This window comes from Magnolia sinica, chromosome 3 (assembly GCF_029962835.1).
Source record: "Magnolia sinica isolate HGM2019 chromosome 3, MsV1, whole genome shotgun sequence".
Lineage (NCBI taxonomy): Eukaryota > Viridiplantae > Streptophyta > Magnoliopsida > Magnoliales > Magnoliaceae > Magnolia > Magnolia sinica.
The window spans coordinates 11,852,890-11,997,068 of NC_080575.1; the positions used below are offsets into that span (position 1 = coordinate 11,852,890).

At 39.6% G+C, this 144,179-nt stretch overlaps 3 protein-coding genes across 5 annotated transcripts; 2 read left to right on the top strand and 1 right to left on the bottom strand.

The window, feature by feature from the left end:
* The first annotated feature begins 4,346 nt into the window (after window positions 1-4,346).
* Window positions 4,347-46,976, top strand: LOC131239527 (uncharacterized). 2 transcript variants are annotated; one of them, XM_058237269.1, is made up of 27 exons: window positions 4,347-4,569; window positions 4,670-4,901; window positions 5,086-5,192; window positions 6,162-6,284; window positions 6,433-6,579; window positions 6,677-7,374; window positions 10,018-10,139; window positions 10,253-10,344; window positions 10,483-10,723; window positions 10,828-10,897; window positions 18,339-18,487; window positions 18,601-18,671; window positions 18,771-18,944; window positions 19,224-19,295; window positions 29,020-29,121; window positions 29,208-29,297; window positions 39,654-39,729; window positions 39,841-39,934; window positions 40,036-40,108; window positions 40,550-40,729; window positions 42,652-42,774; window positions 42,875-42,958; window positions 43,109-43,293; window positions 43,803-43,941; window positions 44,041-44,100; window positions 45,371-45,475; window positions 46,306-46,976. In XM_058237269.1, exons 1-27 carry the CDS (start codon window positions 4,465-4,467, stop codon window positions 46,417-46,419), a joined length of 3,828 nt encoding a protein of 1,275 aa, XP_058093252.1. In that variant the 5' UTR covers window positions 4,347-4,464; the 3' UTR covers window positions 46,420-46,976. The 2 variants fall into 2 exon arrangements, with proteins under 2 accessions (XP_058093252.1, XP_058093253.1); XM_058237270.1 differs by having other exon boundaries at window positions 40,039-40,108.
* A 14,639-nt stretch (window positions 46,977-61,615) lies between these two features.
* On the top strand, window positions 61,616-69,736 carry LOC131239528 (chloride channel protein CLC-a). The gene is given in 7 exon segments (XM_058237271.1): window positions 61,616-61,835; window positions 61,948-62,135; window positions 62,138-62,147; window positions 62,533-62,710; window positions 64,143-64,675; window positions 67,468-68,623; window positions 69,525-69,736. Coding segments are annotated over 7 exon segments (2,364 nt in total). The 5' UTR covers window positions 61,616-61,656; the 3' UTR covers window positions 69,645-69,736.
* A 2,756-nt stretch (window positions 69,737-72,492) lies between these two features.
* LOC131239529 (uridine/cytidine kinase UKL1, chloroplastic) lies at window positions 72,493-104,271 on the bottom strand. Of its 2 annotated transcripts, none has more exons than XM_058237274.1 (14): window positions 103,987-104,271; window positions 98,994-99,085; window positions 93,880-93,949; window positions 92,755-92,873; window positions 85,343-85,439; window positions 81,497-81,576; window positions 79,013-79,156; window positions 78,838-78,921; window positions 78,663-78,723; window positions 75,369-75,429; window positions 73,645-73,738; window positions 73,422-73,494; window positions 73,042-73,124; window positions 72,493-72,954 (listed from the first exon to the last, which is right to left on the bottom strand). In XM_058237274.1, the coding sequence occupies exons 1-14, from the start codon at window positions 104,147-104,149 to the stop codon at window positions 72,808-72,810; spliced, it is 1,368 nt and encodes a 455-aa protein (XP_058093257.1). In that variant the 5' UTR covers window positions 104,150-104,271; the 3' UTR covers window positions 72,493-72,807. The 2 variants fall into 2 exon arrangements, with proteins under 2 accessions (XP_058093257.1, XP_058093256.1); XM_058237273.1 differs by having other exon boundaries at window positions 79,013-79,207.
* Window positions 104,272-144,179: the final 39,908 nt, after the last annotated feature.

Consider the following 144,179-nt stretch of genomic DNA (forward strand, 5'->3'; position numbering starts at 1 on the left):
AGATCAGCTTAGCTTTGGGTAAATTATGATTAACTTTAGAGTGACTTTAGGCTAGATTAACATACAAGCAGTGTCGCACGTGCCAACCTGTCATACGCGCAAGACATTGTAGGTATGCAAAAGATGGGCCCAACCATGATGATCAAATGGTCAAAAAATCAGGTCGATCCACTCGCCATATGAGATACACAAGTATGTCGGATCAAATAGTTGGCCTTTTTGTTCAACCATGCAGTACTGTTTCAAAGAAGTTGTCCCACTTGATGAATGGATTGACTTAGTTCAGTTACCATTTCTTCAAGGTTCACCTGCTGGAAAGGCCGGATGTCCTACCCATGTGATGGGTTTAACAAATGAGACAGGTTATATGTTAAGCTAACTCATAACTCTTTATAGGTGTACACACCCAAGTCTTCATGATCTTCTTATATAATTCAATTTCTTTCTACTTTCCTCTAACCAAAGCCATTAAAGTAGCTTAGTGGGTAGAGCTGGCAGATATGTGGGCTAGTGTAGGACTAACAATAAATAGAGAGCTCGTTTTTACTTCTCATGACATTGAATTTCTGGTTTGCAAGCCATGTCATAAGTTTGAAAGAAACAATTATATCTATATATAAATATATACACACCACATTCGTTTTAAGTTTATATTGTACGTACGGTATGGTAGTTGTAGAAAACCTCCCATCCAAACATCCTATGGGATGAGAGTTAAAATATAGCCATCTAAACTTCCCATCTAAACATCATGTGGAATAAGAGTTGTAAAAACCTTTCATTCCCATGCCATCCAAACACGATGGCACGGGAGCCAATGGAATTAGAAAACCCATGATATGGAGACAATTATCTAACAAAGCCCAATATTACCTTTTTTAAAACCCATCCCACCTTATCCCTTCTAATCCCACCGTCCAAACAGCACCTAACCATAGATAGAGCATGGCTTAAAAATAACACCTATAAACAATCAAATATTTGAATATGCACATTAAATCCTGATTATGGATACCACTTTACATCTAGCCGTCCAGCCAATAGCCATTGATTAAATGTTTGTGATCGTTTAATTCATGCAATTTTTCCATCATGGTCCATCCACATTTGTAGCCCACAATTGGACGGCCTAGATTGCTGTGCGTTTTGGCTGCTGTGGATGGTGGGGATGACCCACCACCATTTAAAAAGGAGGCTCACCGAGGCTGTTGTTGGAACCTTTTCCTCGTTTCATGCATGAGAAATGCCTAATGGATGGCCTGGCCATGCCCGCTCGTCCAATGCATGGCCAGATCAGAGCCGTTAGTTGAGTATGTCGTACAAGTTCTGGCCAAAAGTCAGTCGGGTCAGGCACCAGGTCAGTGCGCACGTGTTTTTGACTGTAGATGTGACACGTGTGGGTAAGACTGGCGCTCGTGTGGCAACATGGGTCAAAGTGGACTGTGTACACCCTGCTTGGAACATTCAGAGGCTTGAGAGGCCCATTGTGATTTATAGGATTTATCCACACCGTTCATCTAATTTTAAATATCATTTTAGTATAAAAACACAAAAATGAGAAAGTACTGAGGCTCAAGTGGACCGCATGATAGGGATTAAACACATACCGTTGAAAAATAATTTGGGGGCCATGGAAGTTTTGATTAAGCTGATATTTATGTTTCCACTTCATCCATGTCTACATGACCTTATGAACTGGTTGGATGGAAATTCACCGTTACATTGGGCATTGAGACTGTTTCAACGGTAAGGGTCATTATCACTGATGCTTCCTATGGTGTGGTCCATTTGAGCTTTGGATCTATATAGTTTTGAGTTTTACGATCTAAAATGATATGAAAAAATGGATGGACGGTATGGATGAAACTCATACATCACGATGGCCCCTCAGGCCACTATCCATCCCTAGCTAGAGACTGGCGGGCGTAGTACCCAAACCCAATCCACGGCGGCAAGTGTCCTTCCTGCTTTCGGCCATTTAAAATTCAGCTGAAACTTAGAGTCTCAGTAAGGAGCACCTAAGTCAGGTGTACACAACTTGTGCACCGTACACGTGGCATACATGCATGCCGATCTGAACCATCCAAACCACTGGTGTTCAAGTTGATCGATCATGTCCTTAAACCAAAGATAGACCAATGAGAGGATCTGCACCATCCAATTGTGGCCATCACATGGATGGCAATCAACGAAGTGGCCAGTTACCCAAATTCAACGTCAGGAATCAGAAGGTGAAGATATCTAGCACACTTTTCATCCGTTCTAATACCATGGTCCAGATCGGCATGCACGCCTGACACGTGTACATTACCCTAGCCGGGTGCAATTTTCCTCACGTTGCTGATACACCGAACACGTGGAACTGGAGATCATGATTCGTCGATCCAAACCGTTAATATCACAGCAGAAGAGAGACGACCCAAAAACGTTTCCAGAATGGAAGATCCTGTCCCTACAATTTTTAGCCTTAAAAAAAAACTGATCGTGTATCTTCCTCTAACCGTAAATTTGTGGGCCATTGATCCGAGGGTCAGAAATGTTTAACTTGGGAGATTTTTGGTGAATCTTCCATCCTATGTAGGCTTCATCAGATGGACGGACTGGATCATCCAAAACCAGACTATTGCAACAAAAAAGCATCGGTATTGCGATGCATCTAAACCTTATAAATCCTCATAAATTTAAACCTACCAACCAATGTCAAAGTAAATAAATATAGGGAGGTCTCCTAGCATAGCGAGACCCACCCTACCTAGATTGCCTTCGAAAGCCTAGGAACTTTGTGGGGCCACGGCGATATTTGTGAGAAATCCACACCGTCCATCCGTTTTTCCAGATGATGTTTGGCTATGTGGCAAAAGGATGAAGCAGATCCAAAGCTCCAGTGGGCCGCACAATAGGAAACAGTGAGGATTGGATGTCCACCGTTGAAAGTTCATCTCAGTAGGAATGTCCTTATGAACGGTATGGATGGCATGTAACCATCACGGTGGACCCAATAAGGATCAACGGTAGGCATTTTCCTACCCACCTTTTTCATTTTTGGGCCCACAGCCGATGTGATCCAGCAAAACTGATGGACGGATGGATTTCTCACAACCATCACGGCTGCCCCCACCTAGTTTCCGTGGTAGGAAGCTGCTTTGCAGGGAATCGTCGTCCGGCCTCACCCAATCCGCTCCACTTCCCCTATAAAGCAGTGATCCAGACCGTCCATCTACATGATCCCTTGATATATGACCCACATTGAAAAAAAGGTCAGTAATCATAGATCCTCACCGTTCACATAAAGGTTTATTACTTTTTTTCTCTGAACCGTTCTTTGTAACTCATTCACTGTTGTCATGCACCACCAACGGCCTAGATCAAGGGTTCGGACGAGGCAGGTTTCGGAGACCGCCTCACTCAGGAAAAATTGCCAGAAGCATGAAAAGAGGCGTCCTTCTTACCAAATCATAACAGCTTGCTTCTTCTGTCCCATCACGTTATAATCCAAACCGTTCGTACAGAATATAAGATAAAAGAATACTACATCTCTGAAAAATCTCACCAATCAGAGATCCTCACCGTTCATTCAAAAGGTTTTTCAAAAAACCACTTTTCTCAACCGTTGTTTCCAACTAGATTTCAGTGAAGAAAATAAATGACTAGTGCTAAAATATCTTTTATATAAACCATCGTAGCTATGAAGCATCATATGAACGGTCTGGATCACTACAAGGTGGGACATACTGAGTTAGAAAATAGAGCGAGCGTAAGGAACGTGAGTCCTACCAGCCAACCTCCGGATCCACTACAAGGCATTGCAGAATAAGCTTACCTACAATGCGATGTGGGTGGCCCACCGTGACATTTGAATGAAATCCAATCCGTTCATCATGTTAGACCTTTCATTTTATCATTTTATGCCAAAATACGACGGATCTAAAACTCAGGTGGGCCCACAAGACAGAACATTTGGGATGCGGACGGCCCACCATTAAAAACGTTCAAGATCCTGTATGGGCCACAAAACCTTTTTCTCTTATATAATCCGATCCGTTAATAAGACATAATACCGACTTTTTGGATGAAAATATAAAAATGTGGATATTCTATAACTGATGTGGGCCACACTCAGCGATTTTATACTTTTAGGCAAGATTTTACATGGTGTGGGATCCATGATTATTTGATAGTCATGATTTCATTGGGAAGATAATAAAATGATGGTAGAAACATGATGGATGGATTGGATTTGATGAAAAAAATATAAGGGGTCCCCATCCACCACAATGTAGTGTCAGCTTAAGCTTTTATTTTTATTTTTATCTTTTGTTTTTATAAATATCACCCCCAACCCCTTCATCTCAAATCTCTCTCTCATCTTCAATCAACAACTCAGAAAAACAAGAGAAAATAGGAAATCGAATCCTCTAAACGCAGAAAAAATAAAAGAGAAAAAATCCCAAACGGAGAAGAGCGATGGTTTCAACAAGGAGAAGCAGCGGATCTTCTCTCTCCAGCAACGGCAAAAGATCCTCTCCTCCTCCTCCTGAAGCCAAACCCTCTTCTCCCAAACGCTCCAAGGTCAGAAAAGAGAAAAATAAATTTTTTCCCCTTTTTTTGAAGGGTTTGTTCTAATCGGTTTTCTTTCTGATGTCTGTGTTTTTTATTTTATTTTTTATAGGCTGAGGTTTCTGCTCTTGCGGAGAAACCTTCGACAGGGCTGGTGTCTGATTCTGTTGAGAATTCTTTGAAGGAGTCGTCTCTGCTGCCGTCTCCTGCATCGGATCATCAGGAATGTGTCCCTCTCGATCCGCCTATTTCTGCTGATCTTGGCGAAGGGGAGAAGGGTAGGATCGGCTCTGGGATGGCGGCGGCAGCGGCGGCAGTTTTGGTCTCGACGCCTTCTGCAGAGGGTAGGCCGATCTGGCCACTATTTTGATTTTGGGTTTCGGGTTTTCTTGGGTCTTGAATTCGGGTTTTATGAATTGGGTTTTTTGTTAGATCTCTTGCTGTTGTTGTTTTTTGGGGTTTAGTCTGGCCATCGGTTTGGATTTTGTGCATTGGGCATTTTTGAAATTTTTTTTATATTTTTTGTAGCATCATCTCCAGCAGTGGTGGAGAAGCCTAGGAGTCCGCGCTCTCCATGGTGTGTGTATTCGAAGCAGAGTGCATGGTGTAAGCTTCTGTCGCAGTATCCTTCACAGGTAATTTGGGGGGTTTTGTCTTGTTTTCTGGATCTAATCATCGACTTTTAAAAAAAAAAGAGATTGGGGTTTGTTTGGTTCTGAGAATTTCAGAATCAGCGTTGTTAACATTTTTTTATGCGAATTGTGTTGTATTGAGGGTTTAGGTGGTAATTTGGTAAAAAAAAAAAATCCCATATTTTTCTTGAATTTTAATTATTCAAGGAAAACGATGATGCCGTTTTCATGAAAAGTCTGCTGATTTTGGTTGTTTCGTGAGAGTGATATCTCATGCAGTTTGTTGCTGGATTTGTATTGATAGTTAAGATGGTATCTGTTTTTCTACTCTTTTTTTTAAAAAAAAAATTATAATTATTCGTGAAAATGAAATGATGAAGGTTTTGCATGCAGGTTCTGTCTTTTTTACTTCGGTTCTCTTGTTTTCTAGTTATTCATGAAAATAACCATGCAATTTTTTTTTCTTTATTTCTATTTGATTATTCAATAAACAGAATGCTAGTGTTCTTTCATTCAATTTCTGCTAGTTCGGTTCTTTGGTTTGTGCACATTTGACTGAAATTTGTATTGGCAGCAAAGATGGAAGAATAAAGGATTTCAAAAAGAAAAAGAAAAACCACTTATTGTGACACATGCAAATGGGATTTGTACAAATTTACTTGTTTTAGCTGCCACTTGTTTCTCATGTTGTAAAAAGAAAGAAAAGATGCAAATTTTCGTGACACATGGAAATGGGATTTGTACTCCTGTCAATATCATGTTGCAATCATGTAAGAAGATTGTTTGTATTACAATATTAGATGTAACGTATGTTGTGTTTCATTCATTCGTTTTGGTCATAATCAAAGAAAAGCGCTGGTTGCTTGTCTGCTTTTAGGGATTTTTATGGATGCTTAAATCTGAAATAAGTTTTCCCTCTATGTTTTCTTCTTGATGGTTGGCTTACTCATCTCACTGTTGCATTTGTTGCAGAACCCACATGTTCCCATCTGCACTTCGACTTTCACAATTGGTGGGGGCGGGAGCAGACACACTAACTTGTCTTTAAAGGATAACAACGTCAGTGCAAATCTTTGCAGGATCAGGCAGGATCAGGTATCATTTGTAAGTTGAAGTTTTCTAGATGAGACGATCATCCTCAGTATGGGAAATGAACCCTGGAGTAGTTGTTTCCTTTATTGTAGATGTAAACTCTTTAATGTGTATATGCAGTATAATACTCATTGTTTGTGGACATGGTCAGCGTGACGGCAATGCCATTGCCGTGCTCGAAAGCATAGGGAGCAAGGGTTCTGTGCAAGTAAATGGGAAGATTGTCAAGAAGAACAACCCTGTCTTCCTTATTCCTGGGGATGAGGTCGTTTTCAGCGCATCTGGGAACCATGCTTATGTATCCTTACACATCAGTTTTAATGTTGTTCTCCCAATAAAGTGATTAATTATCTTAACAATTTTTGGGAAGTTTCCTTAATTAGTCTCCTTTCTAGATATTCCAACAACTTGCAAATGAAAACGTGTCTACAGCTTCACTACCTTCAGTTGGCACAGTTGAAGCTCGCAACAATCTTGTTAAAGGGCTGCAATTGGAAACCAGGGCTGGAGATCCATCAGCTGTGGCTGGGGCGTCCATATTGGCATCTCTATCCAACTTGAGACCAGATTTATCAGTTCTGCCACCTCCAGCACAAAATGCTGATGAAACACAACAAGAAACTGAGATAACTTCATTGCCTCCTGCATGTGATGTATCGGATGAGTGTACTCCAGATATGGATGTTGATAGCCAGGAAGGAAAACACAGGCCTTATCCAACCGTGGCATCTGATGCCCCATTGAACGACAAATCTGCTGTTGTGCTTTCTCCTGATATTGGAACAGCTAGTGAAAACCTTCATCTTGACAACGTGGTCCCAGATTCAAGTGTGGATGCAGACCTTGTTAAGATTTCTGGGGTGAGCCCATTCTTGAGAATGCTTGCTGGATCAACTAGTCGGGATGTGGATTTGGGAAAAAATATCTTTAAACAGGTGTTGGACGAAAGAAAGGAATTGACAAGGGATTCACAAACAGCAACAACTTCGGGTATGTCTGCCAAATGCACAGCATTTAAGGAAGAGTTGCAGGCCCTTGTTCTTGATGGAAGAGAAATCCAAGTCTCTTTTGATAATTTCCCTTACTATCTGAGGTGAGTTTCTTTTGATATTTTCTTATCCTATTTTTAGACTTGTATGGTTTGTGAGAATATTTTCCAATGCTTCAAAGCGCTCATCTTTCTGTACACTGTGATTTTGTTGAAGATTTCAGGCTCTATGTTCTCCTTGTTTCAAGAACTTTGGGCTTGATATTACAGTTAATCTGCAGGCACACATGCACAAATACAAGGTTCTAGGAACCAAGTCTCACTTCTATTAATTCATAGTACCCACACTTGAATGTTCTTATTTTTGGCGCAAATTGGCGACTGTCGTTTACTAGTAAGCCCTTTATGCTTGACATAAAGTCAAGCAAAAATTCTGAGTTTGTAAATAAACTGGAATATAAAAGCAAACCAGCATAAATAAGAGGCAAGTACCTTAAGAACCTGAAGAAAATATCGAGAATATGTAAAATCCGAACTGCAAAAACTTTTTTTTTTGGCTATTAAGAAGAGCATTCCCAGAGAATTTTCTGAAAAAAGAAAGATAGTACTATCAGAAAGTCCTCTACATCCTTTTTGTAGTAATCCTATGGGTAGCCCAGCCCCTTAATGTCCTATGCGTCAACGTGGCACACATGTGCAAATGTTTTAGTTATCCATTAGGTCAGCCCTGATATGTGGACGATCTGGCCCAAGAATTAGTCTAGTCCACTTGCCAGATGGCCACTTATGTACAAAAGATGAGTGAGCCAGCTTGATTGTTCTGCGAAAGCATTTACTTGCTGGGTCTACCTGATGTATGGATCAGATCTCAAAGCATGTTTGTCATATGTTGGAGAGTACAATCTTGTGTGTGCATGCACCTATAGACTACACTATCGTCCCTCATGAACTTATTTCCTGCACTCCCTCATTGTACTATACCCATAATAATCTCTTTAGATTTGTGCTCATCTTGTAATATTTTGTAAACACCACCTAAACTTACAATGCATTCTCCTAAGTCCCAAAAATTCTCTCTTTTGTTTTCTATCATGTGAGACTACTATCTCATTTCATGGTGTTAGGGCAGATACCATTGATTGCAGACATCTGTTGAGCCTGCTTTTTGCAATAAGAGGTTTGGACTTTAAGCAGTTTCTGGTAGAGGAGGTCCTCGTCAAGCCCTTGACAATATTTTTTTTCCCCGTAGATAATAGGTTACTAATTTGCCTGTTTTTCTCTCTTCCGAACAAACTGCTTTTTGGACTGTTGATCTCTGTAGTATGATTGTCTCTGTATCTTTGGCCCCCATTGCTGATTTTTCGTGTACAACCTGTCCATGCTGGCTGATTAGCAGACGGAATCCATTTGATTGGCGTTTTGCCTCATTCGTCCACTACATACTGTTCACGCATGAAATGTGTTCCTTCAACACCATGGTTATACATTTGAGGGTATGCATGGGGGCCACGATGCACACTTGTGGGTTTAGCAAGTCTCACCTATTGCATCTTGGACCAAGGTTATAGAAGACCTGTATTTAGTTCAGCTCTTCATCGAAACAGATCCTAGCCTTTTAAAAACTTCCTAAGATAGTTCAAACACAAATGGTGATAGTGCAATCCAAGGACTGATTTGTGTATTGCTTAGCTCGCCTCGATCTTAAAGACAATTGAAGCTTTAATAATGGAGTAGGAAAACCTGTCACGGGTTGGGCGAATGGCTTCAGTTGTGGGTTTGCTCCCCACAAATACGAGTTTGATTCCCCTCCCTGTGGATTACCCGATGCACATAGTTGGCGGGTGACTACGTGCATCTACTGGGAATAGTCTTGACTTAAAAGGGGCGGGGACACCCCGTTGTAAAAAATAAATAAATGGAGTAGGAAAGTTGTCAAACACTAGGGAATCCACCCTAGTAACTTGATTCCACAAGGAAAATGAGAAACACACTGATGCATGCAAACAGTCGATAGCTTGCCTTCAATCTTCAAAGGCAACAAGGCAATTGAAACTTTAGTGATGGAGAAGGAAAAGAAGTGCTAAGGATTTGACTTTAGTAACTTGAAAAAAGAAAAAAGAAAAAGGGAAACACACTCTCTGTTATTATTTTTCCAAGATAACAAAAACTCCCACTACATGCTTTTTTATAGGCCAAAATAACTAAGACAATTAAGATAACTGGCCAAAAGATAACTTGGTCAGTTAAGATCTTTTCTAAAACACCATAAGATGAACTAAAAACTTATTAGCAAACTTCAAGCTCTTGTGCTGGTCGAGAAGAGTTACCAAATGGGAAGGTCCAGAGGCTGCCCTTGACATTGGCACAGAAAATCCCAGCAAAATATCTCATCCCATGTAAAAGCAAAACAGTCCTGCTTATGGCTTTTATGAGAACCCAACTACTAGACCCTACTTAATTAGAAAATAAAATACTCTTGAAACATCCCTGAAATGTTCCCACTTCTGCCCATATTCAAATAGAAGCTGTTAAAACTTAGGATTTGGGAGTCTCCAGAAAACTACCAACTATGAAAATCCCAAATGAAAACATCTCCCTTTTTTGTATGTACCCAGACCTGTGGATCCAGTAAGCATTGTCCTCACAGTGGATTGTATGAAGCTTTTGTAGTATTTTATGAGAATTGGAAACTTCTGTTTTTTTTTTTCTTGTTCATGAATGTTTTTCTTTTCCCTTTTGTAATCTCAGTGAGAGCACAAAAAATGTGCTGACGACTGCTGTATTTATACACCTAAAGAGAAAGGATTTTGCAAAGTATACCTCAGATCTTCCTACTGTAAGCCCTCGGATTTTACTTTCTGGTCCGGCAGGTGAGTTATGACCATTAACCACAAGTTTATTATCTTTTTAATTTTTGAGATAACAGGACTGTTTCAGTAGACATGCCCAAATTCCAGAACCTGATCTATTTATCTCTGTGCAGGTTCTGAGATATATCAAGAGATGTTGTCTAAAGCACTTGCTAATCACTTCGGTGCTAAATTGCTTATATTTGATACTAACGCATTTCTGGGTGTAAGATTCAGATCATCTTCATACAATATATTTTGTTGTAAATCAAAGCATCGTCTGCTAGTTGTTATTACTCGGTTTGATGTGTGAGCTTTGTCCTGTATTTTGGTCTAAGTCTGATTAGTTTGGAATACCTTGTAGTGTTTATCTTCGAAGGAAATGGAATTGCTAAAAGATATACGAGCAGAAAAAGCCTGCCTTTGTGCCAAGCAACGTCCAGGACATGCTGATATGGTTAAAAGTACGATACCATCAACTTCAGAAGCAGATGCACCTGGTTCATCAAACGTACTGTCTTCCTGTGGTCTGGAGGCTCAACCAAAGCTTGAAACCAGCTCTGCACCCTCATCTGCTGGGCAGTCTAAGCTTCTGTTTAAAGCTGGTATATCTTTGATTCATCAGTAACTTCTACCTTTTTTTCCCTTTAAGGGCTATTGTTGCTCTTATTGGATTTGGAATATAACTAGTTTGTGAAGTCTCTTTCAGGCGACCGAGTTAAATTCGTGGGTTTAGCTCCACCCAATAATGTGTATTCAGCAGTGCCACCTTCTTCAAGGTACTATTCTAATATAATGTATGAAAAGTCTTAAAGATAAGGCAATCTCTTTGTGCCGATTCATTTTTCTTTTTAAGACCATGCTTTCTCTTGGTGTCAATTCTGAAGTATATTCCAGCACATTTCTTACCATCGTTATATTAGGATGTTATCCCTTTCTGCCACAGACATTAATCATAGCCACATTCTCAATCAAGAGCTTCAAATAAAATGTGTCAATCATAAAATACAACATACAACAGGCGTGTAAAGTATTAAGACTGAAGAGTTGATGGTTTGTTTTTGCCAATCTGTACGATACAAATAGTGATCTTGTTCTAAGATAGAGAAGGTTTTCTGCCATATAAAACATACCAAGCTGGCAAATTGGAGGTTTGAGATCTTCATGTGCACTTGGAACTGCGAGCAAGTCCTCTTCTGTTGTGGTAGCCCTCTACTGTTGTGGTAGCGTAAGTCTCACCTTATTCATATCAAGACAGGCATGTTTTGGACTTTTGGAGTTTAGAGTTTGATGAGTTGGCAGATCTCGACGATGAGCTGAATGGAACGAAATAAGCGATTTATATCATTGAAAGATCCCAATGGGATTTATGCTACTTTTAAGTGTGGAGGATTGCTATCCTCATCTTGTTAATGACATTGTTAAGTATAACAAAATTGTCGATCTTATAATTCTAGACCTAGAAGTACAAATATTTCTTTACAAATAAGATGGTTTGATTAATGCCGGGACACTTCGATCTAATATGTCCTCTCATGCTAATAGGTCTTTTCTCCCATGGTTTATGTTTGGTGGACTGGTTGATAATTTTTTACTGCAGCAACAGTAGCCCTTTCATGGCTTATTCTATCAAGTGAGCTATGTTATATCATTCTCAAGATTGTCCGGCGACTCTTCTTCTGCTTAAACTTTTGTAGTTCTGGTGCGTGTTCCCTTTTGAGCTTCGGTTATCCTGAATTCAAAATTCCTTTGTTTATTTTGTGGAACAGTATGGAAAAGGAAACCCTGGTTTTGTTCCTATTCCAAGGTTGATGTTGAAAGAGGGGAGTTAATGATATGATGAAATAAAGGTTTGTGAATTATGAAACAAGAAAAGTTGGGATCGTCAAGTGCAGAGGTCAAAGGTTGTTTTCCTAATAAATTGTTAATTCGGTGGTCGTATGAGAGAGCTGGGGACATTTAGGCGGGCAGTCATATCAGACTTATTCGACTTATGTCTCTACTTTTGTTTTTGAATGACAACTCAAAATTTTGTTAAGATCATGCAGAAACAAGGGGGATACGAAGATGGAAAAGAACATGAACGATGAGAAATAAGCCCATTTCCCAACAAATATAGGAGGAACCCTCGAATGAGCCCAAAATCTTTTCCATTTTACAACCGTTGATTTGGGAAATCCACAAGGTCCACGCATAGTCTTTAGTTCTATAATAGATCACTTCCTAACTTTCTGATTTATTGTTAAAAATTCTCATTCTCTTCGTAAGGACCAAAGACCGGACATGAGATGGTCTTCATTAATTTTTCTTTCATTTTTAGAAAGGCTTTTGTTGCTAGGCCAGGAATAGGGGTTCAATCGATCCTTGCATTACCCACTATGAGTAAAAGAGAGACATAAATCTCATCGATAGGAATGAAGCAACATCACTATGGATGGAAATATGGTTCATGGATTCCACATCTTTGGGGAAAGGAGAGCAACGATTCACTACAATCATATATCTTCACTGAAGGTTATTGATAGTTAGAAATTTTCATTCTACAGTGAGTCATCCTAACACAATTAGCCTTGCTGGGTCGGGATAGTGCCACACAGGGGCCAAAGGGGCGACTTGGCTATCCTTGGATCAGTTTTGAGCATACGGTAGAAAGACTTGACTAAAAAGAGTTTTGACATTTTGCCCGTCCACTTCTATATATATGAGATTCTTGGAGAAAGGCCTGAATCATATCTTGAGGCCATATGAAATCACTGCATTGTTTAGGTTTCTTTGGAAAATTGGAGACAAGATAGCCGCAACCTCCCACCGTATTTTTGGAACGGGAGATGAATCCTTTTGCTTAGAGGACATTGTATGCAATCTTGCGAATTCAATATGATATGAGCTATTATTGAGCCAAAGGTGTTCCTGGAATTTGATAGAAGATCCATCTCTTTTCATGTGAGATTGCTTTCATAAAATCATGAGAGACATCCACGATTGCCTTCAAATGCTCGAGCCCTATGAAGTGAATGAGCAATGGTAACTAGTTCCTCTTGAACACCATATTTAGCTTTGATTATATGCTTCCAGAAGCGAGTATCCTCCATGTTAAATCTCCAAAGTGACTCACCTTGTAAAGTCCTGCTCATCATTGTAAGGTCTTTTTCCATGCCTCCACTATTCCGCAGTGTGAACACTACATTTCACCAGATCAAGCGGAACTTCATTTTATCTTCCATACCTCTCTAGTATCCTTTAAGAATCTCTTCGAGTTTTTTCAATACAATGAATCACACTAATAGGGCACTGGAAGAGGGATATGAAGTCCAAAACATTTTTTAAGGATAATAAGTGGATTTTATTGAGAAAGCTTGAAATAACAAGTAAAAATTACAACAACAAAATGACTACAACCCAAAAAAAGAATGCGTTAATGAGATGTCCATGTTACAAGAACTAACCGCCCATTCTATAACACTCATCTTGATTTTCCACAATGATTCTTCCCAAGGACCCCCTTTGTTGTAGAAGCACCAAGAATTTCGATCCCTCTAAATATTCCAAATAATAGCTAACAAGGATAATCTCCATAGAATTTGCCTATCCTTAGGGCCTGTTTGGGAGCTTGGATTTGGAACCCCCTGGATTTGAAATCCTCTTATTGTGTTTGGCAACCTGGATTTAGAATAAACTTTAATCCAAAAGTAGCTATGCACAGTATATCAACTAGGGTTTGAATTTAATTATAGAATCAACTTTAATATCTCTAATTAGTGAACGTATGTAATGTTTGACACAATGGTTGTAGTAAGCCTGCTGAAATATATACTTTGCCCGAAAATGATGAAATTCCAAGACTTGGATGGGCCACAAGCACAAGATCACGTTCGAGTGATTAACCAACGATTTTTAATCGTTGATTTAAATGGACAATGTTTGGACGACGCTGATCATCATATTAAAGTAATTATAGTGATGCAATTGATAATATAATTATTTTTGGATATCATTAGTGGGCCATGTGTCCAATAGATTAATAGTCTAGTGACACACATGTTACACGTGCAACTCTTGGAAAGATTTTAGATGTAATCCAAGCTTTCACCATGGATTTCAAACCCCCCTGTTTGAGGGGATTTGAAATCCTCGGTTACTTTATGATGCCAAACAACTAGGGGGTTTGAAACCCCCTCAAATCCCCCCAAATCCATGGTGCCAAACGACCCCTTAGGGAGCTGCACCGCATGTCACATCCTGAACAATTGGTCAGTGGAGGAGGGCATCACCCATTCCAACCCGAAGGCTTTGAGAAGTTGAAACCACACATGATTCACATAACTGCAGTGGATGAATAGGTGATTGATAGGCTTAACATCAGACATGCACATAAGACTTATGTTTGGAAGGATCATAGATCACTTTTGCATATTGTTGATGGTAAGAATAGGTTTTCGACCCGCTAACCAAGCAAAGGAAGCCACCTTTGGGGGAGCCCCATAACACCAAAAGGCATGAAAATATTCATCCCAATTCACATTTCGAGGGGCATTGATATCCTTATATAGAGATTTGACTGAAAACACTTTTGAAGGGGTAACACTCCAAACCAGTTGGTCTGAGGAATTTGGTGATGGAGAGATGTTATGAAGCCGACCCATTAACTTAGCAAAATACGCATCTAGATCATCTAGAGCTCTACGACACTGAGGGCACCAAACCACACTCCCACTGGAATATGATAGACAACTTGATACAAATATGTCCTCAGAGGGGGACAGTCTCACAAGAGGGGAATTCCACCACCAAGTGACAATCTCCAAATCAATGATCCGCCTATAAACGGATCCTGTTGCCGGACCCGAGGGCAAAGGACATTATTATATTTGACCAAGGAGCCACTGATATAATAGGTTTCCATATTCCAAGGGCTCGGTAGTATGATGATTTTTAATTTTCCAACCCACCTCTTATAGCCCATATTTGGATGCAACTACTTGCCTCTAAAGGCTCCCTTCTTTTTTTTTTTTTTTTTTTTTGAAAGTAATGGATAAGTATATTAAAGAAAAGAGGCAAACAAAAAGGACTGCTGAGCTCGCAGACTAAAAACGAACTAAGAAACTAAAAAAACAAGATTGTAGTCTTTTAGTCCCATAACATTGGTCACCCATTCAATAACCAGGTTTTTAGCAATAGAGCCCACTGAGATAGCCAAGCAATGCTCTATTCATATCTCCCATGATCCTAATTCTGACTCCTCCCTCCAAAAGCGGCTTACATACTTCTTTCCATTTCAGAATATGAAACTAGTGATTATTATTCACTCCTTGCCACAGAAAGTCCCTTCTCATTCCATCAAATCTATCCAAACCAGATTTTGGACATTTATATAATGCCATAAAATGTATTGGAAGGTTGGAAAGAGCTGCCTTGATAAAAGTGATGTGCCCCGCCAATGATAAGTGCATTCTTTTCCATTTAGATAATCTACTTTCGAACTTTTCTATTACATGGTTCCAGAAGTGTTTAGGGGGGGGGGTTCCCAAGTAGAAAGAGAGGCCCAAATAAGAAGGCGGGAAGGAGCCGACTCCACACCCATATGAACTTGTTAAACGAGAAACCTCTTCATGAGAGAGACCAACGCCCAACATCTCACTTTTCTAAATGTTGATCTCAAGCCCCGAAAGTTCTTGAAAGCAACCCACTATTTTCCTCAAGTTATCGATCATAACTTCATCGGCATCCGAGAATAATAATGTGTCGTCCGCAAACTGAAGATGCGCGATTCTATCTCCGTTCCGTGATCCATAGAAACCTGATATGAGTCCTGCCTATTGACCTTTAACAAGCATCCCACTCAAAAGTTTTGACTACCACTATGGACATCAATGGGGAAAGAGGATCCCCTTGCCTTAGGCCCCTCGATCCTTTGAAATATCCTTTCGGAGAATCACCTACTAAGATGGAAAAAGATGCTGACGATACACATTCTTGCATCCACTTAATCCATTTACGGCCGCAACCAATCTTACGTAACATATATGCCAAAAAGTTCCAATCGACATGGTCATACACCTTTTCTAAATCAACCTTACACACCATGCCTCTAGTTCCTTCCCTATATTTAGAATCAATGCACTTGTGGGCTGATAATGCACTATCCAGAATTTGACGATTTGCAACAATGCCTCTTTGATAGGTCTGATACGACCACCTAATGATAGGTATTTTCTCTTCCATGCTGAAAGTTTCTTTAAATTCTCTCAATCTCCTTCCAATGACTTGGTAATGTGCTGAAGGGGTACATGCCGATATCCATTGCCTCCACGTTACTCCGAAATGCAATTGATGAAGCACATACTGCAAGAACTCCCAGTCCATATAGTTACATGCCTTTTTCTATATCCAGTTTGCACAGTACCCCTGGTGCCTAGCTGCATGAACTATCTAGATAGGTGCTTCTCCCTCAAATCACTCTTCGCACTCCCATTCCTGCTTCCGCTTCTGCTTTTTAACCATTTATACTTGAGAACATTTTGATATAGATGCTTTCCACTCCTGCAAATGGATCTGTTGCAATCCTGCCTGATGTCCCTGTTGAATTCAGCGGCGTCCATTTTGATCTATAACTACCCCAAAATCCAAATGGAATGAAGAACCATTAAGTTCTCTAATTTAAACTGTGCTTCTTGAAGAGCCACTAATTTAACTCTTTGCCATCTGACGTGTTTCTTTAATGATAGCCTGTATCGGGGCTTCCCAACCCATGCATGTTCCAGGAGAGCATCTTCATTGGGTACCTTTGCATTCTCCTTGCAATCCCCTCTCCATTCCCCTCCAATCCTGTGGAAACTTCCCTGCCAGTATTGCTCCATTTATCTTTTCATAATTAACATGTTTTCAAACTATTGAGCTGCCTTTGCCCTTTAAACTTCCTGTTATATACTTTGTAACCCATCTGTACCTGTTTATGATAATATTATCCATCTTCAGTGAATTGCATGATGACATGATAATCTTGCAGTGATGGTTTTGCCTAATTCAACAAGAGCTTTGAAAGCCTTCCTATTCTTCTTTAGCTGTTGTGTTGGAGCGACTTCTGGAAACTTCCTTTGTTGAATCCCCCACAGCGTTTGGAACATTCTCCCTGAGTGAGCTCCAATTAGGAATGATTTCTGGATCTATCTGTCTCTCCTTCAGATAGCGCATTGGCTCTTTCCATTTCTGCATGATTATTTGCTTGTTTGTGTGGATCCTCCCCAAAGAGTTCCCCACCAGAGGAGTGCTTCCCATGCTAGATCTCTTGCTAAAACACCGCAAAAGATTGCTGCCTTTTTTTGCTCAGGTCAGGTGATTCTAATTGAGCAATTACTACACAGTGATAATGGGAAAGAATTAAATGGGAGAGTGCACCACTGCAGCCTCCCATTCCAACAGTAGCAGTTCAGTTACCATGCCACGAACTTCTCTTTAGCTCTACGCATGCCATGAACGCCCTTTGCTTCTTATAGAAGGCTTTTATGGTACTTGACGCTGAGTCGTCCAACATTTGTGCATGCTCTTACAATAAAATGCTAACCATATATTTTTTTTTCCTAAAGGTAACACTACCGGGGATTGAACCCTGGATCACTCACACACACTACACTCTCCCTGTATCCCCTTATTATATAGAGAGATGCTCACATTCAACTAGTTGTACATGCAACTAGTTGGTGTGTGGTACCCAATTGTGGTGTTTGTATGCCATCCCATCCTTCCACCATGTTACCCCTGCAACGAAAATGGGATGCCCCAAAAATTTGGTTGATCCAACCATTAGACATGACCCATATGAACCTGCAGGTTTTTGGGTGGTTATTCATTGTTTTCTATGGTGTGGCCCACCTGATAGTTTGATTGACCTGTTTTCTGGGACATCCCATTCCCATGGGGCTACCTTGGAAGACTGGTTGGATGTTATACAAACACCATGGTGGATCCCACCCTCAACTAGTTGGACATACAACTTGTTCTTTTTGGAGCATTTCTCTTATAAGTACATATGCATACATGCACGCATATATGAGTGTGCGCTCTTATGATCTCTAAATTTTACACACCTCTCCTTCTCAAGATTGGAACTTTTTATAATTTCATGCTTCTCGAAGTGAATTGCAAGTCTCTTGGATCTTCAATGCAGAATATGAGTTTCTGTTATTTGCTTATGGTATGATATCTTCCTAATGTCGTGTATAGGGGTCCGTCTTTTGGATTTCGGGGCAAAGTGGTCCTGCCTTTTGAAGAAAATAAGCACTCCAAAATTGGTGTGAGATTTGATAAACCCGTTCCTGATGGTAGTGATCTTGGAGGCCTTTGTGAAGATAAGCATGGATTCTTTTGCAATGGTAATGCTCTAATCATGTACGCATTTAATTTTATCTGCAATTATTGTCTCAGATCTTTCTTTTTTAGTTAATTGTACTTATATGTGAATTACTAAAGTTTCTTTCTTCTGTAGTTAACGATCTACGTTTGGATACTCATGGGGTGGAGGATACAGACAAGCTACTCATCAACACATTATTTGAGGTGGCCACTTTGCGATCTAAACTGAGAGCTTGCAATTCAGTTGTTGCATGCGCTAGTCAATGCATTATTTTCATGTTCACTTATATTTGTGGTTCCCAGGTTGTGTCTGATGAAAGCAAGAATGGTCCATTTATATTGTTTATGAAAGATGTTGAGAAGTCCATCGTAGGCAACTCGGAGTCTTATCCTACATTTAAGAACAAGCTTGAAAAGATTCCTGAGAATGTTGTTGTTATTGGCTCACATACCCAGTCTGATAGCCGCAAGGAGAAGGTAATGCTATTTCTTTTTGTTTATCTATCCTTTAGCTGCTTTTGGGGGAGCTTGATTAGTTCTCCATTTGCATGTTTACTTTCCTGATAATGTTGTCATAATTGGCTCACCTACCCAGATTGATAGCCGCAAGGGAAAGGTAATGCAGTTTTGCTTTTTCTAGCTGCTTTGGTGGAGCTCGAGTTGTTCTTAAATTGCATTTTTTTGACTTTTCCCATGATATGCATTTCATAAGTACTACAGGAGTTTATTTCAAATTTTCTGTGTTGTTGAATGCAGTCACATCCTGGAGGCCTCCTATTCACAAAATTTGGCAGCAATCAGACGGCTCTACTTGATTTTGCATTTCCGGTAACATTTTTTTTTTTTTTTCGTGTTTTTTATATTCTTTTTAATTTTATGGTAATGATAGTTGCATAGCCACTGTGGATGCCATTTGCTTTACTTATTCTTGTTCAGGAGTGCTTGAATTCTCATGGCTTTGCGAAGCTGGACGGTAGTGGATCTTGATATTTCGTATTCGATTTCAAGCAGTTGCCTTTTCCTATTTGTTTTGTACATGTCTGACCTGGGCAAAAGTCGACCTTCTAACCCGAACTCATATAATCTGATCTTTGATGTATCTGTAAGTCATGCTAAAATCTAGAAAAGCATGCATGATTGATTTTTAGTATAAGGCGTAGTGCATATTTCTTTTAAGTTTCAATCCACATTGTGGAAAGAGGCTCGTGGGTAGGGCCTGATTAGGAGCCATGGGGTTGGGTGAATTTTGCTTAAATTATTTATTATTATAATGATGATGATGATGATAATGATAATGATAATGATAGTAATAGTAATAGTAATATGCCAAAGTCGCACTGATCAGATGACCCAAATCCTTCCTTTGGCCTTATTTTCTATAGCCATGCATTTTCCAAGCCACGGATGGGGTGGGTATAATTGCCTAACAAAAGTGAGTCTTTAATATCATTAGCAATCCATGATGGGCTCTAACAAATTTATGGATCCAATAGTTGATTGGACCTATTTTTGTGCAATTGTCCATATTAACATTCATAAATCAAATGCACATTGGATATAGTGAACGTCTAGAGTGGGGTGTTGCTTGCATTGGTAGCTCCTCACGAAATGCACATTGGATATAGTGAATGGTCTAGACAATGTGTTGGACTTAACTATCCCAATGTAACTAGGAACACTATGACTTATGGTGCTTTGAGAGCATTGGAGCATTTCTCTTACATAAAAGTCACTTTCCCATCTAAAATTTAAATCATGTAAAAGGCTATTAAAAAATTATCATTTTTGTCTTTGAGAGAGGAGATTTGGGGATTTTGATATCCAAAAACCCAAAACAAATAAATCTAGGTATCTTTTTCCTCAATCAACAGAATTGAATGCCACTTTTCCCAACATGAAGGTAAAAAGAACCTAATTTAATGAATTACTCTTGTATGTTTTTATGGTAAATTTCTTGAAAGACAAATAGTAAAGACAAGAATCCTTTAACACCATGACGATATCTATACAACACACAAGTTCTTGATTGCTAATATCATGATATGCATTACTTTTACTGGTGAATGTTGATAGGAAATGGATGATTGATGAATTTTTATTTATACCTTTTCAGATAGGTGTCCAGATTTTTTTTTTTGTTTTTGAAAGCTGATGATTTTATTAGAAAGACTGGCAAATGGCTAAAAAATACAAATAAATACAAAGGAGATGGCCATCCCCAAAAAAATGGCCAAAAAAATGAAACCATCGAAAGTGGAATGCTAAGGAAGAATAATATATATGTGGAATGAGATGGTTGAATACATTAGAAAATTGGCAAAAGAAAATTTTGGAGTTTTTAGAGGTAAAAGCCAATCCTATAAGGAAATTTGATTGCGGAATGATGACGGACAAAAAACTATTCATGAGAAACATTCATGTTTCAAAGCTTGGCAAGGGACTAGAAATGATGAAACTTTTGAACAATAAAGAAATGCCAAGAAGATTGCTAAGAAAGTAGTAAAAAGTGATGCTAAAATTAAGGCTTATGATGATCTTTACAATAGATTGGGGACAAGATTTTGCAGACGATACTCTCCTGCTATGTAATGCAGATGCGGCCAAGATAGATGATCTCCGAAAGATATTGCCTTGCTTTGAAGAAGTTTCTGGCTTAAAAATCAATTATAGCAAGGGTGAAATGTTGGGCTAGGAATATCAAATGAAGAGGGTAACATCTCTCGCGTCTCTATTGGGATGTGGCTCGGGCTCCTTCCCAACCTCGTACTTAGGCCTTCCACTTTGTTTGGGTAAGCTGTCTAAACAGTTATGGCACAAAGTGATAGAGAGGTTTGAATGGAAATTGTCTAGATGGAAAGGGAAGCAATTATCTTTTGTAGGCTGCATTACCCTATTCAAAGCGGCCTCTCTAACTTTCTGCTTTACCTTATGTCACTAATGCAGAGGCATTTTCACACTGGGCTTGAGTGGGGTAGCCTGTGGGATGTGGGTACACACCCTGGGTGGGCGACCCATGTGAGGCGGTACCCATGTGATGTGGGGCCTGCGAGGGGGGTTCGGTCAAGGTCTTAACCCATGCGATGTGGGGCTTGGGCTATGAGATGTAAGGATTAATTCGCCATGCTCTATCAGTTCGAGCTTCTAAAGAAAGTGGTTAATTGTCCTGCATCAATCACTCTATAAGTTCCTGAAATCGGTGATAACCAAACTCGAAAAGCTGAGGAGACTTTTAATGGCAAGGCGCGAAGAATTCTTACAAATTTCATCTTCTTAAAATGGAATGAGGTATGTTTACCTATTTCAGAAGGTGGTGCGGGGCTTAGAGATCTCGAATATATGAACGTGGCGCTGCTTGGAAAATGGCAATGGAGGTTCGGGGTCGAAGAAGGGAAAATTTATAGCTAGCAAGTATGGCGTGGATCAAAGAGGATGGGAGATAAAAAACTCATCGCTGTATAGAACGTCAACCATTTGGAAAGCCATCCACTCCGTTTCTCCTTCAATTTTATCCCTTTTCTCTTGGGAACGGTCCTCGCATTAGATTTTGGGAGGATTCATGGTGCTGCTCTAGATCTTTGGCCGACAATTTTCCGTCGTTGGTGTTCCTTTCTTCGAAGCAAAATCTTTCGGTAGAGTGGTGCTTCTTTCGAGAAGGGTCAGGATCTTTGTGCACCTCGTGTAGAAGAGGTCTTTCAGACACGGAGTGTGAAAAATACATCATATTACTATCCCGTCTCCAATACTTCTATACCAGCCCTGACTTGAGAGATTCATTGATATGGCTGACTTCTCCATCCGGCTCCTTTTTGGTAAGGTCATATTGTAACTTGATACACCCTCAAGCTGCCCCACCCGGATCCTCTGCTCCTTTTGCATTCTGGTCATATGGGGCACCACCTAAGGTCTCTTCATTTCTATGGTTAGCGGGTAGGAAGCGAATCCTGACCATAGATGACCTCAAAAAAAAAAAAAGAGGGTATGGTGCTCCCAAATATCTATCTCCCATCCTATGTAGGACTTCCTCGGAATTAGTAGACCATCTTTTATTACATTGCCCCATTGCATCTCAGCTATGGACCCACATTCTAAACCTTTTTGAGACGAACTGGACCATGCTGCAATCAACTCCGCAACTGATTTGGGCGTGGCATGGAGTCGGCTTCAAGCAAGATACATTACGCGTGTGGAGGCTACTTCTCATGGCTGGCCTTTGGAACCTTTGGAAGGAACACAATGCCGGGTGCTTCGACAACAGGTGATCATCTGCTTCGACAACAAGTGATCATCTTTAGATCATATCGTCCGGAGGGCAAAAAGGGATGCAATCAAATGGGCTACAATTCGCCTTCAAGTAGATTTAAGTGTAGTATGTTCCTTGTTGGAATTGTAAAGTTTCCCCTTTCTTGTATTTCTTGTCTTGGCTTTTTGCCAAGCTGTTTTAATAAAATCTATTCATAATCCTTAAAAAAAAAGAAAAAAAAAGATGAGGTGTTTTCAAACTTACAAAACTGAGAGAGGGGAAGGCTAGAGAGACCTAGATCAGGTTAGGGCTTGTTTGAGAGCTTGTAAATGGAGGTAAATGGGAAATGGAATTGGAGGTAAATGAATTAGGAGTAGATAGCTTACTCAATTGTGTTTGGATGGGGGTATATGAAATGCATTTGAAATCAAAATATTCTGTTTGGATGGAAGCAAATGGGAGGAATTGGAATGCATTGGAATTTTTCAATATTTTCATAGGAAGTTAGGAACATATGTGATATCCCAAATCAACTTTAATATCCAAATTAGTTTACGTATGTGATATTTAATAGAATGATTGTAATAAGCCCATTAAAATATGTACTTTAAAAAAAACGAGAAAATTTTGAGCCTCAGGTTGGCCACAAATGTAAGGATCGCAAGCAAGAAGCTTGCCAACATTTTTAACGATCTATTTAGATAGCATACCTTTGGACAATTTGGATCATTCTATTGGTGTGATTTTAATGTAGTCAATAATTGAATTGTTTTGGAGTATCTTTAGCATGCCACATGTATGGTGGGCATGTGCATGGCTGCACCTTCGTTTACTTGTGCAACTCTCGAAGGGAGCTCAAAAAGGCGTTTCACTCCATTTACCTCCAAATCCTCTCTCCAAAAGAGGATTTCATTTATAGGGCCATTTACTCCCATTTCATTTCATTTACATGCATTTACTCCCATCCAAACGCCTCAAATGCCATTTACCTCCATTTACTCTCATCCAAAAGGCCCCCTTAGATGCATTAAGAGCAATAACTAGAGGTTATTAGTTAAGTTCAATAAGATCAATGAATGGTGGAGAAGCTATTTTGATTGCTAAATGACAACCACTCTGAGAGCATGGGAATTGGGAATAAAAGGAACCATAAACTCAAATGGTGTTGGAGAGATATTAGAAGTGAAAAAAGCTTTGAGAAAGGTGAAAATAGGAAATGCCCTCAAACCAGATGGTATACCAATAGGGGTTTGGAAGAGTATCAGAGATATTGGGTTATTTTGGTTGGCAAAGTTCTTCAACAAGATTGTAAGATCGAAGAACGTGCCCAACGAATGGAAGAAAGTACTGTGGTACCTATTTATAAGAATAAAGGAGACATGTAGAGCATCATTATCTTGGGATGAGCCATGCTATGAAACTTTCGGAAAGAGTGGTTGAGCAAAGATTAAGGCATGAGATGAATGTATCAGGAAATTAGTTTGGTTTTATGCCAGGGAGGTCTATAACTAAAACTACTTTCCTACTTAGACGATGAAGAACTATGGGGAAATGAGGATCTTCATATGGTCTTTAATGATTTAGAGAAAGGATATGATAGGGTCCCTAGTAGGGGGTGTCAATGGGCCGAGTTAGGGCTGGGCCAAGTTCCATCCAGGCCCGATCTGCATTGTTTAATGTAGGCCTGAGCTTGACATGAAATATGTGTGTGTGTGTGTGTGAGAGAGAGAGAGAGAGAGAGAGAGAGAGAGAGAGAGCAATAATATGAGGATTGAATAAAAGTTGTTTACATATTGTGCGTATTACAAAATTGCCCTTGTGAACCCTAATGGGCTAGGCCGGGCTGGGGCGATGAGTTATGGTACACAGTTTAAACCCGACCTTAGTGAGAAATGAGCATGAATTCTAAAGCTCGAGCCCGGGCCTCAGGCCTGATACTCTAGCCCAAGCTCAACCCGATCAGGCTAGGATAAAAAGGCAGACGGGCCAACCTGACCCATTGACAATCCTAGTCCTTAGAGAGTTAATCTGGTAGGTGTTGGGAAAGAAAGGAGTTTCAAGAGGATATATTCACATGATTAGAGATATGTATGAGGGAGCAATAGCGAATGGGAGGATTGCTAGGGAAGAGACAAGTGAGATCCTAATTACTGTAGGCATGCACTAGGAGCCGACATTAAGCCCATACCTTTTTTGCATTGGTTTATGGATGTGTTAATGAGGCATTTGTAGGAAGAGATCCCATGGTGTGTTGTTTGCGTATGACATAATTTTGATTGACAAGATAAGGGAGGGCATAAACATAGAGCAAATTTATGGAGTTCAGGAGGCGTTCTTTAGAATTTAAAGGATTTGAAATTAGTTGGACTAAAACACAATATATGGAGTGCAATTATAGTAACAATAGGAGTGAAAACAAGGAAATAGTTAAGATTGTTGACTAAGAAGTTTATCAAAAATGGCCACTTTCAATATCTTCAATCGATAATTCTTGAGTGCGGAAAAATTGAGAAGGATGTTACCCATAAAATTCAAGTCACGTGGAAGAAATGGAGATGTGCCTTTGGAGTTTTATGTGATCTTCATGTAGCACTCAAATTGAAGAGGAAATTTTATGAGGTAGCTATAAGACCAGCCATGGTTTATGGGACAAAATGTTCGGCAGTTAAGGAACAACTGTTCATAGAATGAGTGTGTAGTTGAAATGAGGATGTTGAGATGGATCGGTGGCAAGACGAGAAATGGTAGAACTAGAAATGAATGCATTCGAGGAAAGTTAGGAGTAACGCCTATAGATGATGAGATGTTGTTTGCAAATGACAAAGTTTTGATTGACAGGACGGGAGCGGGCGTAAACAACAAGCTAGATTTATGGAGGGGTGCTTTAGAATCTAAGGGATTTAAAATTTGTTGGACTAAAACTAAGTAGACGGAATGCAATTTTAGTAGCAATAGGTGTGGATATGAGGAATTAGTTAAGATTGCTGACCAAGAAGTTTACCAAAAATGACAACTTTCAATATCTTGGGTCAATAGTTCATTAGAGTGGAGCATGGTATGCCAAATCGGTTACGTATCGGCCGATACGTAACGGTAACGGTGCGAACCGTTACCCGTTTCGGGGCCGAAACGGCCGATTCGATTTTTTGTACCCGTATCGGCCGATACGGGACCGATACGGGCGTAACGGGCCGTTACGGGGCGTAACGGGCCGTTTCGGGCCCGTAACGGGCCCGAAACGGTAACTTTTTTTTTAGCTCTGTTTTTGCTGTTTTTTTGAAACCTCTTGCTTCCAAACTGTTTCTAAGTCCTTCTACTACTAATTTCGACCAACCTTAGCTAGGTATTTGATAGAAAAACACATTATATTATAGATTTTTTTGAATCAAAGCTCGGTGGGCCATTTTTCAGAAATTCGTCAAAAATAGGTATTTATACTTTTTTTAATATATTTTGCTGTTTTAATCATGTCATATGATGTGTTAATCATAGTAGAACATGTTAATGTGCATTTTACAGATTTGGGGTGCCATTTAATAATTTTTTTCTATTTAAGCATGAATTTTGGCCCCTTTTTTTAAAATTCGAAAAATCAGTTTTTAATGGTTGTTTTGCTGTTTTAATCATGCCATTTGATGTATTAATCATAGTAGAACATGTTAATGTGCATTATACAGATTTGGGGTGCCATTTTATATTTTTTTAATATTATTTTCTATTTACGCATTTATTTTGGCCCTTTTTTTGAAAATTCGAAAAACCATTTTTAAATGATTCTTTTGCTGTTTTAATGATGTCATATGATGTGTTAATCATAGTAGAACATGTTAATGTGCATTTTACAGATTTGGGGTTCCATTTTATATATATTTTATATTTTTTTCTATTTACGCATTTATTTTGGCCCTTTTTTTGAAAATTCGAAAAATCATTTTTTAATGATTCTTTTGCTGTTTTAATGATGCCATATGATGTGTTAATCATAGTAGAACATGTTAATATGCATTTTACAGATTTGGGGTGCCATTTTATATTTTTTTTATATTTTTTTCTATTTACGCATTTATTTCGGCCCTTTTTTTGAAAATTCGAAAAATCATTTTTTAACGATTCTTTTGCTGTTTTAATGATGCCATATGATGTGTTAATCATAGTAGAACATGTTAATATGCATTTTACATATTTGGGGTGCCATTTTATATATATTTTTTATTTTTTTCTATTTACGCATTTTTTTCGGCCCTTTTTTTGAAAATTCGAAAAATCATTTTTTAATGATTCTTTTGCTGTTTTAATGATGCCATATGATGTGTTAATCATAGTAGAACATGTTAATGTGCATTTTACATATTTGGGGTGCCATTTTATATTTTTTTTCTATTTACGCATGAATTTTGGCCCTCAAAAATAATTGCAAACACCTAAATGTAAGATATTTTCATATTACATTCATTTTAATATATCTATCATTGATAGTAGATAGTTAGAAAATTAAATATATGAATTTTGTAGTCAAATTCAGGTTATCTGGTTCATAAATTCATCAGACAGTCCGATACAACTTCTCACTAAAGAGTGGACCGTTACACCACCATAAACATGTTCCAATTTATAAATGAATGCATATTTGGAATGCTTAGAATATTCCGGATTTAATCCATATTTTTTCATATTTTTTTGGCAAAAAAAAAATTTTGCGCCGTTACGGGCCGTTACGCCCCCGTATCACCGTTACGCCCCCGTATCCGTATCGGTTTTGGAGGTCACCGTTACGCCAACCGATACCGATACGGGACACCTTGGAGTGGAGAGATTTGAGAAGGATGTTGCACATAGAATTCAAGTATGGTGGAATAAATGGAGATTTGTCTTTGGAGTTTTAGGTGGTCTTGGTGAATCACTCAAACTGAAAGGGAAAATTTATAGGATGGCTATAAGTCAGCCATGTTTTATGGGACGTAATGTTGGGCAGTTAATGAACAACATGTTCATAATCATACTTCATAGGATGATTGTAAATGACATGAGGATGTTGAGATAGATGAATGGCAAGATGAGGAAGGATAAAATTAGAAATGAATGCATTCAAAGGAATTCATGCGTAGCACCGACAGGTAATAAGATGAGGGAAAGCAAACTTAGATGGTTTGGTCTTGTGCAACGGTGACCGAGTACTCGTCGGTTAGGAGTAAGTTTGTACAAGTTGAAGGCTCAAGGTTAAGGTCCAAAAGGATGTGAGTGGTGAATATGGTGTGCCATATGGCTGTTATGGGACTGTAAAGGCCATAATGTAAAGGTAACAGTGGCAGCCGTTACACATTACGGGGTCATAATGGTTGTCATAGCCGTTACGGGGAAAAAAATTACTCGTAATGAATGTTGCGGAAAAAATGACCCGTAACGGTTGTTACAACCCCCATAATGGTCCATTATGCTCCCTGTGAAGGCCGTAACAGTCCCATTATGGGGCCGATATAAGTTTCAGTTTTTTTTTTTTTTTTTCCCCCAATAAAAAAGAGACCATAACAGCCATTACTGTCCGTATTGTAAAGGTAATGGCGGTGGCTGTTACCGCCACCGTTATCATTATAGAATACCTTGAGATAGAAGAAAAGGCTTGATGACCTATGTTCTAACTGAAAGTATTGCCTTTGATAGAGTGGAATGGTGGAACATGATTCATGTAGCCAATTTGTTGGGATAAGGCTTAGATGTTGATGATGATGTGTCACAAAGTCTATTTAGGTTTTCTGGTTATTTAGCTTTATTTATTTATTTATTTATCAATGTTGAGTTTTTGTGTAGAGGATAGAGAACTGAAGTCACTAGGAAAATCAAATTCCATTGCAAATACCAACTCATCTTGCTTCCTGTTTCCTGCATTCATTCCATACTAATGGCTAACTATAACAAATTTTTAAAATGGAGTTTTCCACAACCATTTCTCATTTCATTAGCCACATTTGTTACCTGCATTGCTTCCCACATCTGTTTCTTGTGCAATTTCCTGCATCTGATTGGGTTTTGTTTCTGTTATTTACTTGCTGGTCTTTTCGTTTAATTTGTTTTATCATTGGAATTTCTCACAATGGCGGGGTTTTCAAATGGATAGCCGCACATCCGATTAGGTCTTGTTTCAGTTATTTAGTGGCTGGAATTTTCTTCTATTTTCTCTTATCATTTGGATTTCTCACAATTGTGGGGATTTTGGAAGGTAGCTATGATCAGCCTCTTTGACCACCAGATTATAAAATGAAAGATCTATCAAGCTTGTCCATTTATTGACATCATCTTTTGACTTTTTTTTTTCAGGATAGTTTTGGGAGATTACATGAAAGAGGGAAGGAAGTTCAGAAGACAACAAAGATATTGTGCAAGCTTTTCCCCAATAAAGTCACGATACACATGCCACAGGTGCTTAATGTGGGAGTGTCAGGTTGTTGGTCCATGTAATTGATATTTACATTATACAATATTTGATGGTTGCTTGTCTACTGCAGGATGAGGTCCTTCTTGTGGATTGGAAACATCAGTTGGATCGAGATGTTGAAACCCTTAAAGCCAAAGGAAATCTGAATAACATCCGCTTGGTAAGCACAAAGAAAAATCTATTTTCATGTGTATCACTTTCTATGTATCAATATTATACAAATTTTGTGTGTCCAGATCTATTTCAGATCAGCGCATTTTTTTTCCTTGCCACAATTTTTAGCTTCTTTGTTACATTAATAAACCAAGGGACATTTATTTTATTTGCTTTGTTAGTTAGCTAGAGGACGCATGTGAGGTCACTGGTATGAATGGGTTATAACTGTAAGAGATCATTGGTATGGTCTTAAGTGGCAGAAGGCAAACACTAAAATGTTAGGTGAATTAGGGCATGGACTTATTAGAGTAAAATGGTTTAGGTTTGTAGGTGTATGTGTGTGTGGGCCTATGATTGGGCCTATAGGTACATACACTTGGGCCTTGTATGTTATGGGCCTTAGTCTTTGCCTTTTTCCTGTTTTATCTTTATTTTTATGCTTTTCTTATTTGTCCAGTGTCTTTCTTTAGGGGTCGTTTGGATGCCTATAAAATCCGTAAGTTGTAAAGGGATTACAGGGGCTGTTTGGATGTATGTATTTGCTTGTAAAGGCTTTACAGGCTGTAAACAGATTACAACTTTTAGCTGTAAACCACGTTTCAGATTACAGGTAAAGTCTTTACAGCTAAAAAGGCATTGTACATAGTAGAACACAATAGTTGATATACACTCACGATATGTGGGGCCCACCGTAATGTGTATGGTACATCCAATCTATCCATCATGTGCTTCCCTTGATGCTCTCCTATGGCCCTAAAAAAACAGCTTGTTGATTATCAAATGGACCACATGAGGGAAGGATGGGATGTTCACCATTGAAAACTTCCATATTGCATTTGGGCCCCACTATGATGGGTGGACAACATCCAAGAAGCCTCACAAATTCCTCCACTTCCTCATCCAATGTGTCTCTACGAGGGGATTGAACTATATTGTTTCCAACAAAAGAGAAGCACTTGGACACCGAAATAATCTTCTCTAAGGAGGAGCAATTCTTGGGAACACGACCTGAAGAGGAGAGTCTCGACCTACACATCCTACCAAAAACAAATTCTCTCCCCATTTCCAAGAGAGAAGCCAACCCCAACTTTGACTTTCTCCCTACATGAAGGGATTCCCTTCCACAACCCAGAATCCTTGTGGAGGAATCTTTAACTTGCCATCCCTCCTGCATCCATACTTCCTTGCAATGACCTCTCTCCACAACGAGTCTTCCTCTCCAAACCTCCCCAAACCATTTTCCCCAAAGAACTCGGCTCATCATCTCCAAGTCTCTAATACTAGCTCTCTATTCCAACAGTTTGCACACCTCTTCTCACCCCAAGGGGAGAAATTTCATCCTCATCAAATCTCTACAAAAAAAAAAAAAAAAACTCTTCTTAGCTTTTCCAGCCTGGCGAGAATTGACTTTGGAATTTGAAGAGGGACAAGAAGTACAAAGACAAATTAATAGAGTTGACTTTATAAAAGTTACCAAACCGCCAAAAGATGAGTACCAACATTTCCATCTAGCTTTCTTTCTTTCGAACTACTACACCACTATGTCTTGTAAGTGCTTTTCCCACTTCCCAATATGAAGGAAGCCCATGATAGGTTGAGGGAAAGGCACCCGTTGGATAACAAAAAAACCCCGCCAATTGAGCCACCTCCTCCCTAGACATGTGTACCCCCAAGATCTTGCTCTTGGCTATGTTAACTTTGATATTTGATACAACTTTGAATCATAGGATGATCATTCTCAACTTTTCCACTATAGCCTTGTCAGCTTCACATAAGGGAAGCATATCGTTGGTGAATTGGAGATGGGATATTGGGGGATTCACCTTATCCACCCGAAACCCATGAAAGAGGCCAACATCCCGTCCTTTAGTTAACATCCTTCCCAAAGCCTCAACCACCACCACAAACAAATAGGGGGAGAGAGGATCGTCTTGCCGAATTCCCCTCATAGGCTTAAAGAACCCTTTGGGAGATCCATTCACCAAGATAGAATAGTGAGTTGAACTAATACTCCATAATCCACCCTCTTCCGAGAGCCCACAACCTATCCGCCTTAGCATATAATCCAAAAACTTTTAGTTAACATGATCATAGGCCTTCTCCAAATCCAATTACAAACTATGCATTTACCTCCCTCATACCGAGAATCGACACACATGCACTGTAAGAACAATATCGATGATTTGTCTGGCCACAATTGAAGGACCTTGATTTTTAGATACAACTCTCACTAAAACCGCCCTAAATCTTGAGGCCTATATTTTTGCTAGGATCTTGTACACATAATAATATTCTACCTTGTCATTAAAAGTAACACCCACCATTTTGCCTACTTGGTGATTGCCACTGTGATCTCTCTTTTCTCGCTAGCTTTCACCACTTGGTTATTTGCCTATGCTAACCTTGGAGACCTCGATTGGCTTAAGGTGAGGTCAAACTCCCCACACCCACTAGGTTGCTTGAAGGGAGTGGGACTCGTTTGCACACGACTTGGATATTAGATAACCACGCACGAGTGGTAGGATGAAGTAGCTTGGACATGGGTGAGAGTATGATGCTGCCCACATCACTTGGGGTACGTGGCGAGCCCTCTACAGTGAGACCGTAACCCGTCACCTTCACCCTGACGTCAGTGGGACGCGCTTCTCCCAACGCACTCACCTTGGAAGTGTTTGTCCTTTATGAACCTCCATTTGGCACTTGAACATCCAACAATGGAGCTCGAGCCTACACTCCAAACCGTACATTGTCATTGACCCTTCTTGCTACCTTGTCACGTGTTGCATTTGAACCGTCTCAATTGACACTTGAGCCAACCTCTGCTGTCACCACTGATGGTGTGTTAATGTCGAGGCGATGTGTTGAGCCCCCCACCTCTCTCCTAACACGGCAGAGCCACCCTCTGCTTTCGCTTATGAGGAAACACCCCCATCGATGCGACACATTGTCCTACGAGAGGGCCTAGGGCTAGGTATCTTCATGGATGCCACTGGATGAGCGCCACGTATTCCTCACCCTGTTCATGTGCACCAACATCTCTGGTTAGTGAGACCTTATCTTGCCGGTGATGTAGCGACCTCTGCCCCCACTTTGACCTCTGGCCTCCTCCCAACAAGCCCATGGATCCTCCTTCACCACTCAAATGGAGACTCCCCCATCATGATTAAAATTGTCTTTGGAGCTGTTATTGACCTCTTCCTTTTGACGAAGATTCGAGCCACTCTCATCTTCGATCTTAACTATGTTGCAAATCGATCATCAACACCTCACCTATATAGAATCCGATCATCTCAAAAGCATTGGAAAACCACAACTCCAGTGGTTTCCCCCCATAGTCGGTGCCACTTTATCACTCACCCGAACATCGACCTTTCTTCCCATCAATACAAGCATTTCACAAGACCTTCATGGAAGAGAGCTCCATCAAGCATAACTTGGTCGATCTCCACTATCAGTTTGAGGGATAGTTATAACTCCCAATTGTGATAGGGGCTTGAGAGAATAGTCTGCTTCCTCCACTCCCCCATTGTCAAACAACCACACCTTTATCTCGTCTAGGGTGGTTCCGACCATCTCTCGAGCATTCTCTATCACTCTCGGGTTCACGAACACCGCTGGCCCCACTCAGGTTGACTCCCTCCACAACCATCGCTTCTTCCTTGAGTCCGACACTACTCCACTAGGCATTTCTACACTATCCAAATCCCCTTCGGAGCCCCTTGGACCACTGCATCCGCGAATGATTTCCTTACCTAGCCTCCTGATGAAGCACTTACCTTGCTTTAGATGTGCTTTCCACCCCATCTTGCTCTCCCTTCCCTATTGCCTTCCCCATTTTCTTCTCCTCCACCATCAATGATTTGGTGGTTACCATCTTTGGACCATACCTTGCTCTTTGAACCGACAACTATTTGCCATTGAAACTCCGCCGATGGAGCGCAACCACCACAAAGGTGACGTCCTTTAATTTCTTAAACCGAATGAAGGCAAAACCCCGAAGTTTTCCTAATCCCCTCCCCTTGGGAATAACCACCTCCTTCACCCCTCCAACCTTGTTGAAAATCATTTGCAGGTTAAGTTTTGTCCATTCCTCCAGAAAGTTGTCGATAAGGAGGGTGGGTAGTATCGGATACGGCCTAGAGGATCCACCTCTAGCACCTTCACTTTTGGGGTTTCTCCCCCCTTATCCAATCCCCTTCTGAAGTATGCTCATCTCCTCCCTCACCCATTGTATTTGGCGAAGCTCCTCTCCCCCTGAACAATATTCCATCGAAGCTCATCTCCTCCCTCGCCCATTCCACTCCGCAACACTCATTGACGAACTCCCACGATGATTCTCCGACCGACTACGCTCCCTCGCTAGCTACGAGCGTCGTGCTTACTTTGCACTTGAGTTGGTGCAACCATGCCTCTGTCATCGGTGTTGAGGTAGATGGTCTGCTGCACCTCCCATCTCCAAGTTCAACCCCTGGCTTCCTCTAGCAACCAAGCCCTTAGGAGGGCTTTGTAACTTGATCTTGTGAGAGCCCTTCAAACCGATTTCCCTTTAGAAACCCCTCTTTAAGAGCCTTTGATGCTGCTTTCTCGAAAGGTTGACGAGTGCTTCAAGCACTCTCACATCTTTATCCTTGGAGAATAGTAGAATAGTGAATTGGGTTTAAAAGATTAGGAAAATGTCTTAAAGGTCTTTATTTATTTATTTATTTATTATTATTATTATTGTTTTACCAAAGATCAATAGTTAAAAATATTCAATCGAACATTTAAAGCCTTTGCAATCAGTGTTCGCAATATTGGTATCAATGCATGTATCGCACCCTCGGGATACAAAAACATATTGGTGTCACATCAGAAATATTGCATGTATTGTAGAATGTAATGTTGAAGGAAACAATGGGAAATGATGAAATTTTCAATGAAACTTCATGAGATGTTGAAAGAGACATGATGACACACTTAGAACTCAAACATTACAAAAACCAAGTTTGCTTAATTAGTTTCCATTGTATTTGGTCCTAAACTCTGCGCCATTTGATAGAATTGATGCAGTTAATATCCAAAAAGAGTTAATATAATTCACAATTCATGCAATACAAGTACCAGAACACAAACAATACATGCAAAAAAAAAAAAAAAAAACAGAAGAAGCAAAATAAATAAGTTAAATAAAAAATAGTACTAGAACTATTTTTTGTTATTTTTAATTAAAAATATTTTGTTAAAAAATTCAAGAAATCATCTTCAATTAGTAGAACGAGCTTACAAGTACTGTCCATTGACTCATTGAGACCCTACTTGCAATTTAAATGGGTAAAAATGAAGATTTTTGAATTTTCCTCAAATTTTCGTATTCCCTAAATTTGAAAATCGGAGCTTCAAATCCATGATTTTGTACTAAAGGTAACGAGATCTTGATTAAAAACCACCACCCGAGAACATCTCAGATGGGGGAAGCAAGCTACAAACTATAAAAGAGAAATTACATTAAAAACATCTATGGCCTTCGAGCAAGAGGTCTATTCCACTACATCTCGCTTCACCATTCTCACCACCTCAAGCACAATTCCGCTTGAATTTCTGAAGCATCGGCTGTTCCTCTTCCACTCAAGAACCCATAAGAATGCGGAAAAAGCAATTGCCACACCTGTCTTCCTTTCATGTGGACCTCACCACCATTCCAGGCCAGAGAATATCTTCAATAGACCCAAGCAATATCCAATGTGTTTCGAATGTCTCAAGAAACCTATTCCACAGTTGTTGAATGAACTTGTAATGAACGAATAAGTGATTAACTGTCTTTGCACTAATGCACTTCAAGCAAACACTGGGAAGCACCTTCGACCTCCTCTAGAGATTGTCCACTGCAAGCATCCTTTTCCTTCCTACCAACCATACAAATGCCTCCACCTTTGGGGGAGCCCCATAGGACCAGGGAAGTTTGATTGCTAATCTTAACTCTCGGAGCACCCTTAAGCATCTTGTAGGAGTGGATTGAGAAGTTTCCCTACTTTTCTCTTTTTGACACCATTGCATCCTTTTCTCCCACTGATGGCTGACAACTATGAATACAATCTAATAGCATAAGAAACTACTCGACCTCCTTTTTTGATGGGTTCCTACAACAAGGGGGAGACCACACCACTGCATTACCACTCATAGAAAAGCATCGATCCACCAGGAGATCCAATTGAAGATCCCTTGCCAGGAGATCCATTAATCCATCATTGCATCCTTTTGTTTTTTGTTGCAAGCCGAGCCCTTGCCAGGATATCCAATAGAAGTGGTCTCTCACAGATCCATTGATCTTCCCAAAACCAAATCTGATGGCTATTATTGAGAGAGATGGAAACCCCCCTTTTAAGGGGCCTACATTAGAAACTCCTCTCCACAGACTCGAGGCCCTACAAAGAGGAGTCTTTGACCCACCACCCACCTTCCCGGACCCCCTACTTGCAAGTTCCAAGGAATGACCTCCCTCCACAATTTCCCTTCGTCCATGCCAAAACTCTAAGCCCATTTGACCGATTTGGAGCAAAAGAACTAAGTAAAAACAAATAAAGTCACAACAATGTTACAGAATGGGTCGCAGCTTATTTATGCTCTTTGATTACAATTTTTCCACCCAAACCTTGATTTCTATCCAAACAACAGAAAAGTTGTCTAGCTCCTGCCGCATAGGGATTTTTATTTATTTATTTATTTTTTTTGAATTTTCGGAAGAGGGGTGCATTTCATTGACATTGTTGATATGTATCGCATGTATCGATGCTATCGGGGAATATTTATAAAAGGGCAGTGTGATGTTTTCTGATATATCCACGCATTGATGATATATCGAACAATACATGCGATAATTTAATTGATACGATCAATTTTGCAATTCTCCATCTATTTCATATCGGGCCCTTGCGATATTGATGGTATCGGCCGATACTATCAATACTGCAAACACTGTTCGTAACCTTTGGAAAAGATCGATGGTGCTCTTAAATGTGTCTTCTATGCTTTAATGATGAAGAGTCAGTCGATCACCTCTTCATCCACTGTTCCTTCTCCAAAATAGTTTGGTTTGGAATTCGCGGGGCCTCAAGCTTCTTCTGGGTGATGCTAGCCTTGATTGGTTGCCTTTTCAAGTCATGGCATGTTGGAGGAGGTTGTGTTGGTCGGAGCAAATGGAGACTGGCTGTACTTGCCATCTTGTGGGCGATATGGTTAGAAAGAAACAATTGTTGTTTTTGTAATTAGCAGGGTTCCATTGGGGTTTTAGGTTTAGTCTATTTTATTTTGTTTCCTTTTTTCCTTTCCTTTTTTTTTTTTTTCTATTTCTTTTTGTTGTTTTGTTTTGTTTGTTGTTCCGTTTCTTTTGTTTTGTCTCTTTTTTCTTTTGGCCTTCAGCCCTAATAAAGTGCACTATCTTTAAAAAATAATAATTCTACAACCACCATAGAGGAGAGGGTCCCCTAGTGCAGGCCCCTTTAACCACCAAAGAAGCCTTTGGGCATCCCATTAACTAGGGTAATTAGGGTTGAATGTGGAGTTGGGGCAACACACTTTGAGATCCATTTTCTCCGTTCACCCCAAATTTCATTATGCTCAACATATACTCCCGAAAAGATATGCTCCAAGAACTTCCAGTCTACATGATTGTAGACCTTTTCCATGTCTAGCTTACATATTATCCTCTGGGACCCTTATCAAATACCCATGCGCAATGAGAACCCTCAAGGGCCTGATGCTAGCCCCTTCTTGGGAACCAATATAATAAATGAGGCTACAATTTTCCTTGGAAAGACGCCCTTAGTTGGAGTACTCGTACAAATGCCTTAGTTGGAGTACTCGTACAAATGCCACAAGTCCTATTACTTTATCCTTAAGCATTGGAATAGAGTGATTGGGAACCTTTCCAATTAATGTGGGGACATTTTCACATTGGGCTCGAGTGGGGATGCGAGGGGCGCACTTGGGGTGGGTGGCCCGCAGAATAATGCAGGGGGCATTTTCATACCGGGCTCGAGTGGGGTGGCCTGTGGGATGAGGGGGCACACTCGGGGTAGGCGGCCTGCGGAACCCATGTGATTTGGGGACCGTGTGAGGCGGGTGGCTCGTGTGAGGTCCCCATTGATTTGGGGCCCACAAGGAGGGTTCGGCCGAGGTCCTAACCCATGGATTTGGGGCCTGGGCTATGAGATAAAAGGATTAATTCTCCATGCTCTATCAGTTTGAGCTTTTAGAGCAAGTGGTTAATTGTCCTGCATCACCAACCCTACTTAACTTTGACACCACCGACTTCAATTCATCCCCCTCAATTGGTCTTTCCAATCAATCCACTTTTTCCTTGTTAATTAGATCAAACTCTAGATCATTTAGATTAGGTCTGACACGTTCCTCATATACCACTAGATCAAGATAGGATTTAACGATCTTGCAAATTTCTTGTTGCTACTTGAGTCCTCTACTGTTCACCAAAGGGAACTAAACTCTAGATCATTTAGATTAGGTCTGACCCAGTCCTCGTATACCACTAGATCAAGATAGTATTTAACGATCTTGCAAATTTCTTATTGCTACTTAAGTCTTCTACTGTTCACCACATGGGAACTGATTCTGTTGGTTCCGCTAGCATCTGTAATGCTGTGAAATTATTTCGTATTTCCACTCTTTTGAGCCGTAGTGCCCTTGATTTTTGGCTCAACACTATTTCTTTCATCTTCACCTTTCTTTTGAAGTCCTGTTTTGATGCCATCCTCTCCTATTCTGCTGAGGATCTGAAATTTCTTCCTTGTGTTCCAGACACTGAATAGCTCTAGAATATTGACATTTTCTTCCAAGGACCACATTTCCAAATGTTCCATTTGCTTCCTTGGACCCTTGATAGATTTTAACTTCATCATAAATCTTTAACCTTCCCGTCCTTCTACGCATATCACCTGCCACCATTCCCTAGGAATCCATCCTCTTGTAGCTGCATGAACTTGAGTCTAAATGGATTACAACTCAAATTGAAATTCAAGTAGATTGAGAAATCTCACAACATATTGTTGACTGATCAGTCTCACGTGCTAGGTGGTGGGGACAGCTCTACTCAATTGCTGTCCAGCCTTTGCCAGGTAGAACAGTCGAGGCAGAGTTTCATGGTGGCCTGGTAATTTTACCAGACCCTAAACACATTAGCAAGGGCTAGGGTTGTAATTGGGTTGTTAACCTGATTGGTCCGTCATAGCTTACATTCTTTAATATCTTACGTGCTCTGGTTAGATGGATCATTAGCGGCCAGCATAGCTTACATTCTTTACTCATTTTTTGACTGATCAACCCTTATTGACCTGTCCCAACAATAAGTGGATTTAGGACCAAAATTTAGACCCATGGAGCAGGTTTTGTTCTGAAAGTTTAACCCAACCTGACCTTGGACAGACCCAGTTTTTAAGTGGGTGTGAAAAACATTAGAAGCACATCAATCACATTGGCTCCCCCCCCCCCCCCCCCAAAAAAAAAAAAAAAAAAAAAAACTACTACTTTTTAGTGCCATCTTGATCACTCTGGAGAAAGGCACGTATGTGAATCGGCCATCCTTAAAGGAGAGTCTAAATGTTTGGTTAATTAATTAATACTACCTAGGGCAAGTGGAATATTAGGAACCGTTGGACAAGATCCAACGACCAATACTAAACCATCCTAAGTTGGATATCGTCATAGATTCTTCTAAAGTTTATCTAAGATAGCAGAGTATCTTGCCGTTTTCCGTTTTATTTCATTTGCAAATGCTTTATGTTCTTTAATATCTTACATTCTCTGGTTAGATGGAGCATCAGCGGCCAGCATTGCTTACATTATTTTCTCATTTTTTGACTGATCAACCCTTGTTGTCTGCTTTGATGTTGCCTCATCGTTGTGAGAAGTGGCAGTTTTCGTTCATGGTGGCTTTTGTGCCTCATTAGTCTCCTTTTTGCTGGAAGGGGCTCGCTTGACTTCATGTAATTTGATTTCTAGCCACTGCGTAAGATTCATAGGTTCACTTGACATGATTAAATGATATTTGTAGAACTTCAGTGGATGTTTAATCATCCCACATCCATAGGTGAAACATGTCGTCTCTTAATGCTAATATTCTGTCACTGGTATGAAAACGTGACTAATTGGTCAATTATTATGCCCATACACTACATGGTCGGTGTTCTTTTCCTTGGGTAGTCTGGTCTACTTGTGTTGTCAACATGCTGTTACTATTACCAGATGGCCATGTGTCACTGCGCTGCAGTGCTTTATTGGGTTCAGATCATGGATGATGACCAGAAATGTGAATGATGACAATGATTTCCATAATTTTCGTTATAATACGATTTTTTCCCTTGTTACACAGGTTTTGAATCGCAGTGGGCTTGAGTGTGATGGGCTCGAAACAATATGTGTTAAGGATCAAGCACTCACAAGTGAAAGTCTGTGTTTCTTATATGATTGATAAAATGGACATTTCTTTAATGCAATTTCCTTTAATTATTTGTTAGGGAAACTTAATTTTAGTTATTTATTATTTGCATATACTGCAGATGCGGAGAAGATAGTCGGGTGGGCTTTAAGTTCCCATCTCATGCAGAATCCAGGAGTTGATGCAAAAGATAAGCTTGTTTTATCCAGTGATAGGTATTTTACACGCACTATCATCAAATTATTGTTTTTATACGAGTTTACTTTGACTGTATCTAGTGACAAGAAGAACTGTAATATTATCAATGCATATTTAGCAGCATACAGTACGGAATTGGGATCCTGCAGGCTATACAGAGTGAGTCTAAAAGCTTGAAGAAATCACTCAAGGTGCGTAGTCTTTTAAAGCAAGAATACAAAATTCATGGAATGGGATGATTCTTGCATCTTATTGGAAGCTATTTATGTATTGAGAAGATATATGATGCTTGATCGAGCTTTTGAGTGGTCCACACTTTATACATGTGGGCCTCATTCTGGCGATGCTATTCATTCGTATGGGAGTACTGCCAAAATCTCCCAATCAAATGATCCTGTCTGAATTTTCCCCTGTTTATTTATAGGTGTGCATTTCAATCTTACGGTTAGGATCATTTGATATTGGAGATACTAGGGCATGGCTCATCTCATGATGGGTCGAGTAGATTAACACCTTAGGCTACTAAAAGCTGGATCTCATCTTATACAATTCCTGGATTGTTGCTCTTGATCTGTCATCATTTAATACCTCTCGAATAATTCTTTCTGAATAAATGCAATGTTCAACCCCAGGATGTTGTAACGGAGAATGAATTTGAGAAAAGGCTCTTAGCTGATGTTATCCCACCCAATGATATTGGAGTAACATTTGATGACATTGGAGCTCTAGAGAATGTTAAAGACACATTGAAGGAGTTGGTGATGCTTCCATTACAGAGACCTGAGCTATTTTGCAAGGGGCAGCTGACAAAGGTTTGGATATTGCTCTAACGTGACATGAAGGTCATATTTTGTAGTGTTTTGGAAATGTAGGATGTATTAATTAACTATCATCATCATAGTCCCTTTGTCATGTTTCCTTGATTTTGTTTTTTCTTTGTATTCTTTATCATGACTATCTGTAAGCTGATCCTTTTTCGTGCACGTGTACATTCTTGTTTCTGATATTAGAGCAGTTATCATCATGAATGCATTAAGATCTTTCATGCCTGTTTGGCTAGAAGTTAGAACCAACACATGTTTCATGCTCTTGAATATGCTGAGAGTTTTTCTCCTTATCAATTGGAAAGAAATCAATCTGATGACTAAAAACATGACAACAAAATCACTGGTTGCTAAATCTGCTGCATTAACCAAAAGGTGGTCTCCCATCTCTAGTTCACATATTGCACTCTTGGATTTTGTGACACTTTTAAGGGTTCTTATCACTATTTTCCAATATTTGGAAGTGTCCAATCTCAGGACGAATGTGAGTGCTATGTCGGGGATTTCAGGGCTTCCTACTGGTGCCAACTCAAAGGCGGCAAGTTTTTGGGATCTGGTATTTGAGAGAGTGGAAAGAAAATTAGCTATGTGGAAGAAGAGATATCTTTTCCTAGGGTGGAAGGATAACTGAAATAATTATCATTTCTACATTATTGAGTCTTCCCATTTACTCTCTCTCTCTCTCTCTCTCTCTCTTCAAGGCACCGGCAAAGTGGCGAAGTAGGTTGAATGAATCCAAAGAAACTTTTATAGGAGGAGGGAGGGGAGACAAACGGGACTGTAAGTTCCATCTAATGAACTGGTCCTCTGTTTAGAAGTCAAACAAGGAGGGGAATTGTGATAAGAAATGTAAAGGAAAGAAATTGGGGGCTACTAAGTGTTGATGGAGATTTGGGGAGGAGGGGAGCATTATGGTCAAATATCATTGTGAGGACCAGAGGTATGCGAAGTCATTTGTAAGTTTGGTGAGACTGACATGAAGGAAGAAAATGGTTATATCTTTACTAGAATGGTTAAGGTTGTAAAGACTTTGCCATTTTTTCTGTTTTTGTTCTCCCCTTCTTGAGTAAGAGGGCTTTACTTAAAGATTGCTACAAATTCATTTTGGGACAATGTGGTGTGGAACATTGCTTTTTGATGCCACTTAAAAGATGAGAAAATACAATGTTTTGTGAGTTCTCTGTGAACTAGATGAAAGGATTTGGAAGTGGTCTCAGAATGTACAATTCTCCTGAGAGTCTTTCATCTCCCAAATCAGAGGTTGGTGTGTGAGTTCTCTGTGAGCCAAAGTGTGGGGGAATGGTGTGTGACTGAAATAGAAGCTTGTGCGTAGTTAGCTGTTGCAAGTAAAATCTTAATGATAGATAATCTCAAAGGAAAAGAACTCTGCACTCCCTACCGTTTGTTTTATGCTTTGGAGAAGGAAGAATCTGTCAATTACCTCTTTCTTTCCATATTGCAAGAGAGGTTTGGAGCTAGTTCATATCGATGTTTGGGATGGAATTGATGATGGGAGATATTATTAAAGGGTAGACTGGTTGGCCTTTTATTAACAAGGGTACCTTATGTGGAAGATGGTTAAATTTGCAGTCCTCCGGTGCATACGGAAGGAAATGAATAGACGGATCCTGAAACATGATTTTCAAATGATATTTAAAAACATGGACTGCATAGGAGTTGTCCTGTTTGATACAACCATGGACTGCATGGGAGTGGTTTGTTTGATATTCATTTTCATTTCGAATCATCTATAGATATGTCTTATAAGTTATATGGGAATTTTTAAATATTTATAGATTATGGGAGTTGGTTGCAGCTTCATACCTTTGCAATGAGTAGTGGGATTTTGTTGAAATGATTACGTAGTATTGTTTGAAGAGTGTTGTTGACGCAATTTCTTTGTCATGCAGCCTTGCAAAGGCATACTTTTGTTTGGCCCTCCTGGTACGGGGAAGACAATGCTTGCAAAAGCTGTAGCCACTGAAGCCGGAGCTAATTTCATAAATATTTCAATGTCTAGCATCACATCAAAGGTAATTGTTCCACCATCCGTAAGCTCTGCGTAATGCATGCTTCCATCTTTAAATTGTTCTCTGATTTTCAGTATGGCATTATTGTGCTTGTCTATTGCAGTGGTTTGGTGAGGGTGAGAAGTATGTAAAAGCTGTTTTCTCCTTGGCCAGTAAAATTGCGCCTAGTGTTGTATTTGTTGATGAGGTGAGCTTCTCAGATATCAATCCTATGCATGGTTGATTCCCTCGTGTTGTATTTTGGTTGATTGCTCTTTTCTACAATATTTGTCTAGGGCATGTTGGGTAATACTGTTTCAGATTCTATCAGCTTCATCTTTTTTCTGTCTTTTGAAAGGTTGACAGCATGTTGGGGCGGAGAGAGAATCCAGGAGAGCATGAAGCTATGCGTAAGATGAAAAATGAATTTATGGTAAACTGGGATGGCTTGCGGACGAAAGATAAAGAACGGGTTCTGGTGCTTGCTGCAACTAATAGGCCTTTTGACCTTGACGAGGCTGTAATTAGAAGGCTTCCAAGGAGGTAAACACACCATTTCAGTTGCAGTGAATGATTTAGTTTTCTTGATCATATTATTATATGCTTGTCAAGAGCTTAGCTTTTAAACTGCGCGGGTCAACCTGGTGCCTGAGTCTGCCTGACCAGGTCAACCAGGCAATCCCTGGTCTCTGTGCGTCTTGCCCTTGTTTCTTAGGTTGAATTTGGTCTGTTGACTGGGACTGGTTTCAAGGAGCGACTAAGATGACCCAAGGAAGAAAGAGAGGATGAGGGAAGGAGAAGAGGGGAAAGAGGAAGGTGAAAAGGAATGACTGTGGGAAGAGAAGAAGAAGATCCCCATTGTAGGTGATATAGGAATCAAATGACAATGGACAATTACAACCAATAAGTGGTCCCCACGTGTATGCTTTGGGCTGAGCAAATGCTTGGTCAAGCATTGTACATGTCCTCATTTGTAACATCATCTCATCTCTTGCATTTGTTAGGATTTCCATGTAGGCCATGCCAAGCTACTAATGAAGTATTTTCTGCAGGTTGATGGTAAACTTACCTGATGCCCCAAACAGATCAAAGATCCTAAAAGTGATACTGGCAAAAGAGGATTTGTCTCCTGATGTTGATTTGGATGCAATTGCAAGTATGACGGATGGATATTCTGGAAGCGACCTGAAGGTTTTCATTCTACTTGATCCGGCAATTCACCATTTAAAAAAAATTATTTTATTACCAACACCTTTCAACTACTTGTATTCACTTGAGATTGTTTTACAGAATCTCTGTGTTACAGCTGCACACTGTCCAATTAGAGAAATTTTGGAGAAGGAAAAAAAGGTGGGTTTCTTTTTTTTCTTTGAGATCTGCTGGTCCTGTATTTCCTTCACTTGCATTTCTAAAATTGAAAGAAAACATTCATTTCATAGGTTTTATGCAAATATATCATGTTAATTTGTTAACATCCTTGAGAACTGTTTCCACATACTGCTAATTGCACTACTTGATGCTCCTATGATACAGAAAGAAATCATACACTGCTCATGTTGAATGCCAAATAAGAATTTCTAGTTTTCTAATTTCTTTGCAGCCATCTGAGTTCTTCACCATACAAAAATACTCAAAATCTCTGAAACAAGTATCCATACGTGTTGTGTGGAAAAAGAAGAAGAAATATATATATATATATATATATATATATATATATATATATATATATATATATATATATATATATATATATATATATATATATATATATATATATTAAATTTCCATGTGTTCTAAGCATTGTTTTAAATATCGATGATATCGGCCGATATATTCCACGATATATCTTGTATCCCACATGTACGATACAAAACCCACAAGTAGTGCGATATATCTCACATATTCAATCCGGTGAGCATTTTCGATTTTCGTTCCTTTTTTTTTTTTTTTTTCTATAAATCATGTTAAATTAGTGTCAAATTGTTACAAATCCATGGTTTTTCATGTTTTGCATGAAAAATCATGGATTAGGTGCTTCGATTTCAAGATTTTGAGGAGATGGGCCAAGTTGAGGAAAATTGAAAAAAAAAAAGAAGAAAATTTCCCACTTTCTTGCAAATCGGCTCCAATCCTTGTGTCCAAACATAAAATCAAACATGTATATAACCTGATCTAGTGATTCTTCTTTTGCTTTTGAATGTATTGCTTGTGTTTCCACACATCTTCTTACGTTTATAAATTATATGAATAGACTTTGAATATACTTGCATCAATTTAGTTAGACAACGCATACAGTAGGACCCCATACAAAAAAATCCTATTATGTGCACTTATTTTTTGTAATGTTTTGATCTATAAATGTGTGTTGATGTCTTTTTCAACAATCACTGAAGTTTCATTGAAAAATTCGACCAATTTTCCCATGTTACCAACAACAACGATACATTATGCGATACAACCGATATATCCCATGCAATAACCGATACGTATCCATATCCCAAGGGTGTGATACTTAACACGATACCGATATTTCGAACACTGGTTCTAAGAAAAAAATTCCATGCCCCCCTTTGTCCACCTACTGTTTGGTGCAGCTGCTGACATATCTAATTGTCTGCAGGAACGGGCCTCAGCATTGGCAGAAGGAAGACCACCTCCAGCATTGAGCGGCAGTGCTGACATACGACCTCTAAGCATTGATGATTTCAAATATGCCCATGAACAGGTAAAGAAAGCTCATGCTCTGCATTAACTCATCTGCAATCCCCTGCCCCACCTGAGACTGTAGTTCCACATAAAGCTCTTTTATTTATTTATGTTGTTTTCTTTCGTACCACTCCCGCATCATGCCAGTCACCGGAAAAGGTATGAAACAGTTTTCGGGATGTTCTTGAAACCAGAATTCTATGGCTTGTGACTCAACTTGAAACCGGACCAAGTCAACTCGATTCAACAAGATTTAGAGCCTAGTCACCATAACTCAGTGGCAAACTCAACTTGGTCTCTTTATGTTTAAATAGGAATGATCAACAACAGCCATGGTGTGCGATGCAAGTTTGCAGCCCTTTTATTCTTTTCCTCATAAATTGTTGTTTCCCACCATCACCCGCAATTTCAAACTTTTGGAGGGAATAATGGTTGTAAAATTGAGCCGAAGGCTAATCTTTCAACCCTGGTGTAGTTGATCAATCCTCATTTTTTAGTGTTGGAAGGAAGACAAGATAATTCTTTCAAACAATTTCTTATTGCCATACTATGGCCAATTATGGATCTCAATATGCACATACATTAGCCAGAACACAAGACTCGCAATTGTCGGCACCATTCATATGAATTTTGCCCATTGGCCAATCCTTTCCGTTTGTCCATTTGCATTGCACCGATTGGATGGTTAGTTTTGTGCGTGATTATGCAACGAGTTGTTACTAAGGCCAGTATTTAAGGATGTATCACCAATGCAGTAATTCTATCTGTTTCCATTTTCCTTGTTCCTTTTTTTCGTCTTGCTTTCTCACGTTCTTGTTTTTTTCCTTGCCCCGCTCTCTTTTGCCGTAGGTTTGTGCAAGCGTTTCATCAGAGTCTGCGAACATGAACGAGCTGCTACAGTGGAACGAGCTTTACGGTGAAGGGGGTTCCAGAAGGAAGAAGTCTCTCAGCTACTTCATGTAGCCTAGCCATTCATCTGTACAAATGCCTATTCTATTCTTCTAATCTTCTCTCATCCCCATTCTGTCGTTCTCTTGCTCCCCCTTTTACCTTTCAAAAGCCCAAGTAAGCTGCTGGTCTTGCTCTCCCAGGCCACTGACAATCGCCAAGCACAGTCAGGGCCCGAGCATGCTGTGTATAACATGAATCATATATATATGAGTAACTTATGTTGGTTGGTTTTGGATCGGTTGGTCCGCGGCGGTCTGTATAAAGGGAGTGGGCCTTCAAAAAGTGCTCCCGCTCGGCTCGCTCTCACCTTCTGTTTTGTGCCCAGTGGCTAACTGTACTTCTGCTGCCTACTACATTGTCTCGTCTTCTCTCTCAACCGTTGTGAAAACATCTCTATATATTGACTCAAGACGAGTTGTTGTGCAATGGGTTTCGGCCTTTCAGGTGAAATTTCCTGTTCTTTTTTTTTTTTTTTTTTTTTTTTTTAAAGTTTTAAATTTTAATTTTTGTTGGGGCATTGTATCGTATTACAAATTCACTGATTTGAAAAGTTTAGCTGGTGGTTTGTATGCTCTGATGGCTAATGAATGGTCCAGGTCTGTTGGGCCGCATCATTTTCCTATGGCCCGAGTCTCCTCGATAGGACTATCCTAACCTTTCAATAGGTGGCTTGCAAATAGTCTGTCAAAAGCTGAAGCTTGGCGATAGTCCACGCTAAACTTGAAAAAGGGTTGAAGGTTGGTGCTTTGTTCTTCCAACCTGATATTATAATATTTTGATGCATTGTCTGTCCCTGGTGGGGCCAAGCAGAGCAGCGATCTTGATTATTAGGTTGTGTATTCTTGGGTTGAGGATCATCGACTTCCTTACGCCCACGTCTCCTCATCTTTGTTTCGTGCCCTTATTTATCTTGTATTTTCTTAAGGAAGATTGCGAATTTGAATTTCAGCTTGCAATCTTTACATTTTCCTGATTTTAATCCAAATGCCATTTTTGCAAATTCAAGATGCAATTGAAGGTTGTATATGCAATTTTTCTTTATATTTTGTTTGGTTAGATTATTCATCGTTTTTAGTAGTGTATGTTTTGCTAAAGTGGCAACGGTCAGCTCAATTTGTGGGTCCACATGCGAAGATGGTTGGATAGCAGGAATTTATCCATTTATAGGCGGTACATGTTGGGGATGGTTCATTTAATGAATTGAGGCAGATGGTATTTCTCATTCGACAAGTATCATATCTCGTTGATCTAGACTGTTCATTAGGTCCAACGCACATGTAAATGGCTACCATGCAAGCATCAAGCCAATCCGAATAATATTAACCATTTGATCAGTGGTCTTTAATATGGACAATTTATATAGTTTACACAAAAAATAGGCCCACCCAACAATTTGATCCATCTAGACGGTAGGACCGTTAATGGATTGCTTATGGTATTAAAGAATCAGTATTAGTGGTCTTAGAGCACTGGAGCATATCTCATCTTTCTCACCCTCTTTCTAGGGTTGAAAGTAGGAAGAGAAACTTTGATACTCTGGCATTGTGGTGGATGATACACGTAAGACTTACAAATTATTAAGTAATTGTAATCAAGCTGGATGCAAATAATTCAAACTGAGCTGTCCAAATTATGGATCCCAATTCCCTACTGTGCTAATTTGATAAACTAACTGTGGGATTGGTGGAAATTTATTGGACCGTTGGAACTGAAATTAACGATAGTGATATCCATGAATGAGAGGTTAGGATTGTGTAACAAGCTTAACGAGAGTGATCTCCAAAAGTTCTGAGTGCCTGCGTTTCAGGCATCATATACATCCAGAGCATCAATAACTTCTCACGTAGGAATGAATTGTTGGGGCCATTGGGTTTTGCAGATGGGTCTAAATTCAGAGACCTCAGATCAGAGGCTGTCTGAGCTTCTTTCACTTTGTGGGCTGGACTTCAGGGTGGCTCCCAAACCCAGTTCAGGCCCAAATCAAAAGATTTGCTACAATACCTCCCTTGGTTTGCATTTTTATTTTATTTTATTATTATTATTTTTTTAAAGATCTGAAGTTTAAGGAATTGTCATGTTTAGATGATCCAAACTGTGTATGTTATGGGCCACACGGTGGATTACTTGGGGTTTGTCGTGGATCACGTGAGGCCAATCGGTTGAACGGTTTGGATTATTTAAAATGATGCCAGATCGAACGGCTAAAATTCCAACATAAAAAAAGAAGTGCACGTTAGTTGTAGAAGCGTGAGCATGTCAACCAACCGTTGGGTGTGGCCCACCTCATAAATCTGGTCTTTTGGGGTGAGCATGGCCCACCCATTGATTAGATTTGCTTTGATGATTTTGGGTTTCCGATTATGGACACAATTAAAAAAAAAAACGTGGGGCCCCACACTGGCAAAATGAACTTTTTAAGGCGAGCACTGGATCATTTCTCAATAAGCAAAGCGCACCTTTTTTGCTTTTAATTAATCGGTGAGGATTATTTTTTATTGAGTTGTCTCCCTCCTATCCAATCTGCAACTATTATATTGTTTTTATCATTATTATGATTCTTACGGATCCAAATATCTTAATTGAAGATCTTAAGAAAAATGACACGCATGATTTGTGGTGTGGTCAATTAAGGTTTGTTGTATATCTACTGTTTTCCTGTGGTGTGGTCCACCAGAAATTTAGATCTTCTTCATTTTTGGGCCCATGCCCTGAAATGAGCTGGCAAAACGGATGGACGGCGTGGATATACAACAAATATATTAAGGTGAGCGCCCTGGTCACAGCCTAATCGAATTCGCTTCCAACACGTGGCTCCTCGGCCGGTTCGCCTAAATGAATAGATAAATGATTATATACAATTCCAGTACGTAACCTTCACATCCACCCCTTTCTTTCTCATTATTTTCTGCGATGTGCTGCTGGGAATCCCGTCCTTGCAAAAAGGTGGGCACCCCTGAATTATTTTGCGTGAAAATCAATTCAATCCATTCATTGGGTGGGCCATGGCCATGCATCTCATCATACCATCGTTTGCTCATTCAGATTTATGTTGTGCCCCATCAGATGGGTAGATCACTCTGATTTTCACAACAATGGATCATCATGGCTTTAGCCAGCTTCAACATGGCTCCGATCTAACAAGAACTTAAACCACATCTTTTTAGGAAAAACGGAAAAGGCTTGTTGTCCTGGGCCACTATATCCTCAATGATGATGGATCACCTAAAAATAAATCCGAACCATTAATTTTATAAAATAATGAATATAATGATCTTAAAATTAATTATTTAATCAAAATGGTTTATAAAATTAGTTTATTTGTCTATATTAATTAGCTATTCCAATTCTTAAAATAAGGCTAAATCCATAAAGGTCATAGATCTTTTGTTGAGAATCATTATCCCTATGAGAATTAGTTGACCACCCAACCTACTATGATCTACTTAAGAGGCACACATATTAATTAATAAAAACAATCATTAAATCTCCAATAGCGCCCGAGGTCATGTAATGTCTAAGAATAAGCATAACAAAGATAGAAAGTGTAAGATATAATACACAATTAAATATAGTTTGATTGTGTGTACTTCGAGGTGGAGTCTATATTGTATCTTGTAGACCAAGTGGATCCTATATATAAATGTGTGTAGGGCTGTACATCGAGCCAAGGCGAGTTGAGGTGGGTCAAGCTTGGCTTGGTTCGTTCGTGCTCTTGTCGAGTTCAAGTTCGAGCTTACCATTGAAGCTTGGCTTGTTTGTTAAACATTTCGATTTAAGCTCAAGGCAAGCTTGTGGGTCGAGTCGAGTCGAGTCTGCTCCCAACCTGACCCAACTCAGCAACCAACCAGCACCCGACTCAACCCAGCAACCCGACCGAACTGACCCATCCCCAAAATGAAATATTCAATTAATAATGTGTGTGTGTGTATTAAATAGAGCCATAGAGGTACTTTGTTGTTTGTGTTAAGAAAGAGAGAAGAGAGCTCAGGCGAGTGCAGGTCGTATGGCTGAGATAAGTTGGGCAGATGTTGATTCAAGATAAGGCAAGTGGCTGAGAGAGAGAGAGAGAGAGAGAGAGAGAGAGAGAGAGAGCGCAGCGAATTAAATAAAGAAGAAAAAGGGTATAAAAGGGACGGACAGGTTTGGTATGGTTTAAGTTTTATTTATTTTTAAAATTTTTAAATATAATAATATATATTATATTATATATAAAATATATTCAAGTCGAGCCGAGCTAGGTTCGAGTTGAATAGAGTCAAGTTCTACTATGTTCGAACTTGGCTTGTTTTCAAAATGAGTTGGGTCATATAAAGCTTGGCTAGCCTCGAATTATCATTGGAGTCTAGTCAAGTCGAGCTAGATCGAGCCAAGCCGAGCGAGCTTTTCGAGCTAGCTTGGCTCGTGTATAGCCCTAATTGTGTGTACTTTGGGGACCGATAAAAACACCTAATTACACCTATCTTTGTAACAATGTAGTAGCTTTGTAAGTAGAGATAAAGTATGTTTGATTAGAGCATCTCCATTCATACATCTTCAGGTCATAGGGATTTAATAGAGCTAGTGCAACTACATGCTTATTTAAGTCTGAGCATGATAAGTCTCTCAGCTTTGATACTAGCTAGTGACCAAAGGCCCCAACCGAAGAATCGTGTAGGGCACACTTACAAGATCATATGTAGCAGGGGCAGGTGCTGTCTATCCGGACACCAAGCCAATCCCTTTACACGATATGTCTAGTTAATCACATTAAAGGTATCATCAAAAACCTTCATGGATATAGCTAAGGCAATGAAATTCATCCAACATAACTCACCCTTGGCTATTAAGCCATTGTGTTCAATCTCAAGTTCTCAAAAACATAAAATATTATACCTTTCAAACTCACACAGATATATTTCATAAGAATTAGTTAAAAAAGAAAATATATTATACTATTAACTTATGTCTAATAACAATGATTTTTAAAGCATTCTTCTAACAAAAACCTTTACTAAGTCTCCTAATAAATGAAGTATTAATATTAGTAACATGAATGACTGAAATTCTCAATAACATTGTGTGACATTCACTCCATACATCAAATGCATTCTTCGTCTAACCACTTGAGATTAAAAATCACTTGGATCCAACCATAAGTTTATGTGTGGGGCCCACTATAGTGTGGATAATCCATCCAACTCGTTTCACCACATGTAACTAGGAATGATAATGGGACAATCCCTAAATCAACCAGATCCAAAACTTAGGTGGGCCACACTGCATGAACATAGTGGTTTTAGGTGCGAGTTTGCATTGTTTCCCATGGTGTGGACCACCTTAGTCTTGAATGGGGCTGATATTCAAGGGTGTATGGTGAGACCTGATGAACGGAATCGATGTGACAACAGCAACGCTGTGGGCTCCACAACGTTCGGGTTCGATGTAGCCGTCTATGACACGTGGGATTTTTATTTTATTATTAGACGTTGATATTTATATTCAATTCAGGTTGATCACATGATCTCAACGGATAAGATTTGCATTCCTAAACAAGAAGAGGTTTTGGTGCTGTTCACACTGTATCACGAACGGCTGACCCTGGCCGTATATATGACACTTGTGAATCGTAGTGGTGGATCCAAGCCGTCCACCTAGTGGATCATTTCAATTGACGGCCTGCAGTTGAAATTCACAAAAAAATGGTTGATTCTATCCAAATGGACAAATGGCCTCCCAATTGACGGATAGAACGAACTTGGAAACTAATGGCTAAGATTGTATTTTTTTCAGATTGGTTTTCAGCCAAGGACGATGTACTGACAAGACCCAGTATTTTGGTCGGTCGGAATTCAACAGATCTCCTGACACGTGCGAGGAATGATTTGGTCATTCAGCGCAACAGATCAGAGACTGCGTCGTTGACCGGGGAATTTTACTAACCCCACGCTCGCGCAGGATGCGGTTTGGCTAGTGAAGTTGGGTCGGTGCTCTGTAGGCCCCACCACGATGTATGTGTTTTATCCAAGCCGTCCATCTATTTTTTCCAGATGATTTTAGAGCTTGATCCCAAAATGAGGAAGAAATAAATCTCAGGTGGACCACACTACAAGAAAACAGTAGTGATTGAATGTCCACAATTAAAAACCTCCTAGGCCCACTGTAATATTTATTTTACATACAACCTATTGATGACGTCACTCAAACTTGGATAAAGGAAAAAAAACAAATATCAGCTTGATATAAAACTTTTGTAGCCCCAAAAAGTTTTTAATGGTAGGCATTCAATAACACTGTTTCCTATAATGTGGTCCACTTTGATATCGGTATCTATCTTTTTTAGGGCTCATACCATCGGTATCTATCTTTTTTAGGGCTCATACCATAAAACAATCTGGAAAAATGAATCTATGGCATGGATGAAACACAGACATCACAGTGGGGCGACGGCCCCGTCCAATATCCAAACCGCCTATGAATACTCGTACCCTTGACCGGGTGTTGAAACTATCCAGAATCAATCACTGGAGCAAGAGCAAGGGTATGGAACCAGACCCAACAAAAAACCAATTAAAATTTTGAATTGAAGAACAAACCATGATTTAGTAAATTAAATCTTAATGTTACCTTTCCTTGAAATCCTAACCTCTCATCTTTTCTTCCAAATTCAAACCTCAACCTTACTCTAGATGTAGAGCGGATTAGGTGAGACCCCGGCCTCACCCACTGCAGTGAGACCTTTACCATGGGGCCCACCTTGATGTATATATTATGTATCCTCGTTGTTCATTCATTTCTCCATATTATTTTAACACATTATCTCAAAAAATGAAGCAAATTCAATTATTAGGTGGACTATGTCATCAGAAACAATGGCGGTTGATCATACTACCATTAAAAACTTTTAAGGTGCACATTAAAATTTCAGTCAGGTCTATTCTGTTGATAAAGTCACGTAAACTTGGTTGAAAGGTAAAAAAAAAAAAAACAAATATCACCTTGAGCCAAAACTTTTATGACCCACTAATGGTCAATCACCACCGCTTCTTATGGTATGGTCCACCTGATAATTGGATTTACTTTATTTTTGGGATAATGCCATAAAATGACATGGAAGATGAACAATGTTGATATATAATACATACATTAAGGTGGGCTCCACGGCAAGGGCTATCATCTTGGGTGAGGTGAGGGTCTCACATAATCCACTCTCCCCTGCATGAGGGGTTAGAATGTCTTTTTCCATGGTCAACAATTAACTATAATGAAATAAATACAATTCTATCACATCACAAAGTCTTCTTGGCGAACATGAAAAACATGAAAGATATGTTTTACATGAAACGAAGAGACTTATTTATTTTGAGCCAAAAGCAAGGGTATTATGTCAAAACCTCATAAGAATTTTAAACATCCATTTGTTTTTTGTAATGTGCATTTGCATGGATTGTCTTGGTCTGATACACATGCGCCAGTTTGGCAAATTAGGTGGTGTGTAGGAAGACACCTTTACGGCACATTAGCTTAGCAAAATTCCAGGGAGTTGTTGGAAGGGATGCCTATTAATTTATCTAATTTTAAAGGGCTTACAGGTATATGGATTACATGAGCTGTTTGGATGCTTGTAAAATATTAATTTACTCATAAAATATATTTTTTTACAGCCGTGTACATTTTATAGGCTACATGTACTATTGATGCTGGTTAGCCTACCTTAAACCTTTGTGTACCTGTACAAGAAATGGACAAAGAAAATCTTGGCTAGTACAATTGACCCTCCGATGCCTAAGTGAGGTAGGAATCTAGGTATAGTTGTAAAAAGGGTTTTAAGTTAGAGATTGTGCATACTTTTCTTTACAGGAGGGGGATGTATGTATAGCTCTCTTAGAGACGGTATCGGATATGGCAATGAATTCGCCATCTGATACCGTCTTATATTAGGATTCTAATTTTAAGGATGCGCGATTGTTCCTCTAAGATTCTTGGAGAAAATTCAGAGAATCTTCTAGTAAACTCCAGAGTAATGGACAATCAACTAAATTGGGGTGTAAGGTTGAACTTGACCTTGAACTCAAGCTCGATCTCAACTTCGGCTGAGGTCGAGACCTGCTTTGAGTTGAGGCTATAGTTGATGCTGGTTGAATTTAGGTTGACTTTGAGGTCAAGTGAGTCACAGTTTAGCAAGCCTTTTGATGAAGCCGTGCTCCCATCCTGAGTTAGCTTAACCAGGCCATTTTCACCCACAACATGTACTCTTGAAATTCTAACGTTTTATTGTATTTCATATCATAGTTTATAAAGATAGGTGGGAAAGAGATGTCCACTCTTATTTTTATAGGGCAAATCATGATAATTATATAAAATCTACTCCACCGGCTAGATGCCACACTAAAATTTGGGATGGGGGAAAATAAATTATGCCCATATGTGATTCAGGTGGACTATACTAAGATAAATAATTTGGAGGATAAGCATTGCATGTACACTATTTTGAATCATGTGGTCCCCCAAATGTAGTTGAGTTATGTGCATGATGAACTTGGTGATTGGAGTGAACTTCATATAAACATCACAATAAGGCTCGATTGCTCTACTAATTCCTTTACTCGCACTTGCCGTTAAGAAATTCAATGGAAGATACTCTAATAATAATTACTTATATTAATGAGATAACTTATTGGAACCCAATTTTGAAGTGTGAGGGTCAAAGTTCTTGACCCATTTAGAAATTGGGTAGGGGTTGGGTCTAACATTCTAAGCCTAGTTAAAAGATCCAGTAGAGTCCAGGTTGGGTCTATTATATTGGACCCATCTAAAAGGTTGTGTCTAAGTTAGGTCCAATTAATTTTAATAGTAATATTATATACATTATAAATACACATTATTTAAGGTTTCATTAAATTGCATTCAAGGTCCCTACTCATGTATCAATGGTAGACTCTATGAGTTTGAACATTGAAGTAATGGGTTCGATTCAAATTACCTTTTCTTGTGAACTTTTTGACCCTGTTTTATGGGAATCTCGGCCGCAACTAAATAACATCTGTCCAAACAGAAAAGGTTACTTTTAGTTGTCTACAATGACCTTTTAAGATTGACTAAAATACTCTAAAAATGAGAAATGATCATATACGTTACTTGTATATCATGCAGCCACTTTCTTTCATGCAAGCGTCTAATTGTACTTGATCCGTTCAAAAGGTGGGCCATACCATGATGATCATATGTAATAAAATCAGGTGATCCACTCCTTAGGTGGCCACACCATTTCATCCCTCATTTATATATTGTTACGTTCTGGCCCACCCAAAAGTGGATCGCTGATGGATCTCGCTATAATGAGGTCCAAACATCTCTCCCTATCAGAACCGTTCATTCAGGATCTCCCAATCATAAAAATAAATAAATAAATAAAAGCAATCATCCAATAATTACACTGTTTGGACCATTCAACCTTTAATAGGTGGTGTAAAAGCTGACACTGAAGACAAAAAATCCAACCGCTCAAATTAAGTGAAAGTTCGTTAAACGGCTAGGATAGTCCGATTAAGCCAATCTTTTGTTACTGGCCAATCTGTAGGTGAACACGTTGGATGAACGGTTCAGATCATCATACATATGTGCAATGTGTACTACAAGATATGGAGGTACGAAAATTTTCGTACACCTGAGGAGGCATCAGATCCCTTGATCTAGAATGCCCTGTTCTGTAGAGCTGGCAAAGTGAGAAAAAGGCCTACCTTTTGACATATGGGCTTCTTTATCCATCACATGCACATGATTTTCAGTTTAAAATACAAGTGAGGAAAATGCATGGCAATAAAGAAATAATGGGAGAGGTATGGGAAGTGGGCCCCACATAAGAAAGTGGGCCCGGAATAATTTAAACGATAGAATTTGATTACATGCTGCCAACGATCTCAGGATTTTGAAATTGAGATCGTTGTCTTGTGAATGAATGGACGAAAATGAGGACAGCAACCCACGTTGAGGATGGTGGGCCTTAGAAATCTTTATGATGCACGTTCGCCATCAGTTTTAAATAGTGGTGACTCATCCACCGCACATGGCAGTAGCATGTGCAAGTTAATCCAAACCGACCAAATCGTGGAAAGATTTGTCTGTAACAGGAACGAAAAATTACACGGATCAAAATTATCACAACCGCTTGATATTGTTAGGTTGAATTTGGACCGTTGATGGTATTATGTTTTCCTTTAGCTGTCCTTTTGTGGTCCACGGATTGGATGGTTTCTTGTTCCATGCAAAATTTCCGTTGAGGCCTATAGGAAGTTGTGCCCATGATATGGACCGTCTGGATTCGATGATGAAGGATGAGTCAATATTAATCAAGAAATGGTGGTAAACTCACACCACAGTTTATTCGATTACTGAAACTCTCCCTATATCATTCGACTGCACTGGATAAGGTGGCTTTTCGCGGTTTCGAAAAGCCGCTTTTTCTTGTACCGTCCACGTGTTTTGATCCGCTACGTGCAACTGTACACGTGTATGCGCCAGCTAGTTGCACAATAATTGGGGGCATTTTTGTCTTTTTACTCTTTTTCACACAAAGCCTGTCGTCAGTCGAAGCACAAGAGCGAAGATGCGTCGCCGGCGGATTTGCACATCATGCACGAGTTTCCGGTTTTAAAAATGGGGTCCACCGTTCGATGATCCAGATCATGAGTCTGTTGTTTCCCACCTTAGATGGAGAATGCCTCAACAATATTCTCCATTAGACAATCTTAACCTTTTGATTTCCGCCTTATAGATAGACGGTCGAGATTCAACTGAGAAAAGTCCTTATGTTGGTAGCTGGGATCTTTGTGGGGCATGCTATATCAACCGTTGGATTAACAGAACAATGGTCTGGATTATTGAACCATGGGATCCATTTGTCATATGATGAAGAAAGGTGGGCCTCTCTTGATCTCACTGCCTCTTCAGAAAAGTGTAGGTGGATCTACTATCCATCACTCGTCACTGCTTTGATCTGATACTGACCGTTCGATCAGATCCGTCCATAGAAAATATTGCTCTAGGTCAAAGAAAATGAATAGACGTGGAAGCTCTAATCATGGCATTTTGGACGGTGATTGAAAGTGGGCCACAGTTCTTTTCTTATGGACGGTGGCCTGTCTTTTATGAACGGCTGTGGCGACGTGTCCACACTGGTCAAGAACAAGGTAGAGGAGATGATTAGGTCTCCAACTAATTACAAATCTCCATTATGGTGTGTCTCGATGGACCGAGATACATTCGCTGCGCATCCCACTGATTCATTTCAAACACAATCCAGGCGGTCGAAATCTATGCCCAGCTGTGGATGGAGCAAAAGTGCAAAATTGGACGCAGGGGATGATATTTTCCATCTGATTTTAAATGTAAATTCGGGCCGCTGACTAGTTTATTTTCAACCGTCCATTTGGTAGCCATAAATGGATGGCTTGGATTAATAGATCAGAGCGATTTTATATATATTATCCTTCCACATTGGGACCCACAATTTGGATGGCCTGGATAGACTTGCGTCAGTGCCAGATGCGAGAAAACGAGTCACCACTATTTAAGAGTCTGAAAAGACATCCACCACGTGGCTCCGCTAGAAGAAATCGCGAACTGAATATGTTCTTAATCAAAGTAGGGTCCACATTTCGTACGGTTCGGATGCACCGATTGTCGAGCTATGTGTGATGGGAACGTTTGCGACGAACAGATCTTAGTTTGCTGCAACGAACTTGAAGGCAGAGTGAAAAATGGATTAGATCAGGCTTGTCAGTTAGGTTTGCTGAGCTCATACGCATGTAGGAGATGCCCATTCACACGCAGGTACAAGTGTCAATATGACACATGTACGTGATCAGAGCTTTCTATCAGGTGGAAATAAACCTTGAAATCTTCTGGCCTAAATTTTAGTGAATTTCACTCTTCAAGTGGGCTACATAACGTTAAATCGAAATGGACGGCTAATAAAAATCTGTTGTAATTGTCTGTTGTTCGTTGTGGAGAACCTGAGGGGTGAAACAGCCTCATTTTTTAGGACGTGGATCTAATCATCGTATCCCACGGATGGAAAGATCTGATCATGTCCCAAAGATGGTCTGGAAAAACAAATGAACGGCGTGGATGAAACCCATATATCAAGCGGGTTCAGGACGCAATCCGATTCCGACACATATCCCCTTGAACTAAATGACAAAAGCCTGTATTTTTTTATCAGTTGAAATTCCAAAGAGGCATTTTGTATTTTTCAGGAGTGATAGAATACAGAGCCGCAGGTCCAGTTCCGTACAAGTGGGACCCATTGGTTCGGCAATCCAGGAAGGGGATTGGCTGGTGTACTGACACCACCGACCTGGCTGGTGTGTGTACGTGTGGTGCGACGAGATCTGACGCTCGTCGAGCTCCGGCCTGTACGAACGGTTCAAAGGAAATCAAAGTTACATTGGATCCACAATGATGTATTTATTATATCCAAACCGTCCATTCATTTTGAGGGATATTTTTAGATCATGAACCAAAAAATGAGTAATATCCAAAGCTCAGGTGCACCACACCATAAATAGAAGTGGGGATATTCTCACGGTTAAAACATCCGCAGGGCCCACCATAACGTTTATTTTCCATCCAATCTGTTCATAAGGTCACACAGACCTGGATGAAGAGGAAAAAAAAATATCATATTGATCCGAAACTTCTGTAACCACCAAAATGGTTTCAATGGTATACGTTCAATCCCCCACTGTTTTTTTAAGTGTGGTCCTCTTGATCACTGGATCTGTCTTATTTTTCGTCTCAAACCTTACAGCCAGTTCGCGAATTGATTGGACGGTTTGGATATAACACATACCTCATGGTGGGACCCACAGAAGTTGGTGACGTCAGCACACCAGCCAATCCGCTTCCAGCAATCCACACCATTGATTTGATGGATCCTAGGATGTGGGATGCCTGAAGTCTCTTGGATGTGGAGATCCTGAATTTGATTAGAGGGCCACAAAAATAGGCTGCTGAGTAAAACGCACAAGGGTCCAAAATGGAAGGATTATAATCTTCGGATCTGAGATAGTGTTGGGACATCTAAGGTGGGCCCCATCAGATCAACGGTTTGATTCAGCATAATGTGGCCCCCAGCCTTTGATTTCATGTGTTCGAAACTGCCATAGATGGGAAGATCCTAGCCCTACAGTCAGTAAATCTAAAGATAGACACTATATTCGACCTTATGGACGGTGAAGATCGAAGAACCAATACTTCAGATTTTTTTGGACCCCACATCTACGGTGGGCTCATTTTGTCAAAGGCACGGATCACTGGACCATGCGCCAGTCTGTCTCAGAACATTCGCAAACCCTGGATTTATTGAATCACACCACCAATATTTCCTTCTTTTTCGTCCCTTGATTTAGGTGGGCCCCACTCATAATAATAACTTGTGTACAAAAATATTATTACCAACCGTCCAAAAATTTCAAGAAATCAATGAAACAGCCAAATTACCCAAATGCCCTTGTGTCTTTTTTAAGTACCCAACATACCCTCCGTACCCCCATTCCAGTATCGGTTGTGGAGTACGGACCTCCTATCAGAAACATGTATCAGGATGGTCTATCTGAATGATATCATCATGATCCGAGCCGTTCATCCTGTGGCTACCTTACTAATTGGTCATAATCCAACTAGAAAATCCCTACTGTTTGATCTGTGGTCACAATTGCGTACTTAGAATAATAAATCAATGGTCCACATTCAACAGGCATAGATCCACCAATCCAAATGTCTTTGGATCAATTTCAATCTGGGCCGTTAAAAGAACTCCGTATTACCATTTTAGAGAAACTTACCCATGTTTTACCAACTTATTTTCAAAATCTTCTTATAAGAGGTGGTTTGGCTGGTGACCCCAACACCAGCCAGGAATCTGACCTCAAAGCTCGATGGACCCACCTTGACATGTATGTTTTATTCAAGTTGTAAATTCATTTTTCAACCTTATACTAGGGCATGCGCCCAAAAATGATGCAGATCCCAAGCTCAAGTTGTAACTTAAAATAAGCCAGCAAAATAGACAGATAGTAAGAATAAAACACATATATCATAGTTGGGCCCACAAAGCTTTGACACCAACTATTTTATTAGTGTAGGTTTAAATCCTCTTGTGCTCAAAATAAATCAAGATGATCCATTCAAAACAGGCCGATAAACACCAACTGTTTTTAGGTAACCTATCAAATTATAGTTTTTTGGATTCATCGTGAAATTGGTTTTAAAATGATTTTCATTTAATGTAACAATTGTTAGTGAGTTTAAGATAAATGGTTGTATACGTAGAATTTATAGCCTACGTGCAGTTCAAAAAGAGCTCAAAAGTCAATACTATTTTTAATATATGTGATTTAAAAAGCTTTTTTTATCTTTATTCCACATACCTTTCCAAAAAAGGTTGATGAGAGCAATGCTTGTGCACTAATACATGATATAGTGACAGATCTCGATCACATCTCAAGTGATGATATGAATTGCTCATGTTCTGGATTCTATAACACCAAGCCATCTTAAGTAGCTGTTTTTAAATGGCAATTGTATATTCAATGGCTTATATTCTAATATAAAATTTAAAGATCAAGATCATCAACAAAGCATGATTATATGATCATAAGCTTCCTTACGATGGTAATGAAAAAAATGAGCCGTTCAGATCGCTCCCATGATGCAATCCAAAGGGCATGTACAAGAGATACCAACCTCCATTGCAGGATGCAATATATCCAAGGCATCAATCATTTGGGCTGCCTGGCTACATGTTATGGCTCAAAAAGTTGATCCCCTCATTAGGTGGGCCACTATGTTATACATAGGTGCATGGCATAGAAAACTTTAGGCTGGGTTTCTTCAGCTTACCTATGTTTCATAAACTGTGGCCCACTTGATTTTATTTAAAAGAACCTGCAGAAAATAGTCATAGTGGGACCCTTAAGATGGATGGACTGGATCGCTTGCCTTTGTGCTATGTTAACACATTTTGGTATGTATATGAGCTAGCATAGCTCAGCGTACCATTTCCCGCCAAGGATACTCCAGTCAATAAATAAAAAGTGATGGGGCATGGTAGTCATGTAAGGAAAAACTCTCTCTCTCTCTCTCTCTCTCTCTCTCTCTCTCTCATACATCATAGTTCATAAGCACGAGCACTCTCCCATAGAATTGAAAGCAATTGCACACTTTCATACATCTCTCTCTCTCTCTCTCTCTCTCTCTCTCTCTCTCTCCATGGATCCAAATCCAATAGCAGAACCAACAACAGCAACCCAAATGGAAGGAGGAGAAGAACATGATCCTGAAAACAATTCCCTACACCAGCCATTGCTCAAGAGAAGCCCCACCCTCTCTTCCAATCCATTAGCTATTGTTGGAGCCAAGGTCTCTCACATTGAGAGCTTGGACTATGAGTAAAAACCCATACCATCTCTCTCTCTCTCTCTCTAAAATTCAAATCTTCCATGTAATAAACATGGATTAAACTCATTTGGGTGTTTTCTATTTTTGATCATTTCAATCCAGGATCAATGAAAATGATCTGTTCAAGCATGATTGGAGGAGTAGATCAAAAGTCCAAGTCCTGCAGTACATTTTCTTCAAATGGACTCTGGCTTTCCTTGTTGGGCTCCTCACCGGGGTCGTCGCGTCCCTCATCAACCTCGCGATCGAGAACATCACCGGCTTCAAGCTGCTCGCTGTGGCCCGCTTGGTTGAGAAAGAAAGTTGAGTCCTCTTTAATGTATTGGATCACCATTTCTGTTCCTTTACTACTATGATAATGGAATGTGACTTTGTGCCAGCTCAGCCAAGTCGACTCAGCCAAAACTTACAGGGCTTGGATCTTCTTTTTTTTTTTTTTTTTTTGAATTACAGAAATTGATATTGCTTTGGGTGAATTTATTGAATTAATTGACAAATAAAGGTGGATAGAATTTTAATTTCTAATTAAAAATTCACATTTTACAGATTTTCTTTTGAGTCTATTGTAGAAAGGATTCGGCACGACTTGGTTGATTTGTATCTGACTCAGAAAGTTTTTATCAAAGTCTTTAGAGCTTGATAGAGATTTCTTGAGCCTGAGGGTTTTTGTTGATTGTGGTGGTACAGGTATATATCAGGGCTCCTTTATTTCACGGGTGTGAATCTAGCACTGACATTGGTTGCTTCGGTTCTCTGCGTAGTATTCGCACCAACTGCAGCCGGGCCAGGCATACCAGAAATCAAAGCTTATCTCAATGGTGTCAATACACCCAACATGTTTGGAGCTTCTACGCTCATCGTCAAGGTCAGTTGGTATTCAGTCAGGAACATGAAATTCAATCAGAGAATCAGTTCCCGAGATGGGTTTTGTCAGAAAAGAATTTTCGATGTTTTGATTACATCGTTAAAATAATTTAGTAGTTTCTATCAGTTGGATTCAATTGAAAAAACCATTTTTTTAAAAAGATGGGTTTGATCAGAAAACCATTTTTCGATATGAATTCAATCTTACAACTGTTTCATGAATTGGTTCTGCTGGAATTGAGAAGACCAGTTTTTTAGATCTGTGAAATCAGGTTCTGAGAAGGGCTGGTCTAGAAGACCGTTTTCTCTGTTGGATTAAACCTGGGAACAGGAATCTGAGATTGTGATCATAAAATGAATTTCTGATAATGTGAATTCAACTGGAAAATCAGATCCCATTTTCTCTGATCATTGGATCAGTTTCTGATTTTGATTCAACCAGAACACTCTTTCATGAGTGTGTATTCCTGAGCCCTGAAATGGCTATCATGGATGGCTAAAATGAGAGAACCCATTTGAATTCTACTATCCCAAATCTGCCAATGTGTTACAAGATCCAGGATTTTGTCAGGTGGGTCCCACCTTGTATGTGCCTTGGCTCAACATTCAGGCCAGTGCAGTCACCAGATAGGCCACATGAGTAACTTGAATGTGGAATGCTGTTCTGTTCCTTTAAACTAGCAGGAGATCAGGTTGATGAACTGACCAGCACGTTTTCTTTGGGCCACAGATGTACATGGTGGGGCCCACTAGATGAATAGCCAGATCTCACACACACGTGCCACATTGGCACGTTTTGATGGATGATAATATTTCTGTAGGATTCACTCGGAAGACAGATTTTTGATATGGCTGGCTTCCAAAAAAACCATTCAAATCAAAATGGTTTCAACAAATAAACAATTTAATGAGTTTGGATCAGAATCAGGAAACAAGATTCGGAGACAAATGCTGTGAAAATGCGATTCGCAGAAGCGGGTTCAATTGGAAATCATTTTATACAATGCTCGGCCTGAATTACCGGCATTTTCATTCGACCCAGCATCTCGTATGGGTGGGGCACACATCTCAGCAATGTTGATTTCTGTCTGGTGGGCCCCACTATCGATGTGCGATATTTAGAAATCCCGTCTGACAATCTCGGCCATTCGAACAATCCGTCCAACTTCCTAAATGACTGTGATTGTCCAATGGAGTAGTCCATTCCAGCAGCACTGGAGTGTTAACTTCCTATATGACTGTGATTGTCCAATGGAGTAGTCCATTCCAGCAGCATTGTAGTGTTACAGGTGGGGCCCATCAGATGAACTGTCTGGATCACCCAAAGGTGGAACCAATGTATGGATGCTGTTCCCAAGCATTGTATATTTCCTCATCAAGAAAAACAACAAATCTCATCTGCAGTCGATCAAACAACATTTCCTTCTTTGCAGATCATAGGTAGCATTGCAGCTGTGTCAGCAGGCCTTGATCTAGGAAAAGAAGGCCCACTGGTGCACATTGGTTCATGCATTGCCTCTTTACTAGGCCAAGGTGGGCCCGACAACTACCGCCTGAAATGGCGATGGCTGCGGTACTTCAACAATGATAGGGACCGAAGGGACCTCATCACCTGTGGGGCTGCCTCCGGCGTCTGCGCGGCCTTCAGGGCCCCAGTTGGTGGAGTCTTGTTTGCCCTCGAAGAAGTCGCTACATGGTGGCGGAGCGCTCTTCTTTGGAGGACTTTCTTCAGCACTGCCGTCGTCGTCGTGGTGCTCCGCGGGTTCATGGAGTATTGCAAGTCGGGGAATTGTGGGCTGTTTGGGAAAGGTGGGCTTATCATGTTCGACGTGAGCGGCGTGACTGTTAGTTACCATGCAATGGATCTTCTTCCTGTTGTTGTGATTGGAATCATAGGTGGAGTTTTGGGAAGTCTATACAACTATCTTCTGCATAAGGTTCTCAGGCTCTACAGTCTCATCAATGAGTAAGCTCCTCTCTCTATCTTCTAACATGCTTATTCAGATTTAGGCCACGTTTGGTTGCACTATCAAATAGAATTGCAATAATCAGTTCAACTAAGGGTATGTTTGGGTGCACCTTAAATTGCTTTTCAGATGCAATTTAGCCAAATGCAATTTGACCCATTTGAGAAATTACATTTTTGGATGGGCACAATGCCATCAACTTGAAATCCTGTTTGGGACCCTTAAAAAAACCATTTCTGGCTTGCATTGCATTTGGATAACTGCAGTATACTCCTGTTTCAGTTTGGACAAATGGGGTCCTTGTTTCCTTGATCCAGACCATTGATCTATTGGGACCAACAATGGATGGCCCATGCACCCAAAAAAATTAGCCTCCAATCTTAAGCCTTTTTTCAGCATAATTGAGACCATTGCCCATTTCTCTTCTTAGCCATCTATTTGCCAGACAAAAATTGAAGGGTTAAGATCATCCAATTTAGGAGATTTTTGGGGGTGTAGTCCACTATGGGGCCCAAATGACCAATGGTCTGGATCATCGAACAATCGGCTCCACTCATCTGAATCCAAAATTCAAGTATCGAGGGCGCATCCTCGAATGGAGGATCATATAATTCCTAATTGAAGATACTGAGGGTCTGTTTGGGTGCCATTTAAATTTGAGTTGATTTCATTTTAGATAACCAATATTCATGATATCTAATACACAATTACGATTAACTAAAATAAGATCAACTCGTTTTTAAGCAGCACCAAACACGTCTTCAAATTGCAGTTAGATTCTTTTCAAGTACAACTTGAAAGTGATCCAATTGCAATTTGAAATACTGAAAAAGGTAATTACTGATTTTCTGCTTAATCCAACTGATTGTTACAATTCATGTCAATGAAGAATCCAGATGCAGCTTATGTAATTCATTGAAACTGTTTCCATTCTCATATCTGAGAACCCAAGCTGTATTGTGACTGTGGAGGTATTATAGTGCTTGGGCTGAATTAACAGTGTTTTAGTTCAGAACAGCATTCCATGCGGGTGGGTCCAATACTTATAAGGCTTTTGGTCCATTTCTCATGAGTAGAAGGTTCCACCAAATGAACGGTTTCGAACGGTGAAAGGCAGCTGACATGGGCCAAACATTGTGTACTGGTCTGTATGGATCAGCTTGAAAGGATATCTGTTCTGTTTTTGATTCCATCTCCTTGCATACACAAAACCAATAAAGAAAGCTCAATTTGGCCATTTCTTGTTTCAGGAACATCAAGATGAATGTGTACAGATGATTATGTCTATACAGCTCAAACTACGAACCCAACAATATACAAATAAATATAGATAAGCTAAGGTTGTGCTTGGATGCACAATTGAATTGAATTGCAATGTGAATGAAGTGGATGTTGAAAATTGAATGCCTCAAATTTATGCTGAAACACGGGCCATCAACCGATCGACAATCTGGTCAACAAGTCGAAGGTTATCGAAATAATTCGGTTTTGTGACAAAACTCTCTGGATAGTCTTTGGAGTTTTTGACAGGTCAAAAACTTTGGTTGACAGGTCGACCCGACCGATCGAAGTGTTTCGACTGGTCGACTCAACGGGTTGATGGGTTGCGTAGTTTTGCGCATTTTGTTTCTATTTCCATTTTTACTTAAATATATGGGTGTAACCAGAATTAAGGTTAATGCTAGACATGCTTAAAGGTTTGAGAGGGTTTTGGAGAGAGAAAAAGCTAAGGCTTTTCGCTTGAGGGCTTCAAATCAGTTAGATTTCATCTCTTGTAACCTTGTTATTCATAGTGCATTATCACTTTCTGCCATGGTTTTTCCCACAAGGATTTTTCCACGTAAATTCGGAGTGTTCTCTGTTAGATTTGCTTGTGTGATTGTGATTACCTTGTTTAATTCCGCTCTGTGTGCTTCCACGAGTCCTAACAATGGAAATGACCAAATTGCAAGTACCTTCCTTCGTATTCACACTGAGGAACTAGCTTCAAATTGCAATCAATTTGCTTTTGGGTGCATTTGGATGCAAAATCAAATTGAATTGCAATTTTTAGTCACATGAAGTGGAAATAACCAAACTGTAACTACCTTAGTATTCATATTGAAGGGATGGTTCCCAAGCTTCAAGTTTGGGACTAATTCCTCATAATGCATGCTGACAAACGTCAATTTTTTATTTTTTTTTTAAACTTCAGATAATTAAACCAACTGTTTGCAATTCAATTCATTTGTGTGTCCAAATGCAGCCTTCCAAGTTGGGATTGGAAATGAATGCAACTGCAATTTGAGGACTACTCACCATGAATACTAGGAAAAGTCATTCTGATTTGGTCACTCCCATTTGATTGAATGAAAATGCAGGCAGTTGAAGTCAATTGTACATCCAAACACAGCCTTCAAAAAATCCATAACTCATAAAAGAAACCCAATTCACTTGCGCATCCAAACACGCCTAAAACGAAATCCAGGATCTGAAAAAAGAAACCCAATTCAGTTGTGCATCCAAACATGGCCTAAAACAAAATCCATGATCCGAAAAAAGAAACCCAATTCAGTTGTGAATCCAAACATGGCCTAAAACAAAATTCATGATCCGAAAAAAGAAACCCAATTCAGCCGTGCATCCAAACATGGCCTAAAACAAATCCATGATCTGAAAAAGAAACCCAATTTGATTGCACATCCAAACATGGCCTAAAACAAAATTCATGATCTGAAAAAGAATTCTATAGTCTTCTTCTTTTTCGTTTTTTTTTCACTAAATGCTTACAAATTTCTCTCTGGTTTTGCAGAAAGGGGAAAATGCACAAAGTTCTACTCAGTCTCGGCGTCTCGCTCTTCACATCCGCCTGTCTCTACTCCCTCCCATTCCTGGCCCGCTGCTCGCCATGTGATCCCTCCCTCCCCGACTTAGCCTGCCCGACCACAGGCCGCACTGGCAACTTCAAACAATTCAATTGCCCCGCTGGATACTACAACGACCTTGCGAGCCTCCTCCATTCCACAAACGATGATGCGGTCCGCAACATCTTCTCCACCTCCACCCCAACCGAATTCCATCTAGTGTCCCTCCTCATCTTCTTCTTCCTCTACTGCATCTTGGGCCTCTTCACCTTTGGCATTGCCACTCCCTCTGGCCTCTTCCTCCCAATCATCCTCATGGGCTCTGCCTACGGCCGCCTCCTCGGCCTCCTAATGAGCCCATACACGAAAATTGATCAAGGCCTATACGCCGTCCTAGGGGCAGCGTCTCTCATGGCGGGGTCAATGCGGATGACAGTCTCACTCTGCGTGATCTTCCTTGAGCTCACCAACAACCTCCTCCTCCTCCCAATCACGATGCTTGTTCTGCTGATATCGAAGACAGTCGGGGACACATTCAATCCAAGCATCTATGAGATCATCCTGCATCTCAAGGGCCTACCTTTCTTGGATGCCCATGCCGAGCTGTGGATGAGGAACCTCAGTGTCGGAGAACTTGCAGCCGCCAAGCCGCCAGTCGTGACTCTCTGTGGTGTTGAGAAGGTGGCTCGGGTCATCCATGTCCTCCGCAACACCACCCACAATGGATTCCCTGTCGTCGATCATGAGGTAGTCCCGCCGGCGGGGTCGCGCATTGGCAGAGTGACTGAGTTGCATGGACTAGTCCTGCGAGCTCACCTTGTCGCGGTGCTGAGGAAGAAGTGGTTCTTGATGGAGAGGAGGAGGACGGAGGAGTGGGAGGTGAGGGAGAGATTTACGTCTGTCGATCTGGCGGAGCGGGGACGGACAATCGAGGAGGTGGAAGTGACAGAGGATGAGATGGAGATGTATATTGATTTGCATCCTTTCACGAACACGACCCCGTACACGGTGGTGGAAAGCATGTCGGTGGCAAAGGCGGTCGTGCTTTTCCGGCAAGTGGGCCTCCGCCATTTGCTGATCGTCCCCAAATATCAAGCGGCTGGGGTGAGTTGATCAGGCCTGTCACGAGCACCTCACACCACCACTTCACAAAACATACAAGAGATTAGCTCTGTTTTTTAAATTGAAACAGATATAACGGTAACTAGGCTGGCTTTTAACTGCTTTTTAAAAAAGCAGTTACTGCGCCGGTGGAGGTTTTACTAGCCACGAACGGGCAGTTCTGTGGGAGGCCCACCGTTATTTATCTGTTTATCCATTCCGTCTATTCATTTTATCAGATCATTTTAATGTATGAGCACAAAAATGATGCAGATCCAACGCTAAAGTGGACCACACCACAGATGACTCTAGCATTTAATGCAACCTAAGCTTATTATTTGGTGTGGTCCACTTGAGTGTTGGATCTGCCTCATTTTTTTTCAAATACCATAAAATTATCTTTTAGAATGGATGGACGGCGTGGATAAACAGATGAACCACAGTGGGCCCGCCCACAGAACTGTCCGTTCGGGGCTAGAGACAGGTGGGGTGGGACGCAATCCGCGTCCGTTTTACTAATCCCATCTGTTTATGACCCAGTCGCGTGCATGGCACCACATGTTTCCACACGTGTGGAACATCTGAGCCATCCATTGGTTAGTGGAAGTCATCAGGTGGGCCACAGTGCAGAAAACAAATGGACGGCTCATAAAACTTAATTTGGCTGCTCCTCAATGCCACCAACCTGATCCACGTGATTTTTATTCGGTGGGCCATCGATGGTTGGATGAACCAGATGATAGGGATGCTCAGACCCGGTTGAGTCTACTCGGGTTCATCACCACGAGTTAATTTTGGAAATAGCCGGACTCAGCTGAGTCATCCACCGAGTCGAGTAGGTGGGAGTGGCCCAGTTTTAAAACCATGATCATTAACCTGTTTTGCTTGAATTTGGATTTTGTAGGCATCACCTGTGGTGGGGATCTTGACCAGACAAGATCTAAGGGCCCAAAATATCTTGGGTGCCTTCCCTCATCTAGCTAACAGCAAGAGAAGAGAAAATGTGAAGGTGGGCCACACCTAGCCACTAAGATGGCAACATCATATCCTTTTGATTCTATCAGCTTTCCATTCTTTCATCTCCTTTCAAAGTAAATAAAAGAGAAAAAAAAAACATATATGTAGAATTTTGCATTTTTCATGATTTTTCCTACACGTGATGGAATAAAAGTGAGCCATTTGAGTTTTTCTTTTTCATTTTCTTCATCTTTCATCTTTCATATATGTAGAATCAATTTCTTATTTTTCCAAAATGGAAAGAGATTCAAACTCTGCATTCAACCATAGTTCAAAAACCCGAAGACTTGACTTGACTCGATGTCCAATCTGACTCGGCCAAGTTGGGACTTACAAGCCAACGAGTCAATCTGAGTCACCAAGTCTTAAAATCTTGGTCTCACATGAGCTTGTAGGGTTGAAATTTTGACCACTTACCAATCCCTCCACCGAACAAAAGAAAAGGAAATAAATCTTAATTACGGTGCATTTGGTAACCGCACGAAGCTACCAGTAGAGCTCTTGGGCAGGTTCAACTCAGCCAACCTGTGACCGACCTGACATTGGATTGGGCTTGGGCAGGATTTATCGGGTTCGATCTCTGGCTTAGGTTATACAAACACCAACCCAATAAAACTTAGGTCAAGCTCGAGTTGAGGCCACGGGTTGCCCGCGCAACTCGAACCCGGTCGATATTTAAGTCACTTATAAATGATAATTGAGTGTGAATAGTCTGTGTTCAACACAGGAAATTCTAGTGCCGTCGGTGTCATTGGTCCACATCATTTCCAAGGACTCCAGCTAACAAGATATGCCAGATTCCCTCCTAAATAGATTGCGTGCTGTACAATATGACTTTTAGAGTAGTTGTCCCGTATTTTAGCTTGTTTGTTTTGAAAAAATAAAGTTCTTTAGGATAAATAACTACATATATAATTAATAAAATCTTATGCGTAAAAAATAAGATGTGTAATAAAAATAAACTCATGTGGGCCATACCATACGAAAACGTGGGGATTGAACGTCTGGCGGTGATGGAAGTTTTGTATCAGGATAATATTTGTTCCTACAGTTTATCTTGATGGTAATAATTCTATGAACGGTTTGGATGGTGTATAAACCTAATAGTCAGCTCCAGAATGTTTCAACGGTAGACGTTTCTTCTCCCACTGTTTTGTTTGTGTGGCCCACCTAAGTTTTGTATATGCCTTATTTCTAGAATATTTTACAATTGTGCTCTTTCAAAACAGATGGACGGAGTGGATTTGTCACGGACATCTCTGTAGACCCCACACAGCCCCGGAGCAACAGGCAGATGCAGTCAGGTCCGGGTAACACGGGTTCCCTCATGTGTCACTGTGGGGCCCACCTTGATGTATGTGTTATATAAACACACCGTCCATCCGTTTTGCCACAGAATTTTAGGGCACGGGCCCAAAAATGAGACAAACTAATCTAGGTCAACCACACCAGACGAAAAAAAAAATGGCGATTAAACGCCCACCATTAAAAAATTCATAGGGTCTACCGTAATGTTTATTTGCCATCCAGCTTGTTGATAAGGTTAGATAGACCTGGATGAAAAAAAACACAAATATCAGCTTGAACAAAAACTTTTTGTGGCCCACAAGAAGTTTTTAATGGTCAATCATTATGTTTTCTTGTGGTGTGGTTCACCTTAGGATTGGATCTTCTTAATTTTTGGGCCCATGCCCTAAAATGAGCTAGCAAAATGTATGGATGGCGTGGATATAGAAAACATCAAGGTGAGGCCATGGTCACAGCCTGCGTAAGACGCATGATATACAGGCATTTGGCACGCTGGCATATGTTAACGTTCATAAAAATCATATGGGTTGAAACATACTATACCCTGATTCTGGAAGACGTTTGTTGAAATAAAACCATTGGATATTTTCATTTTAACCTTCCAATAAATGTTATCCAATCTAACACTTAGTTAATCAAATTAAATTAATTTTTTTCTCATGTAACATCTAAAATTCCTAAATATAATTTTAACCGTCCACTTTTTAAGTAATTTCTAGGTACTATGCACCATTCTCTCAATGGATACATATCCTCCGTTGTATGTGGTATCATTTCCCAATTGAAAATGTATGAGACCCAGAGCCGATTAGTTGAGGGAGGGTTAACAGCTCAGTGGCTGAGGCCCTGACCGTGAGGCCCACCTCGATGCATGAGTTGTATATCTACACCGCCCATTTATTTTTCCAGCTCATTTTAGATTATGGTCCAAAAAATGAGGCAAATCCATCTCTCATTTGGCCCACATCACAAAAACAGTGGTGATTGAATGCTCACCATTAAAAACTTCCTAGGGCCCACTGTAATGTTTTATTTGCTATCCAACCTATTGATATTTGATAAGGTCTAACACACCTGGATGAAGGGACAAATAGCAGCTTGATCCAAAAGTTGTGGCCCACAAGAAGTTTTTAATGATTTCAATCTCCCACATTCCAACTTGCATATGTCATGCCATACAAAGGGATAGCCTACACAGATAAGAATAATTAGCAAACCTCGTTGGTGTAGGGGCCATTAAGACGCAACTACTGCAAAAAGAGAGCTTCTGCAAAAGCAGGTCATTAACATAGACTAGCCAAAAACCAAATTGATTAGTTGCCGGCAAGTGGGCAGCTTTCCAACGCCTACTTTGTCCAGCTAGGAGGGTTGAAAGTGCATCCAAACGCACTTCTCAAAAGGGGGAGTGGCTCAAGCAGGTCAGCCCTCAAAACCCCCCTTTTGAAAGTGTGCCCAAACAGGCCCTAGGGTTGCTCCATTTGAGGGCTTTGAACAGTGAATTGATTCTGTTATATATATATATTTGTTCTTTCCCTCAAATCAAAGAGTTTAAGATCCAATGGCAATGTTGCTTTATTTTTATTTTTTTATAACTTTCGGACATGACCATCCATATAAGATGATCGAATGAACAGTCCGAATGGCACACATATTCCTTATCTGGTCTCCTTGACACTAATAAAAATACATGCACAGAAGCAGTGCATGCAAAAAGAAGATGAATTAGCACCCAAACAGCCTATCCAATTATAATGTTCATGCTATAGCATCCAATCTCTTTTTCACCCCTTTCTGGGTTTTAAAATAAATAAAGGTGTAGAAACAATGGCCCACTGAAATATGGTCCATTTAGGCTGATCATATCAATCATCTGTGCCAAAGTAGCGATCGCCAAACTCCCCCATCCCAGGGATCACACGGTACTCCTCATTCAATGCAACATCAATCTCGGATGTAACTATTTTCAAGGATGGGAACCGTTTGCACACACAATGAATTCCCTCGGGTGCCTAAATCAGCGAAAGAAGAAATGACGATATCAGATCCATGGCAGGAGTGCAGTAAATGGAAATGAAAAAGGGGGAGCTTTTACCCACCGAAATAAGGTTGAGGAAGATTATATGGCTCTCTGGGACACCTTTTTGTAAAATGAGCTCAATTGCTTGGCCCGCCGAGTTACCTTGAGAAAGTCATCAAAGTCAGAAATGAAATCACGAGAACCAAGAAAAGCAAGTGCTTGAAAGATCACATTCAACCGAAAAAATTGTAAAATATCCATGGCCTCAATTTTCCAATCTGTTAGGCTTTTGGAGCATGGTGCATCCCTCAATCACAGCCACAGCCACACTTGTAGACACTGAAACCTGATGATACTAGTACTACTCATATCTTGAGGTGAAAAGATCAAAGATAATTCCTCGGGTACATTGATGTATCTACAACCTTGATAATACCTGTTGTGTTGAGAAACAATTACCTGTTGCAAGAACTGGGTCAAGGAGGAGGACATGCCTTTCTGAAATATCTTTAGGCAGCTTCTCGTAAATAAGCTGTTTGAATTCAGACAATAAATTTCAGATGATGAACAAACTACACTCGTCCTTAAAATTTATTATTAAAAAAAAAAAAAAAAAAAAAACAAACAAACAAACATAAAAAACTCCCAGTAGTGTGTCATAGGCTCTTGATAGATGTCTCACCTGCTTCCCATTGTCCCCATCCCGGTGGATCAAGATTTTTCCAATTTTTATGCCTTTACAACATGCACGTAAAGCATTTTCCATGCTTTCACCACTGCAATCGACGAAAGGAGGATGTTATTAAATCTTTACCATGTTAGGAAGAAATGAGAAAAACAAATTTCATATACCTATGATTGTCAACTGGTCCATAGCCCTACTCACATCTTCAGATGACAATAGCATGTGATGCATCATTTTTGCACAGCTGATTTGTAATTTTAAGAGATCGTGCAGGCAATTATCACGGTTTACACCAAGGTCTTATAAACTGTCCATCCTAAAGGAATAGTTTTAATCACTTTTTCCAAGACATTCAGCAATCGACACCACAAGCATGGCAAGAAGTATCTTTTTAAAAAGAAGAAGAAGAAGAAGATCTGGATCATTCATCTGGTGGGCCCTACATGAGTGGTCTGTACCCCAGATGACCAGATGATCATCATCATCATCTAAGCCTTATCCCAACCAATTGGGGTTGTCTACATGAATCTTTTTTCCAGCATGCCAATCTATCCAGGGCCATAAACTTGACCATAGGAGATGACAGGATGATCCTACCTGCCAATTTGGGGTACCCAGTGTTCACTGTTAAATACCTAAAAATCAATATTGTTAGGTGTCCATAACATCACAGAAGTCTCATGGAACTACTTCCTGGCCATCACCCATTTGATTAGACTGCTTTTAATTCTTTCAATTATTTATACACGTCTAATCGTGTTGCTGAAGATGCAACTATTCCTCTCGTTCTGTATATCCCAACATAAGGGAGAATGGATGCGTCATGGATTCGTCCTCAGACCTTAAAGCGATTGGCACCCCAGCTTTTAATGACATCACCCCACTTACTAAAATTTAATTTAAAAAAAAAAAAAAACCCACACTGAGAGTCAAAGTGGATCAAGATAGTTCTCCAAAATTTTCTCAATCTCCCTTTCAAAGACCCATGTCATTTCTCGGTGGAAACTCTAGAGAGGGGCACAACACCATTGTTATAGTAGACAATGCAAGGAGCGGATTAGCCAGTTGAATGCTTTGGGTTTTATCTTTCCAAGAATTGTACCAATTTCATTATTGTCAGTCTCTAGTTTATCAACCAAAGTAGAAACATGACATAAACTACACAAATGCCATGTGCAAGTTTTATTGAGAACGTCCAATAGGAAGAAAAAAAATGCAAATATTTTCTTTTGAATGAACTTAAAGAGAGTATCAGAGGAAATTGGATCCTTACACTCTTGCTCGGGTGGTAGACTCTCAGGAGTTTCAACACCCAGTCAAGGGTTCGAGTATCCATAGGTGGTGAAATCCCACTACAGTGTGAGTGTGTGGGGGTGTGTAAAATAATTATTAAAAAAAATTAAAAAATTAAAAAAAAAGAAAAAAAGAAGGAAAAAAAAAAGAAAAAAAGAGTATCAGTGGAAAAGAAATGCCAAGCTGTTAAACACAAAAAATTAAAGATAGGCAACCCTTTGACAATGAACTCAAAATTTCTTTCTTCTTCTACTTCTTCCATTTATTTATTTATTTATTTTGGTTGGATCATTGCAACTGAGAAGTAAAAGTCAACTAACAAAGTTAGTATGAATCATTAAGGGAAACTTGTCACAAATTTTCACAACATAAAGTTAAACCCAACTGATCACTAGATATCCCACTTCAATACCTGCATCAAAGCTCACCTTCGAATAATGGACACTCCGCACAACTTCTTGCAGAAGTCTACTCCAGTGTACACGGACCCTGGATAAAGAAAAAGTGCAATTTCAAGAATTAGCTGTAGAGTTTAACAAATGGCAAGAAGTTATGCAAATCAAGCAGAACATCAATTTCAGGTCCTGCAGAGATAGTTTTCTTTGATCATTAAAGAACTTCAGCAGAAAAGCAAATTCCCCACAGTAACTACAAACAAATATTAGGTCAATTTTATTTTCTTCAGCTCACAACAAAACAGAGCCAAATTTTGTTCAAATGAAGAGGATAGACAAAAATGTGTATGCTTAAACTATAAATGATGCTACAAGCTTGCACCTTTTCTTTTCATTTTTTAAGTGGAAAAAAAAAAGGAAAAAAGAAGGTTCGTCTATATTTATGTATGAGGAACTACTGAGCTGGATGCGTCAGGATGTGAATAGTGCCCTGATGAACCGCGCAATCAGTGAAGTCCATAGTTTCGTGATCCAAACAGTTGGGCCGATATACCCCGTGTGGATATAGATGGATGTCATACCAAAATCACACATGAACTAATATGATATGAGGCTCCATCTCTCATGTGTGGATTTCTTTCAACAATGGCTAGACAAGCAAATGGGGGAAGTTGGACATATGAACAATGTTCATGCATTTAACTCGATAAATAATTGGATTATCTTGGCTTCTTTTTGTTGAGGGCCAAATATTGCATATTAGACCCCGGTTATTGCCTGGATTTACGAACATTGTACTGTTTAACGCCCTGCTTTAATCGTGTTTGTGATACAAGGTGTATTTAGGAGCTTGGACTACACAAGGGTGCTAAAAGCACGGATTTAATGCCCAGAATTCACCAAGGTAAGGGACGGACCTCAGAGAACCAAGATCGACAGATTTGCATGCCAGGGATCCAAGAAAATCGAGAAACTGAAGCTCAAGTAGCCCGAAAGACGTCCGGAAGGCAAGATCACAGGGTTCCCACCATCCATTCAGCTCAAAACTCTATATGTGGCCTGAAGATCATAAATTAACCGTACACGTCAAAAATCAGCCATTGGATTGCTGTAGAAGTGGCCCAACGGATGGATCAGCCCTTTAAATCCTTAAGTGGGGCCCACCTGATCTCTGGATACGCTTCAATTTTGGACTCAACGCCTTAATTGAGGCGAAAAAACAGATGGACGGAGAGGCTTTCTCATAAACGTCACGATGGACCCTACCTGGAGGGTGTGCGTATGCACAGCACACTTACACACGACGTGCACCAAAAATCGAAAACGGGTCAGCGCACGCTGACCCGTCTTCCTCTCTCCTCTGCGAAAGAACGGACAACGTCTTTGCGCTGTCCGTCCGTTTTTCAATAGTGGGCCCCACTCGTCATCCTTTTGCAAGATCTGGACCGTCCATTACGTCCATAGGGGAGGCTGGACCCTCGCCTAGGTGTCCTTATGTTCCCATGCGTGCACACATCTGTAAATCGCGATCAAACGCAAGATGAACGGTGGAGTAGAAGATCTCGTGGGCTACACCGATTCCACTCAAAAAAACACTCATTCCCAGATGGTTTTTCGTCCTGAAACCAATGGATGGAGTGGATTTTCCATTTGGATTCAATAAGTGGGCCAACGCAAGTAACAAAGTCGACGTGCGTCGACTCTGTTTCGCAACAGAGGCTGCTTTCCTTTCTTGTGGGCCTCCATGGACCATGATCCATATAATCAGAACCGTCCATCAGGCTTAAAAGGGCCCTATAAACATGTACTAGGCGTCAGAATCGCGGAATGAAGTGCAGGCGGCTGTTGATATTCCAAAATGCAGAATAGATGGTGTAACAAAATAAACTGTGGGCCACCATGGTTTTAACCCAAAATCGATCAGGTCTGAATGGTTTTTCTTAAGTAATCCGGTGGACGGTGTGGATTTCTTGAAAGATAGCCAAAGTGGGCCCCACCGAGAGCTCAGCGCAACTCTTGTGCGTATGTTACGTACGTCTGAAAATTTCAGACGTTCTGGACAGTGGTGGCCCATCTCCGTCGATCTATTTGATGATCCAGACCATTCAAGTTGCAAATTCTGGGGTCTAAATTCCTCCTAGGTGGTCGGATCGACCGGACTGGCTTCACTTTCATCTTGCACTTGTTCCAAACGCAACAAAACTATGCATTTTCATGCGCAGAAGCAGAGTTCTGCGAGGAGTCTGCTACAAACGGTGGAGCACAAAGGAGTCGGTTCACCGACTCTAGATCTATAAAAGAGGAGAGGGACGTGAGAGAAAAAAGAAAGAAGTGGAGCGGCTTAAACGTGGGGTGGAGCACATCTTCCTTCTTCCTTCTTCTTCCTTTGGTTCCTCTTTCCTTTTCTTTTTTTTATGAGATTTTAGCATGTCTATGACAGGCTAAACCTCTTAGCTAGGGCTAAGAGGTGAAGCTTATAGTGTGATGGGAGAGTTTATGTGTGTGCCTTTTGTTTAGATTGAATGGATTTTGATTTAATTATGGGAATATTTTTAGTTTTTGATGGTCTGTTGTGACTGAAATTACAATGGGTCTGCGATGGCTTTGAGTATTTCTTTTTTCTTATTTTGATTATGACGTCAGGAAGCCCAGTTGTTCACCATCGTCTCCTGGACATGGTCGGATGACGGTACCCTTCATAACCTTCATACATCAATGATTGGTTGCCAATTAGTTTAATTCTGTTGTTTGCTTTGTCTCCTGGGCATGGTTTGGTGATGGAATCCATTCTAATTCATACACCTTTCATCTCTTGAAAATTATATCAGAGGAAGTTCAGTTTAATTTCCATGATTTTTGAAGCAGGCATAAGATCTCCCTGATCTCTATAAGTGGATCCTCTGAATCCCTAGATTCCTACCTCTGAATTCTTTAAGTTTTAAATAATTATTTCATCATTATTTCTCAAATTGCAGTTGATTTAGATTTCATCTTAGTCTAGTTCTAGTTCTACTTAGTTTCAAATTACGTACAGGTATCAGTCCCTTGGGATTTGACCTCGGTCTCACCAAGCTTATTACTACATCACAACCCTATACTTGGGGAGTGAATACTTTTATAAATGATAATTTCTTATACACAATTAAAATGAATATATGGCAAATACTATAGGAGCAAAGAATGCTAATGCATAACATTTCTCTAGACACTCCAACCTAGCAAGAGGGCTGGCCACATCATTCATCCCACAAACAACACCTCTAAGATTTAGATGAAAGGGAGGGTGGTTAAACACCGCCTCAAAGGAAATTTTCAGGATCAACACACCTGTAGGGGTAATCACTTGCTTTTCAGTGAATGGCAAATGGCCAAGGCCGTGCTCCACCACCTGAAAAGTCACTCGTTTGATCAGTACAATCTGGTGATATTTGGCAAGGTAATAGGTAAACTTTTATACATTTAAATTTGCTAAGAAAATAGTTAAAGAAAGAGCGAAAGATACCAGCCGAATAAGCCGATCTGAATAAAAAATGAAGTCATGCTTTGATATCTCTTTGTCACGAATTAGTGTATGCATCCCCCGTATCTGTTTAAAAGAAACTCAAGTATGAAGCATTACCAGACAAAAAAGAATGGCACATACCAATAGAAAATAGATCAAGGCGAAGAATAGATACCTGGAATGTCGATTGAATGACATAGACATTGGGATAGATTTTACATAGGTCATGCTGACCAAGCTTTGTACGAATATGTTGCACAATTAAATCAATCGCGACATGGTTATCACCTCCCCGGGGTATGATTACATCAGCGTATTTCTTTGATGGAAGAACAAAATCATCAAAAGCAGGCTTGACAAACTTTGCATACTGCGAATTAGTAAAGTGATAACAGATTATGTCATCCATATAAAGTTCACACAAAGTAGGATTTCAAAGAAATGTATATAGAGTGATCTAATGGAATTCCACCTGACATATTCCAACATCTTTAAAACCTACATTGTGAGAACAGATTGACACAAATTGTATAAACTTGGATAACATGGTAATTTTACTAATGAAAGATCTGCTCACTCCCGCCAGCTATGGAGTTTCTTTTTTCTTTTTTTAATTACGAAGCAACTATTTTATTCAAAAGAAGAAAAAATACACCAAAACAGAAGAACCAAAGTTCCAATACAAATGGAAGGCCAAATGACTCCTTAGCAGGTCATCTACTGAGCAAGCTTCAAATGACAAAATGCAGCGGAGGCAGAATACCGCAGTTGGAAAATATGTATTTGCAGCAGAAATATGAAAAGGGATGTTCCATCCCTATTTCATTATTTTCTGATTATGTTTAACCAATTTTCAATAAAACAATGACACACGGACAACATAGACAATTTTAATTTGTTTTCAGAAATAGACAAGTCCAATGAACAAAATCATGTCACTTGGACACTGAGCACCAACCAGTAATGCTGAGAAGTCTGTGGCTCATACTGTTATATATAAAAAGAAAAAGAAAAAAATGATACATTATTATGCAAATATTAGTTCACATTATCAGTCAGTCTGTTTCTGCACCTTCCTCTCATTTGATGGTTGTTCATCAGGAAATCTGATAGTTGATAAGTGATATTTGATACTCATGGTGCAGAGATAAGCCATATTCCCTACAGAGTAATGTAAGCCTCACAAGCTCCTCTTTGATATCATGAATGAGCAAGAGATAATACACAGTTGCTAAATCCATTATGGATGCAGAATCAAAGGGCCTGTTGATTATTTATGGCAAGATTGTGTGGCTTTGAGGCTATCTTGCTAACTTGGGAGTCCATCTATTTTCTTGGTCTTCAATGGGCGTAAAACATATTAAGGCAGGATTTCTTTTTACTTGAAATAGCAATCATGCCGAGATGCATTTTGCTCCATAAAGGATCGTGCAACTAGGCCTGAAAAGGTACCAAGCCGAAATTTGATGGGAATTTTGCTGTAAAAATTCCTCAAGTTGTCTAATTTAGAAAACTATGCCTGGACTAATTGAAATTCCCAGGAGGTGCTTATCAATGAGTGAAATGACCAAATGACCTCATCCATTTCTTTAATAAAATGTGGGCTGTGTATGACTTACAACCCATCCAATAGATGCACCCTGCCTGACCAACCAAAAATTAGGCCAATCCAATCATCAGGTGGCCCACACCATAAAGAACAATGTACACCACCCCAAAACATCCACATTCACATGTGGCTTGTTTTTTGGTTTGTCCGATCATCACGGTTGGGTGCATTTCTTGGACAGGGATGTCATACACACACCGCATGTGCCCCACAGTTCTTGACTTCAGCCTTTTCTAGGAAAAGAAAGAAATGAGGGCAATTTGATCATTCACCCCCTGAAAAGCACCTCCTCGGAATTTCAATAAGGCACTGCCTGGTAAAATCAGAATTTGTATGAAATTTTACTATTAAAATCCCAATTGAACTACAGGAACAACAATCAGACCATGCCTACTCGAAATTTGTCATTTGCCTAGCCTAGGCCCAGTCTGTTGACAGCCCAAAATTCATACTAGTATTCTCTTAAAGAAAAACTTAAATTAATTAATAGATCTTTGCATTTGTATATACCAGAACAGTTTTCTGGGACATGACAGGTTTAAGTCTTGTCTTGCTTCTAGTTACAAATGAATTATTTTATTGAACTGCTGCTAAATGGTGAACCTCCTTTAATTAGACAGCAGAGTGGAGATTTAATTAGCACCACACACATCTTTACTTAGCAGGAGCAAAAATTCGGCCAGTCAGCTCCTCAGGCAGGTCACATGCACACTGAATGTGCACCATCACCAAAATTTAGAATATCAATTGTTTGAATACATGGTTGGCCCACTTTGCAGCAGAAAATATGAATGGCGGGGGTCAAACCTGCAGGTCCTGTGCATGGCTTAGATATCCCACAGACATGACATTTTGGTGCATGTGCCATGTAAAGAGGCTTGGGGAGAGGGTGTGGGGCTAGCAAACCTCCTCCTGCCTAGCGTTCGAGATGCTACCAATTGCCAAAAAGAATTCAATATATGGTTCATTGGATGCAACTAGGAGTACTAAATAAAATACAGAAAAACTTTTAAGTATATAGTGCCCCTTCTGTACTTCAACTTTACTTACCTGCTCAAGAACAGAATTCACATCCCTACCCCTCTCAACAGTGTCACGCCTTATCCTCCGAGCAAGCCTCACATCAGCGTCTAAATAAATAAACAACAAACAGGATTAGGACAGTGAAAAAGATAAAATAAAATAAAAAACACCTATGCAGGAAAATGTGGATTTAATAAGAGAGGCTACACAGGTAAAAGCTACTGGAATTTTGGATTTCACGAGTGTAAGCAACTCTCCAAGATCGAAAAATTCTCCCTTTTGATGGAAATGGATACTGAGGATCATCTTTAGCTTATTAGTGAAGGTAGAAGAATGGCAGCTTAGGTCCTTGTGGATCTGGTAGAAAGTGGAGCAATTTAAGGGGAAGACAAGGAAGAAAGAGAGTAGAAAGTGTTTTAAGGCAGAAAGTTAAGTGTTAGCCCAAAAGAAACAGATACAGGTTAACATAAGAGAAACATATAGCACTCTGCAGGAGTACCCGGATAACACACATGCACAATTACATATATTTTCCTGCACTAGCTAGAGCATAGATATCAATCATACCCATCTTGAAACACAAAAGAATAAGATGATGATGATCAGCATGAGCTGCCGCGACCCCTCAAACACAATATGGTTGAATACGAACTTAAATTACTTGTCTATGAATTGAGCTTTCGTCATTTGTTGAATTTTCTCTTCAAATGGAAGGCCATAGCTAAACACAATGGCCATCAGGCCACAAACTGCCATTCACATGCAAAATCCTCTCAAAGACGTGCAACATTGCCCAACGAGTTAGTGAACTACACTCACTACCATTTAAAGGAAGACCAACCAGAACAGCATGTGAAGACCCGTGCAACACTGTACAACATGAGTGAACTACACTACTACTGATAACAAAGCCTAATAAAGGAAGAAACAATGAATGGAAAAGGAAAGCTCCAATGCCCACAGAAATCCTCCATGTCAGGTTGAGTTGAGCATTATGTCATATAGCTTGTGCATCATACCACATCCAAACTACTTCACCTTCACTTGGTACATATACACCTGGAAGGAGAACAACAAGAACACCTTCAACCCACTACAATACCTAAGCCACTTATCATCCTTGAAGACAGCTCCTAAAAATTCTAGAAAACTGCTAAATACCCCCTATGCAGTAGTCCTGGCAAAGGATCGGGTCCAGTCCAAGTCAAGGTCAACCCAAGCTCGATGCATTTAACAAATGGGTCAAGAAATCTGCCCCTCACCCAACCCACCACACATTACCCAATGGCCCATCCCTTGACTCGCTTAAAATTTCTTGAGCCCCCATTTATTTGCAATCGGATTAGGCTCAACCAACCCACCCAACCAGACCCATGCACTAACTTCAATATCTATCATATTAGGCTCTCTCTATTCTTGGAGTTTTCATGTGTATGGAAGCTCAGAATTACACACTTATGAGATTGGATTTTTTTTTTCATGGCACAAGTATGTTACATCTCATCTACACAATCGCAAAAGAGCAATCAGATGTGTATATTAAGATACCTTTGTTTCGGGTTATGGGTTGGATCGGGTCATTTGGGCCGACCCATTGACTCAATATGTGGGATCGACGGGTCGGGTTAAGTTGGCCTAAGCTTAAGCCTGATCCATTAATCTTAATGGGCCAAGTTTTTGGCCCAAGCTCGACCCACAGCCCCAATAGACTTATTAGCCCGATTTAGAAGCAGGTCGGGACAATTGACCCATAGATCGACCCAACCCATTGCCACCCCTAATATGTAAGCCTGTGATGGAAGAAGCAAATCACAACCAAACACAAAACAACCTCGAATTTATGCCAGCATGCATCATTCATCATATTTTACCAAATATGGGGTAGCAATCAGTTGGGTTGACCTGCTAGTCAACTAGCCTGTTTTGCTTTTGACATAGGTTTGGACCAAGCTAAACGGGTAGGGGGGCAGGGTCATGATTGAGCTAGAATTGTGACTCATTTAAGTAAATGGCTCAGGCTTGGGATGAACCCTGCCCAACCCACCCATATAGGTTATCAATGGACTGGGCCAAATGACCCAACCCAAAACCAAAAACAAAATCAACAAGAAAAGAATAGATGATTTTTTTTAATGCATGTGCATATTCACTGACTGGACTTTCTTAAACCTGAGTTGGTTCTAGCAGTTGAGCCCGACCCATTCACAATTAAATGGGTCGGGTTGGGTCGGGTTTCATGAATTTTTAAGTGGGTTGGATCAGGTCAGAGAGTAAGTGTTAGCTCAAAAGGCTAACATGCAATTTGTGTGTATGTGTGAAGACATGAGAGAAACATATATTCGGATAACATAAACACACACAATTACATATATTTTCCTACAATTCTCTTGTTGGCATTGCAATAGACAATGGAGATCATTCCTAAAGGTGGCAATGGGATAGTTAGCCTGTAGGACCGGGCTTGGGCCCCCGGGGCGGGGGCTTTGGAACTGACAACTGGCTTTGAAAGTAATGACGAAGACCATTTCAAAAGGAGGCAATGGTAGGGAGGTGACAATGGGACGGGTCTCCCTCCTACAAAGAAGGCACTAACAGGGATGGGTTCCATCCATCCCTCCCACTAAAATCATTTGCTTGTGCCACCATTCGAGATGAGCATTGTTTGTAATGGGAAAGGAAAGGGGTCCAACCAGGATATCCTAAAGTATGTGGGTGATTTCTTGAGTGAAGCTGAACCTCGTCTCTCAGTGGGCGGGTTTGGTAAAGTGCAATGTTCCAAATAGCTTTTCCGTGTCTGAGAGGATGGTGACACAAGACAAGACAAACAAAACATTTTTTTTTTCTGCTGTAAAGGGGAGCTTTCAGGATGCAGCATCCAAACTTTGAGTTTAGTTTACTAGAGGGTGAGGAGGTCAGTCAAACAGAGAATGGCAATAAGTTTGGTTGCTATAAAACTGTTGCCAGAAAACCCAATGGAACTCAGTTTATCAATGAGCACCCTTCTTTTACTTTGTAATATTCTACCCACAGCATTACAAAAGATGGGCACATCCATTAAAAAAAGGCTGAAATATGAGTTCTCAGACAGCATCGTCATGAAAGAATATGACTATCCACCCACTACCTGCACTGACCTTGTTTGAGAGCTACACCCTTTTTTTTTTTTTGCTTTGTAGTATGTCTCTATCAAACAGGGTAGGGGTAACTATCAATTCTGAGAAGACATGTAAAAAAGAACAGGCGTTTAGTGGATGATAAGAAGCAATGGAGGACATGTTGTTAGTGGAAGAAGGTGCTAAGGGAGGGGTCATTGGGGGATCTCTCCAGCCCTTGAGGTGCTAGAATGGATATAAGAAGCAATGGAGGTCAAGTTTTTGGTGGAAGCGGGTTCAAAGGGAGGGACTTCTTTGGGAATCTCTCCGAGTCCTAGAGGTGCTAGAATGGTCTAGCACCCATATTGACTTCCCTTTTAGCACTCAAGTTTGGTGGAGAAAAGGTTGCTCTCATCTTTCTGCAGCCCTCATAAGTCATTAGCCTCCAACAAAACATGACAACCAAGAAAACCTTCCGTAACATGAATAATTAGCAGGAAATGAGTACTGGATCTGAAAATCAAAAGAGCAAGCACACCCTGAGCAGCAAGGAATGAATCTAGTTTCTTCTGCATGAAATGTGTTAAACTATCAAAGAAAGAGAATGTTGGTAAGTCATGAAAACATGACAAAACCTGGTAAATTCCCATTCATTCAACCAAAAGAGCAGACAACAAGCAGATCATACTAACAATAACTTCAAAGTTATTTCTTTTAAGTGAAACGATAACAATAATAAATGCTCTCCTGGAAAAACAAGATACAGATAGAGCGACGAGACCTGTATCAACAAAAATCTTCATGTTCATCAAGTTGCGGACTCGTTGGTCATGGAAAACTAGAATCCCCTCCAGAATAATGACATCAGATGCATTAACCTGTCAACAGATGATCGAGTAAGAACATAACGGGCTGTTTCATTCCTATACATGGATACCAAGAAAAAATAATAAATCTGAAACTACAAAATAAGAGCTTTACCAACTAAGCTTTCAAAAAATGTTTCAGAGTGTTCAAATGCCTTTAGGGCCTGTTTGGATAGTGGGAAAATAAAAGAAAATTGTATAATTATCCAATGACAATTTCCCATAAATTCCAAGAGCTTGTTTGGCTTGGATAGCAAATGAAATCATGGATTCCACAAAGCAATCGCTTGCCTTTTCCATAGCCAAATTCCCACTCACAAGCAAGGTGTCCCGTATCGGTATCGGTTGGCGTATCGGTGACCTCCAAAACCGATACGGATACGGGGTCGTAACGGCGATACGGGGGCGTAACGGCCGGTAACGGTGTAAAAATTTTTTTTTGCCAAAAAAATATAAAAATATATGTATTAAATCCGGAATATTCTATGCATTCCAAATATGCATTCATTTATAAATTGGAACATGTTTACGGTGGTGTAACGGTCCACTCTTTGGTGAGAAGCTGTATCGGACTGTCTAATTAATTTTTGAACCAGGTAACCTGAATTTGACTACAAAATGTATATATTTAATTTTCTAAATATCTAATTTATATACTTAACAATTTAATATCTTTCTCCCAGTAGTTCTTTAAAAAAATGAAATTAAATTCAGGTAGATGGTGTTGCCAATTTCGGGCTGACTTGGAGGACCAATCTATGCCCTAAATTAGTCTCAAATTCATGCAATTTATTGTCATTATCCCACTTATGTATTAGTGGACATTTATTGGATAGTGAATCATGAAAAAAATCAAAAGGCCCTATTTTAAAAAATAAGAGTACACCAAATAACAATTAAAACTATTCAAATAATTTGATTTTGGCATTGTGAGTTAGCAATTGCAGTTTATAATTTAATTGGTAAATTTTAAGTTAATATGGCTTTGGTACAATTTTTTAAGGCCCCAAATTAGGCGAGACTCGGATTGTGAAGTGTAGCACTCGTGTCAAAGTTTTTTGGACCCCATGCATGATGAATGTGTTATATCTAAACCGTCCATTCATTTGACGAGATCGTCTTAAGCTTGACACGAAAAATAATACAGATCTAATTATCAAGTGGACCACACTGCAAAAAGCAGTGGGGGATTGAACGTCCACCATTGAAAACTTTTTTGGGATCACATAACTTTTAGATCAATATGAAATTTGTTTTTCCTCTTCATTCAGGTCTTTTTGACCTTATGAACAGATTGGATGGAAAATAAATGTTACGGTGGGCCTTCGAATTGTTTAACGGTGAAAATCATCATCTCCGCTGCTATATTTGGTGTGGTCCAGACGATCTTTGGATACGATTCATTTTTTAGGTAATGGTCTAAAATAATATTTAAAAATAGATGAACGGTGTGGATATAATAAATACATCACTGTGGAGCCTATAAAACTTTGATCTCCTTCGAACCGTTCGTACAACTCGGAGCTCGAGGAGTGTCAGCGCTCGTCTCAGCATGACACGTACCTACAGCAGCTTACACCTGCCCAAAAAAAAAAAAAAAAAGGAGAGAGGGAAACCGAAAAGAAAAAAGAGGGAAAGAAGAGAAGAAAAAAGAGGGAAAGAAGGAAAGAACAGAGAGAGAGAGAGAGAGAGAGAGAGAGAGAGAGAGAGAGAGAAGAAGAAGAAGGAGGAGGAGGAGGAGGAGGAAGGAGAGAGAGCCAAGAAGAGGAAGAAGAAGAAGAAGAAGAAGAAGAAGAAGAAGAGAGAAGAAGAAGAGGAAAAGAAAGGAAAAAGGTAAGGGTTTTTTATTTATTTTATTTTATTTTATTTTTCCAAGGCCCGTAACTGCCGTTACGGTCGTGTAACGGGTACCACCGTTACCGTTACGTATCGGCCGTTACGGCCGATACGTAACCGTTTTGGGACACCCTGCTCACAAGTTATGTGAGCATGGGAAATCATCATTGGATAATTATTACAATTTTATTTTCTTTTCCCACTATCCAAATAGGCCTCTAAAAGTAACTTGGGATTAGAAACACTGCCAGAATGCATAGCTTGTGGAAAGGATTTCCCCCATTTTTTTAGAAGGAATTAGCTTGTGGGAAATTTATATTTTTACCATCGAATTTTCAAAATACTCAAAACGGAGTAGCCCATCCTTTTGCATGTATGTAGAAAAAGGTGAGCAGACATGGGTCCATTCATCATCATTGTCATCATCTAATAAGCCTTATCCCAATTAATTGGGGTCGGGGACATGAATCCTTTTTTGCCATTTCACTCTATCACGGGCCATAACTTCAGTTAGACCATAGGTCATCAAGTCTTTTCCTACTACCCCACCCACGTCCTTATGAGCCTTCCCCTTGCCTTTTAGAGCCTTCCACTTGTACCAACTCACTCCTTATAACCAGCTATGTTCTTATCCTCCATTGCATATGACCAAACCATCCACTTTCTCACATCTTATTACCTATTGGTGCTTTTTCTCAATTTCCCCCGAATGCATTCATTTCTAATTCTATCCTTCCTCATCTTGCCACTCACCTGTCTCAACATACTCATTTCAGCTACACTCATCCAATGAACATTTTGTTCCTTAACTGCCCAACATTTTGTCCCATAAAGCATGGTTGGTCTTATGTCATCCTATAAAATTTCCCTTTCATTTTGACAGGTATGCAACAATCACCTGAAACTCCAAAGGAACATCTCCATTTCTTCCACTCCACTTGAATTCTACGGGCAACATCCTTCTCAATCTCTCCACTCTCATGAATTATCAACCCAAGATACCAAAAGTGGTCATTTTGGGAAACTAAAAAAAGGAATTCTAAAAAACTGCATCGAAGCCATTCACTTCAAGCAGGTGAACACTATATTTCAGTCACGGCACTCTACCTGTCTATCAAACAGTAAGAAGACATCATGTTTCAAAAGAGAACTGATCACATATGACTGGTCATAGGTTAACCAGGCCCCTTTTTATAATCATTTTCCCATTGAAGATATCTGATATTTTTCATGAGTGGAAACAAACATTCAAAGGCATAGAACGGGCTGTAGGTAGTTTTCATTTCAGGAAAGTGACAGATGTCAGAATTTGGTAATTTTTCAGTAGCCTAACAGCTCCTACTCAATAACAGAATTTCATGTATTTGGAAGCCCTTTTGGGAGTTGAGGATGGTGATGATGACATCCATGTGAATTCTTCCATGAAAATTGATCTAAGGACTAGGGGGATCTACTGAGTCTCCCTGTCGAAGGTTGTACCCTTCGGCAAGGTGCATAATGAGTCCAATCCAGCAACTTGCTGGTTAAGAAGACAAGTCAGGGGGCATGGAATCTGTGTTGGTTGGTGGCCAACGCTGTCACAAGAAATAATGTAGGCAAGATAGGCGGCGTAGTGCTAGCCTAAATGAGCTGAAGCTCCAAAAAAGTCATCCATCACATGCTATGTTAGGTCCCTCAGACAGTGCAGGTTATTCTCCTCTCCCCTCTCCTCTCTCAACTGCTAGTCCAGTTTTAGTGCATAGTATTCTTGGCTTCCTGCTTCATTATCGAACTGTGTTAGCAAAGCACTTCCCAGCGGTGCACGTCATCAGAACCTCTTCAGCAGTCCTCTTTTTAAAAGAATGCATCAGCAGTAAAGTTAGCAGAACATTCCTCTCAGTTTGGCAGACTATCCTTGGTGCTAAGTAGTGCAAATAAGCAAACCACTCTTAAGCCATGGAAGAAGCTATCCTGTCATGCCCACTAGCAAAGCCCAATACCAGAGGGTGTGCAGTAGCAAACCCTTCTTTTTCTTAATCAACATCACCTTCTTTTTCTTCATCTACATCAAGTTTGGATGCCTATGAGTTTTTTAAGTTGTAAGTAGAAGTGAAAGAAAGTTACAGGTAATCATGTTTGTATGTAAGCTGTAAATTACAGGTAATTTAGTTTATGTGTTTGGATAACCTGTAAGTTGGTTACAGGTAATAAATTGTATATTCACACCAATCAGAGCTTGGAATAGTGAATCGTTTAAAAATTACATGGACACATAAGAAACTTGGATAAAAGTATGCCATTTTATTAAGGCCATCTATATGAATAGTTGGGCCAATTCTTAGGCTAAACTAATCATCAGGTGGGGCCATAAAGGTGGGTCCATGTATTCAAAATGCTTGTGAAAGCCAAAGGGCCTACTTCCACATTGTTCGTATGGCCCACGATGTTGTTTATACGCTATCTAATCCATTCATCATGTTAGCCTAGGTATGATGACATGAAAAAAATCAGGTCATTCCAAAACCAAGGTGGATCACACCACGTGATCTTCGAGGTCTTAGGCATGATTTCACAATGTTCTCTAAGTTGTGGCCCGCCTAAACTTTCGATCAACTTGATTTTTCATTTCTACGGTGAGCATGAGAAGAACATGATGGACAGGGTGGATCAGCATTTCTATGTTCAATCAAACACGGTTTCCTCTCGATCAAACCAAGCCCCTAAGTAGGTTATAGTAAGAGATGTAGAAGGAAAGGTTAGAAAAAAGTTACTAGTAATGCATAATTGATTGTTGTCACCGGTGTTTTAAATATCAATGATAGTAGCCGATATATCCCACGATATATCTTGTATCTCACCTGTGTGATACGAAATGCATAACTAGTGCCGATATATCCCACCTATTCCATCTAATGAGCATTTTCGATTTTCAAACCGTTTTTTTGCTATAAATCACGTTAATTCAGTGTCAAATGGTTACAAATCTATGACTCTTCACGTTTTCCATGAAAAACCATGGATTTGAAGCTTCGATTTTGAGATTTGGGGGAGATGGGGAAAGTTGCAGAAAACTGAGAAAAATCGAAATTTCTCAATTTCTTGCAAATCAATTGCAATCTTTGTATCCAAACACAAAATCAAACATGTATGTAACCTGATCTAGTGATTCTTCTTTTGCTTTTGAATGTATTGCTTGTGTTTCCATATATGTCTTTTTACGTTTTTAAATTATATGAATAGACTTTAAATATACTTGCATGTATTAGAACCCTATACAAAGGAAACTCTTATTATGTGCATTTTTTTTTATAATGTTTTGATTTATAAGTATGTATTAATGTCTTTTTTAACAATCCTTGAAGTTTCCATGAAAAATTCGACCAATTTCCCAATGTTCCCATGTTTCCCAACAACAACGATAAATTACGTGATACAACCGATATATCACATGCGATAACCGATATGTATCCATATCCCAAGGGTGTGATACATTATGCGAAAATGATATTTAAAACATGGTTGTAACTACACTGAAAATACAAAAGAAAATACTAAGATGGGGCCATAAGGTTCAAATTCCAAAATCTGAGGTTCATTGAATCGACATGCATGCATCAAATAAACATTACATGGGCCCTAGGAGGTTTTTATTGGTGGACATTCAATCACTATTGTTTTCCTATGGCGTGGTCCACCTGAGATTTAGATCTGCCTCATTTTTAGGATCAAGCCCTAAAATGATCTGAAAAATTGGATGGATGGCATGGATAAAACACATACAACATGGTGGGGCCCACAGGGCACCGACCAATGGCCACATGGCTATTGGCAGCATCACTAGCCAAACCATGTCCATGCCGCCCTGATGCAAGAGAAAAGAAGAAGAAGAAGAAACAATGAAAATGGCGAAAAAAGAAATAACAGAAGGGGGGTTAATGCTCGTTATCACTGCTAGAGCTAGGAGGGGAAGAGAGGGAGAGAGAGAGAGAGAGAGAGAGAGAGACTGCTGAGAGAGGGAGGGAGAGACTGCTGAGGGAGAGGGAGAGAGACTCTGAGAGAGGGAGAAGGAGATGCTCAAAGCAGGTAGGTGGTCCTTCAATGCAAGCCGCATTTCCACCTCCTTTTCTCAAATTCAAAACACGTAGTTATTGCCTATAAGAAAGTAACCTGTGAGTGAAAAAACATCATATTCCCCCGTAACATTTCTTGCTTCCTTAATACAAAGTTACAAGTTGAAATTTTGTCATCTGTAAGATTTCTCCCTCAAACGCCAACTGTAACTTACATTTTGCAGAAGTTACAGACCTCCAAACGGCCCCTAAAGGACATCTAACTTGTGTGGTTACAAGTAAACAGTAAGGCCACAGGATCTGAAGAGGACAAGTAAGTTGTGTGATGAACTAAGCACTCCTCCATTCAATTTAGAATATGAATGTGAAGACTGCCTAGAGAAAAATAAAATAAAATTAATGACATGAGGGGTGTCCCCGCCCCTATTTTAAGGCGAGAGTAGTCCCTGTGGATGCACACAATCACCCACAAACCACGTGAATTGGGTAATCCCAGAGAGGGGAATCGAACTCACATCTATGGGGAGCAAACTCACGGCGCTAACCATTCGCCCAAACCCCGTGCAGGTGCCCAAAGAAGTTTTGCAGTTGTACAAATGCAAAAATGGGGTTGCTGGACATCAATTTAACATTTTCCCAACGGTCGATGTTTGTAGTCAAATATCATGAGAAAGGATAAAGAAAAGAAAAGAAAAACAAACAAACAAAATTGCAGCCATAGGTCGTGACTTTGTAAAGAGAAAGCAAGTTACTAAATTTCATCCAGAAACTACTAAAATCAATCAATAGCCCCACCATCTATGTGCTGTACCAAACAATAGGCTGCCCTGGTCATCAAGGAGGTTCCACACTTAATGTCAAATATGGACTCCTAGTCAATTCCTTCTAACTCTATATCATTCAAAAAAAAATCCTTTAAACCATCTATCTTTCATACACGCAGCCTGATGGCTAGACTGGCCTGATTTGCAGGCCATGGAACACATATTGTAGGGCCCGCTAAATGAACAGTTGGATTTCACACATGTGCCAGGTTTAGACACGTGCAGAGTGTACATTCAACATCTCCTAATGAGTGGCCATCATGATCCCCCACCCCAAAAAAAGAAGGGAAATAAATTTTTTGTAAAATAAATTAAGTTTATAGTGTAAATCAATCTATTGGTATCACTTTGCAGCAGTTGTTTGCTAACAGGTTACTGGAAGATCTGAAATAATTGATCTCCGAGATAATGATCTAGATCACTACATAACGCTAGAGTGTACATCTAGATGCAACTTCTAGTCTCAGAGTTGTGCTTTCCTTTGGAAACGACAAGATATTGCACGTCTGGTAGGACCATTCCAACCATAACAATATTAAGCAGGATAATGAAAGAGAGCAACAAATTTCCATACAAAAAATAAGAAAATAACACTTATCGTTTTACACAACAACTAACCTTACGAAAGCTTTCTGAGCATCGCCGATGGTTCTTAAAATCATATATAGGTATATTGACAGACTGCCCACATTTGAGCTTCCCAATGCATTCGAGGAGTTGCTCAGTGTCGAAAGCATCTACACAGAAACTACTACATGTTTTAACAGCATTTAAGTACTACAAATGGAGTAAATTCATTATTATTATTATTTTTTTTTTTAAAAAAAAGGATGACCACCCATATGAGAGACACAGGAAAAGAAACACTTGGATCACAATAATGAATATCTTATATGTTTCTCTTGAAACCATTTTTTTTTTTTTAGCTCTGTTTTGCTGTTTTTTTGAAACCTCTTGCTTCCAAACTGTTTCTAACTCCTACTACTAATTTCGACCAACCTTAGCTAGGTATTTGATAGAAAAACACATTATATTATAGATTTTTTGAATCAAAGCTCGGTGGGTCATTTTTTAGAAATTCGTCAAAAATAGGTATCTATACTTTTTTAAATATATTTTATTGTTTTAATCATGTCATATGATGTGTTAATCATAGTAGAACATGTTAATGTGCATTATACATATTTGGGGTGCTGGTTGAAGGGAAAATTCGAAAAAAAAAAATGATGCATATGATGTTTTTTTCTATATACGCATTTATTTTGGCCCTTTTTTTGAAAATTCGAAAATCATTTTTTAATGATTCTTTTGCTGTTTTAATGATGCCATATGATGTGTTAATCATAGTAGAACATGATAATGTGCATTTTACATATTTGGGGTGCCATTTTATATTTTTTTAATATTTTTTTCTATTTACGCATTTATTTCATACGTAACGGCCCGTTACGCAGTGCGGGGCCATAATGCTGGATTTGAAAGGGAAAAAAAAAAGGCCCGTAAGTCTGTAATGGACCCATGATGGACCAATACAGGGCCGTTACAGATCAATACGGGCACATAATGGTGCGATACGGGGCCAATACATTTTTTCCTTTAAAATGATTTCGACCATTTTGCCCATATCATAATGGCCATGAGGCTGGCCGCTATGGCCACTGTTACCGTTATTGAATACCTCGTTTGAAACAGCTTAAACAGAAACAAAACTGCATTAAACTAAGTTCAAATAGAAAAAATTACCAGGATGGTCAAAATTGTACTCATGAACACGTTCAGATTCTTCTGCAGTCAACCCACGGTAGAATGAATCCTATAAAATTGCCACAACAACAAAATATGCATGAGGGGATCTTTCAAGATGGAAGATTTGCAAGGGAAGAATCTAAAGGCCACATGAGATAAGGTTCAAAAGAATGATGTAGAATATAATAAGGTGATAATTAGCTATTAATAAGTATATTGTGACCTCCCCATTTTTTATGAGTCTCTGTCCGCCAGGTTGCTACAATCCACCTGTTTTAAGCCCTCACACTGTTAGAATGTAGGTAGGATCATGGGATTATGAGAATCAGCCCACAATTTCTCATACAATCGTTACCCCACAAAAGATATGAATAAACACAAAAAATAAATAAAAGAACTAAGCTATTAAAGCATTAGTTATCAACTCATATCTCGCATTGGGTAAAACAACAGCAACAAATTTGAGCATTGGACCCAACATATTTAAGTAGTTACTTCTCAAAAGCTCAGAGAATCTCTCCCTCGAGAAAGGCAACCTCCATTTGCATTACTGGTATTCATATTTATAGGTTATTACAACCAAAGACCTGAGAACGACTCAAGGCCCCAAAATATTCTTCAAAAGTACCCATGCAGTCTGAACCATCCATCCAATCTAATCCCAAAATACACATAAAACCAATCCAATTTCCTATCATTTCCTGTCTAATAGAGCCTTAAACAAATAGTATCCCAAAAACCTAGCTAAATGGCTTTAGAACAGTCTAAAAATGCCAATAATATATTTACAAGAATAGGATAATAAATAGAATATGCTTGTCTTTACGATCTAGATATGAATCAAAATCTGCTGGTCCCTTCACAAAAACTGCTTTAAATAAATAAATCCAAACTGATCTTTGATCTAAACCCCTAACCCATGACTTCTAGAAATGACAATATACAGATACGTACATATGAACAGATATGGATATTTGTGTAAGACCTGAGGCCCCGAAATTTGGTTCTTACATTGGATAGCCGTTGATTGTAGGTCCATTGGCCCCGAGAATATTTTGACTTGATCATGATGTTGTTATGTTATCGAGCCGCAAGCCGCATTTCAACCCAATGTCCGAATTTTAATATACGGACTTAAAATTAAACAATCTGAGAAATGACAACTATGTCCTTATTTTATCTGGAGGTGGGCCATCATCAACTTTTCAAAATCCGTTAGGTCCGAGATCCTAACCGTTGTGACCGTAGTCGAGTTACGGAATTACTGGAGAAAACAACATGTCAATATGACACCCGAATTGTAAGATATGAATAGATATGCACATATATATTTTCATAAAATAACTCAAATGACCTCGATTTTTTTAAAATCCTTGGAATGCTTTATTTCAAATCACTTAAATAACATTTTTTTATTCTTACCATAAGCTTAAACTTCTCAAAAACATTACAAAACACCCCCCAACCTTTCTTTTTAGACAAAAGCCAATTTTAAAACCATTTTCAAGTCCATAAACATAAAAACCCTCTTTCAACGACCCATTTCCAGCACTCTCTTTTTTGTGTCATGGAAAGCCTAAGGTGAGTGTAGAGACCCAAAAAAAAAAAAAAAAAAATAGTGGCTCAAGTTTGAAGTTGAGAAGAAGAAGAAGAAGAAAATGAAGTAGAAGACGAGTTTGAAATCCAATCATCTGATTGTTACAAGTGAGTGCATAGATTAAGACCACGCATATATGTGCGTTAGATTACTTGAAAGCCCTATAAAAGAATAGATTTTCTAGTCCATGGTTATTGAGAGAGTGTGTGTGAGAGAGAGAGAGAGAGAGAGAGAGAGAGAGAGAGAGAGAGATTTGAATTGCCCCACTAATGGCTATGATGCTGGATTTTCTGGTTTAGTTGGTTAGGCTATTGATGGAAGATTGGATGATAGAGATGAACTTGAGAAAAGGACCATGGGAGAAGCTATGTAAGATCAACCCATCATGGCCCCATCTCCACCATCAATTAAACCATCCATGTGGCCCACACCCAAGGGATTCATATGCTTTAGTTTTGTTTAAATTCATAAGTATTTCCATCGGTTTTCATCTTTGTCCCTTACAAAGTCCGCCCACTACCTGTTTGACAAAACGTTTGAAAGAGTTGTCCTTCCTCCTTTTGGTGTAGCTAACTCTTGAGCAAAAGCATGCTTGTGGCATGAAGTCTTATAGCGGAATGAATCCCGGGTTGGATTTAGATTGGCTAAGTCACGTGCATATTATATGCATGGTTCATAGTTGTTGTATCATTGTATGATTGAGAGTGAATGATTCATATCATGGTATGGTGATCATAGTGGGTTGTGTTGCGACACACGATGTGTCTATGATTAGTATGTGAACCGTCTAGATACAGGATGCATTACATAAGACCCCTATGAGGAACTTAAATTCATGAGGAGACCACATGAAGAAGGTCGTCCTATGCTTGCCTTGGAAAACATGATAAGATAGGTTGCATGTGGACTTATGCATACGGTGATTGTAAATGCAATGAAACATACTTTGTTATGACTTGAGTTGGACACCACACCGGAAATGTGTAATTCAACAAAATATGATTAGAGGGTCCCTGAGTGAAAGTCCCTAAACCCCGATTGGTACCATTGGAAGCAACCAATGCCTAGACCGGGTAGAAGAACAGAGCACTGGAATGCCGAAATACCAAAGTAAGCGGCGACTCCCACCGACGCGTGTCGATTGGTTGAGAGGTTTGACCTGACCTGCTTATGGGCAAGCAAAGATAGGTTGTGTATGACGAGCTCGTAAATTGTCCGCTATCGTTTTGTCAGGCGACTTATGACTTCTCGCTGTTAGGCAGATAGTGAGGTTCAACACAAGTGGGTTAGACTAGTTCGGCCCATGAATTATGTAGTCTCACCTTTGTAGTTGACCACAGTGGAAAAGCCTGTGCAAGTGGGTAGCAATCATATGCGAGTCCCACCTCTGTTTCAGACCTTGGTGATCCAATTGGGAAATGTGAAAAGTTATGGAAACGTTGAAAGAGTATGTATGTTACAAGTGGGTAGAAGTCCCACCTTTGGAACATGAAAAGTGGCATAATGCATTGTATCTTTATTTTATTGTTATCGGCCCAGTAGGCCTGTGCATTATATGAGCATGACATGAAACATACATTTTCATTACACACACACACACTCACTGGGCTTAGTAGCTCAAGGTTTCCTTTCTTCTTCTTTTTTACAGATGAGAGTAGGGAGCTGCAGGAGTAGAAGTTACAGACTCCAGTTGTCCTTTTTGTTTTGTACATATTAGTGTATTTTTTTTTGTAGTACCCTGTATATGTACATCAGGTATAGTAAATATGACATGGTTTATATTTTGGTTTTGCCTTGATGTGCTCAGTTGTACACAGTACCACATGTTGAATATGATGAAATTTTGAGAAATGATACGTGTTTGTCATCTTTACTTTCAGAAATCCTCCTTGTGGAGCCTCGCTTATGGGACTTAGTATGCGATAGTTGGAAGCCCCAAAATTGGAGTTCTACGCAGGCTGTCAACCAAAATTTGGTGTATAGTAATCACGGATTACTAACACTACATTTAGGAACGTGACAATTTGTATAGAAGAAATGACCAAAATACTCCCAAGAGGAAACCTATGGGTAAGTGCAAATCTTTAAATATCTTATTGGAATGGAACTGGCACCAAAATGATTCAAAAAGTATCCTCTTCATGATCTTGCTGCTGCTATGCTCCGACAATAAGTTGCATGAAACCCCAAAAGTAATCCCAAGTCCCAGTGCATGTCCCAAAGCAAGCGAAACCTTGCCAGTTTGGTTTTGATAATTGCTGCCAGAACCTTGATCCTCCAGCTACACTCTCAGGCCCTCGAACAACCACATTAGCCACTCATGACTCACTGTTGACTGTCGACTGTCGGCCATGGGTTGACCTCATTTTCAATAGCCAAGAGCCCAGGTCACCCAATGCAATGGACCAACAGAAACTCTCAAACAAGATTGTGTCCATTGAGTTGTCAATCTATAGCATGTGCAATTAATTCCTATCATTTGCCTCATAGCTACCAGTAGACAACAGGAATTTGAAAAAGACATGAAAAGTACACCGCTTAAATTTTTTTTGGAATTCCCACTTTTGGAATATAAATTCTGAAAATCCCGACCAATCATAAGGTAGCTATTCATCCAAGCACATCCAATGGTAAACATTCCTTTTACATCATTAAATATAAAGATCAATGAATTATCAGCCAAACAAATACAGCTGTTTCTAACAGCTTAACTTGATTCCCTTCGTGCATACGAGATTTCTCGACTAGGCTGCGCATAATTAAGTTTAAAAATTATCAAATGATGATGATGATGATGATGCGCTATAGTCCAGTAGGCTTTTCCCATACTTTATTATAGAAGAATTCATATGTGTGGCCCAGCCCAAGCAAGGTATTCAATAACAGTAACAGCGGCTGTAATGGCCACCGCCATTACCTTTACAATATAGGCTGTAATGGGCCAAAATTTTCTTAAATGAAAAGCAATGGCTGTTACAGCCAATATTTAAAAAAATAATAACAATAATAACTATACCGGACAGTCACAGACGGCCATTACGGGTCATTTTTTCCATAACGTGTAAGAGTACCACCGTTACCGTGACATAACCATTGTTAAATACCATGGGCCCAAGTGATTCCACCTGTGAACAACAAAGACCGATGGATGGGAGCAATCTACCATAAATCACATAAAAATGTCATGATTGTATAATAACAGCAGGGCATATAAAATGCACAGTCAGAGTAAAATTTTGTCTTCCCATCCTTTTTTGCAGGGCCGTACTTGAATGGTTGTGATCAATCACAAAAGATGGTATTGGGGCCATGTGTAATCCGCGGTGGACACCTTATCCAATCGGCCACCATAATCATAGGTGTGCCCGCTTGGGCCTCACATATAAATTCGCTCTGTGATAAGTGTGAACAATCCGTACCAGATCATAGCACTGATAGTAAAAATAGTAACAATGATAATGATAACAATAATGATAACAAAGGTGGTCACGAATTAGGAAGAGATATAATGTACCTGATTGACGAGAACAACACGGTGATCATGGAGCTGCTGGATGATCATATCACAAACTGTTGTCTTGCCTGATGCAGTACCCCCCGAAACTCCTTTTTCCAATTTTCCAAATAAATTTGTAAGTAATGAATAAAAACAAGGAGCTACCATTTACACCCATCCAATTTGATAGATATATCCTTCCTTCTTGGCAATCCAATAAAAGTTGCAGTATCATATCACCAAATTAGAATAGAAAGGGTGGTATCTATCAAATTTATTGCAGTATCGTATCACCAAATTAGAATAGAAATGATGGTTTCTATCAACCTAAGCGACCACAAGCCATTCCACAGGAAAAAGAAGAAGAAGAAGAAGAAGAAGAGGAATTTACACCCACCCTGTTTGATTGATACACTTATTTTACTTTCTAATATTGTGTCACCAAAATTGGGAAAGAAAGGGTGTACCTATCAGACAGGTGGGTGGGTGTATCGATTCCTAGAAGAAATCATTACAAAGAAACGAGTTTACACTCATTACTAACACCAAACAGTTTCAATATGTACGCCCTTTCTTTCTACTTTGTAATATTGTATCCCAAAGTTTGAAAAGAAGAGGCACATCAATCAAACAGCGTTAGCATATATATCAATTCCTAGAAGACATCAAGATAAAAGACTGGGAACTTGCAGCCACCATTAACAACCACACTGTTTGCTAGATACACCATTTTTTCCATTTGATAGATACACCCATTCTTTCCATTTAATAATTATTATTTGCATCAATGTAAATTTTTTTTTAGAGGCAACAGAAAATTTTTATTTAAAAACAGAAAAGAAGAAAAACAGACAACAGCAAGAAAGAAAGAAACAGAGATCTGCTGAGATAGCAGACCAACATTAACACCCTAAAAGACAAAGGTCATAGCCTTTTAAACCCTTAACGTTAACCGCCCATTCAACAAGCAACCTCTTGGCTCTAGACCCAACAGCGGAAACTGAAGACGACGAATCGTTGAAGCATCTATCGTTCCTTTCTATCCAGAATGACCACCAAATTGCCATAATGGCCATTCTCCAAACGGAAGTTCTGGGTTTACCAAACCTGAAACCGTACCAAGTAGATAGGAGATTGTGGGCCGAATCTGGAATACACCACAAAATGTTGAACCGCTGACAGAAGTCGTTCCAAATTTGAGAAATGAAGGGGCAATGTACCAAAAGATGGTCCACCAATTCCGCTTCTCGTATACAACATAGACAGAAATTGACAAGCAGCATTCCTCTCTTTCTGAGGTTATCTATAATCAGGATTCTGTTACGGCCCACTAGCCACCCAAAACAAATAAATTTGGGGGGCACCAGGAATCTCCAGATGAAAGGGGAAGCTGAGACAGAAGTATTTGGAGAAGGGGAGAGATAAGAATAAAAAGATCTGACCGTAAAGGAGCTTGACTTATCTATCCTCCAGATCAGCTTGTCAGACTCAGATTTCTGCGGCATGGTGTTAGAGATGCAGTCCAGGAGGTCCAAGAACTCGGGGATCTCGCTGTCTCTGAGGTTTCTAGCACATCTCACGTCCCAAACTGTTTGAGCAGCCGTGATCGAGTAGCACATCAATGTAAATAAGTTTAGCAATACTTGTAACTTTCAAATGCTAAGTGCCCAACCTAATTAAATTAGATTAGAAAATTACCAAAACCCTTTCAATAGTTGTATATATTATTAAAGGTATACAGATAAAACAGGAATGTAAAATGCCTTGATACTCCCTCTTCTTATAGTATAGATTTGCTAGCTATAACTTCCCTCCACATGGCCCCTATTCCTACCTGAATCATCAGCACCATTTTAAACGAAGAGCCCAATAGCTATAACTTCCATCCATAAAGCCCCTACTCCTACCAGAACCATCACCACCATTTTATACAAAGAGCCAATTTTTTTTCTTTCTTTCTTTTTTTGTCAATTCAATTATTCCAATCCCTCCCCCAGCTTTGGATCTTTGCACCTAGTCCCAAACCATCACCGCCATTTTAAAACAAGAGCCCCATTCTTTTTTTTCTTTCTTTTCTTTTTTAATTCTTCTGCTACCAATCCCTCCCTTAGCTTTGGATCTTTGCACCTAGTCCTGCTTTATCATGTGGAGTTTGCCTCCTTTCCTTCCTAATGGGAGTTTGTTTACACGCATTTAGATATATAAATTCTGAATCTCTAATTAACATATGTATATCAGATTTGTGCATGTTTGTTTGAGCCAACTTTCCCGTGTAAACCGGTTCACACCTACCCATTTTTCTATGTGAATGGCCAAAAAATTTAAACGCCTCTCCCATGAGGAAACACTTTCCTATGTAAACTAGCCCCTTTGGTTTTGCTAGCTCAATATTGAATGTCCACTTATTAAACCACTAATTGGATGGTACCTAATCTAAGTGATTGAGAAGAATGGGAAATCAGAGGTGGGTACCACATGACGAACAGTCCACATCAGTGCTTAGACCTCTCTAGTGGACCATCCATTTCCCAAAACACTATTTGAATAGTTAGGATCATATAATCAAATTGATCTAAGAGGGATGAGAAAGCAAAGGTGCGCCATATGTTGATGATCCACATCCATGCTTAGACCTCTCTATTGATGATTTAAAATAATATAAGCAACAGTATTAAATCAATTTTGTTGCTAGTTCTTTAGCTTTATACTTAAGCTTTGCCCAATTTTCCAATTATTGCACTAAATATCTTAAAATTCCATCATATTTTGCACCAAATTAGATGAACCAAAAATGGAATTTCATCATATTTTGTGCAACCAAGTACAACCTTAATTGAAATACTAAAAGTAACGAGTAGCTTAAGCCACAAACTACTTAGCTTACGCTTGACGCTTCAAAGGGGTGAACACTATGCTACATGCTATTCTCTATTTAAAACATTGGCAAAAGCAATGGGAGCCAAGTGTCAACTCATTTAATGAAGAAAAAGATAGAGTAGTGTGGCTCCTTAATTCAAAAGGAGCACAGACTTAGCGGGGGGATTGGGCATCGATGCCATTGAGACTTTCCACTTTGATAGAAGCTTCCGTCCAATCGCAAAGCTGCTCTAGTTGTCCAATCGCTAGGCACCACGTGCCTTGAAGCGAACCAACAACCACATCTCCCTTCTACCAATCAAAGGTTCGCATGCATTCATAATCTGTAATACAGTGGGATTCTTCCACTCCAATGACCCATCCAGCTATATAAATACAACCACTTCTCATTAAGAGGGGACAGTCACACGGTTTAAGAGTTTAAGAACAAGTAGCAGAGCAAAATAAGGCTCTAAGCTCCCTTCTCACTGTGACCCCACACTGAGCATACAAGAGCGCCTAATCAAGCCTCAATCCACACCACTACATCGGTGGTTTCCCCATAGGCTGTTCACTCTTACAGAAGAGATGTGCCCAACCTTAACTCCACCAGGAGTAGGTGCGGAAGGCTATACCCTGCTGCACTGTCATAGCCTTGCCAAGCAGTGTACTAAGCACTGTATTAAGCAGGCAGTACACCAAGTGTTGCATCGATGTGTTGCATGATACAGGTAGTAGTGCATGCTACATCCCATTGGTGGTGTTTTCAAACACTACTTTGCACTAGGTCCACTGGGCTAGCTCATTCCCTCATAGTTAAAGAGATGATCATATGCCTCAAGGTTAGTGGAACCTAAACGCTTCGTGGTTAAGGCTATCTAACCTTCATGGTTGGGTGAGTAGCTCAACATTCTATGCTAAAGAACTATTCAACCCAATGGCTAACAGAAACACTCAACACCAGCAGCTAATAAGTCTCCTTGATACTTGATGTTCACAGAGAATACTCTAGACCAAGGTATTCCATAATGGCCACTGCCATTACCATTATAATATGGGCTGTTATGGCCCCCACAATGGCCATTACAGCTCTTGTTCTTCTTCTTTTGAAAAACCTATTTCAGCCCCGTAACTGACTGTTACAAGGCCGGTACGGGTCAATTTTTCTATAAGGGCCATTACAGCTGTTGCAACCTCAAAGCGTAACGGTTACCACCATCACCTTTATATAACTGTTTTGGAATACCTTGCTCTAAACAATACCCAAATACTGCTCAAAGCTCTATGTCAACATCCTTTGACATCCCAAGCTGCAAATGATTAGATTAGGATTACATCCAGCCTACATAGTGCACAAACTGCACCACTAACACATCACAATTCATCATGTTTAGATGGTTTTCCCTTCTAATCAAGGATTTTCTCTAAGAAATTTAATTAACGCCTTGTAGCTCGTCACTACCCGGAATGTACATGTTCCCAAATCTAATAAAACCCTCCAAGGGAGAAACCCGCGTCCAAATGTCTATAATATGAATGATTCATTCTGAAACTCCAAAGCAAGCAAACACCAAATATTTCAAAACAGGCTCATAAAACAGGTGCATCCTTTATTCCTTCTTCGAACTATTGCATCACTGAAAATAGGAAAGAAAACGCATACCCATCACAAGGATTGGGTGTAAATATCAATCCCCATAAAACATCATCATAAAAGAATACGAATTGACACTTTACACCCCCGTTTCATTCTCAATAGATACACCCTCTCTTTTCACTTTGTACTACTATAACACTAAATTCAGAAAATAATGGACTTATGTTTCAAAAAGAGTGCACCTAAATATCATTTCTCTAAAAATACAGAGAGAGAGAGAGAGAGAGAGAGAGAGAGGTTTGGGCCTTCCTTCTAATCTTTTGGAATACAATAGTAAAAGGTGGACGAGGTTATTACCAAAATTAAAAAAGAATGGGCGTATCCATCAAATAGGGTGGGCTCTTACTTTCTAGTTGGTACCATTCACTCACATGAACTAGAAAAGTGGGAGGCGTATTCATCAAATGGGGTGGGTCTAGATATCAATTCGTCAAAATCCATTATGATCGGCAAAGAAGACGAAAAATCGAGAGAGATTAGGTTTTGGAGCGTCCGTACCAATGACGAAGGGCTGTTTGGGGGCATTGTCGTCTTGCAGGGCTGAAGGAGGATGAGAATAAGAAGAAGAAGAGGAAGAACGAGGAGATGAGGTTTGGAGAAGGCCGTCGAGGCGGAGACCAGAGAAGTGCGCTCCTGAGGCAGCTTCCATCATGTAATCCATCGCCTTCACGTCCTCTGGAGTCTTCGACTGATCCTACGGCGTATACACCATATGCTTCGGTGTGTGTATATGACGGCTCTGGAATCTCTCTCCCATTTAGAGAGAGGAAAGGCCTCTGCAGACCAACGTCCCTTTCCTGGCACCGGATTCGGTGTGTACGGGGAAAAACTCCAAGTTCGGTGAGTGCTGACGTGGCTAGATTTGATTGGTGTGCGTAACGTCAGTTGTGTTTTCCCTTAATTAAGGAGAAATTTAGGACTGTAAACCCCACCTTTTAGCCAGCTGTTTTTACGAAAGAAGACAAACTTTGTTTTGCAACTTATACCTGCACGTGCTGAGACCGAATTTCAGGACGAAAATACCCCTCCTTTCACGGAAACGGACTGGGTACTCCGCCTGCCACCAGCCAATGGCGGATGGTCAGTGGTCTGTGGGCCCCACTATGATGTATGATTTTCATCCATGCCCTCCATATACTTTTTCAAATCATTTTATGGTATGATACCAAAAATGAGGTATATCCAAATCTCAAGTGTACCACATTACAGGAAACAGTGTTGAATGAGCATCAACCATTAGAAACCTTTAGGGGGCCCACTGTGATGTTTGTGAGAAATCCTCCCCGTCTAAGTTCATTCATATAGTCACAAAGACCTGGATGAAGAGGAAAAACAACTTTCATAATGATCCAAAACTTTTGTAACCCCTAACAGGTTTTCAATGGTAGACGTTCAATTCCCCACTGCCTTTTAGAGTGTGGTCCACTTGATAGTTAGATCTATCTTATTTTTAGTCTCAAGACTTAATATGAGTACGCCACATAGATGGACGGTTTGGATATAACACAGACCTCATGATGGGACCCACAAAAGTAACACAGCATTAAAAAAATAAAAAGTCATAGATTGCAGCGGCCGTGCAGTATAGCTATGGCTATAATTTGTAGCTTTGAAAATTATGAATTCTGGACTTTTTCGATAATATCGGAAGCCTTTTGATATATCGAAGGACCTATAGCTACGGATAATAACCGTAGCGAATCTATGCAAAGTTTATGTTTATTTTTATTTTTTTACTTGAAGAACTTTATTCTACCTACAATATTCTCTAATACACATTTATATAAATATGTATATATAAGCATATAAAAAAAATTTCTCTCTTTTTTTCATTTCTTTCTTTATTAATTTAACAAGAATATCTTCTAAACCAGAATTAATTACCTAGCGTACCCTATATGATTTTGGGATAGGATAAGCTACTTTAGCCAACCAACCCGGTTATTTTGCAAAATTCCATCAGGTCGATGGTCGAAAATCTATTTCATTCACTTCGTGGTCAATTTCATTCATTTCTTTTACTTCGCGATCAATTTTCTGTTTGCCCCGCTCAATTTTCTGTTTGCCCCGCTCAATTTCATATTTGCCCCGCTCAATTTCATGTTTGCCCTACCCAATTTTCAGTTTGCCCTGTTCAATTTCTGTTATGGTGGGCCCTACAAAAATTTTAACGATGAAAATCAATTTTCCCGCTGCTCTTTGTAGTGTGGTCCAATTGATATTTAGATATGATTCTTTTTTTATATACATAATGCTCCTAAATGATCTCGAAATATGGATGAATGTTGTGGATATAATAAATACAAAATTGTGGGGCCCATGTAACTTTGATCTCCTTTGAGCAGGGCGAACATGAAAATTGAGCAGGGCAAATTAGAAATTGAGCAGGGTAAAGTAGAAATTGAGTTGGGCAAACATGAAATTGAGCGGGGCAAACATGTAATTAAGCGGGGCCAATGAGAAATTGAGCGGGACAAACTAGAAATTGAGCGAGGCAAATATAAAATTGAGCGGGGCAAACACGAAATTCAGCGAGGCAAACATGAAATTCAGCGGGGCCAATGAGTATATCTACTCCGTCCATTGATTTTTCCATCTAATATAAGAGGTTGAGCCCCAGATTGAAGCATATCAAAATATCAACTGGAACATACCGTTGGAAACAGTGGGCATAATGATTTTCTAGTTTGCCCCGCTGATTTTCGAGTTTGCCCCACTGATTTCATGTTTCCCCCGCTCAATTTCATGTTTGCCCCACTCAATTTCTAGTTTGCCCACTCAATTTCATGTTTGCCTCGCTGATTTTCTCGGTTGCCCCGCTGAATTTTTTGTTTGCCCCATTGAATTTCATGTTTCCCCCGCTCATTTTTCAGTTTTTCCCGCTGAATTTCATGTTTGCCCCGCTCAATTTGCAGTTTTTCCTGCTGAATTTCATGTTTCCCCTGTTGAATTTCATGATTTGCCCTGCTGAATTTCATGTTTTCCCCGCTGAAAATCAAGTTTGCCCTGATCAATTTCATGTTTTCCCCGCTGAATTTAATGTTTTCCCCGCTGAATTTCATGTTTGCCCCATTCAATTTCATGTTTGCCTCGTTCAATGTCTAGGTTCCCTCCCTCAATGTCTAAGTTCCCTCCCACATATGGGGTTTTGGTGTATACATAATCCGATGAACATGATGTATTACAAATAAAACATCATTGTGGGGCGTAGCAAGCGTAATCGGATTGCGTACTGAGTTAGCCAGTACACTCCCATTATACTAAGTAAACTCAGATGAGCCCACATTGAATGTATGTAGTATATCCACGGCGTCCATCCGTTCTTCCATCTAATTTTAGCGGTTTAGCCCCAAATTGAAGCATATCAAAAGATCAAGTGAATCATACCACGGGAAACAGTGTTGATTTGCTTGACATAGCCCAACCTGGCCTGTTGACAGCCCTAGATTTCACAATATATGTTTCTCTAGCACACTAATGTGGTTTCTATTTTTCTAATTAGAATGTTGAGTTTGAAAGTCACATTGAAACATTCAAAGAAGTTATGGAATGACTTTTTCATCTTCAAGGTTCCAGGCCCCATTGTTGTGTCTTTTGTTGGTTTCTTGGTGACAGGAAGCTGTACACCTAACTATTAATGTTATTTTTGAAGACCCTGGAGTCCAGGAGTTACTGGCCAAACTTTACCAAAAAGGTATTGTTAGCACCTCATGTCATCGATTCATATATAATATAATTCAGAAAAACTTGTCTTTATTAGGATTTTTTCTTACCCTTCGAAAAAAAAAATAGTCCCCATTTTTTCATCTATAGATTTTTCATCTGTATGTATAGTATAAGTTATCTGAATAGAAAGAAAGAAAAAAGTTACAGTATCACTCACTGCTGCTGCTAATATCAGAATCTTACATTGGACCACATGTATTAGATGGAAAAACTGAGCTTCCATGTTGTACTTGGATCTTCTTGTGAGAGAATTGCTACAAAACATTAACAATTCTATCCATATGTATAGTGTTAACATGTTGTTTCATATGTGTAGTGTAGAAGCACTGTTTGCTGCTTTTATGTTGGTTTACACAGGATACTTTTTCTGATCTATGTTGAGAAAATGTTGAAATTCTCTTGTGCTATGTTTGAACGATAAGGACAACTAGAGTAGCATTAGTAGAATAACAAGAATATCATTAGTAGAAATAAAGCATGGAACAAATATGTTTTTAAAGAACATATTGCCCAAAGTACACTTTTTAGGTTATTCACCTGGAACAATTGGATGACAACATGTTGAAGCAATATGGAAAAACTACATCAGATTTCTACAAAAGTCATTAAATTTTAAGAAATCTATGATGGTAGAAACTTATGGCAGTTGCATGTGCATTTAAACTCGCTTTCAACAACACATCTAATAAGTCTTAAGTACAAAACATACCTCTCAATGCAATGTGCTTATTGGAATGAACTTTTCAAGCATCATTCAAAGCATTCCTTAGAAGATCCATAAATTATTCCTTAAAGACACTTCCATAGTTTAGCAGTGAAATTAAAGTCTTATTTAAGTACGTTTTCCTTGGTTGATTGCTAAAAAATACAAGCACTAAAAGCAAACAAGGTATTGTACTATTATTCACACAGCAAATTCAAGAACGCGTAACTTCAACGTCTCACCTTAATAAAATTTCAAATACTCCCAACAAAGATGGAATTTATTCATCTTCGTATCGATTCTTAGTGGGGATGGCTAACATGGAGGGTGTGTACTGACATGGGTGTATACAACAAGCTAACCCCAAAAAAAAACAAAAAAAAAATAAAAATACAAAATATGCAAACGTAGATATTATCGACATATCATCGATATTATCTACGTAAGTCATCGATAATATCGACAATATGTCGATAATATCGAATCTGAATGACAATTGTCTGGTAAGATTTGTTGTATTTCCATAAAATGTCGATATATCGAGATATTATCGATATATCGACTTATCGATATATCGACATGTTGTAGATAATATCGATATATCGGCTACAGTACCTATTACTACGGTTATAATCCGTAGCAATAGGTCTACAATCATTACTCAACATTAGTTATCGATACTATCGATCATATCTCGATATTATCAATGACTTATGCTCGATACTTTCGAACATATGTCGATAATATCGAAAATTCTTCCATTTTTTGAGTTTTGTTACTGGACAATTTGGCATTCATTTTTGATATTATCAAACTATGGTCGACATTATCGACAATCTATGGCTACGGTTATAATCCGTAGCTATAGGTCGACGGTCATTTTCTCCTTCTTCCTCGCATCTTTGCAGCCATTTGAATGCCTTCGAGAACTTCTGTCCTCATCATATGATGATGACAGTTTTTCTGGACCTTCAAAGGACTCAAGAAGATCAGTAGGAAGAACAACACAATCATCCCCACCTAACTTTTTCATAGATAGGCTGTTCCCACTTGCTTCATCTTTGCAACATATGCATGATGTATCAGGTGCAGATTCACATGCTTCAGAATATGCCTCATCAACATTTGCATGAGATTCTGCTTACTGCCGTTGTATTTACAGACCTTAAGAACAGAATTAGTGCAATTCCTTAAAAGCGAACTACCGCTGATAGTCTAATGCTCAGCCCAACACTTTTTCCTCTGCTCTAATGCTTCAGAATATGCCTCATCAGCATTTTTTTTCTTTTTGAGAATTTTCATATTAATTGAGAATCTTAATTAAAAAAATAAATTAAGAAATTTCAAATAATCAAAAATTTTGAACAAAATTAGCTGTGCTTCTTCTATTGGGAACTCATTCCCTTTTATCTATATATGTTGACTGTTGTGTTTGACACCTTAACAGACAAGCAAGTGGAGGCCTTTGGCTTTGTCCAGAAATGGATCGCAAACCTCCCAGAAATTCCTTTAGCCTGCAGGAAAAAGGAAACCAAAACTATTGAGAAGCGGAATTGTATAATACTCTGACAGATTCAACATCCACACATCTACAGTGCTGAACAGGGCATAATTGCAGTTTGGGGGCTACTTCCTCATACAAATACTAATGGAGGTTGTTGCAATTTGATTACCTCACTATTGAAATCCAATTTAGTTGTGTGTGCAACCACATCTTAGGTTCTTGAATGTTCTTTCATTAAATAGTTATTATTTGAAGATGCTGGTTGGCTTCTCCTTCTATTTGAACTTGTTTTTATGATAAATAGATGGCACGAATTTCAACTTTGACATACAATGTTTATCTATTGCAGAAGCTCAACCCGGTGAACAGTGTGCTATTTACTGGTGGATGGGCTAAAACTGGTTTATACTATGAGACTGTTCAAGAGATTTTCAAGGTGTTTAACTGTTTTGCGATTTATGCTATTTTTATTTTTCTGACTTGATATCCACATTAGTTTTTTTTTAAAAAAAGAAGAAGAAAGAAAGTGCCTTTTGTGAATTATGATTATTGGGAGCTACACATGACACACATGGACTATGGAAATCAATCCAGATTGTCCCAGTCATGGGCCCTTTTAATTAGATGGAGCATAGCAAAAGAAACCACACTAATTGGATTACTAGACCATCTGTTTTTCTTTTTCTCCATGAATTTCAGTTCCTCCTAAATCTAGGGTCCTAGACTAATATCCCAAGGAATTCCTGGAAAAAATCAGCAGGTACACCTAAAGTTTTCATTAGTTTAATTTGTGATTACTCATTATATCTGTCAAATCTAGGATCCTGGACTAATATCCCAATGAATTCTTTCTTTCTTATTTTGGATCATTGCTAAAAAATGACTTATGGGTCAAAGGGACTGTCAAAATCGTTTGATTGGTCTGTCTAGGTAGCCCTATGCAATTGGGAGCACATAATTTGTAGAGCTGTGAGAGCACTGGACCATTTCTCTAATTAAATTTCAGTTTACTTAGTTCATAATTTCTGTGGTCAGATATCCCAAATACCAAAAGCATTAGTTGATGCATACAAGAAAGTAACAAGAACGTAGGAGGTAAAAGTGCACAAAAGATGTTCCAATGTCGCACAAAAAAAATTGCAACCAAACGGCCGCGATCATTGGCAGATAAGATGGCAAATAGTGATTTTGATGGAGACATGTATTGGGTGTCAAGAAATCCAGAGGTTCATAACCATTCCCTATTAGTTTATTAAGTAACATATGTTAGCACAAGTCTTTTTCAATATCGTTCATTTTGGCACTTGATTTTTTCATGTCAATTAATTGGTGGACATGAACATGTTATTTCATTAATAAGTAAATGAGTTCCTCACTATATTAGTAAAATATTAAGTTTCCTCGTATGTCTTAGTTAAAAAAATGCCCAATTGTTCTTTTCTCAAGTGTATTATTTAGGAATCTTTTTTCTTTGGAAGGATTTTCACAAGAATTAAGGCAAGATCTCGGCTAACATAAACGAGTGGGGCAAACATGAAATTGAGCGGGGCAAACTGGAAATTGAGCGAGGTAAACATAAAATTGAGCGGGGCAAACTAGGAATTCAGTAGGCAAACTGGAAATTGAGCGGGGCGAACATGAAATTAAGAACCTTTCAAGTCCAAAGAAAAGTAGAGAATGCATTGGCTCCTTACCCCTATCTCAAACATCAACCTCTAGAGCAAGGACAAGAAAAAAAATCTAATAGATCCTAAAAGGCTTCAAGTTGTCTATTAGAAGTTTTCAATACTTGACTCATACTAGCATAAACATCTTGTATATTGTGGAATTACTTAACTAGCACATGAAATTTCCAAGTTAGATTCATCTATAAGTAAGGAAAAGGATTTTGCATCATTTGAAATATATACTTGATCATGATATTTTTATGTGTGCTAAAGAATATAGACTCTTTTTTTGTTCACAAATAGTGATTAGGTTGGCCAATTTATATAGATGTGATAACAAACAAACATCATTGTTGGGCCCACTATGGTTTCAACGGTGGAAATCATTATGCCCATTGTTTCTCATGGTATGATCCACTTGATCTTTTGATATGCTTCAATTTGGGGCTAAACCGCTAAAAGTAGATGGAAGAATGGATGGACAGTGTGGATATACTACATACATGATGTTTTATTTGTAATACATCTGAGTTTACTTAGTACAATGGGAGTGTACTGACTAACTCAGTACGCAATCCGATTACGCTTGCTATGCCCCACAATGATGTTTTATTGGTAATACATCATGTTCATCGGATTATGTATACACCAAAACTCCACATGTGAGAGAGAACCTAGACATTGGGGGAAGGAACCTAGATATTGAACGGGGCAAACATGAAATTCAGCAGGGGAAACAGAAAATTCAGCGGAAAAAACTGAAAAATGAGCAGGGCGAACATGAAATTTAGCGGGGGAAACATGAAATTCAGCGGGGCAAATTATGAATTCAGAGGGACAAACTAAAAAATCAGCGGGGTAACCTAGAAAATCATCGGGGGAAACATGAAATTGAGCGAGACAAACTAAAAATTCTGTGCGGGAAACATTAAATTAAGCGGGGCAAACTAGAAATTCAGCGAGGAAAACTTGAATTTGAGCGGGGCAAACTTGAAATTTAGCGGGGCAAACTAGAAATTTAGCGGGGCAAATAACAAAATCATTGAGGAAAACTTGCATTTGAGCGGGGCAAACTAGATATTCAACGAGGCAAACAAGAAATTCAGCGAGGGAAACTTGCATTTGAGCGGGGCAAACTAGAAATTCAGTGGGGCAAACTAGAAATTCAGCGGAGCAAACAAGAAATTCAGCGGGGGAAACTTGCATTTGAGCGGGGCAAACTACAAAATCAGCGTGACAAACTAGGAAATCAATGAGGCAAACATGAAATTGAGCGGGAGAGACATGAAATTGAGCGAGCCAAACTAGAAAATTAGCGGTGCAAACTTAACAGATAATTTCATGAATTGAGTCCAAAAAACTAAACGTATCCAATGTTCAAATGGACCACACCACATGAAAATTTTGAATTGAACTTCTCATGTTGATCATTTCTTAGGGGTCACAGAAGTTTTGAATCAAGCTTATAATTGTGTTTTCTATTAATCCATGTCTATATGATCTTATGAATAGGTTTGATAACAAACAAACATTGGAAAAGAAGTCCTGATAAGTAAGTACCTTGCATTATGTGAAAAGCATGATAAGAAATGTTAAACAAATCTTGAAGCATTGATCTCAACGAGGCCTAAGTAGAGAAAAGAGGGAGAGCTAGTCTCAGCCCAAGAAGAAAAGCTCCAAATGGTTTTAGTTTCATAGGAGGTACCCCAAAAGCTGGACTCTTCTCCAAATTGTTATATTAATCTATGACTAATAGGACTATTCTATTGTTATATTAATCTAACAAGTTACTTTCAACAAATTGGAAATCATTTATCAACAGAATTTTATCTTCCAATTGAACTTATTTATATAATTATTTTAGTTGTTTAGATAGCTGAAATCATTTAGTTGTTTGCAATCTGATTTTGTTTTGTGAGTCTTTTTTGGAATTGGTATAATGCTGTTTGGTTTGTGCTTGGTGTTTTTATGCTGGGTTTGCGGGGATGGGACGGTTTGAGTGAGGGTCAATGTCAAAAGCCATCTGTTTTGGTTGTTGATTCTATATCTGATTTCTTCGGTGGGCGTGTTTTAGAAATGTTGTTTCATTTTGGGTTTGTTTGGTTTTTTATATGGGACAATTCTTTTGGTTGCTAGGGACAAGCAAATTGAGTCATGTTTTCCATTTCTACATTCAGAATTTAAGGCCTTCTATATTTCTAGTCCTCTATGGGATTTGGCCTCGGTCTACAACAAATTTACATGTTGTTGTCTATTTTCTCTTTGATAGATGCAAATGGTTACACTCACACTATTAGTTTAGATTTTGTTATAGTGTCATAGTTCATTTTTTAGACTGTTGGACATTCATTTTCTGTCATATCATTTATTTATGGAAGAGATCTTAATGTCGACAGAGATCTTACAAGTCAAGGCTTGAAAGGTTATATAACGATTAGATTTTTTCTTCTAAAGTTTGTAGCTGAAAGATCTATTCTCAGTTGCATTTTATCAATTGTTCATTCATATTTTGAGATCATTTGGGGGCATTATTATTTTTTTTTTAAAAAGAATCATATCCAAAGATCAATTGGACCACACCAAAAAGAGCAGTGGGAAAATTGATTTTCACCATTAAAAATTTTGTAGGGCCCACCATAACATATATTTTCCATCCAATCTATTCATAAGGTCACAAAGACCTGGATGAAGAGGAAAAACAAATTTCATAATGATCCAAAACTTATATGACCCCTAAAAGGGTTTCAATAGTAGATGTTCAATCCTCCACTGCCTTTTACAGTGTGGTCCACTTAATAGCTAGCTTCTTTTTCTTCTTTTTTTCGTTGTAATTCCTAGTTCATGATTGGTTGAATTCCCAAGTAATGACCTTAAAATTTGATGTTTGGCTAGTTCAATTGCATTTCAAGTTCATTGAAATTCATGTTAGGCTAGTTCAATTGCATTTCAATTATGTGTTAGGCTAGTTCAATTGTATTTTGAATTCATTGAAATTCATGTTACCCTCGTTGAATTTTTAGTTTTTTTTAATATATATAAAACCGCTGAATTTCATGTTTGCCCCGCTGAATTTTCAGTTTGCCCTGCTCAATTTCTAGTTTGCCCCGCTCAATTTCCAGTTTGCCCCGCTCAATTTCATGTTTGCCCCGCTCATTTTCCAGTTTGCCCCGTTGAATTTCATGTTTGCCCTACTGAATTTCTAGTTTGCCCCGCTCATTTTTCAGTTTGCCCCCTTGAATTTCATGTTTGCCCCGTTCAATTTCCAGTTTGCCCCACTCAATTTTTAGTTTGCCCCGCTGAGTAGCAAGCGTAATCGAATTGCGTACTAAGTTAGTTAGTATGCTCCCATCGTACTGAGTAAACTCAGTTGGGCCCACATTGAATGTATGTAGTATATCCACGTCGTCCATCCATTTTTCCATCTAATTTAAAGGGTTAAGCCCCAAATTGAAGCATATCAAAAGATCAAGTGGATCATACCACGGGAAACAGTGGGCATAATGATTTCCACCGTTGAAACCATATTAGGCCCAACAGTGACATTTGTTTATTATCAAACATGTTCATAAAATGATTCAAACGTTAAGTCCCTGTTAAATTCAAGAGTAACTAATCAAATAACAAGCCTTTCTTATTGCATGATAATATGGAGGATTGTTGCTGAAAATTCAAAATAACTTGTAAGAGTAATGGTGTAATATGCATACTATGGCATGCCACATCTCAACTTGATAGGTATCATTTTTGCATTAATTAGTGGATATTGTTAATACTTCTCAACTTGATTCGAAATTTTTTTAAATGATTTTACAATGGAATTGGATGGTATGTGTTGTTTAGAATTGGATTGAATCCACTATCTAAATCAGTCCTATATGCATGCATAATTTCATTTTGAAATTACATTGATTCACGAGGTGTAGTGGGTTTTTACTCTACATCGTATCCTACACTATTGCTACTGAAATGATGTCTTGGGTTTGTTGCAATTTTGAAAATAATATATTTCCCGAGATTTGTCCATTCTCTCGGTATTTTAGTGAGAAATAAAGCATGGAAATGTTAATTAGGTAACAAATGCAAACATATCACATTAGTCTAAAACAATCAAAGGAATCACATAAACAGAGTCATATAGCAACAAAATTAGAAACAGATTAACATAAACTTCGATAGCTTTTAGCATTCCAGTCGGATCTACAGTTCCCATAAAATAGTAACACTCACTGGCATGAAGCCTTCCTCCCTTGAGACTTTTCACTTCTTCTATCATTAGCACTAACAAGTGAGCTTTCAAATACGGTTCATCAAGAAGAATTCCACAGAGAATCATTCTCAACGCAAGAAAATCATCCATGTCTCCGTGATTCAATGCAGTTGCAATTGTAAGAACTAGTAATTAGTGAAATTTATCATAGAGGGTGTCAAAAATATTTTCCTAAAGAACAAATTGCTTAAAGAACACTTTTTACTTTTTAGGTAATTCAGCTGGAACAAGTGGATGACAACATGTTCAATTTCCTGTTTGACCTACTCAAACAAGTGGATGACAACATGTTGAACCAATATGGAAAAAGTACAATGATTAGTAAATCAGTTGTTTTTGTCATTCCTTTAAATTTCAGATGTTCCAATTGTGCAACTATACAGTTCCTTGTTTGATATTTATTTGTCAACACATCAACGAATAATATCTTCAATAGGATGTATCAATGATACATGTAGGCACTAATTTTGAGTAGGGAGGCGGACCCAAATTTACAAATATCATGTGAGACTCAACCATGGATAGATTTTCAACTATCATCAAGTTCAGATTTGGTGTTGTAGAAAGTCACATGATCCATTACTTCCCGCTCAATTTCTAGTTTACCCTGCTCAATTTCTAGTTTGCCCCACTGAATTTCATGTTTGCCCTGCTGAATTTCATGTTTGCCCTACTCAATTTCATGTTTGTCTCGCTCAATTTTTAGTTTGCCCTGCTCAATTTCTAGTTTGCCCACTCAATTTCATGTTTGCCCTGCTCAATTTATAGTTTGCCCCGCTCAAATTTCAGTTTGCCCTGCTTAATTTCATGTTTGCCCCGCTCAATTTCATGTTTGTCCCGCTCAATTTCTAGTTTGCCCCGCTGAATTTTTAATTTCCCCCGCTAAATTTATAGTTTACCTCACTCAATTTTCAGTTTACCCCGCTCAATTTCTAGTTTGCCCCACTCAATTTCTTGTTTGCCTCGCTGAAATTTGTATTTGCCCCACTCAATTTCTTGTATGCCCCACTGAAATTCATGTTTGCCTCGCTCAATTTCTAGTTTCCCTACTCAATTTCTAGTTTGGCCTGCTAAAATTCATGTTTGCCCTGTTCAATTTCATGCTAGGATCGCTCAATTTAATGTTTGCCCATCTTAATTTCATGGTAGATAAGGTCAATTTAATGTTTGCCTCGATAAATATAATGCTAGGATTGCTGAATTTAATGTTTGCCTAACTCAATATTATCATATGCTCGCTCAATTTATAGTTTGCCCATTCAATATCCATGCAATGCTCGCTCGATTTAATGTTTGCCCCGCTGAATTTCATGTTTGCCCCACTCAATTTCCAGTTTACCCACTCATTTTCTAGGTTATCCCGCTGAATTTCCAGTTTGCCCTACTCATTTTAGGCACAAACAATGAAATTGTATTAAAATTTACCCAATCTAACAAGTACTTGATTGACAAGACAAGAATAATGGAATTGTTCTAGACATTATAAAATGAAAAACCATTGTTGTCAAATGCAATCACATATGCACATACTATGGATCAGATCTCAAATACCATCATGGCATATGTAATCTCAGCAAGTACACCATGACATACTTTAATATGCAACTAATATGCAATCACATATGTGAGTATGTGATGGCATATTGCATATGCAATCACATATTTCTCAACAATCAGAAATATGACCATTGGGAGTAATCTTTTTTATTTTTTTTTGCAATGTGGGACACTTTTGCTTTTAAATAGGCACTCATATCCCCTCCATTTTCATCATTCTTGACTCTAAAGCTCTCATTCTTTCTCTCTTACTCTAATCTCTCTACAATTATTTCAAGTTTCTCTCTATTACTTTTCATTTCCCATTTACAAATTTGAACATTTCCAAGACCATTCAAGATTCAAGAATACCATCCAAGATGAAGATTCATCATTCGAGTATCCAAGATTGAGCTTCAAATTTAAAGTTTAAAGTTGAAGCGTTCAACCATCGAAGATCAAGATTCAACAATTAAGATCATTTCATTTCTTCCCTTTTCTTTTATAGTTTTATTTCTCATTCACTCATTCATAGGCAAGTCTTCCCTTATTTTTTAAGATTTTTTTAAGGTTACATTGCCTTTTAAGATCACATTCTCTACGGTGTCTTAATGTTTTGTTTCTTTCTTTTTTCTTTTTTACTTTTTTTTTGTTTTGTTTTACTTTATTTATTTATTTATTTATTTTTGCATCAGGTGTGAAGAAGAAAGTGGATAAAGTAATAGTACTTGTGGGGAAAAGAAAGCAGAAAATGACCACAGACCAATGGCTACGGATTATAACCGTAGCCATAGATTGTCGATAATATCGACCATATTTCAATAATATCGAAGATGAATGCCAAATTAGCCAGCAATAAAACTAGAAAAATGGATAAATTTTTTATATTATCGACATATGTTCGATAATATCGAGCATAAGTCATCGATAATATCGAGACATGATCGATAGTATCGATAACTAATATCGAGTAATTACCATAGACCTATGGCTACGGATTGTAACCGTAGGAATAGGCAGAGTCGATATATCGACGGCCTTTCGATATTATCGAAAAGGTCCATTAATTGTCTAGCGTGTTTGACTAAAAATCCTGCAATTTTCGATACAGTATAGCTACGGATTATAACCGTAGCCATAACCGCAGCTAGATTGCACCGTGGCAGTCTTTTTTTTTGTGTTGCTTTTGTGGGTCCCATCATGAGGTCTGTATTATATCCAAACCATCCATCTATTTGGAGAGATCATATTAAGGCTTGAGACGAAAAATAAGATAGATCTAACTATCAAGTGGACCACACTGTAAAAGGCAGTGGGGAATTGAACATCTACCATTGAAACCCTTTTAGGGGTTACAGAAATTTTGGATCATTATGAAATTTTTTTTTCCTCTTCATCCAGGTCTTTGTGACCCTATGAAGGAACTTAGATGGGGAGGATTTCTCACAAACATCACAGTGGGGCCCCTAAAAGTTTTTAATGGTCGATGCTCATTCAACACTGTTTCCTGTAATGTGGTACATTTGAGATGTGGATATAACTCATTTTTGGTCTCGTATCATAAAATGATCTGGAAAAATATATGGACGGCATGGATGAAGAGCATACATCATGTTGGGGCCCACAGACCACCGACCATCCGCCGTTGGCTATGGCAGGTGGAGTACCCAATCTGTTTCATGAAAGGAGGGGTATTTTCGTCCCGAAATTCAGTATCCACACGTGGAGGTCTAAGTTGGAAAACAGGGTTTGTCTTCTTTCATAAAAATAGCTGGCTAAAAGGTGGGGTCCACAGTCCTAAATTTCTCCTTAATTAAGTAAATGCAACCTTATCAACGAAGGCGGATTGGGTACTGAGTAACTCAGACTCTGTGGGGTCCACTATAATTTATGTATTTTATCTAATCCGTCCATACATTTTATGAGATGATTTTAGCCTCTTATCCCAAAAATGAAGCAAATAAAAAGCTAAAATGGACCACACCACAGGGAACAGTGTGAATTGAATGTCTACAGTTGAAAATTTTTTGGGGGCCATAGAAGTTTCGAATCAAGCTTATATTTGTATTTTCCATTCATCCATGTTTGCGTGATATTATTAGAAGGTTGGATGACAAATAAACATCATTGTCGGGCCTAACAAGGTTTTAACCGTGGAAATCATTATTTACACTGTTTCTCGTGGAATGGTCAACTTTAGCTTGGATAAGCTTAAATTTTGGGCTCAACTCCTGGAATGAGCTGAAAATACGGATGGGCGGTGTGGATAAACCACATACATTCACTTTGGGCCCAACAGAGTTTACTCAGTACGCAGTCCGATTTCCTCATCAACAGCTTATATGGCAAATAAATAATAAAGTGGGCCTGAGAAGATTTTAATGGTGAGTGAACGGAAGCGGATCGGATAGTGTACCTCACGCCAACTATATAGGTGTTGTACGTGCTTGTCGTGCGAAGACGAGCACTGACGCTCCTCGACCTCCGGGTTGTACGAACGACTCAAAGGAGATCAAAGTTACATGACTCCCACGGTGATGTATTTATTACATCTACACCGTTCATGTTTTTAGAGATCATTTTCGTGCATTATCCAAAATAATAATAATAATAATAATAATAATAATAATAATAATAATAGTAATAAATCATATCCAAATATCATCTTTACCACACCACAAATAGCAGCAGAGATAATGATTCTCAGCATTAAAAAATTCATAAGCAGCAGCTGTGATAATGATTCTCAATGTTAAAAAATTCATAAGGCCCACCGTAATGTTTATTTTTCATCCAATCTGTTTATAAGTTCATGAAACAATGAATTAAGAGGAAAAACAAATTTCATATTGATCCAAAACTGCAGTGACCCCAAAAAGGGTTTCAATGGTAGACTTTCAATCCCCCACCACTTTTTGCAGTGTGGTCCACGATTGTTAAATCTATCTTATTTTTCAAATCTATCTTATTTTTCGTCTCAACCCTTAAGATGAGCTCGTCAAATGGATGGATAGTTTGGATATAACATATACCTCATGATCAGACCTACAGAACTTACTGGCATTGATATAGCAGCGATATAGCTGGTGTGAGGTACTGTAACATCCTGGATTTTCATAACATCCTAGATTTTCACTATTTTGGATTTCGAAAAATCCTCAAATTTTTTTTTTTTGTAATTATCTTATATTATCACTTACTGACCATCGGCACTCAACGTTAGTTTATATACGTGTGATACCAGTAAAGAACCGCACAAGTCCGATTAGTCAACCGTAGGAAGCCAACAAATCCACCCGATCACTTGAACATCAAATTTAACCCCATGATTTACTCACATAGGGCCCAAAATCTAAACGACCCATCACTAACTAATCAAGACAATCATAACTAAATTAAAGATTTAATCAAAGCCGAGTCAGATAAGGCCCGGTTCTTGACTAATAGAGCAAATCAACCTCGTTACTCTTTTAGGCTAAAACCGACGATTTAGAGTAAACATGACCAAATCTCCACTTTCACTAGCTATAAATAGGCCACTCTATGAATATAGTTAATCCAAACCCTAATCATTGCCCACGAGAAATTTCAATACCTAATTCATTCAAGAAATGCCCCGATTTTCCGAACAAGCTCTAAACCGCTCGTTGGTGAGCCACTGGTTCCAAAACTATAGAATAATGTGCATCTTACTGGGCTCGACGTCCATCACGGGAGTCGGACCTAGGTACTGTCCAAAACTGCTCAACTTGAGCCAAAGGACGAGTGCATGAGAAGTGCAAATACCCTAAAGGAAGAAGTTGAAACTTAAGTGAATTGGGTCGTCCACTCTTAAGCAAAGTTGAGGATTTCGGACTGTCGGTTTATGACCAAACTTCACATGTGGAGTAAGGATATTTCCCTACTCATATCTATATAGTCGGGCCCCGATCGACCATCGGTGACCGTTGAACAGACTTCTAATCATATCTGTCAATCGGCGCACCCAAATGGCGGGCTGATCATATCCCTACATAGATCATCGTTATGGCTAACCATCCTACGGTTTATATCAATATGTACGCCCCATAGTGGGCCCTAGAGCTTAGAAAGACCCTCCCATAGGTTTAGTATAGCAAAAACCTAGCCCTTGGGGCCATTTACACCAAATCTGGCCCTATATAAAGGGTTTCTTTGGGGCACCCTCTCCCCATACGAATTTACCCTAGAGAAACGAAAGAGAGAAAGAGGAAGAGAGAGAGGAAGAGAAGAGAGAGAGAAAGGGAGAGTAAAGGAAGGAGTGATGGTGGATCGTAACTCAAAGTGGGGCCCAAGGGAGTCAATCTTGCAACTCATTACCTCTTCCTCAAGGAAATCCCTCAATCATAAACGGAAAGAACTCCTCTCCGCCGATTGGGTAGGTAAATCTCTCATCCCTTTTGGAAACTCTTATGTTGAGAGGGATTTGCATGAAATACTAACATGCGAATGCTTTGCCTCAGAGATTCCGACCAATAGACCCCAATTTTGACACTCCTAGGTCGCTTCCCAAGATCTCAACAACCCATAGGTGCGGACTATCATTCTTAGGTGGCTTAACACCAATTTTAATATAAATCTAATGATTTTACTTGTTGGATGATATATTTGGGTAATCTAGAGAAACCTAGACAAGACTTTATATTTTAGGTCCTCCCCAAATCAATATGGAATGATTATAGAATGCTTGATTTTTCTCAACATGATTGGGTATGCATTTGATGATTGCTTGAATATTCCTTGCTCGATGTTTGTATGATATTTTCTCATAACATGTTTGATGCACTAACTCTTATGTGTTTTGTACTATGAGACACATGAAATGCTTGGCTTCCTCACTAACCCACATAACACACATGCACCTTTATTTCATAATATTATTAGCATTTACATTATAGAAACGTCTAAATTTTATATTTGAAAATATGAATGCATAACTTCGTTTGTGTTAATAGATCAACCCTGATTATTGAAGCGTTATTGAATACCCTCAAATCCGTAGGATGGTTAGGAAACAGAGGTGAGAGAAGGTGGCCCCATTGGTAGGATTGCCTTGAGGCTAGGCCGACGGATTTCAACGAGTACGGATAGATGACAACAGTTAGACTACATGGGTCATTTGTACTCGATGTCGTTTATCTTGTATACACATGGACTCGTAAGGTATAGTCCACGTAATGACCGTTCATGTTTGTTAACTATGTTTACCCACACCTGTTTAGAACCTAGAACACCCTTCAACCATTGGAGCCCATTGACAACCATTTGAAATCGATCCACTGACTCGAGAGTCGGGCATGGTGGAATGGGACACTGCGTCTGACCTGTTGGCCTACGCTGGGGTGATGAGCCTCCCCATAGTGACCACGAGCGATCCCACATCTTAGCACTCCCCGTGTGCTTGAAGTCGGGGATGGGGAACCCGACGGGATCAATGATCGCGGGGTCTTGGCCTCACACGTTTGGGGGCTTTGGCCTCTCAACCAGTTTAGGGCATTGACATCATGGAGTGTACTAGTTTCCCTAATCTGCTGTTTGAATGGACTTAATTAAAAACCCGGCTAACACGATCATGACCGCATCGTATTAGTTAGGTTAGCAACTCGACAGTTGAGGTCGCACTGAGGGTGGTTGGTCATACACGATCGTTAAATGGAGTCGCTCGAGGGAGTGTTGTTGCGAGGGCATGCATCATATCATAATACATGCACATGCATTAACAAGATTAGTTAAGATTTTATGAATGTATTGCCTTTTATTAAATTCATAATATAATTGATTTTTGTGTAACTTAAGACTAATAGCACCCACTGAGTTGATCACTTACTCCCACTCTGGAACGGTGTTTTAAAATACCAACCAGACTCTCCAGTAGTTGCAGGTGATGTAGAGTACGAGGAGCATGACAGCGTGATTCTGGATGAGGAAGACGAGTTGTCCTATTTCCAGTTGATGGGCGACTTGCCCTAGTTTTGTGGGAGGACTTAGATCGCTAAGTGGGGGACTTGGCGAATCATTCCTTTGGGCGTACCATTTTTTGTACTTTTGTTAGGCAACGCCTTGTGTGACCCATAGTTATAATTTTTGGACTTATAACATTTAGCCTTTTTCATTATAGTAAACTAGCTGTGAATTGTGATTCATGTTTCAAGTAATTCCATGCTGTGCATTTAAACCTAATTAATCATAAAATAATAAAATTAATTATAAGTGATACCTGGGAACTTAGGAGTCAAGTGTATGCACGATCCCCAATTTTCAGGGCGTTATAAGTTGGTATCAAAGTAACGGTCTAGAATTAATTGGGCCGTGGATCATGAACTCACTAACACGTCCGATGATGCGATAAGAAACGTAACAGCGACTTAGGTTGTTATGTACCATCCTAAGCCCTCAACCGACAATCTTCGATGGAAGGTAAGACTTCCAAAGAGAAAGGATTGGGGAGCAAGAGAGTGTAGCGTTGCTAGGAAATGGATCCGAGGGTCTTACAGAGGCCCAGCACATTATTATGAACGAATCGGAACTAAATGATTAGACGGTCAAGACCACCATCTAGGTCCAAATGAACTAATACCAAACTAATTTTGATAGTTCTGACCCATTCGGGGATAAAGACTTAGAGATTAACGAAAATTTACCGAAATTAGTGAAACTGTAGAAAAATCAGATTTTAACCACTAACCGGGGGGATTCTCGCGAAACAACTAAGCTCATTGCGTAGATCGACTTCTCCTACCCTAAAATCATATATGTTACGTCCCGGGGGGCTTTACCCACGCCTGGGAATGTCGAAAGGTATGTGGCCCTCCTGGCCGGCGTTGCCCTCACCGGACCCGTGTTACCCTCGCCGTCTACCCACGTGGCCCCCACCACTCACCCACGTTGCCCCAGTCGTCCATCCACGTTGCCCCTGCAGATACTCGCGTGGCCCCGCTGTTTGTCCAGCGGATCGTGTAGCCCCCGCCGATACCGCGTGGACCCGCTGTTTGTCCAACGGACCGCTGGCCCTCGTCGATACCGCGTGGCCCCCCACCCTTTTATCCAGCGGACCACGTGGCCCCCCATTGGACCACTCTCTACTACCCCTTTTTACAACCGAAAATGGGTGTGGGGCCCACTTGCCTTGCACACTTAAGGCCCTACCACCCCACCTCTCACTCTCTCACTTCACTACACCCCCAAACCCTTTCACCTCTCCTCTACCTCTCTCAATCTCAAACCCATATCACAACCTCAAAACCTTGTCTCAAATTCCATTTCCCCAACTCCTTCTCTAATCCATCTCACCCAACATCTCCTCAAATCCATTCTTGAAACTCACACCCTATTTCTCTTTCCTTCAACAAACCCCTCATCCTTCTTCCCTTCACACAAAACCTTCTGCTATTCATCTCACTCCTCTCCAAAAGGCCATTTTTTTTTCCAATTCCCACATTCCACAACCCATTTTCAAACCATATTCAAAACCTCATTTCAAATTCATATCCAACCCACATTTCCCAATTCCATTCCCAAATCCTTTCCAAAAAACCCATTCACAAAACCCATTCCTAAAACCTAAACTTCAAACCCCACTCTCAAAACCCCTCTCAAATTCACTCCTAAATCCTTTCCAAAAATCCATTCACAAAGCCCATTCCTAAAACCCAAGCTTCAACCCCATCCTAAAGACTCATTTCCCTTTAGCCAAAAGAGATGGCATTCCTTGCAACTTTGGTCTCCTTCTTCATTATCCCGGTGGTCATTTCCCTCATGGGGAAGAACAGATTGGCTCCCGAGGAGGCGAGGCCGAGCCGAGAAAGACGAAGCAAGAAGGAGGCCGATTCAAAGAGGAAACCAAGCTCGGAAGCCCGATCCAAGAGACGAAACGATCCCCAAATCGACGAGATGCTCGTTAAAGATTTGGAAAATTTTCGCGTATGCCAAGTCACTTTGAGGCCTCCATGGAGGAAAACTTGCTAGGTAATAACTCTCTACTCAACCGACTTATGGAGAAGGATTGGGGTCCCATGTTTTATGGGAGTGAAAAAGCCGATGAGGAGCAGGCTAGGAAGTTCTACACTCGAATTAGAAACCCTCAATTCTAGCCCCTGGGATTCGATATTTTAGTACGTGGCAAGAATATCCACGTGGGGGCTGAGGACCTTTCTGAAATACTGGGAGTGTCATTGGGGGAGGTGCAAATTGATAAAATGAATCTATAATCAAGTCAGGCCCGCAATGAACGGACTCGTTTCTTGTGTGGCCGAGCTGCCCAATGGATGTGGAGTGTTGGCCTGCACACGACGCCTTTGGCTCTCGAATAATGGGTACTTCACTGCATTGCTACTTACAATATATACACGAGGTTGAGAAAGCGCACCGAGTGCACCCGCTATATGGTGGAGTTCTTATATTAAGTGGGTCGCGGCGCGGATGTGTGCGCCCCCAGCATTGTACTCCACCAAATCGTGAAGGCCGCAAAGGCGATACGGAAAGACGTAGCCCTTCCATATGGTCGCCTAGTCTGCTTTATGGCCCGATAGTATGGGATAGGCAGATCGAACGGGGATCCCATACCAACGGAAATTGTCACGCCCCAAATCTGGGGACGGACAGCTTCTGTAATGCCCCGAATCCGGCACTCGACTTTCATACACCAAGTCCCGAGTTCGGCGCAACATAAGGAAGATTTTTTTGATTAATTTTTTTAAATCTAATAATACCTGAGCATGAAGATCCATAATTAAAATACCAAGCAACACTCTCTATTATAAATCATGATCGTTACAAGTACAATGCTTTCCAAAAGGTACACGACGTCAACATTTCCAAATCGAAAAATAGATACAATGCATTAAGAAAGCTAAGTCTTCCAAGCTACTCCAGCCATGAAAAAAATGGAAAATAGGAAGCTTTGGCAAAAAGCCTAGTGAGTACACACGTGTGTGCAGTGTGTCCTACATGCAAGCAAGATAAATATGCTACAAGAAAATCATATATGTGAAAGGCATATAGCACGTAAGGTATCATGTCAATGCCAATGCAATGCATATGCGTCATAGTAATACTCCGAGTCAATGCTACTAGCATCACAAGTCATATTTTAATTTCTCATATACCACAACCATAACCGTATTACACGCTTCCGTAATCATATCATCATCATTATATTGTCATGCCACAGTCATACAATATCGAAAATACTGATAAGATCATGAATCATACGATATCAGAGTACGCGAAAATACTGAAAAGTCCATGAGTCATACAATATCAGAGTATACAATACAGATCAGCTATGCAAATTAGGAGTCATAAAGAGTCCAATATCAAATGTTGAGGATGCAATGCAATATACAATTCCTGATGAGTTCACGAATACTGTCAGTCATATCTAAATGCAGAAACACAGTAACTTAAAATGTCATATGTCGTGGATGTAATGCAATATGCGGTGCGAATGGAATGACCATGCTGAAGTGTGAAGCCAGGATGGTAGTATGTAGTATCGCAGGCTATGGGCCCATCACAAGGGACTTCTATCCAAACCAGTCTCATACCTAATTTGGATAGCCAGACTCAGTGTGGTAAACTCCTGATCTCAGGTTAGTCACGTGCCCCAATTGAAATCCTGACCATTGTGAAGGTACACGTAACAAATAGTTGCACACCATCAGCCCGAGTAGATAGTGAATAATGAATGAATGAGTATGCAACTCCTGCTCAATAAGTTCACATATCAGTACTGTTCATCTCTGGGATCATCACCGAGGTCTAGTACACTCTACATGCAAATCGGTGCCCACTGACGCGCGACCATGCAAGTGGAAGAGACCTCACTATTCGCCTGGCCAGTAGTCAACCAATATCTACCCGACACGTCGATAGCGGATCCATTCACGAGCTGGTCAAACTTAGCCTAATTATGCCCCTTACGCTCAGGTAGGTAAAGCCACATCCCCTCCCAACCGACCACGACACAGTGGGAGACGCGACCTCCTGTTATTAGGTACTCAGGTGCTCATGTATCTACTTGGTCTCGACGTTGGGGCGTCTCCTGACCTAGGAGGTTTAGGGACTTTCACCCACGGACATCTAAAGTGCCCAGATGCTTGAACCAAACATTTTCGGTGTTCTATCTAGCCATCCACGACATGGCTGTAGAGGTCACAACCCTGATATCGATAGGGCGTACAGTAATCATAATCACACAATGCAAGATGCATGAGTTATGTAGTCTAATCATGCGTCAATCCTATGCATACCGTGCGCTCATGTGGGATAACTCCACCTATTAGGGAGTCCCATAAACCATCTTCATTATAGCATATGCAATGGTCAATCACATCTCATAATAAACATGCAAATGATGCGTATGGGCATGTATCATGATGCTATGCTGTCTCATACTATTATGTATCAATAACTGGCATTAACAATCGGCCTCGACAATGTGGACATTTAACCAACATTGCTCCTAAGGAATGGCCCACATAGAGCCTAACATATAGTGGACCCATAGCCTCACACAAGGGCCTAATATACAACACCATGGACCTTATTCAAGAGCTTAATACACATCACGATGGGCCTAATATACATCACAATGGGCTCCATCGCCTGGCCCCCAAATGCACTATAATGGGCCTCATCACATAGGTCTCATATACATTATATTGGGCCTTAAATGCGGGTTGAATATACATCACAATGGACCTCAAATACAGGCCGCATATACATCACATTGAGCCTTAAATGCGGGTTGAATACACATCACAATAGACCTTAAATACGGGCCGCATATACATCACATGGGCCTTGGCACATGGACCATAAACATGAGCCTCAAATATATCATAATGGGCTTCATATGCATCAAGTGGGCTGCATTAATGGGCCTCATACACATTAAGTGGGCTGCATCAATACACCGCACTAATGGGGCAACCGCTTTACTAAACTTTCACATAGTCAGGCGGCCAGTACCACAATTTCATATAGTTTAACAGTCACCTAAGCATCACATAATCATATGGTTGGACAACAAATTCCCCACATACCCACATGATTTACGGCTATCCACGTCACGCATGATCATAAGATTTATAAGCTATATATTCAACACCATTTCGCCAAATCTACCTGCCATTTATCCTGTCAGTGATCATATGGTTAAGGGCCATAACAATCATAAATCCACTTAGACAAGTAGTCATACAATTACCCCAATTTCATACAGCTATGTGGGCTATAAAAATCATGCACTCATATGGTGTGGTGGCCCACACAACTTTCACCAATTCACACGACTAGTTGGGCCACCCAAATTCCTATAGTGTAGTGATCCACATGATTCCTACCAACTGACGATCTAAATGAGGAATAACTATTACAATGGGTACCATGAAAATGACTTAGATTGCAGTAAATATATAGGTAGCCCCACACTCTAAAATGATCTAATCAAAATAGATGAATGGCTAGCAAAACATATATATTAGGTGGTCCATGATCGGTTAAAAAGAATAGATGGATAGATTTCTCACAAACATTATTGCAACTCTAGGAAATATTTAATGGTGGACAAGTGATCAATATTGCTCCCGTGGCATGAGATTTGGATCTGACTAGTTTATGAGACCATACCCTAAAATGATAAGGATAAACCGATGGATGGCATGGATCTATATCATACTACAAGGTGGAGTCCATGGTCAAGGAAGCATCCCAGCATATAGGGGCACACTAGAGCCTAAGAATTTTCAATGGTTATTACTACTGTTTCTACTTGTAGCGTGGCCCACCTAAAATTGAGTTCTACTTCATCTTGTGTCCACGGGCAGGAGGTGGGCCCACTTCCCTAGTGACTAAAAAAATATAGGCAGTATGGGTATACAACACATGCACCTAGGTGGGCTTCACATACATCACATTATGTCCAGGGAAGTTTCATTGGTAAGCATACAATTCCCTTTCCTTATTATTATTATTATTATTATTATATTTTGTATAATTGTGGGTCCCATTGATATGGTGAGGTCCACCCCATGAACAATTTGTACAACAAACAACATCATAGTTGATGCCACCCACTAGATGAATAACATGGATATAAGGTACATACATCGGGTGGGGCTCATAACACATGGATGGTCTAAATGATGGACAACTTGGATATAAAATACATGTAACGAGTTGGCTCCATGGTCTAATGACTGACCCAACTTTGGTGGCAGTTACACATCACAGTAGAACTCAAAGGATTTAATAATAGGGATTTTATTCCCACTGTTTCTTATAGTGTGGTCCACCTAAGGTGTGGATCTACCTCATTCTTTTACTCAGGACTTAAAATGGTCTAAAGGAGTAGATGAATGGCCCAGATATACTTTTCATCGGCAAGGTGGGCCCCAGAAAAATCCAAGTATTTTGAGCACAATTTCCACTGTCTAAGTGGCATGGCCTGCATGAACTTCTAATTGGCCCGATTTTTGGGACCATACAATATATGGGGCTAGTAAGATGGATGAATGGTGTAGATTTAGCATATACATCATGGTGTGGCCATGATCACCGCCCTCTCTGGACGTCCAGGGAGGACGTCACCTCCTGCACGCCCCTTTTTATTTTATTATTTTTATTTCTTTTTGTATATTTCTCATCAAGGTGGATCACTTGAGAGATCCAGTCCATCTATTGTGTGTGTCCCACTTGGTGGAGGGGTCAGTCCAAGTTTCAAATGCATCAAAATTTCAGGTGGGCCCCACAAATACTTTTATATGTTTTAGCATGTCTTCACGTGATTTTTGATGGTGTGGGCCACCTGAGTTCCATGTACGGCTGATTTTTGGGGGATCCTATCATTTAAAGGGGACCCATCAAATGCATGGTGCTGATGTTCGACAATCATGGTGGGGCTTATGGCTGGGACCCATGGTTCCTGCCTGTTCAACTGCAACATCCGTGGACGCTAGACGTCAGCAGCAAGGGGCTGACGCCCCTTGTATATATATATAATTTTTTATTTTTGTTTTACTGAGGTTTTTCATAGGTGAGGCGCATATCAAGATAATCAAGTCCGTCTGTTGCATTATTTAACTCATGAGTCCAATTTGCAGCATGTTTTGACGCACAGAATCCTCACAGCGAGCCCTAACAGTTTAACACTATTAAAATAATATTTTTGATGGTGTGGCCTACCAGAGAACTGGATTGGCTTCATTTTTCGGCTCAATGCCGAAAATGAGCTGGGGAATCGGATGAACGACATGGATTAAATACATAGAACATGGTGCGACCTGTGGTGGTCCCATAGCCCTTCCCTTCCATTGATAGCAGTCAGACGCCGGCAGTAATCAGCGTCCACTCTCTTCCTTTTTTTTAAATATTAATTTATTTTATTTTATTTTATAGTGTTGTGTGTGTGCACATGTTTATGTGAGTGTGTGGCCAGCCCAATGGGCCACACTTTGGGCGGTTTGGATGGCTTACAAAATTCTTGTGGGGCCCACTATCAATGGGTCCCACATAAAGTCTATGAAATTATTTTTATTATTATTCTTTTTATATGTATTCTCCCATGAATCCACACCATTAAACACATCATATCATCACCATTATTGATCATCTTTTATATGTACTCTCCTATGTATCTGCACCATTGATCACATCATTATCATCAAATCGTCACCACTAATAATCATAAAAATAATAAAAAAGAAAACAAACCAAGAGTGGAGTGGGTGTACTCACCTTGATGAATTAGATGGATGGAAGGGATGAAATTGATGGTTGAGATGGATGGAAAGGATGGGATTGATGGAGTTGATGGCCCACCAAGATCACTCCTCTCTCTCTCTCTCTCTCTCTCTCTCTCTCTTTATGTAGAAAAATGGTGAAATGTTAAGGAATGAAGGGATATATGTAGAGAAATTGTTAAAATGTGGTTAAATTCAATTAATGGTGGATTTGTTAAAATGTGATCTTAGTTAGCTTAGACTAAGATTATGACAATTAATTCATGATTTGTAATTAATGGTGGATTAACGGAGCATGGAATGGTATGGTGTGATGGTGTCATACATAAGGTATGGAATGGAGAGGTGTTGACTTTGGGGAGCACATGAGAGATTGGAGGTATGGGTGTGTGACATCACACGTATGGGTAGAGATTCTCTCACCTATGTGTGGCATGTGCATGTGTGTATGACATGTGTTGTGCATATGTGTGGAATGGAGTACATAACGCCTTGTGCACATGATACATTAATGATTCTTCACGGCGTATCTCACTAACGGAGTATCGTATAGACGCACGGGTTGTACCTCCACGATCGCAGCTACAGGGCGGTCAATATGAGATAGGTTTCGGGGTCTTGAGGTTCCGGTCAGTTGGGTGAGTGCTATGAACGGCCAATCCATGTCCAGCTAAGGGCGTCGATCATTGTGTACATAAGTATAGAAAGTCGTACGGAATAGACGAGGTCTTACAAAAATCCTGGGTGATAAGATGCTAAACTTTATAGGATTGAGACCCAAACAAAGACAGGCCCTCATTGAAGAGTTTGAGGATGCCAACGAAGAGGAAGAGGAAAGCGATGGAAGTGACGAGGGCGAGAATGAGGACGAGGATAAAGCCGAAGGAGCTGAACAAACAAAAGAAGCCGAAGAAGTCGGCAGTGGATCGCTTGCCGCTCCAGACATACGTGAGTGCTTAGGTGCGCCCGACGCCAGGATGACTAAGATGGAGGAAACCCAATCAAGGCACCATGCAGAGCAGGAGAAATGGAACAAGAAGATATATCGAGCCATAAAGACCCTGATTTGCTACAGCAAGGGAGGAGAAGCATCCCCATCTTCGCCCGACCCAGAAGAGTAGTAGCATAACTTTTTTGATAATTAGTAGTTTGCTTCCAGTCAGTTAAGTCTATCTACATGTATTGAAGGATAGTTAGAACTTTTGCTTGATTAGACTGTTTTTACTTCATGTTTGGAGTATCTAGTGATACATGTAAATCCATATTGTAGGGTGTAACTGGCCATGCCAAGGGCATTTTGGAATTTAACGTGAATGTATGGATTGAAATTCTCTTGTCACTTTGTGAATGCTTGTATGTATGGTTGCCAATAGACTAGTCATGTCTTTCATATTAAAGTTTAACATTGGGGGTCTATTTAAGAAATATTTATAACCGTGCTAGGAATCATCCTGTGATTTATTATATATATATATATATATATATATATATATATATATATATATATATATGTTTAAGTCATTTTGGTGCAATTAAGTTAGGAACCGTAAGTAGGATTGAGTTTCATAGTTTAATACTCTGTAAGCTCATATTAGAGGTGGATTATAGTAAAATATATTGAGTTTTCCTATTCTCTTATGGACTCGAGGTTCAAACAACATCAAGAAGATGATATCCTTCATCTTTGCCTTCTTGTGTCCTTAGTAGCGTTATTAGCACTCCCAACCACCAGAATAGCTTAAAACTTTCGATTCTTCCTTCGCTGTTAAAATTTATGAAACCAAAGCATGCTTTGCCCATAACTCACTAACCATAGGATCAAAATGGTAATGTCGAGAGGAACTTTAAGATCCTGGAAACCTTTCTAGGATAGTCGTTTGTTCATAAGCACCATGGGAGACTCACCACCCACTAAAATATTATAAATGTGAAACTTGAACTTTTTAATAAATTTTGATATCTTCGAAATGTTAAGAATAATCGGACTACAGAATTACGGAACCATATATTTGTGAAGTATTAGCGGCTTAACTTAATTCTCGATCCTGGGTGAATAGCAACGGACTCACTGCTTTGACCGAGCAGAAGACCGGGATCTACTAGGACTAGGAAGGGATACAACAATCTTTCTGCCCTGGTCAGGCAGAGGATCGATGTATGGGATCAAAGCCTACCACAAACTGTCTTTCCGAATTAGCTCAATCATAAAGAGTAGAATATACCACTCTTAGGTAAAATTTATCATCAAACACTTAGCACGATAATGATAATTTGACATTATTTTCAAACCTCAAAGGTGAAAACTTTTAAGGGGGGTAGATCACAATGAGCTAGGCTAGTGTATTTATTATATACCCTAAAATGTATATAAACCCGAAACCAGTAAAACTTAAGCAAATGAAATGATAATGTCTTTACTTATTACCCTTAGACAATTTCGGGGATAAAATTGTTTTTAAGGGGGGTAGATTGTAACATCCTGGATTTTCACTGTTTTGAATTTTCAAAAATCCTCGATTTTTTTAATTAGCTTATATTATCACTTATTAACCATTGGCACTCAACGTTAGTTTATATATGTGTGATACTAGTAAAGAACCGCACAAGTTCGATTAGTTAACCGTTGGATGCCAACGAATCCATCCGATCACTTGAACATCAAGTTTAGCCCCATGATTTACTCATATAGGGCCCAAAATCTAACCGATCCATCGCTAACTAATCAAGACAATCATAACTAAATTAAAGATCTAACCGAAGCCAAGTCAGATAAGGCCCGGATCTTGACTAATAGACCAAATCAACCCCGTTACTCTTTAACCTAAAACCGACGGTTTAGAGTAAACATGACCAAATCTCCACTTTCACTAGCTATAAATAGGCTACCCTATGAACATAGTCAATCCAAACCCTAATCATTGCCCACGAGAAATCTCAATACCTAATTCATTCCAGAAATGCCCCGATTTTTCGAATAAGCTCTACACCGCTCGTTGGTGGGCCACTGGTTCCAAAACTATAGAATAATGTGCATCTTACTGGACTTGATGTCCATCGTGGGAGTCGAACCTGGGTACTATCTAGAACCGCTCAACTTGAGCCAAAGGACGAGTGTATGAGAAGTGCAAATACCTCAAAGGAAGAAGTTGAAACTTAAGTGAATTGGGTCATCCACTCTTAGGCAAAGTTGAAGATTTCAGACCATCGGTTTACGACCAAACTTCTCACGTGGAGTAAGGATATTTTTTTGCTCATATCCGTATAGCTGCGGCCCCAATTGAATATCGGTGACCGTTAAACAGACTTTTAATCATATCTGTCGATCAGCGCACCCAAATGGCGAGCCGATCATATCCTTACGTAGATCATCGTTATGGATAACCATCTTATGGTGTATATCAATATATACGCCCCATAGTGGGCCCTAGAACTTAGAAAGACCCTCCTGTAGGTCTAGTATAGTAAAAACCTAGCCCTTGGGGCCATTTACACCAAATTTGGCCCTATATAAAGGGTTTCTTTAGGGCACCCCTCTCCCCATACGAATTTACCCTAGAGAAAGGAAAGAGAGAAAGAGAGAAAGAGGAAGAGAGAGAGAGAGGGAGAGTAAATGAAGGAGTGATGGTGGATCGTAGCTCAAAGTGGGGCCCAAGGGAGTTAATCTTACAACTCCTTATCTCTTCCTTAAGGAAATCCCTCAACCATAAATAGAAAGAACTCCTCTCCGCCGATTGGGTAGGTAAATCTCTCATCTCCTTTGGAAACCCTTGTGTTGAGAGGAGATTTGCATGGAATATTAACATGCAAATGCTTTGCCTAAGGGATTTCGGCCAATCGACTCCAATTTCGACACTCCTAGGTCGCTTCCCAAGATCTCAACTTTCCATAGGTGCGGACTATCATTCATAGGTGGCTTAACACCAATTTTAATATGAATCTAATGATTTTGCTTGTTGGATGATGTATTTGGGTAATCTAGAGAAACCTAGACAAAACTTTATACTTTAGGTCCTCCCCAAATCAATATGGAATGATTGGAATGCTTGATTTTTCTCAACATGATTAGGCATGCATTTGATGATTGCTTGAATATTCCTTGCTCGATGTTTGTATGATATTTCCTCATAACATGTTTGATGCACTGACCCTTCTGTATTTTATACTATAAGACACATGAAATGCTTGGCTTCCTCACTAACCCACACAACATACATGCATCTTTATTTCATAATATTATTAGCATTTGCGTTGTAGAAACATCTAAATTTTATGTTTGGAAATATAAATGCATAACACCATTTGTGTTAGTTGATCAACCTTGATTATTGAAGCATTATTGAATACCCTCAAATCCCTAGGATGGTCAGGAAACAGAGGTGAGAGAAGGTGGCCCCATTGATAGGATTGCCTTGAGGCTAGGCCGGTGGATTTGGGCGAGTATGTATGGGCGACAGTAGTTAGACTATATGGGTCATTTTTGCTCGATGTCATCCATCTTGTACACACCTGGACTCGTAAGGTCTAGTCCACATATTGACCGTTCATGTTTGTTAACCATATTTGCCCACACCCGTATGAAACCTGGAACACCCCTCAACCATTGGAGCCCGTTGACAACCATTTGAAACCGATCCACTAATTCGAGGGATGAGCATGGTGGAATGGGACACTATGTCCGACCTATCGGCCTATGCTGGGGTGACGAGCCTCCCCGTAGTGACCTTGAGTAATCCCACATCTCAGCACTCCCCATATGCTTGAAGTCGAGGATGGGGAACCTGACGGGATCAAAGATCGCGGGGTCTTGGCCTCACACATTGGGGAGCCTTGGCCTCGTAACCAATTTAGGGCATTGACATCGTGGGGTGTACTAGTTTCTCCAATCTGCTATTTGGATGGAATTAATTAAAAACCCAGCTAACACGATCATGACCGCATCGCATTAGTTAGGTTGGCGACTCGGCAGTTGAGGTCGCACTGAGGGTGGTTGGTCATACGCGATCGTTAGATGGAGTCACTCGAGGGAGTGTTGTTGCGAGGGCATGCATCATATCATAATACATGCACATGTATTAACAAGATTAATTAAGATTTTATGAATATATTGCCTTTTATTAAATTCATAATATAATTGATGTTTGTATAACTTAAGACTAATAACACCCACTGAGTTGATCACTCACTCCCACTCTGGGACGGTGTTTTAAAATACTAACCAGACTCTCCAATAGTTGTAGGTGACGCAGAGTACGAGGAGCATGGCGGTGCGAGTCTGGATGAGAAAGACGAGTTGTCCTATTTCCAGTTGATGGGCGGCTCACCCTAGTTTTGTGGGCGGACTTGGATCGCTAAGTGGGGGACTTGGCGAATCATTCCTTTGGACGTATCATATTTTGTACTTTTGTTGGGCAATGCCTTGTGCGACCCATAGTTATAATTTTTAGACTCGTAAACATTTAGCCTCTTCCATTACAGTAGACTAGCTGTGAATTGTGATTCATGTTTCAAGTAATTCCATGCTGCGCATTTAAACTTGATTAATCATAAAACAATGAAGTTGATTATAAGTGATACCCGAGAACTTGGGAGTCAAGTGTATGCACGATCCCAATTTTCAGGGCGTTACAGGTACACCAGTCAATCCGCTTCCTGAGTGAATGCCATTTCGTTTTGGTGTGGTCCACTCAAGATTTGAATCTACTTCATCTTTTGTATCATGCCCTAAAATGATATATGAAACACTAAACTTCCGATGATGTAGATATACAAACATGCATCAATGCAGTCCCCATAGTGTGGGAAATGGGAGCAGATTAGATGCAGCCTGGCATCACCGAACACAGTTGGCCCTTACCATGGGGCCCACCTTGATATATGCAATATAAATTTACCATGGGCCCACCTTAATCTATTTTTTCATATCATTTTAGAATACGAGCCCAAAAAATGTAACAAGAGAGACTTCTTACTAGGAGATCTATGGGGCTCACCATGATGTATATGTTTTATCTATTTATCCATATTCACAGATCATTTTAAGGTGTGAGCCTAAAAAGTAAGTTGATTGAAGGCTTAAAGTAGGGTACACTATGAGAATTTTTATTGCTGAAAACTTCCTAGGGCCCACCATAATGTTTATTTTTCACCTAACTCATTTATAAGTTCGCATGAGCTTATGAAGGAGAAACATAAATATTAACTTAATCCAAAACTTTTATGCCCCTATGAAGTTTTCAATGGTAAGCTTTCAATCTTCACTGCTTCTTTGTGATGTGGTTCATTCGAGCCTTCAATCTACCTCGTTTTGGGCTCATGTGCTAAAATGATCCGTTAAAATGGATGAACATTGCAAGATAAAATATATACATCAAGGTGGGCCGTACAGAGCCATTGAGAGGACCATCCTTTTTTTAGGTATGTCTTGTGTGGGACAGGGTATTTCTGAATCTGCAACCAATGTGTTCGGCCTCACCGAATCCGCTTTCCTTTTAAGCTGAAGGTGGATTGGGACTCGAAATCAGTAGTGACCTGCGGGGAAAGCTTTTTGTGCCCTACCATGATGTATGTGTTTATCCACACTGTTTGTTTTTTTGTTTTTTTTTTTTTTTCAGCTCGTTTTATGTCATAATTCCGAAAATGAGAAAGATCCAAACCTTAGGTGGACCACGCCATAAGAAACAATGGTAATTAAATACCCACCATTAAAACCGTCCTAGGGTGTACTGTAATGTTTATTTTCCATCCAATCTGTTGAGCAGGTTAGGTGCCTAACCTGAATGACAAGAAAACATAAATATTATTTTGATACAAAACTTTTGTCATCCTGATAAGTTTTTAATGGTGAGCATTCAACTACCACTGTTTCCTGTGGTGTGGTCCACCTGAAATTTATATCTATCTCGAGTTTTATCCCATGCCCTAAAATGATATGGTAAAATGGATGTGTTGCTCTCAATTCAATGAGTCAAGGCCACTCATGGGACCGAGGGCTTAGATGGAAAGTACATGTGTATGATTGCATGGTACAAGCGCGGGTGTACTAGAGTCTACTCAACTTAGGGATGGTGATTGAATTGATTGGTACCCTTGCGTCGAGATAAGAAAATTGGAGACTAGATCGGAACCTAGAGTCCTATTAATCACCAACTTATTGATTTCATGCTCGTTGTACTCAGGCAATTTAAGCAACGAAAGGGATTAACCCTCACAAATGAATTCTTTTTTACTTGTACCAGTGATTATAGAATTGACCAATTTAATGAAATTTTATTTCACCATCAACGCTTTAACGTGGTATTCCTCATTAGAGTAGAAGATTTGCACATAACAAAAATAAAGACTAAAGTAACATGATCGATCATTATTAATGTATTGGTCATATCACAATTGTCGTGCTTTACAATCTAATTGAAGCGAAAAATAAGATAAATATCTGATACGCATATCGAAACAAATGGTTGAAGTAGATGGTTAATAGGATGTGACTGGGGCATGAATAATTGAATTGAAACTGATGACTCATATAGACATAGGAATCTAGTTAACAACTTAAAGTTATAGATATTTAATCTACTCCTAAGATAAAAGTATTATAGCGAGAGTTGCTTGGCTGTAATGAACTAGGCTAGGCTATGAAAGGTAAAATAGACATGAATGTGAAGTAGACATATATATAGATGCATTTAGCATGAGGCCTCAAGCTTTTATTCGAGTGATACTTTATAGCTTTTTTCGAGGCAGTGAAAACCCCTGGTCGGGCTTCTGGATCCTTCGTGTGGGCTTTAAGGATACGTAACCTCCTTATTAGCAAAATTGAACTTGCTTTAGAAAGAAAGGACTCCGGACTTGCTAACTTCTCGGATCTTCTTATGATAGTTGATCCATTGTAGAGGTTTTTGTGGCCCACTAAAGATCCGGCCTAGGACTGCTAAAGTTCCTCTAACGAAGACAACCAGGACAAGGTCCGAGGACCTTAAGGGTTGATCTCTATCAAACATGGCCACCCATCGTCTCTTGATGGCCCACCTTGTCAACTTCCATGTGTTGGATGGTCCGGATCAAACCACCTCATTCATTTAATCATATAAAATGATGATGGCTTGAAGTGTTGGAGAGATTTGACTCCCCAATATTGATCTATCATTTGGATAGATCAGATCTCCCGTTTTCTTTATTCTGATTATCATGTAGAATGAGACCTGACATAGGTTCAGGGAATCCCTTACAATTCGAGCCTAGGGCTGTGTTCAAGTTGGCTTGGTTCTCCGAACATATCTAGAAAAATTTATATTTTAAAAGGATTGTAAGAGTTAGCTTTGCGGATGAGATCATATGCAGTTGCGGGCTATGATATGCTCGCTCGACAAATCTTTTATAATCGTGCCAAGCACGCCCTTATTTAATGAGCATGTTAATCGTGGCCACATGGCATGGGTCGAGTAGGAGTTCGTATTGTTGCAATAATAAAAAAACGTGTAATGCTGAAGGAAGATCATATGCAATTCTTCTCCGATGCAAGTACAATTCTATATTTGCCAAATATGTGGTGTCTCCACGTGACATCTTTCCATTATTCTATGTCAAGGTACTGAAATTTGGTGTAAATAGGATAGATAACATAGATAAAATATATAATTCATAATGGGGCACATGGAACTTTTCTAGCACCAAACATTGGTGGGCTCATGACCGAATATGAGCTCAGACCAATTGGGTGGCGACTAGCCGTGAAAGCCACAATGATGCATGTGCCCTGTGGGAATGGATTAGGTGCACCCCAACGTCAACCAAGACCTTGTCGGCTTTCATATATATATATATATATATTCCATTCATATAAGTTCGTGTGACCTTATTAATTTGTTGGATGGCAAATAAACAACGCTTTGAGCCTGAGGATGTTTTGAATAATAGTGTTCAATCACCACTGTTTCCTATAGCACCTCCACACAAGATTTGGATATATTTCATTTTTTAGCTCATGACATGGAATGATCTTACAAAGCATGTGGATAGCATGGATGCATAATACATGTATCAAGGTACGCCATGGTAAGGGCCAACCTAATATTCTCTCATCTTCTATATCCACTGTCCAACTGCTTTGCCAACTCATGAGGGCATGAAGGAGAAAATGAAGCAGGTCCAAAGTGTACCACACAAGAAGAAACAATGAGAATGATGACAACCATGTTTGAGCCCACCATAATGTTTATCTTCCATCAAGCCTGTTGATCAAATCACACACAACAGGAACTTTTCAGAGCGTGTATAGATGGCTAGATTCCACCCTAATGTTATCTAAATGGGTAATGATTGTCACTACCACAATGGTTTTGAGTAAAACCCTATGTAATATAATACTATCCAAAGAGCTAAGCACGGGACGACTTGACTCGGCAAACTTGACTTGTTCGACTCATTCAGATCCGACTTAATCCAAACTAAGTGGATTAGTTGATCCAAATCGAGTTGACTTCATCCCATCCGAACTCAAACCGAGTTGAGTTCAAGTCACCTAGTAATAGTAACTTGACTCAACTCGATCCAAAATCCAGCTCGATACTAGCCCGACTCAATCTGAAACTCGACTTATGCATATATATTTTAAAAAACTCACATATGACATTTTCAGATCTGAGATGCCATGTAACTGATTGAGAGGCTGCAATTATGGCAAGTGAATGTAGGCTTTGACTTTTGTCATGATTTTAGCCCATGGATACCCGCTGCACCTGACCTGACTCGGTACTTGTGATCAGGTCGGACTCGGTTTGAATTAGTCCAGGCGAGACCTGGACTCGGATCTGGCCAGACATGCTAGAGTCGATACTGAGTTGGGTCGAGTTTTGGTCATGCCTATTTCAAAACTAAATTGATAGGGTCAGCCTTAACTCGGTTCGACTCGACTCATGCCCAACTCTAACTATTGATATGGCTTCAATTTTTTAATTTGTATGTAATGTACTCACATGATTACATACACATAAAGATAACTTCCTAACATATATTATATCCACACCATTTATTCATTTTGCAATGTTATTTTAGTGCACGACCTTTAAATATTAGTTTCATCCAACAATTTTGAGGGTTGTAGGAAATTTTCAAGGACATGCATTAATCCCAACTACTTTATGTGGTGTGGTTTATTTCTGTTTTGGATGTATTTCATTCTTTCTCTTTTCATAAAAATGATCTTACAAACTGAATGAACAGTGTGGATATAACACAAATCATAATGGCCCCACAAAACTATGACACCTCAACACACCTTAGCCCTTGGTTATAAGAAATAATGATGCAAGTTTTGCATTACATCAAGATGGAATCCATCCATCCAAACACGCCCTCAATGATAGGCATTCAACCACTGATGTTTCAATTGGTGTGGCCCGCTTGAGCTTTTGATCTGCTTAATGGGATCATTGCAAAACGGTTGGACCGTGTGGATGAAATGTGTTGAGTGTGAAATATTGCATATTTTTTCCTATTTATACCTTGGTTTTATAGACATAAAGGTGCTTAATCGATTTAATTATTCATATTTTCATGTGCGAGGTGATTTTGAGAGCTTAAGGTAAAATTGATGCCAAAAAGAAGATTTATGCTAAAAAAGATTACTAGATGAAGATTTGGAGATTTGGAAGTAATTAATTAAGAATTCACATGCTAAGGATTCAAGAAAATCAAGTAAGGAATGAAGAGAATTAAAGATTTGAAGTGAAGAAAAAGAATCCTAAAATTGTTATGAAAACAAACATATTCCTAAAATTATCCTGAAAAAGCATATTCTGAAACTCCAACTTCATTTCGGGAAACTGCACAGAGTGAAGTCTATTTTGAGAAACTACGCAGAGTGCATACATTTGAAGCGGTTTTTAGATTTTTCCAACTTGGTATGAAAGTTGGAGTTCCACAACTATAAATAGGATTTCCTAGGATGCTCCAATGCATCTTTTAGGGTTTGGAAATGTCTCAAGGAGCATATACAAAGGTGGAGCAGCCGCCAAAGAGTTTTTCTTCTTCCCTAGTTTATTTTTCATGCTTTGTTTAAGAGATTTAATTTCAATCATGTCTATGGTTGGCTAAACCTTTTAGTTAAGGCTAAGAGGTGAAGCTTGTAACGTGTTTGGATGTTTATTTTGCTTTGATTATTATTTTTATTGAACTTCATCAATTTCTAGTTTGATATTAAGGGAATATTTTCAGTTTTCAATGATTTATTGTGATTCAAATTACAATAGATGAAGTGATAGCTTTGGATGTCTTCTTTTCTTGTTTTGAGATCTTGGCACCCTATTTTCCATCTTTAATTGATAATTTAAACATTATTCACAAGTGCTCTATTTTATTCCAGAATTCAGATTTACATCTTCTTCTAATTCTAGTTCTAGTTCTTTTCAGAATACGTAAAAGTTTAGCCCCTATGGATTCGACCTCGTTCTCATGAGTTATTACTACATCGCGACCCTATACTTGAGGTTGTGAACAAAACACATATATCAAAGTGGCCTTATAACGCTTGGTGTCGTCGTTGGGGTCTATGCCGAGGAGCCCATAAGGTCTAGGCCAGCCTAAACCATGCAGGCCTTACCATAGGCTATATATTCCATATCCACATGAGCCCAAAAATGAAAAAGAACCAAATCTCATGTGGACCATACTATAAAATGCCCTAACATTAAAAACTTCTTAGGGCCCACCCTAATATTCATTTGTCATCCAACCGTTGATAATGGAATAAAAAAATTCAATACTTACGTGGCTCATTAATGGCCAAGCAATATTGTTTCTCATGTTAAGGCCCACCTTAGAATTGAATTTGCTTCACTTTTAGGCTTATCTACCAAAATGGATGGATTATTGTTGAAATTTGTGGTTTTTTTGAAAAGAATTAAATATTCAAAATTTCAAAATTTTGCCGCCAAAACATTTTTTGGAAATAGCAAATGGAAAATTGCATTGTGTGCTTTTGTCCCACATCAGAAATGATAAGAAAAGATTTGGAATTTATATGTAGAGGTGCGTGTAGTATTTTTACTTGAAGCTTTGGAAATTGAGACGTTCGAGAATATATGCGCGCAAACAGTCGAGTTTTTAATCCAAAACAGTCAGCCGTTTCTGAAAACAGCTAACTACCTTAAAAGCTATAACGATCCAAAAAATGACGGACCATGATGATCCAACGATCAGATCTTTCAATAAGATGAGCAACGTATATTTTACGTGATTCATCCCGATGAAAGAAAATAATTTATTTTGATTTTTCGGTATTTCCAGTACATTTTTCCAACCCTGACATAGATATAAAATACATACATCAAGGTGGGCTCCATGGAAAGGTCCACATGATCTTGGGTGAGGCAGAAACGGATTGGCTATTCCCTCTGCCACCAGTCCCGTGGTTGGTAGTCGGTGCTTTGTGGGCCCCACTATGATGTATGTGCTTCATCCATTCCGTTCATCCATTTGTACTAATCATTTTAGGGCTTGATCCCAAAAATGAGAGGGATATAAATATCAGGTGGACCACGCCACATGAAAACAAAAGTGATTGGATATCCACCATTAAAATCCTCCTAAGGCCTATTGTACTGTTTATTTGACATCCAATCTGTTGATTCGATCATACATTTGCCATCCAATCTGTTGATTCGATCATACAGGCTCAGGTTAAGGGAAAAAACAAAAACCAGCTTGATCCAAAACTTCAATGGCCTCCAGAATGTTTTTAATGGTCGACGCTCATTTAACACTGTCTCTGTAATATGATCCATTTGAGTTAGGATATATCTCATTTTTGGCCTCATAGCGTAAAATGATCTATAAAAATAGATGGACGGCATGGATGAAACACATACATCATTGTGGGGCCCACGGAGCACGGACCACCGGCCATTGACTGGTGTCAGGGAGAGTAGCCAATCCGTTTCCGGGTGAGGCTGGGGCCGGACCTATTCCGCTCACGTGCATGCGGGCCATCCCTGCACGTGGCGGAACCGAATCTCCCCTCGTCTTGCTTGCGGACGCGGATTCCGTACTACCCCGCCCCGTCACTAGCTCCGAACGGACAGGTCTGTGGGTGGGCCAACCGTCATGTATCTGTACATCCAAGCCGTCAATCCCTTTTCTCATATTATTTCAAGCGATCAAAATAAAAATGAGACATAACCAACGATCAAGTGAACCACACCAAATAATAAGCTTGGTTGCATTAAAATGCACAAAGCATTAAATGTCAGTTGCATTAAATGCAAGAGTCATCTGTGGTGTGGTGCATTTGATCGTTGGATCCAACTATTTTTGTTTTGAAATCTTAAAATAATCTTAAAAAAAGGATAGACGGCTTGGATGTACAGATACATCACGGTGGGCCTGCCCACAGACCTGCCCGTTCGGAGCTAGGGACGGGCGGGGGTAGTACGCAATCCGCGTCCCTTGCCGAATCTGGTTTCGACTTTCCTAGGCAGACGTGGGGCGTTACGTTCGCTGACGCGGATGAAACCTTCCAGATGAGATCTACCCC

Coding starts and splice junctions, on each gene's coding strand:
- LOC131239527 (XM_058237269.1), top strand. CDS start 4,465: ATGGTTTCAACAAGGAGAAGCAGCGGATCTTCTCTCTCCAGCAACGGC. Junction 43,942..44,040: donor ATTCTGGAAGCGACCTGAAG/GTTTTCATTCTA, acceptor ATTGTTTTACAG/AATCTCTGTGTTACAGCTGC. Junction 45,476..46,305: donor TCAAATATGCCCATGAACAG/GTAAAGAAAGCT, acceptor CTTTTGCCGTAG/GTTTGTGCAAGCGTTTCATC.
- LOC131239529 (XM_058237273.1), bottom strand. CDS start 104,149: ATGGATTACATGATGGAAGCTGCCTCAGGAGCGCACTTCTCTGGTCTC. Junction 78,922..79,012: donor TCATTCAATCGACATTCCAG/GTATCTATTCTT, acceptor TCTTTTAAACAG/ATACGGGGGATGCATACACT. Junction 75,430..78,662: donor GCAAGTGATTACCCCTACAG/GTGTGTTGATCC, acceptor TTCTTTATCCAG/GGTCCGTGTACACTGGAGTA.